Source organism: Macaca thibetana, chromosome 10 (genome assembly GCF_024542745.1).
Source record: "Macaca thibetana thibetana isolate TM-01 chromosome 10, ASM2454274v1, whole genome shotgun sequence".
Lineage (NCBI taxonomy): Eukaryota > Metazoa > Chordata > Mammalia > Primates > Cercopithecidae > Macaca > Macaca thibetana.
In genome coordinates, this window is record NC_065587.1 from 36,165,167 (window position 1) to 36,287,062 (window position 121,896).

The 121,896-nt window shown below is 59.2% G+C and overlaps 7 protein-coding genes and 3 long non-coding RNA genes across 64 annotated transcripts in view; 5 read left to right on the forward strand and 5 right to left on the reverse strand.

Annotated features, from left to right (window-relative positions):
• The window catches only part of ZGPAT (zinc finger CCCH-type and G-patch domain containing), an 81,297-nt gene extending 77,878 nt beyond the window's left edge, over positions 1 to 3,419 (reverse strand). The window contains exon 1 of the mRNA XM_050746169.1: positions 3,416 to 3,419. The gene's annotated coding sequence lies outside the window, so the exon portion shown is untranslated. The remainder of the gene's footprint in view (positions 1 to 3,415) is intronic.
• STMN3 (stathmin 3) overlaps positions 1 to 16,827 on the forward strand; it is a 239,048-nt gene extending 222,221 nt beyond the window's left edge. For 47 of the 48 annotated variants that reach the window (XM_050746398.1, XM_050746358.1, XM_050746356.1 and 44 more), the window contains exons 2-6: positions 4,219 to 4,316; positions 12,348 to 12,443; positions 12,765 to 12,940; positions 14,350 to 14,541; positions 15,124 to 16,827. In XM_050746398.1, the coding sequence (XP_050602355.1) occupies positions 4,298 to 4,316; positions 12,348 to 12,443; positions 12,765 to 12,940; positions 14,350 to 14,541; positions 15,124 to 15,183 (543 nt within the window). In that variant the 5' untranslated portion in view covers positions 4,219 to 4,297 and the 3' untranslated portion in view covers positions 15,184 to 16,827. The remainder of the gene's footprint in view (positions 1 to 4,218; positions 4,317 to 12,347; positions 12,444 to 12,764; positions 12,941 to 14,349; positions 14,542 to 15,123) is intronic. The other variant, XM_050746400.1, reaches the window with a different exon arrangement.
• An 11,145-nt stretch (positions 16,828 to 27,972) lies between these two features.
• Positions 27,973 to 29,244, reverse strand: LOC126929792 (uncharacterized). The gene is made up of 2 exons (XR_007717265.1): positions 28,990 to 29,244; positions 27,973 to 28,492 (listed from the first exon to the last, which is right to left on the reverse strand). It is a non-coding gene; the product is annotated as an uncharacterized LOC126929792 (long non-coding RNA).
• Positions 29,245 to 29,279: 35 nt separating this feature from the next.
• GMEB2 (glucocorticoid modulatory element binding protein 2) lies at positions 29,280 to 67,213 on the forward strand. 3 transcript variants are annotated; one of them, XM_050746462.1, is made up of 10 exons: positions 29,280 to 29,440; positions 38,659 to 38,846; positions 44,604 to 44,701; positions 46,983 to 47,113; positions 56,024 to 56,127; positions 58,095 to 58,252; positions 61,431 to 61,502; positions 61,856 to 61,993; positions 63,092 to 63,214; positions 64,100 to 67,213. In XM_050746462.1, exons 2-10 carry the CDS (start codon positions 38,716 to 38,718, stop codon positions 64,738 to 64,740), a joined length of 1,596 nt encoding a protein of 531 aa, XP_050602419.1. In that variant the 5' UTR covers positions 29,280 to 29,440; positions 38,659 to 38,715; the 3' UTR covers positions 64,741 to 67,213. The 3 variants fall into 3 exon arrangements, with proteins under 3 accessions (XP_050602419.1, XP_050602420.1, XP_050602421.1); XM_050746463.1 differs by having other exon boundaries at positions 46,986 to 47,113; XM_050746464.1 differs by lacking the exons at positions 29,280 to 29,440; positions 38,659 to 38,846 and having other exon boundaries at positions 44,612 to 44,701; positions 46,991 to 47,113.
• Positions 67,214 to 71,467: 4,254 nt separating this feature from the next.
• HELZ2 (helicase with zinc finger 2) lies at positions 71,468 to 90,462 on the forward strand. Of its 6 annotated transcripts, none has more exons than XM_050746448.1 (21): positions 71,468 to 71,525; positions 72,105 to 72,153; positions 72,617 to 73,730; positions 74,053 to 74,236; positions 74,305 to 74,412; positions 75,670 to 76,187; positions 76,375 to 77,016; positions 77,746 to 78,529; positions 78,771 to 78,846; positions 78,985 to 82,696; positions 82,835 to 82,929; positions 83,015 to 83,146; positions 83,236 to 83,397; positions 83,475 to 83,619; positions 83,754 to 83,870; positions 83,946 to 84,138; positions 84,292 to 84,426; positions 84,532 to 84,750; positions 84,845 to 85,001; positions 85,077 to 85,244; positions 89,194 to 90,462. In XM_050746448.1, the coding sequence occupies exons 3-21, from the start codon at positions 72,934 to 72,936 to the stop codon at positions 89,316 to 89,318; spliced, it is 8,469 nt and encodes a 2,822-aa protein (XP_050602405.1). In that variant the 5' UTR covers positions 71,468 to 71,525; positions 72,105 to 72,153; positions 72,617 to 72,933; the 3' UTR covers positions 89,319 to 90,462. The 6 variants fall into 6 exon arrangements, with proteins under 6 accessions (XP_050602405.1, XP_050602411.1, XP_050602409.1 ...); XM_050746452.1 differs by lacking the exon at positions 71,468 to 71,525 and adding an exon at positions 71,575 to 71,589; XM_050746453.1 differs by lacking the exon at positions 71,468 to 71,525 and adding an exon at positions 71,639 to 71,653.
• LOC126929826 (uncharacterized) lies at positions 85,475 to 86,095 on the reverse strand. Its single transcript, XR_007717285.1, has 3 exons — positions 86,064 to 86,095; positions 85,659 to 85,692; positions 85,475 to 85,498 (listed from the first exon to the last, which is right to left on the reverse strand). It is a non-coding gene; the product is annotated as an uncharacterized LOC126929826 (long non-coding RNA).
• On the reverse strand, positions 88,799 to 89,143 carry LOC126929827 (uncharacterized). Its single transcript, XR_007717286.1, has 3 exons — positions 89,094 to 89,143; positions 89,034 to 89,053; positions 88,799 to 88,818 (listed from the first exon to the last, which is right to left on the reverse strand). It is a non-coding gene; the product is annotated as an uncharacterized LOC126929827 (long non-coding RNA).
• A 1,150-nt stretch (positions 90,463 to 91,612) lies between the features above and the next one.
• FNDC11 (fibronectin type III domain containing 11) lies at positions 91,613 to 93,210 on the reverse strand. The gene has a single exon (XM_050746480.1). It carries the CDS (start codon positions 92,674 to 92,676, stop codon positions 91,705 to 91,707), a length of 972 nt encoding a protein of 323 aa, XP_050602437.1. The 5' UTR covers positions 92,677 to 93,210; the 3' UTR covers positions 91,613 to 91,704.
• Positions 93,211 to 100,769: 7,559 nt separating this feature from the next.
• On the forward strand, positions 100,770 to 107,246 carry SRMS (src-related kinase lacking C-terminal regulatory tyrosine and N-terminal myristylation sites). The gene is made up of 8 exons (XM_050746490.1): positions 100,770 to 101,125; positions 103,719 to 103,840; positions 104,589 to 104,755; positions 105,480 to 105,621; positions 105,740 to 105,898; positions 106,419 to 106,600; positions 106,694 to 106,850; positions 107,039 to 107,246. The coding sequence occupies exons 1-8, from the start codon at positions 100,770 to 100,772 to the stop codon at positions 107,230 to 107,232; spliced, it is 1,479 nt and encodes a 492-aa protein (XP_050602447.1). The 3' UTR covers positions 107,233 to 107,246.
• A 3,383-nt stretch (positions 107,247 to 110,629) lies between these two features.
• On the forward strand, positions 110,630 to 118,981 carry PTK6 (protein tyrosine kinase 6). The gene is made up of 8 exons (XM_050746467.1): positions 110,630 to 110,887; positions 112,537 to 112,658; positions 113,255 to 113,418; positions 113,866 to 114,019; positions 114,794 to 114,955; positions 117,632 to 117,813; positions 118,284 to 118,437; positions 118,794 to 118,981. Exons 1-8 carry the CDS (start codon positions 110,658 to 110,660, stop codon positions 118,979 to 118,981), a joined length of 1,356 nt encoding a protein of 451 aa, XP_050602424.1. The 5' UTR covers positions 110,630 to 110,657.
• The last annotated feature ends 2,915 nt before the right edge of the window (positions 118,982 to 121,896 follow it).

Genomic DNA, 121,896 nt, shown 5'->3' on the forward strand with positions numbered 1-121,896 from the left:
GTCTGCCTTGGCCTCCAAAGTGCTGGGATTACAGGTGTGAGCCATCACACCCGGCCTCAGGTAGTATCTTAACAGCAGTGTGAGATTCGACAAATGATTGACACACTTCTCCTCTGGATGACCTCTGGAATAAGTCCTCTCTTTTTTTTTTTTTTTTTTTTTTTTTTTTTTTTTTGAGACTAAGTTTTGCTCTTGTCCCTCAGGCTGGAGTGCAGTGACACAATCTTGGCTCACTACAACCTCTGCCTCCGGGGTACAAGCAGTTCTGCCTCAGCCTCTCGAGTAGCTGGGATTACAGGCGCCTGCCACCACGCCTGGCTAATTTTTGTATTTTTAGTAGAGACGGGGCTTCACCACGTTGGCGAGGCTGGTCTCGAGCTCCTGACCTCAGGTAATCCACCCACCTCAGCCTCCTACAGTGCTGGGATTACAGGTGTGAGCCAGATAAGTCCTCTCATTGTCCACACTTTCTGTGTGAAAAAATGAGGCACAGGGCGTTGAGCAGATTGCCCAGAGTCTGCCCAGGAGCCAGGAGTTTTACCTTTTGCTGCCACACACTCCATCTCCTAAGAGCAGTGACCAGGAAAGGCTGTCCTGTGGACTGAACTGAAGTCTGAGTCATCTGCTCCTTGCCAGCTGCTAGAGGAGCATTCTGGCCTTGGGCAGTCAGGAACTCCTGTGCCCTTGCCCTCCTCCTCTAATTGCTGATGTAGCCACAGCTCCAGCATACAGCAGGTGCTTGACAGATGTCTGTTGAATGACTGAGTGTTCTGTTGAGGTATAGGGCTCCTCCTAGGATCCAGGGTTAATTTCCTTTTCTTTTCTTTTCTTTTTTTTTTTGAGACAGAGTCTTGCTCTGTCACCCAGGCTGGAGGGCAGTGGTGCGATCTCGGCTCCCTGCAACCTCCGCCTCCCAGGTTCAAGCGATTCTGCTGCCTCAGCCTCCTGAGTAACTGGGATTACAGGCGCCGCCACCACACCCGGCTAAGTTTTGTGTTTTTAGTAGAGATGAAGTTTCACCATGTTGGTCAGGCTGGTCTTGAACTCCTGACTTTGTGATCCGCCTGCCTCAGCCTCCCAAAGTGTTAAGATTACAGGCGTGAGCCACCACACCCAGCCAAGCCAGGGTTAATTTCAAGAGCGCAGAGGTCTGATAAAAGTCACACTTTATGAAAAAAATATATATATACATATTTTTGAGACAGAGTGTTGCCGTTGTCGCCCAGGCTGGAGTGCAGTGGTCTGATCTCGGCTCACTGCAACCTCCCCGTCCCCGGTTCAAGTGATTCTCCTGCTTCAACCTCCCAAGTAGCTGAGATTACAGGCATCTGCCACCACACCTGGCTAATTTTTGTATTTTTAGGATAGATGGGGTTTTACTATGGTGGCCAGGCTGGTCTCAAACTCCTGACCACAGGTGATCTGCCCACCTTGGCCTCCCAAGTGTTGGAATGTGAGCCACTGCACCCAGCCAAAACATTTTTTTTTTAGACGAAGTCTCGCTCTGTCGCCCAGGCTGGAGCACAGTGGTGTGATCTCCGCTCACTGCAAGCTCCGCCTCCCGGGTTCCCGCCATTCTCCCGCCTAAGCCTCCCAAGTAGCTGGGACTACAGGCGCCCGCCACCACGCCTGGCTAATTTTTTGTATTTTTAGTAGAGAAGGGGTTTCACCTTGTTATCCAAGATGGTCTCAATCTCCTGACCTCGTGATCCGCCCATCTTGGCCTCAAAAAGTGCTGGGATTATAGGTGTGAGCCACCGCGCCCGGCCCAAAACATTACTAGCACTGGTGTGCATGTGAAAAACATCTTTGAAATGCTCATGCACTTCCTGCATTTGATCTTGGTGAGAAGTCAAAATCTGCTCCAAGACCTGGCACTATATTGGGGCAAACAGTCAGTACAGCTATTGTGTGTGTGTGTTAATGCACTAACAGTACACCTATTGTGTGCCTGCTAGCATGCTGTCAGTACTCCTATTGCGTGTGCCTGCCAGTGCACTGAGAGTCAGTACACCTATGGCATGTGCATGCTGTCAGTACAGCCACTGTGTATGCCTGCTAGCACGCTGACAGTCAGTACAGCTAACAGTCAGTACCTCTGTTGCATGTGCCTGCTAAGGTGCTGACCGTCAGTACCCCTGTTGTGTGTGCCTGCTAGGGTGCTGACCGTCAGTACCCCTGTTGTGTGTGCCTGCTAGGGTGCTGACCGTCAGTACCCCTGTTGTGTGTGCCTGCTAGTGCACACTGTGCCTATCTACTGTGTTCCTGGTGCTATGCCATGGGCTTCCACACACCTGGTCCCTGTGCTCCAGATGAGGACACAGAGGCTCAGAGAGGGCCTGGTCAGAGTCACAATGAGTGTGAGGCATTGCAGTGCTCTGAGCCTGACGGGGTAGGTCCTGCCCCACCCACATGAGAAGACTCTGGAGGTCTCAGAGAGGGCTACTCTTGATCCTTAGTACCTGAGTTCCAGCACCCAGGGCTGGAGTCTGCCTGAAGGATGCTGACCATCCCCAACTGCCACTGTGGTGGCCACCAGGGAGGACGCGGCTGCTGTGGTGGGCAGCTCTGTGTGCCTCTCCGCCCTTCCTCCTCCTTCCTAGGTGGGTTCCTAGGAATAGCCCAGGGGCCAGCACCTCTGTGTGTATATTAGTTCGATATGGTTTCATAGCAAATCACCACAAACCCAACAGCTTAAAACAACCCTCATTTATTACCTCCTAATTCTTAGTATCCCAAGGCTGAAACCAAGTGGGCAGCTGGGCTGAGTTATTGTGTGGAGGCCCTGGGGTCAAACCTGCCTCCAAGCCCATTCTCTTCTTGTTGGCAGAACTCACTTCCTTGCGGTTAAGGTCTTGTCGTCTTGCTGGCTGTTGGCCGGGAGCAGTTCTCAGATCCTTGCCACGTGTCCCCTCGTCTCAACAGCAGAGAACCTTCTTTGCTTTGATCCCCCAATTTCTTCAACCAGGCAAAGGAAACTGCTTTTAAAGGGCTCCTGTGATGAGGTCAGGGCCTGCCTGATGATCCTCCTGTCTTAAGGGTACCTCTGAGCCACACAGTGTCACCCTCCTGGGCATCACCTCCACCAGACTCACAGTCTCGGGGACGATGCTGGCTTGCACACCAGGGGTCAGGACTCTCCAGGCCACCCTAGGATGTGACGGGCCTTGGGTACTCCCAGCGCACTGCTAGAGCTGAGGCTTGCCCCCAGCTTTTGTGTTGCTGAGCCAGCCTCATGGCTCTGCGAGTCTGCTGAGGTTTTCAAGGTTTTGCTCCTGGCCCTATGACTTAGTTCTTTGTAGGGCAAAGCACTTCTCCCTGCCTCGGTGGCTCCATCCCTGCAATGGGAATGATGCTCCATTTGTCTGCCAGGCTTTCCGTGTGGGAGTTACGAGGACAGGGGCAGGATAGGTTGCCCCCCACTCACTAAGTGCACACAACCCTGGCACCCCTCCTCCATCATCTAGGGGCCTCATTGTCTCATCTTACCCTGAGAAACAAAGATCCAGTGAGGTCAGACGCTTGCCCTTGGCCTGGGCCACACAGCGAGTGAACATCAGAGCCGAGGCGGGAGCCCACCTCTGTTTCACCGCAAAGCCTTTGTTCTGGCCTCACCCCTCCACTTTCTTCTCTGCTCAGATCCTGCCCATCCCCTGGGCTCACGGGAGATGCCCCTTGGAGGCCTCCAGGCCAGCGCCCACCCCTGTGGCCATGGCATCCTCTCTGATGGCAGGCACAGACCTGGACCCTGTTGGCACCAGCCCAGCTTACAGCAGCCTCCGCGAAGGGCTCTGCAGCCCCACCCCATGGGTGGGAACTGCCCCTCCTGCCTTGCCCCTGCCCCGCCTGCCCTGGGGAATGGGAGCTCATCTCCACCCCCACCCCACCCTCAGGCCTCACAAAGCCAAGTTGGGATAGCAGCTGTCCCGCCATGAGCGGTTGGAGGGTGGGGGTCTTGTTGCAGTTCGCACCCCCCTCCGCCCTCTCCCTCTGAGGGCCGCGGCCCCTCCCGAAGCCAGGTGCTTGCTCCTTTCTCTCTTCCTCCCTCCCTCCTCCCGCCCCCGCAGTCTCTCTCTCTCCTTCCCTCAACCCTTTCTCCCTCCCTCCTTCCCCCAACTCTCTCTCTCTTCCCCCCTCCCGCTCCCTCTCCCTCTCTCTCTCCCGCCGCGCCCGCCTCCCGCCCGCCCTCGCTCCCTCCCCTCCCCTCCCCTCCCCGGCACTGCAGCACTAGCCGTCTGCAGCTCCGGCCGCCACTCGCGCCTCTCCAGCCACTGCAGGCCCAAACGCCACCAGCACCATGGCCAGCACCATTTCGGGTAGGCTCCCGGGCCGCGGGCTTTCTAGGGCGGCGGGGTCTGAGCAGAGGCCTCGTCTGGCCTCGCCTGGGGCAGGGGCCGGCTGCGGACGCCGCTTTCCCTTCTCCCACCCTGCGCATTGCAAGCCTGGGTCGGACCCGCCCGAGGCTGGGGTCTGCGGCGCCGGCGGGGCTGGTGGGGCGCTGGGCTGCGAGGCTCCGCGCCGGGGAGCGCTCGGGACCGGACGTCGAGCGGGGGCGCCTCGCCCCGGGGGACCCGCGTGCACGCAGGGCGGGACTGCCGCAGGGTGGCTCCGAGACCCGGGCGTGGGCTCGTGACCGGGTGGGCGCGCTCGCGATGTGCGGGCGGAGTCCCTGGGGCGTCCGGCGACCCGAGATCTGGGCCTGAGCCTTCGCGGGGAGGCGGGGAGAGGGTGGGACCCTCTGCCAAAGCCCCAGCCGGGGGCCCGGCGCTCCCCGCGCCAGGGGAGCGCAGGGGCTGGAGGGGGCGCTGAGCGAGCGGGGCGGGCCAGGCCCGGACGAGCCCGGAGTGAGGGGGACCGCGCCCTCCCCCCACACCGCTGAGGCCTGGGGGACCACCCTTCGCGACGCCCGGGCCACCTGCTCGGGCCAGAAAAGCCACTGCCCTTTGCGCCGCGGGGCCCGGATGGGGGAGGGGCGACTGCGATTCCCAAACCCTCCGGAGACCAGAGGGGTCCGCCCCTCCCGCCCCCGTCGCCTCCCGAGGGGCGGACCCACCGCCTTCGAAGGTAGCGCCCACCCCGGCCTCCCGGCCCATCCCGCGCGGAGCTCAGGCGAAGGGGCGGGCGCAGGCCTGGCGTGGGGGGATCCTGGACGCAGGAGAGCTGCCGGGCGACCCCGGGCGCGAGGACGCGGGGCCCGCCCTTCCCGAAACGCTCTGCTCTGCCCCGAGGCCGCAGAACCCGCTGCGTGTTTCGCCGGGCGTTCGGGAGGACGGGACGAAGGGCCCCACCTTCTTCCCATCGCCGCCTCCGCCCACGGCTGCACTCCCTCCCACCTTTTCTTCCGCCCAGGGACGGGTCCCCGTGGTCCCCTCCCGAGCTGACTTGTTCTCTCCCCAGTGCCCGCCTTGGCTCCGGGCGCAGAACTCCGCCCACCCACGCGTGCCCGACCTGACCCCGCCCCTCAGGCCCCACGGGCTTGGAGGCTCCAGGTGACTTCGGCACCTGCCAGGAGGGGACCGTGTGTGTCACCGACCACACCTCCCCACCCTCTCTGGGAGTCCTGTCCATCTGCGCCTCCTCCCTCCGCCTCCTCCCGGACACCCCCAGGGATCCTGGGAGGCTCTCAGCGGAGGGGACTCCCCTCCGGCCTCTGAGGGCAGCTCCGTCCTCTCCAGGGCCGCCTCCTGCCCTTCCTGACAGCCTTTCCCTGACGGTCCCTCCCCACGGGCTCGGTTCCTGGTGCTGAGCTGGGAAAGGGAGGCCGTTTGGGCATCTGGGTATGCCGCTCCTCACTCTTTTGTGGTCTCTGCTCACATTATCCTTCTGCAACCCAGAGTCTGACCTCCGCCAGCTGTGTGGTCTTGTGGGAGCTGCATAACCTCTCAGGACCTGGGTTTCCTTATCTGGGTGGAGATGACAGTGCTGGCACCTCCCCTGGGGCTTGTTCCGAGGCCTCAATATTTCAGGAAAGGTGCTTGGCTGCCTGCCTGATAAGAGATGAGTGCTCACCACAAGCCAGGCAGCCTGAATGTGTAGCCACATTTCTGAGTTTCCTGCCCAGGGTAAGGCAAATCGGCTGGTGGCTCCGGCCCTACTGGGCTCCTGGCACAATGAGAGGCAGCCTGGGTGACAGTGACCTCCATTTGCCCCGGGCGGGAGCCAGCAGCAGCCTCCAGGGCCCTCCAGGGGTCGGAGGCCACTGTGGTCCCCTGGCCTCTCAGTTCTGGACAGACCCCCATCTCCGTGAGCTCCCAACAGGAGCCTGCAGTCAGGCCCAGGCTCATGACCAGGCTCTCACCCGGCGCGCTGTGTGATGCTGGGTGGAACACTTGCCCGCTCTGAGCCTCCATTCCTCCTCTGAGGGTAGAAGTGAGGGTAGAAGTGAGGCTGATAGGGTGGCTCACGCCTGTAATCCCAGCACTTTGAGAGGCTGAGGCTGGCGGATAAACTGAGGTGAAGAGTTCGAGACTAGCCTGGCCAACATGGTGAAACCTCTCTCTCTGCTAAAAGTACAAAATTAGCCAGGTGTGGTGACACATTCCTGTGATCCCAGCTACTTGGGAGCCTGAGGTAGGAGAATTGCTTGAACCCAGGGAGGGGGAGGCTGCAGTGAGCTGAGATTGTGCCATTGCACCCCAGCCTGGGCAGCAAGAGGAGAAACTCCTTCTGGAAAAAAAGAAAGAAAGAAAGAAGAGGAAGACGAAGAAGAAGAAGGAGGGCTGATAAGGGCACCCAGCTGGGCAGGAGGGAGGCGTGGCTTTGAGGTGTGACCCTGGGAGTGGGCACTACTATAGCCTGCTGTGACCCTGGGAGTGGGCACTACTATAGCCTGCTGTGACCCTGGGAGTGGGCACCACTATAGCTGCTGTGACCCTGGGAGTGGGCACCAATATAGCTGCTGCTTGAGGCCAACCAGGTACCTTTTTCTGACTCCTGCTGACGAATCATCCAAAAGGCCAATCCGCATTTCCTCGGTATCTAATGTTTAGTACAAAGAGAAGCAGGGAGACAAAACCAGCCCAGCTCATGGCAAGAATCGTTTGTAACTCCCTGAAGTCAGTGAAGGGGAAAGATGGGAGGTGAGTGAGAAAGAAGGGAATCAAAAGAGACAGAGGGGCCAGGCGCGGCGGCCCGCACCTGTAATCCCAGAACTGTGAGAGGCCGAGGTGGGTGGATTACCTGAGGTCAGGAGTTTAAGAATAGCCTGGCCAACATGGTGAAACCTCATCTCTACTAAAAATACAAAAAATTATTTGGGCGTGGTGGCATGCGCCTGTAATTCCAGCTACTCGGGAGGCTGAGGCAGGAGAATCACTTGAACTGGGGAGGCATAGGTTGCAGTGAGCCGAGACTGTGCCATTGCACTCCAGCCTGGGTGACAGAGCGAGACCCCGTCTAAAGAAAGAAAAAAAAGAAAAGAAAAAAGAGAGAGAGAGAGAGATTGGGAGCAATGCCTCGAGGCTCTGGGCAGGAGCTTCCCTGGTACCCGCTGTGTCTGTGAAGAGGTGGCCTGGATGGGTCTGGGGCCTTGGCATCCTCCCTCTGCAATAAGAGGCCGTAGACATGCTCTTTAAGCCTCACCAGCTCTGAAAATACTGGTCCAATGTCCCACCTCGCTCCTGGCCAGCCCTGCCCTGGGTGCAGACTTCCTCTTGGTCGCTCTCTCCAGAGTTGGCCAATTCCTGACCTGCTCTCCTGCCCCCTCCAATCTGCCTGCCCTTCCTCCCTGTAGCCAGACCACAGGGTAGGCCTCACTCCCACGGGCTCAGGGCAGACAGGGGCTTCGAGCAGCTGTTAATCACGTTTTCTGACCTTTATGGTAAACACATTCCGGTTTTTGTTTTTTGAGACAGTCTCGCTGTGTTGCCCAGGCTGGAGCGCAGTGGCGCGATCTCCGCTCACTACAACTTCCGCCTTCCAGGCTCAAGTGATTCTCATGCCTCAGCCTCCTGAGTAGCTGGGACCACAGGCGTGTGCCACCATACCCGGCTAATTTTTGTACTTTTAGTAGAGATGCGGTTTCACCATGTTGCCTAGGCTGGTCTCAAACTCCTGTTCTCAAGCTATCCTCCTGCCTCAGCCTCTCAAAGTTCTGGGATCACAGGCGAGAGCCACTGCGCCTGGCCACATTCAGAGTTTTGGATATATGATAAGGAAGGATGATCTGAAGGATGGGGGCCTGGAGTCTGCTGACAGGCAGCTGGTTGCTGGCAGAGTCAGGCCTGGAGGGGCCATGTCCCTGCCTTCCTATCCTCTCTCAGGACCCGGGTGTGTTCTGCCCCAGCCCAAACTCCCTCTTGCTCTCTCCCTCCCCTGCCCTCCTGAGTACAGGGCTGGCCACCTCCTCAGCTCCTCTAAATGTCCCCAACGTCTCCTGACCTGCTGCTGTGGAACACGTGGCTGGCACACCCTCTAACTCCCTCATCACATCCTCCTTTTTAAAATTAATTTTTAATCGGCTAGGTACTGTGGCTCACACCTATAATCCTAGTACTTTGGGAGGCTGAGGTGGGAGGATCCCTTGAGGCCAGGAGTTCAAGACCAGCCTGGGCGGCCGGGCGCAGTGGCTCGAGCCTGTAATCCCAGCACTTTGGGAGGCCGAGACGGGCGGATCACGAGGTCAGGAGATCAAGACCATCCTGGCTAACACGGTGAAACCCCGTCTCTACTAAAAAAATACAAAAAGCTAGCTGGGCGAGGTGGCAGACGCCTGTAGTTCCAGCTACTTGGGAGGCTGAGGCAGGAGAATGGCGGGAACCCGGGAGGCGGAGCTTGCAGTGAGCTGAGATCTGGCCACTGCACTCCAGCCTGGGGGACAGAGCGAGACAACGTCTCAAAAAAAAAAAAAAAAAAAAAAAAAAAGACCAGCCTGGGCAACACAGCGCTACTATATATACATATACATTTGAGATGGAGTCTCACTCTGTCACCCAGGCTGGAGTGTGGTGGCGAAATCTCAGCTCACTGCAACTTCTGCCTCCCAGGTTCAAGCGATTCTCCTGTCTCAGCCTCCCGAGTAGCTGGGACTACAGGTGCCTGCCACCTTGCCCGGCTAATTTTTGTATTTTTAGCAGAGATGGGGTTTCACCATGTTGGTCAGGCTGGTCTTGAACTCCTGACCTCGTGATCCGCCCACGTTGGCCTCCCAAAGTGCTGGGATTACAGGCATGAGCCACTGCGCCCGGCCTCGGTACCACTACGACATTTTTTTTTAAAAGCTGGTGTGTAGGCCGGGCGGGCGCGGCGGCTTGAGACTAGCCTGACCAACATGGCGAAACCCGTCTCTACTAAAAACACAAACATTAGCCGGGCATGGTGGCACGTGCCTGTAATCCCAGTTACTCAGGAGGCTGAGGCAAGAGAATCTCTTGAACCCAGGAGGCGGAATTTGCAGTGAGCTGAGATTGAAAAAAGAAAAAAAAAAAAAGCTGGTGTGCTGGCGTGCACCTGCAGTCCCAGCTACTGAGGTGGAAGGATCAGTCAAGCCCAGAAGTTCAAGGCTGCAGTGAACTGCACAGCTGCGCCCTACATTCCAGCATGGGTAACGGAGTACAGTCCTGTCTCTAAAAAATAAAGTAGGTCAGGTGCAGTGGCTCACACCTGTAATCCCAGCACTTCGGGAGGCTGAGGCGGGCGGATCATGAGGTCAGGAGATCAAGACCATTCTGGCCAACATGGTGAAACCTCATCTCTACTAAAACTACAAAAATTAGCCAGGCATGGCAGTCGCTTGTAGTCCCAGCTACTCGGGAGGCTGAGGCAGGAGAATCGGTTCAACCTGGGAGGTGGAGGTTGCGGTGAGCCAAGATTGCACCACTGTGCTGCAGCCTGGCGACAGAGCAAGACTCTGTCTCAAAATAAAATAAATTAACTTTTAATAAAAAAATACATGAATGGATTTTGCATGTGAAAAAATAAAACTTGATGGCCGGGCGTGGTGGCTCACGCCTGTAATCCCAGCACTTTGGAAAGCCAAGGTGGGCGGATCACAAGGTCAGGAGATCGAGACCGTCCTGGCTAACACAGTGAAAGCCCATCTCTACTAAAAGTACAAAAAAATTAACCGGGCGTGGTGGCGGGCGCCTGTAGTCCCAGCTACTCGGGAGGCTGAGGCAGGAGAATGGCGTGAACCCGGGAGGTGGAGGTTGCAGTGAGCCGAGATCGCACCACTACACTCCAGCCTGGGCGACAGAGTGAGACTCTGTCTCAAAAAGGAAAAAATAAAATAAAATAAAATTTGACAAGTCAGGTCAAAGTCCCCTGTGAGGCTTCCCCACCCGGTCCCCCTCCACTTCCCTCCCTGAAGACGATAAGCAAGACAGGTAGCTTTGCCTCACTTCCCGCTTCCTGGCTCAAAGGCTCCATCCTTCCCCCAGAGGCTCTCACGCGGGCCTGTCCACCCTGGGATTCCTTTCTGTTCCTCCTTACACCCTCTTGGGCTCTGTGCTGCTCTGTCCAGAAAAGTGTAGGTCACTAGGAAATTTAGACCAGGACAGACTGTTCCCTGCACTGTCACAGGAAGACCCAGCTCACCATGAAAAGTTGATTACTTCCGCCCTGTGTTTCCCTTTGTCTCCTCTCCCGTTCCCTCCCCTCCCCTCTTTCCCTCCCTCCCTCCCTCCTCTCTTCATTTCCTTCTCTCTCTGTCTCTCTCTCTCTCCCTCTCCCTCTCTCTCCCTCTCCCTCTTTCTTTTTCTTTCTGTTTTGAGACAGAGTCTCACTGTCGCCCAGGCTGGAGTGCAATGGCACGAGCTTGGTTTACTGCAACCTCCGCCTCCCAGGTTCAAGCGATTCTCCTGCCTCAGCCTCTCAGGTAGCTAGGATTACAGGCATGCGCCACCACGCCTGGCTAATTTTTGTATTTTTAGTAGAGATCGGGTTTCACCATGTGGGTCAGGCTAGTCTCAAACTCCTGACCTCAGGTGTTCCACCTGCCTCGGCCTTCCAAAGTGCTGGGATTACAGTTGTGAGCCACTGCGCCCAGCCAAGATGATTGTTGAGCACTAGTGAGAAACCGGGCCAGAGTGTCTGTTTAGGAGCGAGGCTCGCCCTGCATAGACCAAAAGAGCTAAATTATGTTCACTGCGAGAGCAGACACCTTCCCCTTCCCCTGACAGGGCACACGGCTACAGCAGCCCGGCTTACTTCTGGTTTGGGTTGGGCAGCAGGGACACTGGCTGGTGGGCACTTGTTTGACCTGAATGGGCAAGAGGCCTGGTTGTGGGGCTGACTGGACAGCTGCCCTCCCTTGGTTCTTGGTGGCATCAGTGGCCCAAGCTCAGCCCTAAATGGGCAGAGGGCATGTGCCTGGAGAGGGCCTGGCTTCATCTCGGGGTGACCACACGATCATCAGGAAGGAGAAAGGAGGGTCTGAGGGCTTCATCCAGGTTTACAGCCCAGGAAAGTGCTGCCCGCAGAGGGTTTGCCTCTGTGCTGGTCCCGTCATGAGTTACTCTTGCCTGCTTGAGCTGGTAAGGGAGCGGGAGGGAGGAGGAGGGGAGAGGGCAGTAATGGCGCAGAGGGAGGTAAGGGTCAGAAAGACACACAGGGACAAGGAATTACAGAAAGATGCACTCAGAGAAAGAGACAGAGTCAGGGGCTACCCCCGAGACACGGAAAGATACGACGACAGTGACAGAGTCAGACAGACAGAAGGTAAACAGAGACCCAGACAGGCAGAGGCAGGGACTTTGTCAGTCTGTGCGGGTACCTGAGACTGAGTGGTTTATAGACGACAGGAACTTACTTCCCACAGCTCTGGAGGCCAGAAAGTACAGGATCAAGGTGCCGGCAGCTTTGGTGCCTGGAGAGGTCTCGCCTCCTGGTACATAGACAGGTGGCATCTTCTGGCTGTGTCCTCACATGATGGAAGGGTGAGGGAGTTCTCTGAAGCCCCCCTCTGGGACCACTCAGGACGGCTCTATCCTCATGGCCTAATTCCCTCCCAGTGCCCCACCTCCACATACCGGCACCTTGGGGTTACTATTTCAACACATGAGTTTTGGGGAATGGAAACATTCAGACCACAGCAGGCAGGGAGAAGGATGGAGAAACAAGTCAGTGTGCAAGATGGGACAGACATTAATGCCGAGACAGAGGAAAAGCGGGGAGAGGCGGAAGGCGAGAGAGACAGAGCAGGGGGCACACCACGGAGACAGCGCCAGCGTCTGGAAGCAAGAGAGCTGGAGGAGAGACGAAGGGGCCGGCGGTGTGGAGACACACGAGAGCGTGCTGGGCAGCTCCGTGTCTCACAGAGACATGCCAGAGGCAGCCATGGGGAGGGAAAAACGGGGCCCCAGGTGGGCAGGCCCCAGTGGCGCTTGCTCAGCCTAGCCTTGTGCCCACAGCTTACAAGGAGAAGATGAAGGAGCTGTCGGTGCTGTCACTCATCTGCTCCTGCTTCTACACACAGCCGCACCCCAACACCATCTACCAGTATGGGGGTGAGTGCCCGGCTGCCATCCTGGCTAACAGGGTGAAACCCCGTCTCTACTAAAAGTACAAAAAGTTAGCCCTACCCTGCAGTGCCTGCCCACCTCACCTTTTCCCTGGCCTCCCAGAGTCTCTGAACTCCCAGCCTGGCTGCCTCCGGACAGGGAGGTTCTGGGGGGAAGGGGCCCATCCTGGGGGCTGAAGCCTGGGATTCCTGTGGGAGCAGCCACCTGCTCTCACCCAGCCCTGGGGTTGGATGTGTGCCGGGAGCATCCCGCTCAGCCCACGCCATGCTCTGGCCGGGCCTCTGAAGCTCTACTCTGGTCTTGCAGACATGGAGGTGAAGCAGCTGGACAAGCGGGCCTCTGGCCAGAGCTTCGAGGTCATCCTCAAGTCCCCTTCTGACCTGTCCCCAGAGAGCCCTATGCTCTCCTCTCCACCCAAGAAGAAGGACACCTCCCTGGAGGAGCTGCAAAAGCGGCTGGAGGCAGCTGAGGAGCGGAGGAAGGCAAGGAGTCCTCCCACCCCCCCAGGAGTTTTGACGGAGGTGGCCCACGGGGACAGGGCCTGCAAGACACAGGGTGCTCCCGGGGGGTTTGGTCAGCACCTCCGCCTGGGGTGGGAGGGGCTGTGGCTCCCTGGGCCGCTTCCTGAGAGAGAGGAATGGGATGAGGAGAGGCCGGGTGCGGTGGCTCACGCCTGTAATCCCAGAACTTTGGGAGGCTGAGGTAGGCAGATTACTTGAGCTAAGGAGTTCAAGACCAGCCTGGCCAACATGGTGAAACCCCGTCTCTACTAAAAATACAAAAATTAGCCAGGTGTGGCGGCACGCACCTGTAATCCCACCTACTAGGGAGTCTGAGGCAGGGGAATTGCTTGAACCCAAGACGTGAAGGATGCATGAGCTGAGACTGCACCACTGCACTCCAGCCTGGGCAACAGGGCGAGACTCCATTTCAAAAAACAAAAAAGAATGGGAGGGAGAGGAGGAAGGGTTCCGAGGCGGCGGCCAGCTGGAAGGAGCAGGAGCCTCTGGTGGCAGTGGGAGGCACCCTTGTCATGGCCAGCAGGATGCTAGGGGATGGTCCCCAGAGGGGCCCTGGGGACGTCGGGTGGGGCATCCCTCTCCCAGACAGAGAAGCAGGAGGAGGGCCTCATATGAAGACCCTGAGGCTTGCTGGAGGGCTGAGGGGCCCCGGGAGAGGTGGGTGTGGGCTCCAGGTCCCCTCCCTGCAGCCTCCCCTCCCACCAGCCCCTCTGAGACTGGAACAGAGATAAAAATGTCCTTTTTGGGAGTGCCACCCTGGAGGCCAACGCACTGGGCAGGGGAGGCGGCTCTGTTCCCTTCCTGGTGAGACCAGGGACCAGGGTTCGCAGGGCTGACTAGTAGGGACTGGCTCGTTGGCACGGGTCCTGCTGCTCTGCTCTCCTTCCAGGGGTCGCCAGCCGGCCCCTCCCCCAGCACCCCTGGGGACCCTTCCTCCGCTCCTGGGCACCTAATTGGGAGCTCGGAACCCGGTGTGTAACAAGCAGCTCCTCTGCTCAGTGGGCGGATGTCTGAGGAAGAAAGCTGAGACCGCCCACAAGGTTAGGGTTTCCTGCGCTGCTGGTCCTTGGAGGCGGAGACGCGCAGTGCAGGGTGTGCAGTGGCGGCAGGATACGGCGGGGGCCCTGGGGGCAGCCAGAACCGCCGGACCCGCGCGCGAGGCAGGGGCGGGGGCGGCGGAGCGCGACCCCCTGGCCCTGCCCCGACCACAGGGCAGCGCCCGGGGGTCCCGGCACCCACTGAGGCCTGGGCAGGTGGAGGCGCCGAGTGAGGCGAGCGGGCGCCGGGCGGGAGGCGGAGAGCAGGGAGGAGGAGTCCGGCCTGGCAGGGCCCGGGGTCGCCGCTCACGCGCGCCCGCCCGCCCCGCACAGACGCAGGAGGCGCAGGTGCTGAAGCAGCTGGCGGAGCGGCGCGAGCACGAGCGCGAGGTGCTGCACAAGGCACTGGAGGAGAACAACAACTTCAGCCGGCAGGCGGAGGAGAAGCTCAACTACAAGATGGAGCTCAGCAAGGAGATCCGCGAGGCGCACCTGGCCGCTCTGCGCGAGCGGCTGCGCGAGAAGGTGCGGGGGCGGGGCCGGGCGGGGCTCGGGACGGGCAGAAGGCGGGGAGGGGGCGGAGCTTGGAGGAGCGGGACTGGACCGGACGGGGGTGGGGCGGGGCTAGTAGCCAACAGGGGGCGGGGCACTGGGCGGGGGCGGGGCTCGGGCGGAGCTCGGAGGGGCGCAGAGCGGGGCCGGGGACCCGGAGGCCCTGCGCTGGGGTGGGGGTCGGGGGCTCATCCTGTGTTTACTGGGCGTCCCCAGCAGCGCAAGAAGCAGGTCCAGAGTCTGCCCCTGGTGGGACAGTCACTAGCCGCAGTAATAAATGGCTAAATTCATTATATTGAAAGTGCTCTGGAGGAAGCTCGGCTCCGGTACGAGCTAGAAGCGGGGCCCAGCCAGCTCCCCGGAAACCCGTCCTTGGGCCCCGGCCCTGCTCTCGGCCTCCCCGGTGCTCCCGCCCCCTCAATTCAGGGTCCTGCCGGAGGCCAGCCCAGATGAGGCCGGGCGGGTGTCAGGGCGCCAAGGCCTGCGCGCCTGCGGGTTCCCGGAGTCACCCCAAGCCACCGCCGCCCTCAGGCCCTCCCGCCCCGTGTCCCGCAGGAGCTGCACGCGGCCGAGGTGCGCAGGAACAAGGAGCAGCGAGAGGAGATGTCGGGCTAAGGGCCCGGGACGGGCGGCGCCCATCCTGCGACAGAACACGTTCGGGTTTCGGTTTTGTTTCGTTCACCTCTGTCTAGATGCAACTTTTGTTCCTCCTCCCCCACCCACGCCCCAGCTTCATGCTTCTCTTCTGCACTCAGCCGCCCCGCCCTGTCCTCGTGGTGAGTCACTGACCACGGCTTCCCCTGCAGGAGCCGCCGGGCGTGAGACGCGGTCCCTCGGTGCAGACACCAGGCCGGGCGAGGCTGGGTCCCCCGGGGGCCTTGTGAGAGAGGTGGTGGTGACCGTGGTAACCACAGGGCGGTGGCGTGGGATCGCGGGTCCTTACACTGGGCTGTCTGGTCAGCATGTGCAGGTCAGGGCAGGTCCTCTGAGCCGGCGCCCCTGGCCAACAGGCGAGGCTACGGTACCTGCTGTCTTTCCAAGGGGAAGGGGCTCCCCATGCGGGAGGGGCAACGGGGGAGGGGGGGGTGATGGTGCCTGGGAGCCTGCGTGTTAAGCGGGAGCTTGTTGAACTGGCAGGCAGGTGGGTGGGGGCTGCAGCTCTCCTTAATGTGGTTGCACAGGGGTCCTCTGAGACCACCTGGCCTGAGGTGGACACCCTGGGCCTTCCTGGAAGCCTGCAGTTGGCGGCCTGCCCTGAGTCTGCTGGGGAGTGGGCATTCTCTGCCAGGGGCCCATGAGCAGGCTGCCGTGGTCTAGAGGTTGTGGGCAGCATGGACAGTCCCCCACTCAGCAGTGCAAGAGTTCCAAAGAGCCTCTGGCCCAGGCGCCTCGGTGAGACAGCCCCGCCGCCTTCCCCACCAGGGCTTTGCGGATGTCCTTGAAAGACCCGGCCTAGAGCCCTTTGGAGTGCTGGCCCCTCCTGTGCCCTCTGCCCTGGTGGAAGTGGCAGCCACAAGTCCTCCTCAGGGAGCCCTAAGGGGGATTTTGTGGGACTGCTGCCCACAGATCCAGGGTTGGAAGGGCAGCGGGTAAGGTTCACAAGCCACCCCCCACACCCTTCCCACTCGGCACCCAGAGGGGGCTGTGGGTCGAGGCCTGACTCCAGGCCTCTCCTGCCCACACCTTCTGGGCTGGGTTCCTTCTCTCCCTTGGATGCCCAGTGCTGGCCTTGGAGGACGGTCATCTGGAGGACGGGGGTAGGGGAGGCTGTCTTTGTACCACTGCAGCATCCCCCACTTCCCCACGGAAGCCCCATCCCAAAGCTGCTGCCTGGCCCATTGCTGTAAAATGTGAAGGGGGCAGCTGAGTTCTCTTAGGACCCAGAGCCAGGGCCCTCAGCTTCCATCCTGCGGGAGGCCTTGGGCAGGCACTGCCAGTGTCTTCCAGGGCCACACCAGGGACTATGGGAGGATCCTGACCCCTGCAGGGCTCAGGGGTCAGCAGGGACCCACTGCCCCGTCTCCCTCTCCCCACCGAGACAGCCCCAGAGGGAGCAGCCAGCTGGGATGGGAACCCAAGGCTGCCCACATGTGGCTTTTGTGGGACTCAGAAAGGGAAGCAGAACTGAGGGCTGGGATTCTCCTCACGGTGGCAGCTCTCATAGCGAAAGCCTAGTGTAATATGCACCCATCTCATCCACGTAGTAAAGTGAACTTAAAAATTAAATCAAATGAACAATAAACACCTGTGTGTTTAAGACATGGTTGAACTGTCTGTGTGTGTCCTGTGGGCACCTGTGGGCTCGGGGGCAGCTGCAGGCTCCCTGTCTGGGAGTGAGGATCTGCTCTGTGTATCTCCTGACTGAAGCTGGTTATAAATCTTATTTTATCACCATGATTATGAATTGTTCTAGTGACAGTGGTGATTTTAACATATGAGCATGTCAGGCCGGGTGTGGTGGCTCACGCCTGTAATCTCAGCACTTTGGAAGGCCGAGGCGGGCGGATCACGAGGTCAGGAGATCGAGACCATCCTGGCTAACATGGTGAGACCCCGTCTCTACCGAAAATACAAAAAATTAGCTGGGCGTGGTGGCGGGCGCCTGTAGTCCCAGCTACTTGGGAGGCTGAGGCAGGAGAATGGCGGGAACCTGGGAGGCGGAGCTTGCAGTGAGCGGAGATCGCGCCACCGCACTCCAGCCTGGGCAACTCCGTTTCAAAAAAAAAAGATATGAGCATGTAAACTACACAAAAGCCCACTTTCCTCTCTGGAATCCAAGGGGTGAGGCATCAGGGTGATGGGGGGAGGGCCCGCTGCTGTGGGTGGGGCTGGCGGGGGCCCCCTGCCCTCCCTCAGGGCAGAGCTCTCCTCAGTGGCTTCCTGTTGTTCAGGACTCTGGCCCGCTGCTCAGGAGGAAAGGGCAGGTCCTACGTCTGCCTCTGAGGCTGGAGCCTCTAGGCTGTGGGACTTCCTGACATGGGGGCGGGTGCTACGAGACCCCTGGGGCTGCACCTCACTGTTCTCTGGACTCACCCCACTCACCCCACTTGCCCCACTCGCCCCACTCACCTCTAGACAGCCGGTTGTTCACTATCACAGGTCTGGACCCAGGATGGGGGATGGAGTAATAAAAAGTAAAAAGACATTCTGGGCCGGGTGTGGTGGCTCAGGCCTGTAATCCCAGCACTTTGGGAGGCTGAGGTGGGCGGATCACCTGGGGTCAGGAATTCAAGACCAGCCTGACCAACATGGTGAAACCCCGTTTCTACTAAAAATACAAAATTGGCCAGGCACGGTGGCTCACGCCTGTAATCCCAGCACTTTCAGAGGCCGAGGCGGGTGGATCACGAGGTCAGAAGATCGAGACCATCCTGGCTAACACGGTGAAACCCCATCTCTACTAAAAATTAGCCGGGCGTGGTGGCGGGCGCCTGTAGTCCCAGCTCCTCGGGAGGCTGAGGCAGGAGAATCGCTTGAACCCAGGAGGCAGAGGCTGCAGTGAGCCGAGATCATGTCACTGCACTCCAGCCTGGGCGGCAGAACAAGACTCTGTCTCAAAAAAAAAAAAAAAAAAAAAAAAATTAGCTGGGCGTGGTGGCGGGCACCTATAATCCCAGCTATGTGGGAGGCTGAGGCAGGAAAATCGCTTGAACCTGGGAGGCGGAGGTTGCAGTGAGCCAAGGTCACGCCACTGCACTCCAGCCTGGGCGTCAGAGTGAGACTCCGTCTCAAAAAAAAAGAAAAGAAAAAATTATCCAGGCGTGGTGCGGGTGCCTGTAGTCCCAGTTACTCCAGAGACTGAGGCAGGAGACTGGCATGAACCCGGGAGGCAGAGCTTGCAGTGAGCCAAGATCGCGCCACTGCACTCCAGCCTGGGCAACTGAGCGAGACTGTCTCAAAAAAAAAAAAAAAAGTGTTTGTATACAGCATCCCTGTATCCTGGGCACACAGATGCATGCACGCCACACAATATTGAAAGCACTTGTATATGGCATCCCTGTATCCTGGGCACGCACGGGCACACAGACACACACACTACACATGAACACAAGTGGGCCTTGGCCTCCCACAAGACCAGGCTGATCACAGGCTGGGGGCCTGGCAAGGCACTGAGGGGCAGACGGTGCTTGTGACAGTCGCCAGAGGGGCAGACGGAGCGTGTGATGGTCGCCAGGTGGAGCCTCGGGCATCAACTGGGGGCAGAGACTCCTTCACAAACTGATCACACTTTTCCCATGAAGAAAAGGAAAGGCAGGCTCCTCCTGGGAGGCCAGACAGAGCTGTTTAGTGACCTATTGTGTGTGACAAGTCACCCCTTAATTAACAATGAACATTATCTGTCAGTCCCCATAAGTCAGGAGTATGAAAGCTGGGGATTTCCGACTCGGGGTCGCTCATGACGTTGCAGTCAGGACGCTGGCTGAGGTCCTGGCCATGTGAAGGCAGGGGCTGGGGCATCCTCTTCTGAGAAGGCTACCTCCCAAGGCTGCAGGCAGGAGGCCTTCATTCCTCACCACATGGACGATCCAGGGGCTGCCTGGAGTGTCCTTGAAACATGGTTCTGGATCCCCCAGAGCCAGCGACCTGCGTGGGGGTCGCTGGGTGGGGGGATATTGGGAGGAACCCAGTATCCTCTGAGTGTGGGAAGCCACGTAAGTTCTGCTGTTAGAAGCGAGTCACTGAGAAGACTCCCGCTTAGGAGGGAGTTGGGTTCCAGCTTTTGAGGTGAGGAATGTCAAAGGATGTGAACATATTTTATTTTCTTATTTTATTTATTTATTTATTCAGAGACAGAGTCTCGCTCTGTCGCGCAGGCTGGAGAACAATGGCACAATTTTGGCTCACTGCAACCTCTGCCTCCTGGGTTCAAGTGATTCTCCTGCCTCAGCCTCCTGAATAGCTGGGATTACAGGCACGCACCACCACATCTGGCTTATTTTGGTATTTTTAGTAGAGACGGGGTTTCTCCATGTTGGCCAGGCTGGTAGAGATGGGGTTCCATCATGTTGGCCAGGCTGGTCTCGAACTCCTGACCTAGTGATCCACCCGCCTTGGCCTCCCAAAGTGCTAGGATTACAGGTGTGAGCCACCGCGCCCAGCCTTATTTTACTTTTTTGAGACAGAGTTTCACTCTTGTTGCCCAGGCTGGAGTGCAGTGGTATGATCTCAGCTCACTATAACCTCCAACTCCCAGGTTATAAGTGATTCTCCTGCCTCAGTCTCCCAAGTAGCTGGGATTACAAGCATGAGCCACCATGCCCGGCCTTGTGAATGCATTTTATTTTATTTTATTTTTTGAGACAGTTTCGCTCTTGTTGCCCAGGCTGGAGTGCAATGGCATGATCTCGACTCACTGCAACCTCCACCTCCTGGGTTCAAGCGATTCTCCAGCCTCAGCCTCCCGAGTAGCTGGGATTACAGGCACGTGTCACCACACCTGGCTAATTTTGTATTTTTAGTAGAGATGGGGTTTCACCATGCTGGTGAGGCTGGTCTTGAACCCCTGACCTCAGGTGATCCATCCGCCTCAGCCTCCCAAAGTGCTGGGATTAAAGGTGTGAGCTACAGTGCCTGGCCAGTCTGTGAACATATTACAAAACCACATCAGACAGTCTGCCTGGAGTGACTGGAAACTTAAGCCGCAGTGCAGCAGTGTTCTGCTCCATTAAAAGGGCTCCCGGGAGCCGGCTCTCTCTGACCACGTGAGGACACGGTGGACAAAGCGCCATAGTGGAAGCAGAGACCAGGCCCTGACCTGATGGCCCCTTGCTCTTGGACTTCCCAGCCTCCAAAACTTTGAGAAAATGAATTTCTGTTCCGTATTAAATTACCCAGTCTGTGGCATTCTGTTATAGCAGCACAAAACGTGCCAAGACTGTGACCCTGTATGTTTTGGACACAGCTGGTGCTTGCTTGGTGTCTGGGGCAGCAGTGGGTGCCCCCAAAACAGGGGTGTCCAGCAAAGCAGGTGGGGATACGGCACAAGCAGAGGCCTGACTCAACCAGTTGCTCCCCTCAGCCTGCTGTGCACTCTTCAGGCAGTCAAAGGTGTGGCCGTGCAGAAGTGGGCATAGGAAAAGCTGCTGCCAACCACCAGCACTTCTCCTTTTGCTGAAGAAAAACAATTTTGATGTTCTGCAGTTGCTTAGTTTCCTGTGACTGCTGTAAGAAGTACCACAAATGAAGTGGCTCAAAACAACAGAAACTCAGCCGGGTGTAGTGGCTCACACTTGTGATCCCACCACTTTGGGAGGCTGAGGTACGAGCAATGCCTGAGCCCGGAGTTTGAGACCAGTCTGGGCAACATGGTGAAACCCCATCTCTACAAAAAATACAAACATTAGCCAGGTGTGGTGGTGCTCGATTGTAGTCCCAGCTACTCTGGAGGCTGAGGTGGGAGGATCGCTTAAGCCCAGGAGTTCAAGACTGTAGTGAGCCATGATTGTGCCACACAGCCTGGGAGACAGAGCAGGGCCCTGTCTCAACAAACAATAGACTTGTATTTCTAGTCACTAAAACTTTGTGTGTATAGCATAGTTTATTATTTTCAAAACACTTTCACTTTTTTTTTTTTTTTTTTTTTTTGAGACAGAGTCTCGCTCTGCCGCCCAGGCTGGAGTGCAGTGGCGTGATCTTGGCTCACTGCAAGCTCCGCCTCCCGAGTTCACGCCATTCTCCTGCCTCAGCCTCCCGAGTAGCTGGGGCTACAGGCGCCCGCCACCTCGCCCGGCTAGTTTTTTTGTATTTTTTAGTAGAGACGGGGTTTCACCGTGTCAGCCAGGATGGTCTCGATCTCCTGACCTCGTGATCCGCCCGTCTCGGCCTCCCAAAGTGCTGGGATTACAGGCTTGAGCCACCGCGCCCCGCCCACTTTCACATTTTTTTAATCTTCATAATGTCTACTCTGGGAAAAACAGGACAGGCATTGTTACATAACCTTTTTTTCTGGTTACAAATGTAAGACATGTTCATTGCATCACGGCAAAACACAAGGACAAGAGGCTGAGGTGGGCAGAGGGCAAGAGGCCAGGTGCGGTGGCTCAGCCTGTAATCCCAGCAAGGCCTCTCACCTTTAGGAGGCCGAGGTGGGCGGATCACCTGAGGTCAGGAGTTTGAGACCACTCTGGGCAACATGGTGAAACCCTGTGTCTACTAAAAATACAAAAATTATCTGGACGTGGTGGCACACACCTGTAGTCCGGCGACTCGGGAGGTTGAGGCGGGAGAATCGCTTGAACCCGGGAGGTGGAGCTTGCAGTGAGCTGAGATTGCACCATTGCACTCCATCCTGGGTGACAGAGCGGGACTCCGCCTCAAAAAAAAAAAAAAAAAGTTATTTGTTAATATCACCATCAAGCTCATCAGAAAGTACTGGGAAACCTTCGCCCTCACAATGGCAAAATTCTTTTTTTTTTTCCTGGCCCGGGCACAATGGCAAATTTCTTTTTTTTTTTTTTTTTTTTTTTGAGACGGAGTCTCGCTATGTCGCCCAGGCTGGAGCATAGTGGCCGGATCTCAGCTCACTGCAAGCTCCGCCTCCCGGGTTTACGCCATTCTCCTGCCTCAGCCTCCCGAGTAGCTGGGACTACAGGCGCCCACCACCTCGCCCGGCTAGTTTTTTTTTGTATTTTTAGTAGAGACGGGGTTTCACCATGTTAGCCAGGATGGTCTCGATCTCCTGACCTTGTGATCCGCCCGTCTCGGCCTCCCAAAGTGCTGGGATTACAGGCTTGAGCCACCGCGCCCAGCCGGCAAATTTCTTATTCTTACTTCAAAGCTCAAATTTTATCATTGGTAGCAAATGCCGTCAGTTGCTTTCCTTAAAAGTGTATGGGTTTTGGTTTTTCTTTCACTCCCCTGACATAAAATATTTGGTATTTTTCTACACCAGCAACCGATTCTCCAATTCTCCAAACACTAACTGGGTGTCCAATATAATACAGCTAAATTCGGACACTGCCTTCCTGTGTCAGATCCTACAAATTACAAGGGCTCAGTCCTAACAGACTGTCCACACTTCAGACCCCAGGAGCCAGTCCAGAGCCACTTATATTCACGACCACTGGGCTTTCTAAATCAGGGGTTCCCACAACCTACTCGCCTCAGCCTCCCAAAGCGCCCGGCTAATTTTTTGTATTTTTAGTAGAGACGGGGTTTCACCGTGGTCTCCATCTCCTGACCTTGGATTACAAAGGCTGGGATTTGAGCCACCGCGCTCTAGTTTTTTGGCCTCTGATGTTCTTGATTAAACTTTTATCTAATATTGGACAATATCCTCTAAGGCCTGAAGCAATGAAAAGAATCAGACCGATAAAAAAAAGTGTGTATCTGCTTTCAGGATCTAGGAGTGTTACAATTAAATAAAAAATAAGAGGTTTTTTTTTGTTTTTTGTTTTGTTTTTTGAGACGGAGTCTCGCTCTGTTGGCTGGGCTGGAGTGCAGTGGCTGGATCTCAGCTCACTGCAAGCTCCGCCTCCTGAGTTTACACCATTCTCCTGCCTCAGCCTCCCGAGTAGCTGGGACTACAGGTGCCCGCCACCTCGCCTGGCTAGTTTTTTTTTGTATTTTTTAGTAGAGTTGGGGTTTCACCTTGTTAACCAGGATGGTCTTGATCTCTTGACCTCGTGATCCGCCCGTCTCAGCCTCCCAAAGTGCTGGGATTACAGGCTTGAGCCACCGCGCCTGGCCAAGAGTATTTTTTTTTTTTTTTTTTTGAGACGGAGTCTCACTCTGTCACCCAGGCTGGAGTGCAGTGGCGCGATCTTGGCTCACTGCAAGCTCCGCCTCCCGGGTTCATGCCATTCTCCCGCCTCAGCCTCCGAGTAGCTGGGACTACAGGCGCCCGCCACCGCGCCCGGCTAGTTTTTTGTATTTTTAGTAGAGACAGGATTTCACCATATTAGCCAGGATGGTCTCGATCGCCTGACCTCGTGATCCACCCGCCTTGGCCTCCCAAAGTGCTGGGATTACAGGCTTGAGCCACCGCGCCCGGCCCCAAGAGTATTTTTTAACAAAGATTAATTTTAAAAAGAAAGGAAGGCCGGGCCTGGTGGCTTATGCCTGAAATCCCAACACTTTGGGAGGCCAAGGTGGGTGGGTCACTTGAGGCCAGGAGTTCAAGAGCAGCCTGACCAACTTGGGGAAACCCTGTCTCTACCAAAAACACAAAAATTAGTCAGGCCTGGTAGCGGGCACCTGTAATCCCAGCTACTCAGAAGGCTGAGACAGGAAAATCACTTGAACCCAGGAGGCGGAGGCTGCAGTGAGCCAAGATCGCGCCATTGCACTCCAGCCTGGGTGACGAAAGTGAAACTGTCTCAAAGCAAAAAAAGAGGAAAGGGTATAATGATCCCTTGCACACGCCCGTGTATTATAATACTGCGATCCTTCCCATAAGGAAACCAAATGGGAGGATCTGGCATTTGTACAAGACCCCAGAGCTGTCAACAACGCTGTGATTCCACATGGGTGCTACCAAGGCCCCACGCTGGCAGCCACCGTCCCTGGGGGAGCGAGGTTTGGACTGTGGTTGATGTAGGGAGTGCTTTCTCCAGTAGGCACAGAGTCAGCTCTTGTTTTCTTTCACGAGAGGACCAGCAGTATACCTCAACCATCATGCCCTAAGGACACACCAAGGGTCCCATCTGTTTGTTTTTGCTTTGAGATGGAGTCTCACTCTGACACCCAGGCTGGATGGAGTGTGGTGGCGTGATCTCAGCTCACTGCAACCTCCACCTCCCTGGTTCATGCGATTCTCCTGCCTTGACTTCCTGAGTAGCCAGGACTACAGGTATACGCCTAGCTAATTTTTGTATTTTTAGTAGAGACGGCATTTCACCACGTCGGCCAGGCTGTTCTTGCACTCCTGACCTCAGGTGATCCGCCCATCTCAGCCTCCAAAGTGCTGGGATCACAGGCATGAACCACTGTGCCCGGCCTGCAGTCAACATTCATTTTATCTTATTATTTATTTACTTTTTGAGACAGAGTCTCACTCTGTTGCCCAGGCTAGAGTGCCATGGCACAATTTCAGCTCACTGCAGCCTCTTCCTACCAGGTTCAAGTGGTCCTCCCACCTCGGCCTCCCAAATAGCTGGGATTTCAGGCTGCACCACCATGCCCGGCTAATTTTTGTATTTTTACTGGAGACGGGGTTTCATCATGTTGGCCAGGCTGGTCTCAAACTCCTGGCCTCAAGTGATCCTTCCACCTCAGCCTCTCAAAAGGCTGAAGTCATAGCCCCTGTTCCCAGCTCAGCATTTTCCATCTGGTGGGTATCCGAGTGTCTGAAAAATAACTCAAGAACATATGTTAAGCTGTTATCTTTTTTTTTTTCCCGAGACGGAGTCTCGCTCTGTCGCCCAGGCTGGAGTGCAGTGGCCGGATCTCAGCTCACTGCAAGCTCCGCCTCCCAGGTTTACGCCATTCTCCTGCCTCAGCCTCCCAAGTAGCTGGGACTACAGGCGCCTGCCACCTCGCCCAGCTAGTTTTTTGTATTTTTTTTTTTAGTAGAGACGGGGTTTCACCATGTTAGCCAGGATGGTCTCGATCTCCTGACCTCGTGATCCGCCCGTCTCGGCCTCCCAAAGTGCTGGGATTACAGGCTTGAGCCACCGTGCCCGGCCTAAGCTGTTATCTTTTAGTTTCCACGGGGAACCAAAACACCTTGTGACTCTGACTTACCTGGGAGACTATTGTTTTTGTTGTTGTTGTTGTTTTTTGAGACGGAGTCTCACTCTGTCGCCCAGGCTGGAGTGCAGTGGCGCAATCTTGGCTCACTGCAAGCTCCTCCTCCCAGGTTCACGCCATTCTCCTGCCTCAGCCTCCTGAGTAGCTGGGATTACAGGCGCTGCCACCACATTTTTTTGTATTTTTAGTAGAGACGGGGTTTCACCGTGTTAGCCAGGATGGTCTCCATCTCCTGACCTCGTGATCCGCCCACCTTGGCCTCCCAAAGTGCTGGGATTACAGGTGTGAGCCACCGCGCCTGGACCTTTTTTTTCCTTTGGAGACAGACTCTCGCTCTGTTGCCCAGGCTAAGTGCAGTGGCACAATAATGGCTCACTGCAGCCTTGACCTCCTGGGCTCGAGTGATCCTCCCACCTAAGCCTCCTGAGTAGCTGGGACTACAGGCGTGCACCACCATACCTGGCTAACTTTTTAGTTTTTGTGGAGATGAGGTCTTGCTATGTTGTCCAGGCTGGTCTCAAACTCCTAGACTCAAGCAATCCTCTTGCCTTGGCCTTCCAAAGTGCTGGGCTCCAAAGTACATGCTCCAAAGTGCTGGGCATGAGCCACCATGCCCAGCCAACCCAGTTTCTCTACTTTAAAATTATCATCTTTCAGCCAGGTGCAGTGGCTCATGCCTATAATCCCAGCACTTTGGGAGGTCGAGGCGGGCAGATCATGAGGTCAGGGGTTGGAGACCAGCCTGACCAACATGGTGAAACCCCATTTCTACTAAAAATACAAAAATTAGCTGGGTGTGGTAGCGTGTGCCTGTAACCCCACTAGTTGAGAGGCTGAGGCAGGAGAATCACTTGAATCCGGGAGGCGGAGGTTGCAGTGAGACAAGATGATGCCATTGCACTCCAGCCTGGGTGACAGAGTGAGACTCCATCTCAAAAAAAAAAAATTATCATCTTTCCCTTTGTAGTTAATAAATATGGCTGGATACGATGGCTCATGTCTGTAATCCCAGCACTTTGGGAGGCCAAGGTGGGTGGATTACCTGAGATCAGGAGTTTGAGACCAGTCTGACCAACATGGTAAAACCCCTTCTCTATTAAAAATACAAAAATTAGCTGGGCATGGTGGTACGTGCACCTGTAATCCCAGCTAGTTGGGAGGCTGAGGCAGGAGAATCGCTTGAGGCAGGAGAACAGCTTGAGGCAGAGGTTGCAGTGAGCTGAGATCTGCCACTGCACTCCAGCCTGGCTGACAAAGTGAGACTTCATCTCGAAAACAAAACAAAACAACAACAAAAACAAAAACAGGCTGGGTGCAGTGGCTCACGTCTGCCAGGAGGTAGAGGTTGCAGTGAGCCGAGACTGCGCCATTGCACTCCAACCTGGGCAACAGAGTGAGACTCTCTCAAAAAAAACAAAACCAAAAAAGCCCCCAAAACAAAAATAATAAATATTTTAGAACGAAGAATAGCCCCCCTCCTCACAGCCCCGCCCAAGATATTCACATCCTAACCCCTAGGATCTGTGAACGTTGGTTCCAAGCAAAGAGGAATTACAGCAGCAGATGGAATGAAGGTCGCTGGTCGGCCGACTCGGAGACAGGAGGCGCCCTGGGCCAGCTGGTGGCCCCATGCCATCACAAGGAGCCTTGACAGCAGATGAGGGAGGCCGAAGAGTCAGTGTCGGGATGAGCAGGGTGAGGACTCAACTGACTTTGGCTGGCTTTCAGGTGTGGGATAGGCCATGAGACAAGGGGCTCAAGTGCTTCCAGAAACTGGAAAGGCAGGAACAGCTTCTCCCCTGGAGCTCCAAAAACCATTGGCCCTGCAGACACCCTGATTTTGACCAAGTGAGGCTGGGCAGGACTTCCGACCTACAGAACAGTTAGAGAATACATTTGTATTTTTCTGTATTTATTTTTTTTGAGACGGAGTCTCGCTCTGTCACCCAGGTTGGAGTGCAGGGGCGCCATGTCGGCTCCCTGCAAGCTCCGCTTCCTGGGTTCATGCCATTCTCCCGCCTCAGCCTCCCAAGTAGCTGGGACTACAGGTGCCCGCCACCACGCCTGCGTAATTTTGTTTTTGTACTTTCAGTAGAGACGGGGTTTCACCGTGTTAGCCAGGATGGTCTCAATCTCCTGACCTTGTGATCTACCTGCCTTGGCCTCCCAAAGTGCTGGGATTATAGGCGTGAGTCACCACGCTCGGACACACTTGCATTTTTAAAAAATAGAGATGGGTTGTGGCCATGTTGGTCTTGAACTCCTGGCCTCAAGCAATCCTCCTGCCTTGGCCTCCCCAAAGTGCTAGGAGTACAGGCGTGACCCTCCGCACTCAGCCTAAATTTGCATTTTTAAGTGACTAAGTTTGAGATAATTTGTTATGGCAGCAGTAGAAAGCTAAGTGATCTTGGAGGTGTTTTTTTTGTTGTTGTTGTTTGTTTGTTTGTTTGTTTTAGGTGGAGTTTCTCTCTTGTTGCCCAGGTTCTCTCTTGGAGTCCCAGAGTGAAGGAGGCAGAACAGGCCCCAGGGCTCAACCCACGCAACACACAGGCATGAGGTGGCCGCCCTCCCATCCCCAGGCCCCCCTCAGCACTCCTCTTAGACTTTATTGACGTTTATTCCCAAAATGTGAGGATAGGCAAACTCAGATAAATGGCACACACGGACCACGTGAACCCTCTCATATTTACCAGATAATAAAATAGTAGCACTGACAAAGGCTCAATAATTTTTTTATTCTTCCCCAGAGACAGGCTCACTCTGTTGCCCAGGCTGGTCTTGAACTCCTGGCCACAGGTGATCCTCCCGCCTTGGCCTCCCAAAGTGTTGAGATAAAAGGCATGAGCCACTGCGCTCGGCCAATCTAATTGTTAAGAATACCTTTTCCTCACTGGCTTGAGCACGGTCCACTTTACTGGGAACAGAATGAAAGTGCAACTCTAATTACAGCCTCTCCGAAGTGCAGTGGCTTGGGAACCTCCCATTCCGGGAGGCGGCCTGCAGAGCCCTCCTCCTAAAGTGTGAGCACAGGGTCAGGGCTCCATCCCAAACAAGCATCTACTTCCTATTTTCTGACTAATTTCGGTCCCCGATAGGGAATCCAGGATCCTGCAGACAGGCAGCGGGTGACAGCAAGCACAAGGGTGCTGGATGACCCTGGAGAGGTCAGGAGAGCCAGCCCTACGGTGCAGGGGAAGAAATCCAGCACAGAGGCCAATAGAGCCAGCTCCAGCCTCTGCCAATAAAACGTATAAACGAGCCCTGGGGGCTAGACGAGCGCCACAGGATCCGCGCTGGCTGCGGGATCCGGCTGGGATCGGGGTGTCGGCTGCGGGACTGGGGCGGGACCGGGGTGTCAGCTATGGGATCGGGGTGCCGGCCGTGGGACAGCGGTGGGACAGGGTGTTAGCTATGGCATAGGGATGCCAGCTGTTGGGCTGGGGTGGGATCGGGGTGCCGGCTGTGGGACTGCGATGGGATCGGGGTGCTGGTTGTGGGACTGGGGTGGCAGCTTAAGGGGTGACCGAGCCCTCCCTCCCCGCCGCTCCCGGATGCCCCTCGCCCTCCACGCTGGGAGCGCCGTGGCTGGCCGAGCCCCCGGCATGTTCCGCGGGAGTCCGCGCACCCTACAGCGTCTTCCTCCACAGCCTCGTGTTCAGGCGTCCGCCCCGCAGGGGAGTCCCGTCCGCGCCCCTTCACCCACAGCAGCGTCCGGGCGAGGGGTGCCCGTACCTGGAGGCCTGAAGGTACCGCCCTGCCGCTCGTGCGCACTGCTCCCTGGCCCCGTCCGTCCACCGACCATCGACCCTCGGCCCCACCGCCCGCGCGGGGCAGGCGACACCCAACTGGGGCCGCGGGGACCAGGAGGAAGCGACGGCGTTAGGAGCCGACAGCGTCGGTCCGCGCACGCGCCCCGGGCCCCGTTGTGCCTTATTTCACGGCCCCGCCTTCCTCCCCGGCAAGCGCCAAATAAGTGTCCGGCCCTCCCAGCCCCGTGCGTGCGCGGCCCCGCTGCCTGCGTCACTAGGAAGCGCGCGCCCGCGCCGCCGCCGCCGCCGCCGCCGCCGCCGAATCCCCAACAAGGAGCGAAGCCCGCGGCCGCCGCCGCCGCCGCCCGCCGCCGCCGCAGCTCCCGACGCCGCCGCCCCCGCCGGGCGCCCGAGTAGGCCCGGCGCGGCCCCAGGTAAGCGGCGCCGGCGCGCCCGCGGCCCCCCCGCGGCGAGGCCTCTCGCTCCGCTCACGCGCCGCCGTCCAGTCAGGGGTCCCTGCGGAGCGTCAGGACGTTACGGCGGGGGGAGGGGAGGGCCGGGGGAGGGGCGGCCGCGCGGGCGGCGGCGTCAGGCGCGACGGCGGCGTCAGGCGGGCGGCGCGGGCGGTGGCGGGCGCGGGCGGCGGCGCTTCCTGCCTCCATCTTGGCGCCGCGGGCGGGCGCGGGCTCGGCTTCCAGCGGCCTGCTCGGTGGACCCAGCCCGGGGGGACCACGCCGCAGGCACCCGCCCCGCAGGGACGCGACCCCCCCGGGGCCATCCCGTAGGCACCCGCCCCGCAGGCGCCCGCCCCGTAGGGACCACCCCACAGGGACGCGACCCGCAGGGACCACCCCACAGGGACCGCCCCCCAGGCACCCGACCCGCAGGGACCACCCCACAGGGACCGCCCCCCAGGCACCCGACCCGCAGGGACGCGACCCCCAGGGGCCATCCCGTAGGCACCCGCCCCGCAGGCACCGACCCAGAGGGTCCATGCCGTAGGCACCCGACCCGCAGGGGCCACCCCACAGGCACCCGACCCGCAGGGACGCGACCCCCAGGGGCCAACCCGTAGGCACCCGCCCCGCAGGCACCGACCCAGAGGGTCCATGCCGTAGGCACCCGACCCGCAGGGACGCGACCCACCCTGAGGGACCACCCCACAGGGACGCGACTCCCAGGAGCCACCCCGCAGACACCCGACCCGCAGGGACGCGATCCACAGGGACCACCCCACTGGGACCCACTCTCAGGGACCCAACCCGCAGGGACCACCCCACAGGGGCCCGCATCGCTGTAGACCCACGGGTGGGATCTGGGTCTGTGTAGACCCATGGTGGTGTGGACCCTGTTGTCAGTCTTGACGTGTTATGTATTTGGTTACTGTATAATTCATGCGTGACTGAGAAGTCGTGACTGACTTTTCTGTTGAACCAGAATTCTCTTTTCTTTGCTAACACTTCAAATACAACAGTTTCAATTACATCAGTGTCAAGATTACTAGTTTAAAAATATTTTCTTGGGCCAGGCCTGATGGCTTACGCCCGTAATCCCACCACTTTGGGAGGCCGAGGTGGGCGGATCACGAGGTCAGGAGTTTGAGACCAGCCTGGCCAGCAGGGTGAAACCGTGTCTCTACTAAAAATACAAAAGTTAGCCGGGCGTGGTGGCGTGCACCTGTAATCCCAGCTACTTGGGAGGCTGAGGCAGGAGAATTGCTTGAACCCAGGAGGCAGAGGTTGCAGTGAGTGGAGATCACCCCACTGCGCTCCAGCCTGGGTGACAGAGCAAGACTGCGTCTCAAAAAATAGTAAATAAATAAAATTTTTTCTCATATCTGATTTACCTCATAATTAATTTGGAAACTCGCTTCACACTAGTGAGGAACCCAAGCCTTGGGATCAAAACTGGGTGGGTCTTGGCTTCAACACAGAAGGGGCTGTGGAGAGGCCAGGTGCAGTGGCTCACAGCTGTAATCCCAGCACGATGGGAGGTCAAGGTGGAGGATCACTGGAAGTCAGGAGTTCTAGAGCAGCTGGCCAAAATGGTGAAACCCCGTCTCTACCAAAAATACAAAAATTAGCCAGGCATAGTGGGCGCCTGTAGTCCCAGCTACTCGGGAGGCTGAGGCAGGAGAATCAGTTCAACCCAGGAGGCAGAAGTTGCAGTGAGCCAAGATTTCGCCTTTGCACTCCATCCTGGGTGACAGAGTGAGACTCCATCTCAAAAAACCAAGGAGCTCTGGAGAAAGGAGGAGGTGCTCGCCCTTGGGAAGGCAGTGGGGCGAGATGCTCTGTAGCGCTTCTGTGTCTAAATAGCATCGTATCAGGGACTTGCACTATTTTCTGTGAGGTAACTTTTGTGCATATTGCTTTGAACCTTTGATATAGTTATCATTGGAGAGACTGGAATTCAGTGTTGTGCATGTATGTACATTGCGTAATCCTCTGCAAAGCCCTGAAGCTGTGACGAGGACCCCTGCCTGTAGTGTGGCTGTTGCCTTTTTGCAGCTTTCTGCTTAAGTGACTTCAGTTGCCCCTGCTGAGCTCACCCTTATGAAAGTAACATCTCCTCAGTGAGAGTTAAACCCCAAGAAGTCAGCACGGGAGATCAGTAGTATTTTTTTTTTTTTTTTTTTTTTTTTTTGAGACGGAGTCTCGCTCTGTCGCCCAGGCTGGAGTGCACTGGCCGGATCTCAGCTCACTGCAAGCTCCGCCTCCCGGGTTTACGCCATTCTCCTGCCTCAGCCTCCCGAGTAGCTGGGACTACAGGCGCCCGCCACCTCGCCCGGCTAAGTTTTTGTATTTTTTTTAGTAGAGACGGGGTTTCACCATGTCAGCCAGGATGGTCTCGATCTCCTGACCTCGTGATCCGCCCGTCTCGGCCTCCCAAAGTGCTGGGATTACAGGCTTGAGCCACCGCGCCCGGCCGTATTTTTTTTTTTTTTGAGACGGAGTCTCGCTCTGTGCCCCAGGCTGGAGTGCAGTGGCTTGATCTCAGCTCACTGCAAGCTCCGCCTCCTGGGTTCATGCCATTCTCCTGCCTCAGCCTCCCAAGTAGCTGGGACTACAGGCGCCCGCCACCTCGCCCAGCTAGTTTTTTGTATTTTTTAGTAGAGACGGGGTTTCACTGCATTAGCCAGGATGGTCTTGATCTCCTGGCCTCGTGATCCGCCCGTCTCGGCCTCCCAAAGTGCTGGGATTACAGGCTTGAGCCACCGCGCCTGGCCTGAGATCAGTAGTATTTTAAGTGAAATTTTTATTTTTTAATTTTAATTTTTATTTATTTATTTATTTTTTTGAGACAGAGTCTCGCTCTGTTGTCCAGGCTGGAGTGCAGTGCTGCAATCTTGGCTTGCTGCAATCTCTGCCTCAGCCTCCCAAGTAGGTGGGACTACAGGCACCTGCCACCATGCCCAGCCAATTTTTTATTTTTTTTTTTGTATTTTTAGCAGAGACGGGGTTTCATCATGTTGGCCAGGTTGGTCTCGAACACCTGACCTCAGGTGGTCCCCCCGCCTTGGCCTTCCAGAATGATGGGATTACAGGCGTGAGCCACCATGCCTGGCCAAATTTTTTAATTAAAAAAAAAAAATTTTTTTTTTTTTTTTTTTTGAGACAGAGTCTTGCTGTGCCCCAGGCTGGAGTGCAGTGGCGCGATCTCAGCTCACTGCAAGCTCCGCCCCGCCGGTTTCACGCCATTCTCCTGCCTCAGCCTCCCAAGTAGCTGGGACTGCAGGCGCCCGCCACCTCACCCGGCTAATTTTCTTGTATTTTTAGTAGAGACGGGGTTTCACCGGGTTAGCCAGCATGGTCTCGATCTCCTGACCTCGTGATCCGCCCATCTCGGCCTCCCAAAGTGCTGGGATTACAGGCTTGAGCCACCGCGCCCGGCCAAAAAAATTTTTTTTTTTGACACAAGGTCTCGCTCTGTCGCCCAGGCTGGAGTGTAGTCGTGCGATCTTGGCTCACTGCAGCCTCTGCCTCCCAGGTTCAAGCAGTTCTCCCACTTCAGCCTCCTGAGTAACTGGGATTACGTGGGCATAGCACCATGCCCAGCTAAGTTTTGCATTTTTAGTAGAGATGAGATTTCACCATCTTGGCCAGGCTGGTCTAACTCCTGACCTCAGGTGATCTGCTTGCCTCGGCCTCCCAAAGTGCTAGGATTACAGGCATGAGCCACTGTGCCTGGCCTAAGTAAAATTTTAAAGTGGCTTTTTTTTTTTTTTTTGTAAGGCAGAGTCTCACTCTGTCACCCAGGCTTGAATGCAGTGGCATGATCTCGGCTCACTGTAACCTCTGCCCAGATTCAAGCGAGTCTCCTGCCTCAGCCTCCCGAGTAGCTGAGATTACAGGCATCTGCCACCATGCCCAGCTAATTTTTGTATTTTTAGTAGAGACAGGGTTTCACCATATTGGTCAGGCTGGTCTTGAACTCCTGACCTCTTGATCCACCTGCCTCGGGCTCCCAAAATGCTAGGATTACAGGCGTGAGCCACTGCGCCCAGCCTAAAGTGGCTTTTTATTCATGTTTGTTTAAAGTTCTTTATTTTGAAGCCTAACTCTACAACACCAAAGTTATCGTAATGAAAAAAGCATTATATTTTAGAAATATGAAGTAAGTCTGTCAATGTAAACGAACTCATCATTGTAACTTTTCTGGCTAAAAAGCTTCTGAAGACAGTCTTCAGAGACCCTGATGCCCTAACGGGAAATGTGCCCACCAGCAGCTGGAGGGGTTCGCCTGTGAGCCCCCTTTCCCCTTAGGCGCTCTGTCCCCTAGATGGCCGCCATTGAAATCGAGTGACAGGAAACGGCTCATCATGTTCCAGGACGTTCTTAATTTGTGAAATGTTTTCCCTCATTTAAACAATACATTTTCCTTTCATCACTCATTTTTGATACCCTCCTGAAACAGGAAACGGGGAATATTTTCTTGTCCCTTGCACTTAGTCCTTTGTGCTTGTGTTTAGACGTGTTCGCGTTCATGTGGAACCCTAACTGGTGTTCTTTGGGCTCTGGGTGCTGCCTCTTCTTACCCCAGACTTACCGCAGCCCTGCCCACCACTCATCGCCTGCCACACTCACTGCTCTCCCAGGCCGGGCTGGCGTCAGTGACGCCTGCAGGGTCTTTGCTGCTGGTGGGACCCAGCTCCCCGCGGTTTCTTTTTGCTTCCTTTTCTTTGAGAATGGGTCTTGCCTTCATGGTGTTTAACCACCATCCCCTCTGTTCAGATCACCTACATTTCTTGCTTCCTTGGATCTCTGGTCAAGGGTTACTTCAGAGACTGGCTGCCATTTGCGATTGGTGGCCCAGGAAGTTGTAGCTCTTTCTTTTTTTCTTTTCTTTTCTTTTTTTTTTTTTTATTGAGACAGAGTCTCGCTCTGTTGCTCAGGCTGGAGTGCAGGCGCAATCTTGGCTCACTGCAACCTCCGCCTCCCGGATTCAAGCAATTTTCTTGCCTCAGCCTCCTGAGTAGCTGGGATTACAGGTGTGCGCCACCACACCCGGCTAATTTTTGTATTTTTAGTAGAGACGGGGTTTCACCGTGTTGGTCAGGCTGGTCTCTAACTCCTGACCTTGTGATCCACCTGCCTTGGCCTCCCAAAGTGCTGGGATTACAGGCGTGAGCCACCGCGCCCGGCCGGAAGTTGTAGCTCTTTCTTTTCTCCCCTTTATCTTGCCTGTGGCCCTTTACCTTGGAGTTGTGTGGAGACCCTTGCCCGGTTAGGAAGAAGTAGAGCCCCCCGCACCGGTCCAGTGCATACTCAGACAAAAGGCAGCCTGTGGAATGGAGGAAAAGAAGCTAGGTGGACTGAGGACCTTTTGTTCTCCTGCAGACTTCCTCTCCCTAAGACGTTCAGAAAAACGTTCACATGCTAGAAAATGTAGGTTGAGTGTGATTTAGCAAGAACCTTGAGTCCTGAAGGCACATTTTGTGATTGATTGTTCAGTTTGGGTGAGTTAGTTCTGGCATTGAAGGCATAATTGCAGAGGCCTGGCTGGGCTGTGAATGCCTCCCCTTAGTGAGTGCAGGGCCAGATTCTCTGCAGGGGACCACTGTGTGCCAGGGTGGGGTGGACCCACTCCTGTCCTTAGACACACTTGTTTGTTACAGTCCTGGGGGCAGGTGATGTTATTTTTATATTAATGATAATTTTAAAAGTTCTGGAAATTTTTATCTTTTCTTTTCTTTCTTTTTTTGTGACAGCGTCTTGATCTGTTGCCCAGGCTGGAGTGCAGTGGCACAACGATGGCTCACTGCAGCCTTGACCTCCTAGACTTAAGCGATCCTCCTGCCTCAGCCTCCAGAGTAGCTGCGACTACAGGCGTGCACACCACCATGCCTAGCTATTTTTTTATTATTTATTTAGTAGAGATGGGGTGTTGCTGTGTTGCCCAGGCTGGTCTCAAAACTCCCGAGCTCAAGCAGTCCTCCTACCTTGGTCTCCCAAAGTGCTGGGATTGCGAGTGTGAGACACCATGCCTGGCCGTGAACATTTTTCTTTCTTTAAAAAGTTTTTATGTTCTGTACTTTCTTTTTTTTTTTTTTTTTTTCTTGAGACGGAGTCTCGCTCTGTCACCCAGGCTGGAGTGCAGTGGCTGGATCTCAGCTCACTGCAAGCTCCGCCTCCCGGGTTTACACCGTTCTCCTGCCTCAGCCTCCCGAGTAGCTGGGACTACAGGCGCCCGCCACCTCGCCCGGCTAGTTTTTTGTATTTTTTAGTAGAGACGGGGTTTCACCGTGTTAGCCAGGATGGTCTCGATCTCCTGACTTCGTGATCCGCCCTTCTCGGCCTCCCAAAGTGCTGGGATTACAGGCTTGAGCCACCGTGCCCGGCTATTCTGTACTTTCTAGTCTATATCTAATCCTAATAAGTCATTCTGTTACAGTAGCATTACAATTTTTTTATTACGGTAAAATATACATAACATAATATTTACCATTTTAACTTTTTTTTTTTTTTTGAGATAGAATTTTGCTCTTGTTGCCCAGGCTGGAGTGCAGTGGCGTGATCTCGGCTCATTGCAACCTCTGCCTCCTGGGTTCAAGCAATTCTCCTGCCTCAGGTTCCCGAGGAGCTAGGACTACAGGTGCCTGCCACCATGCCTGGCTATTGTTTAGTATTTTTAGTAGAGATGGCATTTCACTGTGTTGGCCAGCATGGTCTTGAACTCCTGACCTCAGGTGATCCACCCGCCTCAACCTCCCAGAGTGCTGGGATTACAGGCATGAGCCACCTAGCCCAGCCCCATTTTAACCTTTTTTTTTTTTTTTTTGAGATGGAGTCTTGCTCTGTTGCCCAGGCTGGAGTATGGTGGCATGATCTCAGCTCACTACAAGCTCCACCTCCCGGGTTCTCACCATTCTCCTGCCTCAGCCTCCCGAGTAGCTGGGACTACAGGCGCCCCGCACCATGCCTGGCTAATTTTTTTTGTATTTTTAGTAGAGACGAGGTTTTACCATGTTAGCCAGGATAGTCTCGGTCTCCTGACCTCGTGATCCACCCGCCTCGGCCTCCCAAAATGCTGGGATTACAGGCGTGAGCCATTGTGCCTGGCCCATTTTAACCATTTTAAAATGTGTGATTCAGCACCATTCAGAACCCCCACAGTGATTGTGCAGCCGTCACCACTGTGCATTTCCAGAACTTTTCATCATCCCAAACAGAAATTCTGTACTTATTAAAGAGCAACTCCCTATACTCCCTCCCCCAGCCCCAGGTCACTTCTATTCTACTTACTTTCTTTTTCGTTTTTTGAGAGAGTTCTCACTCTGTCGCCCAGGCTGGAGTGCAGTGGTGCGATCTCAGCTCACTGCAAGCTCCGCCTCCCGGGTTCACGCCATTCTCCTATCTCAGCCTCCCGAGTAGCTGGGACTACAGGTGCCCGCCACCACGCCCAGCTAATTTTTTTTTTTTTTTGTATTTTAGTAGAGATGGGGTTTCACTGTGTTAGCCAGGATGGTCTCGATTACCTGACCTCGTGATCCGCCCGCCTCATCCTCCCAAAGTGCTGGGATTACAGGTGGGAGCCACCGCGCCTGGCCGGTTGTTGTAGTTTTTAATTTTCACATTTGCATTTGGTTATAACTCCTGTTTCTGTACCAAGATTTTCTTTCCACTTGGCTGAGAATGTTTGCTTTACTCTTGGAGCTGGTCCGATAGCACCTGAGAGTCTCTGTGAGTCCTGCGTTCACCTCAGAGCCAGCTTCTCTTGTGGGTTTATTCCTTTGAGAATCAATCAGACTACCCTTTGCCAGGTAGTTTGATCGTGTTTTGGATGCTTTGACTACTATGCTATGGACTCTGGGTCTTGTTTAAGTTTCACAGAGAATGTAGATTTTTTTTATAGCGAGAAATCGACCTGGTTAGGTTCAGGCTGCAAATTTTGCACCCCGTTCCTGTGTCTGTGTTCTTAGGCCAGTTTAGTTTAGAGACTTTCCAGTGCACTGTGGATCTGCCCCATGTGCGCCATTGGGGCCCATCTGAGACCTGGGCAGTGGTCTATCCTGTAGGTCAGTTTTCTTCCCTTTGCCCTTTAGGGTGAGGACCATGTAGAGACTGTCTTGGGATGACCCGGGTGCTCACACACAGCTGTGTGCCATCCTCTCTGTTCCCCTTTCCTCTCATCGCCTCCCCCACACTCTGACTCCTGGCTCCTTGGCCTCTGGCTAGAAACCAGGGCTTTCGTGTTCCCTGTGCTGGGTGGAGGATGGAGACTGAGAGGACAACAGGGAGGCCCCACGCTCTTGGGCCACCACTCCTTTAGTCAGGAGGAAGATTCCCTTCTCTCCAAGCTTTTTGGGCCTGCCAAGACTGCCGCTGTCACAGGGTTTTACCAGGGGTTGGACTTGCTGAAGGCAAAACCAGCAAAGACAAAATAATAATAATTTTAGAACCCAGGGCAGGCCGGGCACGGTGGCTCACACCTGCCATCCCAGCACTTTGGGAGGTCGAGGTGAGTGGATCACGTGAGGTCAAGAGTTTGAGACCAGCCTGGGCAACATGGTGAAACCTGTAATCCCAGCTATTCGAGAGGCTGAGGTGGGAGAATTGCTTGAACCTAGGAGGCAGAGCTTGCAGTGAGCCGAAATCGCGCCACTGTACTCCAGTCTGGGTGACAGAGCGAGACTCCATCTCAAAAAAAAACCCCAAAAAACAAACAAATCCCAGGGCATTTCCCTCCTCTCTGTCTCGAATGGGTTTCCCTTCCCATTCCACAGGCCAGAGAGGACTTCTTGGAGTGCTTTCTGCACCTGAAACTCAGCTCAGGGCTTGGGGCTGGCTTTGAGTTCAGGCCAGGAGAGACGGAAGAACTGGCAAGCCGGGGACCTGCGTCCAGGGAAGTTGCTTGGAATTCCAGGCCCCTCCTGTCCTCCTGCTCTGAGCCCCACATGGAGGGAGTGGCTCTGTGCCTTCTGCCCGAGGGTTTCGGCTCATCCCGTGGGAAAGATGGGTGGAGTGCACTTACACCGCCCTTGGAACCAGAGACCGGAGTAGCCCTTCTGTTGCCTCTCGTTTTTGTCAGGAAGTAGCCGTCTGGGACTCAAGGATGGGTCTTTGAAGCTGATGAGAGATGCCTTTGTGAGTGCTGTGTTGTGCGGATGTGGAGATGACTCCAGCCCTGTGCCCTGCCTTGCTTCCTCCAGGACTCGGGACCCTGGAGGACTGACGCTGCTGGCCTGGGCGTCCCTCTCTGCTGAGCCATGGCGACTCCCGACGTGAGTGTGCACATGGAGGAGGTGGTGGTGGTGACAACTCCGGACACTGCGGTGGATGGCAGCAGCGTGGAGGGGGTGAAGACCGTGTTGGTGACGACCAATTTGGCCCCTCACGGGTAAGCTCAGGCCTCAGTGCCATTGGGGCTGATGGGGGCTTGGGTTAGGCTGTCCTTGGCTCAGCTGGCATTAACGTAGTAAGGGGCAAGTGTCAGGATTTTCCTAGTTCCAGTTCTTCTGAGACTGGACTTAAATTGTGTGTGTAAGTAGAGAGTGAAGAAAAGCAGAAATGGCCCGGGAACCAGAAGACCCAGCTGCAGCTCTGGGGAGGCCTCCCTTACCCGCACGGCCACGTGGCTCCACGTCCTGAAAGGCCGTGACTTCTCGTGTGAGAGGGAGCCGTAGGGATGACAGAGAGCTGGCCTTTCAGAAATGAAGAGCCAGTGATTTTCTTGACAGTCTTCATGAAACTGTGAGTGTTTTCTTCCTCATCTCTGTACCAGATGTCCGAATCAAATGTTAGTTGGCAAAAGTGCTAACATTTGCCCAAACTGCCGGCTTTGTTTTGCTGCCTGTAGGTGGAACTACTAAGAGGTAGCAGAGCTGCTTCTGCTGTGAGCCGGTGTCTGCTGGGGGTGAGATAAAGGCCCAGTCAGCCCTTGTGTCACTCCTGCCTCTGCTGGGGGTGAGATAAAGGCAGAGTCAGCCCTGGGCAATCCAGGGCGGCGATCCTCATTCTTCCTCCCCAGAGGACTCTGGGACTCTGGGGCTCTGGGCTGGGGCTCCTGCTGGTCTCATCCTTGCTGTGTCTCATGTGTGGCATCTTCATGTTGACCTAGCATGTCACTGAGCATGAGCTTTTGACTTTCTCACCATTTGACAGAGGATGACTCTAGACTGCCAACCCCTGTGCGGTGCGGGTCAGGCCTCCCTTCATGGACGGTGTGCAGGCAGCTCCTGCCTGGGAGGACCTGGCCCTGAGTTCCTTCCTGCCTTTCTTCCCTTGCTGTGGAGCCTGTTGTTGCACCTGAGACTTTAACCTCCTGCATGTCCAGGTGGTGGAGGCTGTTGTGCGAGCACAGAACAAGACATTGACCTGTGTAGGTTCCTGGTGCGAGGTGCCCTGTCCTTTCCTGCCTCATCCACACAGCTGGCGGCCATGTCTGGAAATGCAGGAGTGTCTGAGTGGGACCTCCCGGCTGGATGTTCACACCTCCATCTCCTTTTTCCTTTGTCAGCACCTTGGTGCACAGCTTCCATGTTTTCCGGGCATGTGTCCATGATGTTTCCTGACGTCTCCCACCCCACACCTCCCCACTCTTGCCCAGAGAGGCAGTGCCCAAGTCCCCTCCCGTGGGGCACCATGGCCACGGCTGTTGGAGTGGTGTCCTCGTCTCCTCATCCGAGCCCTGACATGGCCTGCAGTGAGTACAGTGTGACAGCAGTGACCCATGGCCAGAGAAGTCCACGTAGCTTTCTCATGGTGCCCTCGGGCTGCTGCGAGGAGCCCAGGGTCATTTCTGACCTAGGGAGAGGCTGTTCTGGTCCCACCTGAGCCCAGCTTTTGTGTCACCCACCCAGGCGTCCAGGTGGAAGGGGCCTCGGAGTAGGCCCAGTCCCATATCTAGCTCTCTTGTACCGAGCCCTGACACCGTGGCTGTGGCTGCTGGGGTGGTGTCCAGGTCACCTCACCTGAGCCGTGACACCGTGGCCGCGGCTGCCGGGGTGGGTAGTCCAGCACTGGGTTGGTACCTTCAGTGTCCTCAGCTCGAGGCCTTTCTTCCTGACCTGGTCTGACCCCCAGACGTCACGTCTTAGCCTGCTCGGGCAGCCATAACAGAATGCCACAGGCCGGGCGGCCTGAACAGCAGAGAGTTATTTTCTTACAGTTCTGAAGACTGAAGTCCAAGATCAGGGTCTGCCAGATTCCACTTTTGGGAGGACTCCCTTTCTGACTTGCAGATGGCCGACTTCTTGCTGTGTCCTCATGATGGAGAGGGAGGGAGAAAGATCTTTCTCTTTCACTTCTTAGAAGGTCACAGTCGGCCAGGCGCGGTGGCTCATGCCTGTAATTCCAGCACTGTGGGAGACTGAGGCAGACAGATAACTTGAGCCCAGTTCAGGACCAGCCTGGGCAACATGGCAAAACCTCATCTCTACAAAAAGCACAGCACACCACCAGCTGGGCATGGTAGTGAGCACCTGTAGTCCCAGCAACTCAGGAAGCTAAAGCAGGAGGATCACCTGAGCCCAGGAGTTGGAGACAGCAGTGAGCCGTGACCATGCCGCTGCACTCCAACCTGAATGATAAGAGTGAGACCCTGTCTCCAAAAAAAAGAAAAAACCACCAGAAGGTCAAAGTGTTACTGGATGAGGGCCAACCGTATGACCTCATCTTAATTATCTCCCAAAGACCCCATCTTTAAATACAGTCATACTTGGGGTGGGGCCTCAACATAGGCATTTTACGGGGGACACAGTTCAGGACAATGCCTTCCCCTAGCTCTCAGGGTACTGTAGGCAGGGGCCTGCCTCCACCTCTCAGGGTCTTCTGACAGGTGGGGCTGAGGATGGTAAGTAGCTGGATGGGTGGGGGTGGGGACATCTTTTGGTTGCCCTCCTTTCCCTCATCCTGCTGGCAGAGGTAGTTGATGTCCCAGGCCTCTAGATTTAGGGATTTGGGGTATAAACTGAGCATCGGTCATCTCCCCACGGCCAGCCTCCGCCGCTCAGTCTGTGCCTTGCTGCTCGCTGTGTCTCTGCGCCCTCCTGCTCCTCGCTTCTGGCTTTGTACTTCGGAAGCTCTTCCCTCTGCATTGTTGTGAGGACTTCCATGAGGAGCCCGTTCACGTGTGTGTTATTTTTATTTTTATTTTTATTTTTTGAGACGGAGTCTTGTTCTTGTTGCCCAGGCTAGAGTGCAGTGGCGTGATCTCGGCTCACTACAACCTCTGCCTCCCAAGTTGAAGGAATTTTCCTGCCTCAGCTTCCCAAGTAGCTGGGACTACAGGCGTGTGCCACCACTTCCAGCTCATTTTTGTATTTTTAGTAGAAACGGGGTTTCACCATGTTGGCCAGGCTGGTCTTGAACTTCTGACCTCGGGTGATCTGCTCGACTCGGCCTCCCAAAGTGCTGGGATTATAGGCATGAGCCACTGCACCTGGCCCACATGTGTGTTTAATTTGCCATTTTATCAGGAAGTTTGTACAGCTTTTAAAAAATTATAACCATTTTTATTACAAAATATATATGGTAGAAAATTATTTCATAGCTGAAATGATTTAGAAAGAAAAAGAAAATTAGAAAATACTGATAAGCAAAAATAAAATAAAGGCCCTATTACTACTACCTACAGTTTCCTACTCTGAGTACCTTAGAATAGATCTTTCCAGATGTTCTGTTTGTATAGAACATACGAATTTTTCTTTCCTTAAGCCTTTTCATGATTAAACTCATGTACGTGCTGAAAAGCACCCCAGGTGCTCATGTTCAGCTGAATGAGCCCCACAAAGGGAGCGTGGGGCGTCGCCACACCCTGGAGCCCTGCACATGCCCCTCGCGTTCCCAGCAGGAGACCCCACTGTGCACGCGGCTTTCGTTCTGGTTTGGCTTTAGTTAATGATCTTTGTCTTTCCATGTTGATGAATTTTAATCTCTTCTAATATTCAATTCAAATGTAAGTTTCTTCCTATGTTGGCCAGGCCTGGTGGCTCCTGCCTATAACCCGAGCACTTTGGGAGGCTGAGCTGGGAGGGTTGCCTGAGACCAGCCCGAGCAACAAAGTGAAACCTCGTCTCTACAAAAAATCCAAAAATTATTTGGGTGTGGTGGCGTCCCAGCTGCATGGGAGGTTGAGGCTGCAGTGAGCCAAGGTCATGCCACTGCACTCCAGCCTGGGTGACAGGGTGAGATCCTGTCTCAAAAAAAAAAAGAAAAAAAGAAAAGTTTCTTTTCCCCTAAAGTGGCTTTTGCTGTCGGTTTGTCCGAGCCGGAGACCATCCCATTTAGTCCTCATATAGCCCATGGGCGTGTCACTCAGAAAAGTCTCTTTTTCATGAACTGGCTTAACGAGGAGACTGGGCCAGATGTCCTGCAGCTGCCTTGCTGGGTTCAGAGGATCACAGTTCACGACAGCAGCCGAGTCGTGCCCAGCTCCAGTCTCCAAAGCCAGGGTCCGTCTGGGGGACTGGGTGCTGCCCAGTCCGACAAATGCAGGGCGGCTTTCGCGTCCTCGGGGGTCCCCTTACCCTGCACTGCTCTGAACTCTTCCCTCCCCCTCCTGTCCAGACCACCCACATTCTAGACTCTCACACCCAAGAGAAGTCTCATGAGCACTGTCACAGGAGCCTCAAGGACACTGGAGTTACCCATTTGAAATGTAGAGATTTCAACTTTAAGTAAATTTTTGTTGAAAAACAAAAATGGGGGCCGGGCGCGGTGGCTCACACCTGTAATCCCAGCACTTTGGGAGGCCGAGGCGGGTGGATCTCTTGTTGTCAGGAATTTGAGACCAGTCTGGCCAACATGGTAAAACCCCGTCTCTACTAAAAGTACAAAAATTAGCCAGCTGTGGTGGCGGGCGCCCGTAATCCAGCTACTTGGGAGGCTGCAGCAGGAGAATTGCTTGAACTGGGAAGATGGAGGTTACAGTGAGCCGAGATTGTGCCACTGCATCCAGCCTGGGTGACAGAGGACTCGGTCTCAAAAAAAAAAAAGAAAACAGGCCGGGTGCGGTGGCTCAAGCCTGTAATCCCAGCACTTTGGGAGGCCGAGACGGGCGGATCACAAGGTCAGGAGATGGAGACCATCCTGGCTAACACGGTGAAACCCCGTCTCTACTAAAAACACAAAAAATTAGCCGGGCGAGGTGGCGGCGCCTGTGGTCCCAGCTACTCGGGAGGCTGAGGCAGGAGAATGGCGGGAACCCGGGAGGCGGAGCTTGCAGTGAGCTGAGATCTGGCCACTGCACTCCAGCCTGGGCGACAGAGCGAGACTCCGTCTCAAAAAAAAAAAAAAGAAAACAAAAACATTGTAGTAATAAAATCCTGCACGGTTGTCTTTGTACACAGTTGTGGCTTAGAGCTGTCCTCTGTGGGTGTCTTGCCGGCTGGTGGCAGTGACGAACCAGGGCAGTTGCAGACACAGGAGCACGGCTGGCACAGGGCCCTGGAGGCTGGTGTCCCGTTTGCTCCTTGGTTTCCTGTGGTTACTGTGGAAGGTGGCTCCTTTCGGTTAGCTTTGCTTTACGAACACTGAATATGAGCTTTTTTTCTGGGATGTTAAAAGAATTTGCTCACATCTTATGCTTAAGTTAACTCTTTTAAGAACAGTGAGAAGTAGAGAGGAAATAATCGCCAAGTTCTCTTGCTTGCTCTGTTTACAGTTGTGTCAGTTTTCTTTTGCTGTTTAAGAAAACACTCAGTGGCGGACACCTGTAGTCCCAGCTACTCGAGAGGCTGAGGCAGGAGAATGGTGTGAACCCGGGAACTCGCTCTGTCACCCAGGCTGGAGTGCAGTGGTGTGATCTTGGCTCACTGCAACCTCCGCCTCCCAGGTTCAAGCGATTCTCCTACCCCAGCTTCTACAGGCATGTACCACCATGTCCAGCTAATTTTTGTATTTTTTTTAGTAGAGATGGAGTTTCACTGTGTTGACTGGGCTGGTCTTGAACTCCTGACCTCAGGTGACCCTCCCACCACAGCCTCCCAAAGTGCTGGGATTACAGGCGTGAGCCACTGCACCCGGCCTCTCTGCCATTTCTGATTTAAATTAGAAAAGTGTAACAAGTCAGTAAAGCGCTGTCAGGAAAATAGTGCCCTGCAGGTTGTGCCCTCCGAGATCCTGATTCTGTTCTCTCCTCACTTCACCTCACCAGGGGCGACCTGACAGAAGATAACATGGAGACAGAAAATGCAGCGGCGGCAGCTGCCGCAGCCTTCACAGCCTCCTCCCAGCTCAAGGAAGCCGTGTTAGGTAGGAAGCCGTCCTAGGTGGGAAGTCTGCCTTCTTGCCATAGCAGGGACAGGACAGTCCTGCACTCAAAATGAGGAACAGCCAGAGATATACAAGGTCTTTATTCGGGCCGATTCCCAAGCCGTGTACCCTTAGGAGTGAGAGGCCAGGCCCCAGGGCCCCCAGGTGGGGCCTGCCATGTGTCTGTAATGACAGCACTTTCTCTGCCCATGGCTAATAGGAGAGCAAAGTCACTTGGCCCCAAGTTTGCAGCTCTCTCCTCTTTCGGATTTTGTTTTCTTCTCATTGTTTCTTGTTTGCCTGTGTCTGTTTATTATAAAGGTCAGTGAATAGTAGTAAAAAAAGTTGTTTTGTTTTTTTGGTTTTTTTGAGACAGGGTCTTGTTCTGTTGCCCAGGCTAGAGTGCAGTGGCACAATCGCCACTCACCATAGCCTTGACCTTGACCACAGCCTTCACAGGCTCAGATGATCCTCCTGCCTCAGCCTCCTGAGTAGCCGGGACTACAGGCATGTGCCACCACACCCAGCTAATTAAGAATCTTTTTTTTTTTTTTTTTTTTTTTTTTTTTTTTTTTTTTTGAGACGGAGTCTTACTCTGTCACCCAGGCTGGAGTGCAGTGGCCGGATCTCAGCTCACTGCAAGCTCCTCCTCCTGGGTTCACGCCATTCTTCTGCCTCAGCCTCCCGAGTAGCTGGGACTACAGGCACCCGCCACTTCGCCCGGCTAGTTTTTTTGTATTTTTTAGTAGAGACGGGGTTTCACCGTATTAGCCAGGATGGTCTCGATCTCCTGACCTCATGATCCGCCCGTCTCGGCCTCCCAAAGTGCTGGGATTACAGGCTTGAGCCACCGCGCCCGGCCTTTTTTTTTTTTTTTTTTTTTTTTTTTTTTTAAGAAATAGGGTCCCACTATTGCCCAGGCTGATCTTTTTTTTTTTTTGAGACGGAGTCTCGCTCTGTCGCCCAGGCTGGAGTGCAGTGGCCGGATCTCAGCTCACTGCAAGCTCCGCCTCCCGGGTTTACGCCATTCTCCTGCCTCAGCCTCCCGAGTAGCTGGGACTACAGGCGCCCGCCACCTCGCCCGGCTAGTTTTTTTGTATTTTTTGTAGTAGAGACGGGGTTTCACCGTATTAGCCAGGATGGTCTCGATCTCCTGACCTCGTGATCCGCCCATCTCGGCCTCCCAAAGTGCTGGGATTACAGGCTTGAGCCACCGCGCCCGGCCGCCCAGGCTGATCTTGAAGTCCTGGCATCACGTGATCCTCCAGCCTCAGCTTCCCAAAGTGTTGGGATTACAGGTGTGAGCCACTGAGCCTGGCCAGTAAAAAATGTGTTTTTTTTGAGACGGAGTCTCACTCTGTTGCCCAGGCTAGAGTGTGATGACATGATCTCGGCTCACTGCAACCTCTGTCCTGCAGGTTCAAGCTCTTCTCCTGCCTCAGCCTCCCAAGTAGTTGAGATTACAAGCACATACCACCATGCCCAGTTAATTTTTGTGTTTTTAGTAGAGATGGGGTTTTGCCATGTTGGCCAGGCTGGTGTAAAACTCCTGACCTCAGGTGATTCACCCACCTGGGCCTCCCAAAGTGCTGGGATTACAGGTGTGAGCCACCTTGCCTGGCCCAGTAAAAATTCTTTTTTTTTTTTTTGAGATGGAGTCTTGCTCTGTCACCCAGGCTGGAGTGCAGTGGTGTGATCTCAGCTCACTGCAAGCTCCACTTCCCGGGTTCCCGCCATTCTCCTGCCTCAGCCTCCCGAGTAGCTGGGACTACAGGTACCCACCACCACGCCTGGCTAATTTTTGTATTTTTAGTAGAGATGGGGTTTCACCATGTTGGCCAGGATGGTCGCGATCTCTTGACCTCGTAATCTGCCCGCCTCAGCCTCCCAAAGTGCTGGGATTACAAAAATTCTTTGTAACACTCTTAATATTTTTCTTTTGCCTGAGATTAAAGGCCCTAGAACCTTTAAAACCTTAGGTTTCCCTAGAATTGTTTCAATTAAAGTTTGATTTTGTTTTCCTAAGTGACTCTTCAGTTGAACCATAGTTTAATGGGTTCTGTGAATGTAACGATATTTAAATCTGCTCAGTGAGTTTAACCCTGAAACTCGAACGGCACTGATGGGCATGCCCTGCCCACCTTGGCTGTATCTCAGGCCTTCCCAGATTTTAATTTTGGGTTTCCAGGTTGGCAGCTATTTTCTGCATTTTCAGGAAATGCTTTGACGAGGTTGTAACTGATTTTCTGCTTTTACCCTTCCCTGTCAATGTGCCTGTGAGAAGTGAAGATGGCTGAAGAGGGGGAGAACCTGGAGGCTGAGATTGTGTACCCCATCACCTGTGGGGACAGCAGAGCCAACCTCATCTGGAGGAAGTTTGTGTGTCCTGGCATCAATGTGAAATGTGTTCAGGTGAGCACAGGCTGCATTCAGGGCCCAGGAGAGAGGCCTCATGGCGTCTGTGACTGCTCTGGGGGTGCAGCTGTGCCAAGTGTATCCTGAGGCAGGGTCTCCAGGGCTGGGGAGAGTGGAGGAGGCGCGGGAAGAACCTTCAGGGAGAGGAATGTGCTGTGGCCACAGTGCGCTGTGGCAGGGAGGCTGGGAGGCCCTCCTGCCGTGTGGAGGAGGCTGCCGCTCCTGGACAAGGAGCTTTACCCAGCAGATCCAGTGAGAGCTGCTCCAAAAAGGCTGCCTCCTTGGTAAGGAGCAGGATGAGTGGGAAAAGTCTTCTCTTTCTGACAACATTGATAGGTCAGGTACCCAGGCTCACCTGTGCCGGAACAGCGGAAAATGCCGGTGAAGACATTTCCATAAAGCATCTTACAGATGCTGCCTCACACTGGCTAAGAAAGAGGAAGTGCTGAGGCCTGGGGACCTAATGGTGACAGAATTGAGAGGCCGGTGGGGTGCCGTGCCCAGCTTTTGCCCTGAGAGCCTTGGCCTGAGCTTGGTTTTCCCAGCCTCGCACGGCTGGAGATCAGAAGACAAAGCCCAGGCCTCCTCTAGGTGTATGTGCTGGGTGGGGGGTGGGGACTGTCCCTCCAAAGCTGGCACCTCCAGGGGTGAGTCCACCGCGTACTCCCATACCTCCTGTCCCTGGCACAGGGAAGGGGACACCCCCTTGAGGATTCCTAGGTGGTCTGGATGGTCTGAAGGCCTCAAGCTGAGAGTTTAGTTATCAATGGCTCCCAGCTGGCAGTTCCCCCAGGAATCTGACAGAAGCAAACAAAAAATACTTTTTGGAAGAATTCACCTTTGTCTCAGGTTTCAAGTAATTTCCGCAGAACCCTGGACACACAAGAAGCAGTGCTCCTGGAGCACGCACAGAAGCCGCAGGCAGCGGTCGGCCCTGCAGCAGCCTTGGCTGTTGGGATTTTAAGCCTTAGAAGATAAAATCGTTATATTTAGTAATTTATTTTAAGAAATAAAAGAGGCCAGGCACCATGGCTTAACACCTGCAATCCTAACACTTTGGGAGGCCAAGGGAGGAGGATTGCTTGAGCCCAGGAGTTCAAGAGCAGCGCAGCCTGGGTAACATACTGAGACCCCAGTTTCTTCTTCTTCAAAAAAAGAAAGAGAGCGTGAGCAGAAACACGACTACAGCTAGGATTGAAATTCAACACTTAGTGGATAGGTCTTTAGCAGATTAGCCATAGCTGAAGAGAGAATTATTCAGGAAGCACGAGAGTCGAACACATCTATTTGAGTTCTGGAAGGAGAAGAGAGAGACTGAGAACCTTCAGGACTGAGGAAAGAGTGGTCCGCAGTGCGAGGCCCTGACAGGCCCCAGCCTGGATGAAGACCCTGCTGCCTGCGTCTGGGGCGGCTTTTAGCTCAAAATAAACAGTGATAGTCATGGGCCATCACTCAAGTAAATAAAACCTGTGAGTCTATACCTGTCAGCATGTATTTCATGTTATTCATTTATGTTAAATAAATGCATAGAGAGAAGTAAAGCATGGGAGGAATGATGGGGTCAGAGTCATGAGCAGGTGCTCAGACTGGCTTCAGAGCATCCCTGCAAACCACGCGGCCATTACAGACGTTAAGTCATAGCTGTGGTGGGAAAGCTGGCAGGTGCCTCCTTAACCCCGCGATCCATCTTCACATCGTCAGGCTCGGGACAGACCTCCCGCTTGAGCCTCCTGATGTAGTGAGCACGAGTTCTGTGGTGTTCTTCCAACAGTTCATGGCCTGACTCTACTCATGAGAAAACAGCAGATACACACGGAGAGACAGCCTACGGAATGCCTGACCCACAAGCTCCAAAAATGTCAAGGCCAAGAAAAATACAGACAGGCTGAGAAGCTGCTGCATCTTTTTTGTTGTTTGAGACGGAGTCGTCCTCTGTCACCCAGACTGGAATGCAGTGGCGCGATCTCGGCTCACCGCAACCTCCACTTCCTGGGTTCAAGTGATTGTCGTGCCTCAGCCTCCTGAGTAGCTGGGACTACAGGCACCCACCACCACACCCAGCTAATTTTTGTATTTTTAGTAGAGATGGGGTTTCGTCATGTTGGCCAGGCTGACCCCAAACTCCTGACCTCAGGTGACCGGCCCACCTCGGCCTCCCAAAGTGCTGGGATTACAGGCGTGAGCTGCTGTGCCCGGCCTGCTGCTGTCATAATGGGGACAAAAGCTGAAGAGCAAGGCAGCTGCATGCACCACAGTCTTGGGCTGGATCCTGCATCAGAAAAAAATGCAGGCTGGGCATGGTGACTCACGCCTGTAATCCCAGCACTCTGGGAGGCTGAGGCGGGTGAATCACCTGAGGTCAGGAGTTCGAGACCAGCCCAGCCAATGTGGTGAAACCCCATCTCTACAAAAAATACAAAAAAATTGGCCAGGCATGGTGGCATGTGCCTGTACTCCCAGCTACTCGGGAGGCCAAGGCAAGATAATCGCTTGAACCCGGGAGGCGGGGGTTGCAGAGAGCCCAAGATTGCACCACTGCACTCCAGCCTGGGCGACAGAGTGAGACTGTCTCAAAAAATATATATATATATATATATTTTGCAATAATGGCTATCACTGGGACAGTTCATAAATTTGAATATGGACAATGGATTAGAGAACAATATGTGAATGACAATTTCCTGATGTGAGTCGTTCTGTGGCTGCACAAGAGATCCTTGTTCTTAGGAAATATACGCAGGTATTGAGGGCCCAGGGCCCCGAAGTCTCTGCCTCCCCCTCAGTAGCCGCACACGCACAGGTCCAGGTGGGGGCAGACGGGAGCAGGCGGCGAGTCTGGGAATGCGCATGTGAGAGCTCCTTGGACTATGCTGGCAGTTACCCTGTGAGTTTGAAATTGTATCAGAATTAGAAGTTGGGAACACGGAAGAAGTGTACCGTAGGTGACATCATAATGAAATTCCAGAATGACAGGGACAGAGAAGATCCTCAGTCTAGCCAAGAGGAGAGACGGATCGCTCAGGAGCGAGAATCCTGCCGGCCATGAGCTGAAATCTGCGCAGGAGCAGAGGTGATGGCACCAGCGCCTAACTGCAGAGAGCGACGACACCATGAGGTCGTCTTTAGAATTATGCTGGAAGAAAGACATTTTCAGAAAAAGACATGAGTTTGCCACCAGCATTCTGAATATGCATTTCAGGCAGAGACAAGAGGCCTCCAGATGGAAGTGTTGTGGTGTGGGAAGGTGTGAAGAGTCAGGGGAAAACGTGGGTAATCCGACCAGTCCTCTCTGTTCAGCATGGATAGAGACGCCCTAGGAGGACCCGAGAGATGAGAGCAGGGCCACATGGCTGTGGTCGGGAGGGTCAGGAGCGGGCCGTGGTAGCTCGGGAGGGTCAGTTGCGGGCCGTGGTAGCTCGGGAGGGTCAGGAGCGGGCCGTGTTAGCTCGGGAGGGTCAGTTGCAGGCCGTGGTAGCTCGGGAGGGTCAGGAGCGGGCCGTGGTAGCTCGGGAGGGTCAGTTGCAGGCCGTGGTAGCTCGGGAGGGTCAGGAGCGGGCCGTGGTAGCTCGGGAGGGTCAGTTGCGGGCCGTGGTAGCTCGGGAGGGTCAGGAGCGGGCCGTGGTAGCTCGGGAGGGTCAGTTGCGGGCCGTGGTAGCTCGGGAGGGTCAGGAGCGGGCCGTGGTAGCTCGGGAGGGTCAGTTGCAGGCCGTGGTAGCTCGGGAGGGTCAGGAGTGGGCTGTGGTAGCTCGGGAGGGTCAGTTGCGGGCCGTGGTAGCTCGGGAGGGTCAGGAGCGGGCCGTGTTAGCTCGGGAGGGTCAGTTGCGGGCCGTGGTAGCTCGGGAGGGTCAGGAGCGGGCCGTGGTAGCTCGGGAGGGTCAGTTGCGGGCCGTGGTAGCTCGGGAGGGTCAGGAGCGGGCCGTGGTAGCTCGGGAGGGTCAGTTGCAGGCCGTGGTAGCTCGGGAGGGTCAGGAGTGGGCCGTGGTAGCTCGGGAGGGTCGGGAGGGTCGGGAGGAGCGGGCCGTGGTAGCTCGGGAGGGTCAGTTTGCAGGCCGTGGTAGCTCGGTAGGGTCTCGGGAGGGTCAGGAGCGGGCCGTGGTAGCTCGGGAGGGTCAGTTGCGGGCCGTGGTAGCTCGGGAGGGTCAGGAGCGGGCCGTGTTAGCTCGGGAGGGTCAGTTGCAGGCCGTGGTAGCTCGGGAGGGTCTCGGGCCGTGGTAGCTCGGGAGGGTCAGGAGCGGGCCGTGGTAGCTCGGGAGGGTCAGTTGCAGGCCGTGGTAGCTCGGGAGGGTCAGGAGCGGGCCGTGGTAGCTCGGGAGGGTCAGTTGCGGGCCGTGGTAGCTCGGGAGGGTCAGGAGCGGGCCGTGGTAGCTCGGGAGGGTCAGGAGCGGGCCGTGTTGCGAGCGGGCCGTGTTAGCTCGGGAGGGTCAGTTGCGGGCCGTGTTAGCTCGGGAGGGTCAGGAGCGGGCCGTGGTAGCGGGAGGGTCAGTTGCAGGAGGTAGCTCGGGAGGGTCAGGAGCGGGCCGTGGTAGCTCGGGAGGGTCAGTTGCAGGCCGTGGTAGCTCGGGAGGGTCAGGAGCGGGCCGTGGTAGCTCGGGAGGGTCAGTTGCGGGCCGTGGTAGCTCGGGAGGGTCAGTTGCGGGCCGTGTTAGCTCGGGAGGGTCAGTTGCGGGCCGTGGTAGCTCGGGAGGGTCAGTTGCGGGCCGTGTTAACTCGGGAGGGTCAGGAGCGGGCCGTGTTAACTCGGGAGGGTCGGGTTGCGGGCCGTGTTAACTCGGGAGGGTCGGGCTCGGGCCGTGTTAACTCGGGAGGGTCGGGCTCGGGCCGTGTTAACTCGGGAGGGTCGGGCGGGCCGTGTTAACTCGGAGGGTAGCGGGCCGTGGTAGCTCGGGAGGGTCGGGCTCGGGCCGTGGTAACTCGGGAGGGTCGGGTCGGGCCGGTTTAACTCGGGAGGGTCGGGATCGGGCCGTGTTAGCTCGGGAGGGTCGGGCTCGGGTCGTGGTAGCTCTGGAGGGTCGGGCTCGGGCCGTGTTAACTCGGGAGGGTCGGGCTCGGGCCGTGTTAGCTCGGGAGGGTCGGGCTCGGGCCGTGTTAACTCGGGAGGGTCGGGCGGGCCGTGGCCTCGGGAGGGTCGGGCTCGGGGCCGGTTAACTCAGGAGGGTCGGGATCGGGCCGTGGTAGCTCTAGAGGGTCGGGATCGGGCCGTGGTAGCTCGGGAGGGAGGGTCGTGGTAGCTCGGGCCGTGGTAGCTCGGGAGGGTCAGGTTGCGGGCCTAGCTCGGGAGGGTCAGGATCGGGCCGTGGTAGCTCGGGAGGGTCAGGGGGCCGCGGGTCGGGAGGGTCGGGGAGGAGTCGGGCCGTGTTAACTCGGGGGGGTCGGGATCGGGCCGTGGTAGCTCGGGAGGGTCGGGATCGGGCCGTGGTAGCTCGGGAGGGTCGGGATCGGGCCGTGGTAGCTCGGGAGGGTCGGGATCGGGCCGTGGTAGCTCGGGAGGGGTCGGGATCGGGCCGTGGTAGCTCGGGAGGGTCAGGAGCGGGCCGTGGTAGCTCGGGAGGGTCAGGGCGGGCGTGGGCTCGGGAGGGTAGTTAGCTCGGGAGGGTCAGTTGAGCGGGCCGTGGTAGCTCGGGGGGTCAGTTGCAGGCCGTGGTAGCTCGGGAGGGTCAGGGCGGGCCGTGGTAGCTCGGGAGGGTCAGTTGCGGGCCGTGGTAGCTCGGGAGGGTCAGGAGCGGGCCGTGGTAGCTCGGGAGGGTCAGTTGCGGGCCGTGGTAGCTCGGGAGGGTCAGGAGCGGGCCGTGGTAGCTCGGGAGGGTCAGGAGTTGCGGGCCGTGGTAGCTCGGGAGGGTCAGTTGCGGGCCGTGGTAGCTCGGGGAGGGTCAGTTGCGGGCCGTGGTAGCTCGGGAGGGTCAGGAGCGGGCCGTGGTAGCTCGGGAGGGTCAGTTGCGGGCCGTGGTAGCTCGGGAGGGTCAGGAGCGGGCCGTGTTAGCTCGGGGGGTCAGTTGGGCCGTGGTAGCTCGGGCCGTGTTAGCTCGGGAGGGTCAGGAGCGGGCCGGAGGAGCTCGGGAGGGTCAGTTGGGCCGTGGTAGCTCGGGAGGGTCAGGAGCGGGCCGTGGTAGCTCGGGAGGGTCACTCGGGCCGGTAGCTCGGGAGGGTCAGGAGCGGGCCGTGGTAGCTCGGGAGGGTCAGGGGAGCGGGCCGTGTTAAGCTCGGGAGGGTCAGGAGCGGGCCGTGTTAGCTCGGGAGGGTCAGTTGCAGGCCGTGGTAGCTCGGGCCGTGGTAGCTCGGGAGGGGTGCAGGCCGGTAGCTCGGGAGGGTCCGAGCGGGCCGTGGTAACTCGGGAGGGTCAGTTGCAGGCCGTGGTAGCTCGGGAGGGTCAGGGCGGGCCGTTTAGCTCGGGAGGGTCAGTTGCGGGCCGTGGTAGCTCGGGAGGGTCAGTTGCGGGCCGTGGTAGCTCGGGAGGGTAGCAGTTGCGGGCCGTGGTAGCTCGGGAGGGTCAGTTGCGGGCCATGTTAACTCGGGAGGGTCAGGAGCGGGCCGTGTTAACTCGGGAGGGTCGGGCTCGGGCCGTGTTAACTCGGGAGGGTCGGGCTCGGGCCGTGTTAACTCGGGAGGGTCGGGCTCGGGCCGTGTTAACTCGGGAGGGTCGGGCTCGGGCCGTGTTAACTCGGGAGGGTCGGGAGGGTAGCTCGGGAGGGTCGGGCTCGGGCCGTGGTAACTCGGGAGGGTCGGGCTCGGGCCGGTTTAACTCGGGAGGGTCGGGCTCGGGCCGTGTTAGCTCGGGAGGGTCGGGCTCGGGCCGTGGTAGCTCTGGAGGGTCGGGCTCGGGCCGTGTTAACTCGGGAGGGTCGGGCTCGGGCCGTGTTAACTCGGGAGGGTCGGGCTCGGGCCGTGTTAACGCGGGAGGGTCGGGCTCGGGCCGTGTTAACTCGGGAGGGTCGGGCTCGGGCCGTGTTAACTCGGGAGGGTCGGGATCGGGCCGTGGTAGCTCTGGAGGGTCGGGATCGGGCCGTGGTAGCTCGGGAGGGTCAGGAGCCGGCCGTGGTAGCTCGGGAGGGTCAGTTGCGGGCCGTGTTAACTCGGGAGGGTCAGGATCGGGCCGTGGTAGCTCTGGAGGGTCGGGAGCGGGTCGTGGTAGCTCGGGAGGGTCGGGATCGGGCCGTGTTAACTCGGGAGGGTCGGGATCGGGCCGTGGTAGCTCGGGAGGGTCGGGATCGGGCCGTGGTAGCTCGGGAGGGTCGGGATCGGGCCGTGGTAGCTCGGGAGGGTCGGGCTCGGGCCGTGGTAGCTCGGGAGGGTCGGGCTCGGGCCGTGTTAACTCGGGAGGGTCGGGCTCGGGCCGTGTTAACTCGGGAGGGTCGGGCTCGGGCCGTGTTAACTCGGGAGGGTCGGGAGCGGGCCGTGTTAACTCGGGAGGGTCGGGAGCGGGCCGTGGTAGCTCGGGAGGGTCGGGCTCGGGCCGTGGTAACTCGGGAGGGTCGGGCTCGGGCCGGTTTAACTCGGGAGGGTCGGGAGCGGGCCGTGTTAGCTCGGGAGGGTCGGGAGCGGGCCGTGGTAGCTCTGGAGGGTCGGGATCGGGCCGTGTTAACTCGGGAGGGTCGGGCTCGGGCCGTGTTAACTCGGGAGGGTCGGGATCGGGCCATGTTAACTCGGGAGGGTCAGGATCGGGCTGTGGTAGCTCGGGAGGGTCAGGAGCGGGCCGTGGTAGCTCTGGGCCCTGGCAGCTCTGGTAAGCGTGACATGGTCAAGAGCTCAGGAGAGTATAGCATGTAGCTTCCTAGCTGGGAGAGGAAAACCTGGGGTGAGAAGACTTAACAAAGGTGAAAGCAAGAAAGCAAAGAGGCAGGCCTAGGAGGGTGGGGCGCAAGGCTGGCTGAGCCCAGAACTCTAGCTAGGATCAGGCCCGTTGGGGACAGTTGAGTGTCCTAGGCGTGAGCCACGTTGGGTGGAGGTGAGGACCGAAAGCAGCCTCAGTCACAGCCAGTGCAGGCTCCTGCCAGGCTCCGACGGTGGCCAGAGAGTCTTCCGGATTCCACGTGCTGGCTTCTGTCGGGTCTCCTGGATCAACTGCATGAGGGAGAGCCAGAGACTGGCTGGGCTCAGCGTTCCCATCTGTGGCACGGAGGTCATGAGGGTGGGCTCAGGGATCGGGAGCGTTGCTTCCTTCAGCAAGCTGGACCTGGGCACAGCCCGGGGGTGGAGGCGGCCTCCTGGGTCCGGCTGCTGAGACCTCGTGACTCCTCCATCCCCAGCCTGCTTGTTTTCTAAGTAAATGCAGTTTTATTTCCACTTTTTGGTTTCAATAATTGCTTGTGTAACAAGATTGAACAGGATATTTTACCTTCTCAGGTTTTCTGAGCTCCCACATGGGTGAAATTAGCAAGCAGGAGGGTTCCCCTGGCCTGGAAACGGACGTGTGTGTGTGCGCGCGCGTGCGTGTCAGAGTGAGAGCAGGTGCCGGCACTTGCTGCACGGGGCAAGGTGGTGTCAGGAGGGGCCTGAGGAAGGCAGCGTTCACAGCTTCACCCATGTGCTGGCATCTGTTGCCATCTGCAATGTAACATATGCAATAATGTGTATTTATAAGATGCATTGCACAGAAGCAGTTTGCTTAGTCTGCCTGGAGGAAGAGAAGGCCGCACACCTACCTGGTATAGTCAACTCAGCCGTGTCTAGCCCCGGCACACAGCAGCTCGGTCCCCTCAGGGCTGGAGGAGACGGCCGCTCCCCACTGCAGCCACCATGCCTGTGGGTCATGTCCTTATTTTACCTGAATGCTCTGTAGGAGACGTGCACTGCTCAGCACCATGCCATGGTGTTCTTCCTGACTTGTGCCGCTGACTCAGGGTCGGGTAGGAGGTGGGACAGCCTATGTGGTGTCCCGGCCAAGCTTGACCCACGTGGCTGTGTCCCCCACAGTACGACGAGCATGTGATCAGCCCGAAGGAATTTGTACACCTGGCCGGGAAGTCTACGCTGAAGGACTGGAAGAGAGCCATCCGCATGAACGGCATCATGCTCAGGTGGGCGCTGGCACCAGGGTCAGCCTCCCTCGTGGAAGGGGCCCTGGCAACTCTTGCTTTCTTATGGGGTTTTGAGATTTTGAAGATGAGGCGTGTTTTAGATGTGGTAAGTGCTGACAACCTCCCGGGTGACTGCACCTGCTCACACCCGAAACACTAACCCATCTCCCACACCCCTGCCAACAGGGACACTATCAGACTTTTAGAATTGTTTTGTCAGTTATTTTAATATCCACCAATTCTTTACCTGAAGGCACTTGTGGCTATTTCACTGTTGTAAAATAGAGGGTTGGCCGGGCATGGTGGCTCACACCTGTAATCCCAACACTTTAGGAGGCTGAGGCAGGAGGATCACTTGATGCCAGGAGTTTGAGACCAGCCTGGGCAAAATAATGAGACCTCATCTCTACTAAAAATAAAAAAAATTATCTCGATTTGGTGGCATATGCCTGTGGTCCCAGCTACTCGAGAGGCTAAGGTAGAAGGATCACTTCAGCCTGGAAATCTGGGCTGCAGTGAGCTGTGATTGTGCCATTGCAATCCAGCTTGGGTTACAGAGTGAGACTGTCTCAAAAAGAAAAAACAAGAATAAAAGGGAAAAGAAAAGGGTCTGTTTCAGTTATGCATTCTGAAAATAAAAACAAGGTATAATCTGGTATTTGTGCATCAGATTTTGGCTTTTTATGTTATTCTTTATTTCTGTCCTTTCTATCACTTTTTTTTTTGAGACGGAGTCTTGCTCTGTTGCCCAGGCTGGAGTGCAGTGGCATGATCTTGGCTCACTGCAAACTCTGCTTCCTGGGTTCAGGCGATTCTCTTCCTCAGCCTCCCCAGTAGCTGGGTTTACAGGTGCCTGCCACCACGCCCAGCTAATTTTTGTATTTTTAGTAGAGACGGGATTTCGCCATATTTGCCAGGCTGGTCTCGAACACCTGACCTCAGGAGATCCACCTGCCTCAGCCTCCCACAGTGCTGGGATTGCAGGCATGAGCCGCCACGCCCAGCCTCCACTTTATCTGTGAATCATAAGCCGCAGTCTCGGTCTTTGTGGGCCTGGCCTCTGCCTTGCTTCCCAAGGAGGGCTCCTGCTTTGTGCTGGAGTCAGAGTTTGAGGCCTCACGAGTGACTGGCCCTGGGTCCTTCCCCATGGCTCAGGTCCTGTCCAGCTGAGCTGGCCTCTGATTTTTCTGGAACGTGGCTGGTGGCACAGCTGTGGGGACCACCGGCCAGGTAGGCAGGTCCTGAGCTGACCACAGAAGCATCAGCCTGTGTGTGCCTGAGGTCAGCGCTGCCCAAAGATTGAATGTGGCCGGAGCCTCTGACCCTTGTTTCATGGGTCGAGGCAGGCTCACTGGGACACACAGGACTGAGACCCGGGACCTCCGGAGAGGTGGAAGAGAGGGCCCTGGGAGGGCGGGTCTTGGCAGTTTGGGCCATGGGAAGCCTTCCTGGTAAAGATGAGGTGAGCGGCAGCCATGGCTGTTGGTGCTCTCCTGCGCCCTCATCACTCTCCCTTGCTGTCTTTGTGCCTTTAGAAGGAGGAAGGCTTCTCCTGGAAGTGGTTTCCCACCTTCCTCTGCTTCCGAATGAGTCATGCATGATGCAGGGGGGCCAGGCCAACCTTTGTTAGCTATGGGTCACTCCCTTAGGACTTGGGTAGTGGAACGTCCCAGAAAGGCCCAGCCCCACAGATTCTGATGGGCACCTCCAGGATACCCGCTGGCCAGCGCGCGCCTCCTTCCTGGGGACAGTGCCGTGGTGTGGGGCTGGGCTGGCTGCTTCCTCAGCAGCAGGGTCCTGCACGCTGAGCTTGCGCTGAGGGAAGCGGAGCCCACCCTCCTCTGTGGAGCTGCCAGCGCCTCGGCCAGGACTGGCCCACACAGGTGGATGGCCCAGGTCAGGGAGGGCGGGCAGGTGCCTTCGGCTCTGGGGCTGACCTGGACGCTCCGTGCCACCCCCTGCCATAGGAAGATCATGGACTCCGGGGAGCTGGACTTCTACCAGCACGACAAGGTCTGCTCCAACACCTGCCGCAGCACGAAGATCGACCTCTCAGGAGCCCGCGTGTCCCTGAGCAGTCCCACGTCGGCCGAGTACATTCCCCTCACGCCCGCCGCAGCCGACGGTAGGTGCACAGGCTGCTCCTCCTGACCCCACCCTGGCCATGGCCACAGAGGGTGACGTGCCCCTGGGTGGCCTCCCTGGCCCCAGGCGTTGGCTCAGGCCAGGGCTGCTGGTCTCCTGCCTGCAGCCCTGAGTGTCTGGGATCAGCCTCCTCCTTCCTCACAGAGGAGAGCTGGCAGAATTGCTGCTTTCATTGACAAGGAAGATGGAAGCACTTTTCTTTCTAAGCCATTTTCATTGTAATATAATAACTCACATGCAAGGAAGGGTATAGCGAGTAACAGAGAGTGCCTGGGCGCCCACCGGCCCCCTCCCTCCCACCCCCATGGCCCAGCCCCAAATCTGGATCTGCTTTCCTCCTGACCTGGCGGTTTATGGAGCTGCACGCCTGCTCCCCGGCCTTCCGTGCTGGGTGCTTTGCTGCAGGTATTCCCGCCACTTGGGTTTTTGGATGACGGTTTAGGTAATCTTCCATGTTGTCTGTAGCTGTAAATTGTGGAAAGGTTATTCCCTTTCTTTCCAGCTTTACGAATAGAGAAATTTTTCTTAAAACTAAAGTTAGGCCAGGCGCGGTGGCTCACGCCTGTAATCCCAGCACTTTGGGAGGCTGAGGCAGGCGGATTGCTTGAGGCCAGGAGTTCGAGATCAGCCTGGCCAACGGGGTGAAACACAGTCTCTATTAAAAGTACAAAAGTTAGCTGGGTGCGGTGACACGTGCCTGTAGTCTCAGCTACTTGGGAGGCTGAGGCAGGAGAATCGTTTGAAGCCAGGAGGCGGAGGTTGCAGTGAGCCGAGATCGCACCACTGCCCTCCAGCCTGGGCAGTAGCGAGGCCTCACCCTTCTCCTGGGCCCCCTTCCACGTCCTGCCGGGGCAGCCTGGCAGGTTCAGTGCTGAGTCCTGAGAAGCCCAGGACACTTGGGCTGCTGTGGTCGGAGGGGCCGGGTAGAGCCCAGCCTCCTGTCTGTCCTCCCCGGGGCCTCCACCATGTTAGTGTTGGCCCTGCCTGACCGCCTGCTAGGAAAGGGACTGGGCCTTCCACGCCCTGTAGTCAGTGCCGCACAGCTAGGCTGAGGCTCAGCTCTTCTGAAGATGATTTGGGTTCTTTAACCTGAAGTCTCTGAGAACCATTGACTTGGCCACTGTGCAGTTAGTAAAAGGTGGTGTATCAGCCCAAACTAGGAGAGACACTCACTCACACCCCAAATAATTCCAGAGTTAGTAAAAGGTGGTGTATCAGCCCAAACTAGGAGAGACACTCATTCATGCCCCAAATAATTCCGGATGTATAATATGAGTAATATTCACCACTGCCATGTCTTTGATGAATGTGAAAAGGCCAGCATTACCAAAATGCTAAACTGCTTCCAGGTTTGTTTTTGTTTTTGTTTTTTGAGACGGAGTCTCACTCTGTTGCCCCAGCTGGAGTGCAGTGGCGCAATCTCGGCTCACTGCAACCTCCACCTTTCGGGTTCTAGCGATTCTCCTGCCTCAGCCTCCCAAGTGACTGGGATTACAGGCGCCGCCGCCACGCGCAGCTAACTTTTTGTATTTTAGTAGAGACAGGGTTTCGCTGTGTTGCCCAGGCTGTTCTCGATCTCCTGACCTCGTGATCCACCTGCCTCAGCCTCCCAAAGTGCTGGAATTTTTTTTTTTTTTTTTTTTTTTTTTTTTTTTTTGAGACGGAGTCTCGCTCTGTCACCCGGGCTGGAGTGCAGTGGCCGGATCTCAGCTCACTGCAAGCTCTGCCTCCCAGGTTTGTGCCATTCTCCTACCTCAGCCTCCCGAGTAGCTGGGACTACAGGTGCCCGCCACCTCGCCCAGCTAGTTTTTTTTGTATTTTTTAGTAGAGACGGGGTTTCACCGTGTTAGCCAGGATGGTCTCGATCTCTTGACCTTGTGATCCGCCTGTCTTGGCCTCCCAAAGTGCTGGGATTACAGGCTTGAGCCACCGCGCCCGGCCCCGGGTTTGTTTTTTAAGCCAGATCTGCGTATAAAGTCTCCATCAGCAACACCCAAAATGGCCAAATATGAACGACACGGCCAGTCGTGTTCTGTAGTCACTAGAGAGGGACCCACGGGAAGAACCAGGACAGTTTCTGTCTCTCAAAGCCATACTTGTTCTGGTGTAGAAAAATGGAAACATGATAGATACTGAGATTTATGATGACTTCAGTGAAGCATCACTTGAAGAGGTGAGGTGAGGGCGAGCCCCACGGGCGACAGATGGAGCCGCAGAGCAGGATTCCAGACTCTCGTCAGTGGGAAAACAAGTCAAGCAGAAGGATCACCTGGTCTCCTGACGGTCAAGTCAAAAGTGCTTCTTGAGTAAAATCGTAAATGGACAAGCAGAGAAAATGTTGAGGATTTGCTGAAACTGGGTGACAGGTTTAAGGGATTTGTTTTTGTGTTCTTTCTCCTTTGTATGTTTGACAATGTCTGTGATTAAAAATAGCCGTAAGATACAAGGCAGGAAAACATTTTGGCTGTACTAGTGTGTATCCTGTGTTTGTCAGTTTTGTGAAAACAGATGGAGTGGTTCAGAAGGTGGTGTGAGGAGGGCGGACAGTGTGTGGGGTGTGTGGGTGTGGGTGTGTGGGTGTGTGGGTGTGGTGTGTAGGGGTGTGGGGTGTGTGAGGTGTGTGGGGCATGTGGCGTGTGTGGGGTTGGGACTGGTGTGGGGAGGGCGGACAGTGTGTGGGCTGGGACTGTGGTGTGAGGAGGGCAGACTGTGGGGTGTGTGGGGGTGTGGGTGTGTGGGTGTGTGAGGTGTGTGGGGGTGTGTGTGTGGGTGTGTGAGGTGTGTGGGGGTGTGGGGTGTGTGAGGTGTGTGGGAGTGTGGGGGGTGTGGGTGTGTGGGTGAGGTGTGTGGGGGTGTGGGGTGTGTGGGTGTGTGAGGTGTGTGGGGGTGTGGGGTGTGTGGGTGTGGGTGTGTGGGGCGTGTGGGGTTGGGACTGGTGTGAGGAGGGCGGACAGTGTGTGGGCTGGGACTGTGGTGTGAGGAGGGCAGACTGTGGGGTGTGTGGGGGTGTGGGTGTGTGAGGTGTGTGGGGGTGTGGGGTGTGTGGGTGTGGGTGTGTGGGGTGTGTGGGGTTGGGACTGGTGTGAGGAGGGCGGACAGTGTGTGGGCTGGGACTATGGTGCTCTCAGCTCTCACCCGAGGTTTCCTTTTGGCTACAGTGAATGGATCTCCTGCGACCATCACCATAGAGACCTGTGAGGACCCTGGGGACTGGACCGCGGCCATCGGAGGTACGAGGTTCCTCCTTCTGGGCTGCTCACAAGCTCTGGCGGGGTGGTGGGGTCTCTGCCCGCCTCAGGCCACACAGGGGCTCCAGGAATCCAGGTGGGACCAGTGGGGTCTTTGTGGAGAAAGGTCTGGCTCCAGCAGCGTTATCTTGGGTGCTCTGAGGCTGAGCTCTGTGGCTGACCTGCTAGATTTCAGCACTGTGGATGTGTCTGGGCAGTGCAAGCCCAGCTCAGTGCCAGGCGCTGCCGGCTCTGGCATGGTGTCCTCGTGGCTGTGGTGGTGTCCTCGTGGCTGTGGTGGCTGCCCCGTGTAGCAGCGCTTTCCCTGCCCACTGAACCCACTCTTTCCCTCACAGATGACACATTTACCTTCTGGCGGGGGCTGAAGGACGCCGGCCTGCTGGACGAGGTCATCCAGGAGTTCCACCAGGAGCTGATGGAGACCATGAGAGGCCTGCAGCAGCGGGTCCAGGACCCTCCCCTGCAGCTTCGAGGTGAGGAGCTGCATCTTCCCTCTTGCCGGCTTCTCAGCCCAGGAGTGTCTGCAGGAGGTGAGGCCACTGGCCCTCCTGCCCCAGGCCCTTCTTTGCTGCTGGGTTGGAGGCTGAATCTAGGCTTGGGACCCTCGCTGTGCTGAGGCTGAACCTGGTGGGAGGATCGCCTTGGTGCATCTCAGTCTTCTCCCTCTGAACCGGACTCCTGGCTGGCCGGGTTCCTGAGGAGCAGCCCCAGAGTGGTGTCCGGCTGTCTAGGAAGGGCTCGGGTTCCCACCGAGTGTCCGCGTTACCGTTGGTTGTCCGGCTCTCTGGGAAGGGTCTGGGTTCCCACCGAGTGTCCATGTTACTGTTGTTGTTCCGGCTGTCTAGGAAGGGCCCGGGTTCCCACCGAGTGTCCGTGTTACCGTTGTTGTTCCGGCTGTCTAGGAAGGGCCCGGGTTCCCACCGAGTGTCCGTGTTACCGTTGTTGTTCCGGCTGTCTAGGAAGGGCCCGGGTTCCCACCGAGTGTCCGCGTTGCCTGTGGTGTTCTGGCTGTCTAGGAAGGGCCCGGGTTCCCACCGAGTGTCCGCGTTGCCGTTGTTGTTCCGGCTGTCTAGGAAGGGCCCGGGTTCCCACCGAGTGTCCGCGTTGCCGTTGTTGTTCCGGCTGTCTAGGAAGGGCCCGGGTTCCCACCGAGTGTCCGCGTTGCCGTTGTTGTTCCGGCTGTCTAGGAAGGGCCCGGGTTCCCACCGAGTGTCCGCGTTGCCGTTGTTGTTCCGGCTGTCTAGGAACGGTCCGGGTTCCCACCGAGTGTCCGCGTTGCCGTTGTTGTTCCGGCTGTCTAGGAAGGGCCCGGGTTCCCACCGAGTGTCCGCGTTGCCGTTGTTGTTCCGGCTGTCTAGGAAGGGCCCGGGTTCCCACCGAGTGTCCGCGTTGCCTGTGTTGTTCCGGCTGTCTAGGAAGGGCCCGGGTTCCCACAGAGTGTCCGCGTTGCCTGTGTTGTTCCGGCTGTCTAGGAAGGGCCCGGGTTCCCACCGAGTGTCCGCGTTGCCGTTGTTGTTCCGGCTGTCTAGGAAGGGCCCGGGTTCCCACCGAGTTCCGCGTTGCCCTTTCAGATGCTGTGCTCCTCAACAACATTGTGCAGAACTTCGGCATGCTAGACCTGGTGAAGAAGGTGCTGGCCAGCCACAAGTGCCAGATGGACCGCTCGCGGGAGCAGTATGCCCGGGACCTGGCAGGTACGCCGAGACCGCCCCGGCCCCCGGGCGGCAGGCTGAGGACCTGGGAGCCCACGGGTTCACCCCCTGGCTGTGCGTCCACATGCATTCCCTGGAGTCATAGCCACCACGGGGAGCTTCTGAGGAGGGTCTGAGACAGGCCCTGGGTCAGTGTGGGAGGGTCTGAGACAGGCCCTGCTCAGTGTGGGAGGGTTTGAGACAGGCCCTGCTCAGTGCGGGAGGGTTTGAGACAGGCCCTGGGTCAGTGTGGGAGGGTTTGAGACAGGCCCTGGGTCAGTGTGGGAGGGTTTGAGACAGGCCCTGGGTCAGTGTGGGAGGGTTTGAGCCAGGCCCTGGGTCAGTGTGGGAGGGTCTGAGACAGGCCCTGGGTCAGTGTGGGAGGGTCTGAGACAGGCCCTGCTCAGTGCGGGAGGGTTTGAGACAGGCCCTGGGTCAGTGTGGGAGGGTCTGAGACAGGCCCTGGGTCAGTGTGGGAGGGTTTGAGACAGGCCCTGGGTCAGTGTGGGAGGGTTTGAGACAGGCCCTGGGTCAGTGTGGGAGGGTTTGAGACAGTATTGCCACACTTGCACACAGGCCCTGGGTCAGTGCAGGGGGTTCTGAGACAGTCCCTGGGTCAGCGCGGGAGGGTCTGAGACGGCATTGCCACATTTGCACACGGGCCCCGGGTCAGTGCAGACCCTGGGTCAGCACAGGCTTGTATCTACCCCAAGGGCCATCTTGGGCCCCGTCTCCCACAGACCTCACCTTTGGTGAGTGGCCACGTGGTCATCTGGGTTTGTGGCATCAAGTGAGCAGACCTGGGTTGCCACTGACCCAGGAGCCACCCAGATGGTGTGGCGTGTCTGCCCCCGTCCCCCGTGTGATGCCGTCTGCCCCGCCCCGCAGCCCTGGAGCAGCAGTGTGATGAGCATCGCCGCCGAGCCAAGGAGCTGAAGCACAAGTCCCAGCACCTCAGCAACGTGCTCATGACGCTGACTCCGGTCTCCCTGCCACCGCCTGTGAAGCGGCCCCGGCTTGCACGTGCCACATCAGGACCGGCCGCCATGGCCTCGCAGGTGCTCACCCAGTCTGCCCAGCTGGCGCTCGGCCCGGGCGTGCCCGTCCCCCAGCTGACCAGCGTGCCCCTTGGTAAAGTGGTGTCCACCCTGCCCTCCACCATCCTGGGCAAGGGTTCCCTTCAGGCACCCCCTGCCAGCTCCCCAGCCTCCCCACTGCTTGGGGGCTACACAGTCTTGGCCTCCTCCGGCTCCACCTACCCCAGCACAGTGGAGATCCACCCGGATGCGTCCAGCCTCACGGTCCTGAGCACGGCCGCCGTGCAGGACGGTAGCACGGTGTTCAAGGTGGTCAGCCCGCTGCAGCTGCTCACCTTGCCTGGCCTGGGCCCCACCCTGCAGAACGTGGCCCAGGCCTCGCCTGGCGCCAGCACAATTGTGACAGTGCCCACAGGGGCTGCCCCCGGGCCCGAGGAGCACACGGCCACCATTGAGGTGGCTGCCGTGGCAGAGGACCACGAGCGGAAGTAGCCGACGGGAGGGCGAGGCCCCTGGGACGGACGGGGCTGGCTGCCTCTCAGCTGCGGCAGCAGGGAACGGGCAGAGGCCGCAGGGCTGGCTCGGGCAGGTGCGTCACGTGGGCTGCAGAACCAAAGAGAGGAATCGCCAAAACAAATCACGAGAAGAGAGAAGGGGACAGAACAGCGAGAGCAACCTGGAAATCGGTCTTCAGGTCCCACGTTTCCCCCCCTTTTTTCTTGGGAAATATATTTTTCCATCTGTTGCTTATTAATACTGTTTACACATTGGGCCTTGATCAGGAGCCAGGTGGGCGGGGGCGGGGGGAGCCTGGGTGCAGCCGAGGCAGAGGAAGCAGAGCCAGGGTGCCGAGCACGACCCTGCAGGTGCCGGACGCGGTGCAGCGGGTGGCGAGGTCCCGATGTCTGCACCCAGCCAGGTCCCTGGGGATGCTACTAACACATGACTTGGGAGCTGAGCCCAAGTGTGAACCCTATGGATCCTATGGATTTGGTTTCTTCCCACAGTTTTCTGTAGGTTTAGTGTGGCTGGCACCCCGTTCTCCTCCTGTGTGGGAACGTGCACCCTGAGCTTGGGGTGCAGATCCCGGTGGGTGCCCTCCTCCCCCACCCCCAGCCGGTGCTCAGGTGGCCCAGGGGCCGCACAGATGAGGCGTGGTCCAGGCATTGTTGCACATGTACTGAGGGTGTTTTTAAGTGAATTGCTTAGTAGGCTTCTAGGAAGAGTCGGATTTATAGCATTTTCAACCAAAATAATGCTGAGTGCCTAGGCTTCCCGAGTTAGCTCTGGGGGTGGCCCCTGAGCCCCTGTGAGTGCACCTGACCGGGTGCGGAGGTCCTGGGCAGCCTCTGCCTGAGCTGGCCCCTCCCGGGGATCTGAGATCCATGAGGTGTGTCCCGAGGGCTTCAGTCCTGGGGCAGGGGCATAAACAGAACCAGTTGCTATGGAGGTGGAGGATTCACGTGGGGGCCCTTCGGCTTGGTCTGCTTGGCCACAGAACAGCCCCCGGCCCCCATGCAGCCCCTGGGCTGGCCCTCGGTGGTCTCTGTCCAAGGGAGAGCCTCTGGGTGTTTAGGAGGCTGCCCGGGTGGGCTGGTCAGGGCAGCTGCCAAAGGTGGAGCCCAGAGCCTGTCTGGAAGGGCTGTCCATGACTGTCCCCAGACCTGGCCTTGGACTCAAGGAAGACCAGGCTGAGGCCCCTCCAGGCCAGGGCCCTGGGGCAGACATCTCAGGGAGCAGCCAGCCCAGGGCTCCTGCCGTCTCCAGCAGGGTATGTCCCAGGAGGACCCTGAGGGCCAGAGGCCCCTGGATGCTCCTCCTGATTCTGTCGGCAGCTGAAGGCCCGTCTGAGGCCCCGCAATGCGAGGGTCCCGTGTCCCACTTCACTGCTCCGAAGGAAACTGGCTGGCTGTCCGTCCAGCGAGCGGCCCAGACCCCACCTCTGTGCCGCTGTCACCAGGGCCCTGGCCTGGCTGCCCCCACCCATGTCAAGCTACTGAGGCTGTGTCTTGTTTGTTTTCTCTGTTACGTTTTTGTTTGCTGTTTGCTGTTGTCACAGTCAGCTGGTTTCGGCGTGATGTTGACCTTTTGATGTACATACTCCGTTTTAAACTCATTTCCACTCCAGTTGAGTTCTGCAGCGTGCAGCGGTATGACCTTACGGGGTTCAGGAGGGCCCCGTAGCCCCCACCCCACCAGCTCAGAACCTGTCGCTAATACAGCTGCCTGTGACCCTGGGACCCGCAACCTTCCAGCTGCTTCCCTTTGTCAAAGTCATGAGTGGGTCTGCCTTGGCAGCCCTCGCTGAACAGAACTTCCATTGGTTTGTGGGTTCATTTCGTTTCTTTTTAAGAACAAGGTTGGGACCTTTTCTGCTCCTGCCCTTCAGCTATTGAGGCATTGGGAGAGGAAGTTAATTTCAGAGCCATACAAAAATAAGCCACAACCAGCTTCAGAATTAATTCCCAATCCCCCATTCCAGCAGGGCTGGGAGCCCATTCCCAGTGCTTCCCAAGGCCCTCGGGGACGTCTGCCGCCAACCCAGCTGCTTCTGGCAGGGGTTCCAAGCCCCAGCATGGGGAAGGGCCCTGGAGAAGCCCCCATCCGCATGGGAACCACACTGCAGTGGGCCGGGCAGGTCGTCAGCACTGCCCCCGGCTCCTCCAGGTCCTGCTGGCTCCTCCGGGGCAGGGTTCCCTGGACCTCCCAGTTCTGCACTTGGGGCCAGCCAGTCCTCAGAGAGGAAGACCTTCTCAACCACATACAGAACACAGGTTTTCATGGCTGCCTTTGGTTTGGTTTTCTGAGAAGATAGGATTGGACTGGATTTTGCAGAGGGCGAGAACTTCTCTGTGCCTGCTCAGAGGCGCCCTGGGGAAGGGCCGTGTTTGAGTTTTGCTTTGTATGTTGTTTTGCAAGTATCTGCCTGGTACTTTGATTTAAAATAAAAACAATTTTCATAGTTTGAGTGTCTATCTCTTGGAATGAAGTGTGGAGAGAAATCAAGTCTATAAACATGCCCAATGCAAACAGCGCCGGCTGCCACCACCGCCCCGGGCCACTCACACCCACATGCTTAGTCCTTCCAAGTAGCCTGGGGGCTTCAGGACCCTTCCAGGGTGTCCCGAGGTCAAAGCTGATTTCATCACAGCAGGTGCTCTGTGCCCTTCTCCGTCTCTCCCCAGCACCCGTCGGAGTTGTCAACAGGCCTGTTGGGAGGATCATGGCTGTTTTAGTCATTAGCGCTACTGCAACCAAATACCACAGGCTTGGGGGGCTTGCAAGCAACAGAGATTCATTTCTGCAGTTCTGCACGCTGGCAAGTCCGAGATCAAGAGCATCAGCCAATTCGGTGCCTGGTGAGGGTTTTGAGGGTGTCCTGCAAGTCGCTGGAGGACGATAGTAAGAACAGCCTTGGCGTCGGAGGCACCACACCCACGGGCAAGGAGAGGTCACAGCGGCACAGGGGCCTGCACCCACCAGTCAGGAGCTCAACAGACTCACCCCCAGGGGAGCACTTGCTCCCCTCTCCCAGGGCTCAGTCCCAGAGCCGCCTTGTCACCGATGCTGTTCCCCTCCCTGCTGCCATTGTCCACCCAGGGCCATAGGAACCTGCACAACAGCCACAGGCCGGCCTCCCAGACTCACGGCCAAGCAAGAGGCAGACACAGAAGTCCACACTGTGTGGTTCCACTTAGGAAAGTTGGACGCTTCCCTCAAGGCAGAATGGCGTCGAAAGCCGGGTCACTGGGTGCCATCTGGGGTGGTGGCTGGAGGGGCACAGGGCGCTGGTTGCAAGAGTCCACTCTGAAACCTTCCCCTCTGCCATGGCTGCTCTCCCACGCCTGTGCCCTGCTGCAGCCCAGAGCTGACAAATGCACAGGCATGTCCTTCCAGCAGACATTGGCACGGGACCACCCTCCCCACAGGCCATCTGCCAGCTCCTCAGATTCCATGCGTACGAGACAGAGCTCCTGCTCCATATTCCCTCCCATGCTCAGTCCCCATCACACCCCATGGGGGAGGGGAGCACCAACACCTGCCCACTGGCTCAGCCCACCTTCCTGCAACCTCACATCCACGATGCATTCCCTTCTTGTGAGGCCAGGCCCCCTCCATCTCTCTCGGGTCGATAGAACTACCTGACTCCCACCTCTGGCCCTTCCTACCCTCCTGCTACCCATTCTCTACGCTGTGACCCTTCCCGTTTGCTCACACGGCCCAATCACCCCCATCATCCCCTCTGGCCCTGAAGGGAGCTATACCCCTCAGTATCCCACCATGATACCTCCTGCTCCTGATACTTCATGGGGTTTCAGAGGCCACAAGATGCAGACCTACAAGGGGTCATGTCTTGTACCCACTGAGTGTCCCTGGTGGCCGACTGCAGCACTGGCCACTCCTCAGTTGAGGACACAGGAGTGGGGAATGGGCTGTGGCCTGTCCAGCCCTGTCCAGCCCAGGGCACTCCAGAGGGCAGAGTCCCCACAGAGGGTGGAGTGCTTTGTGACATGCCACTATGGATGGGCCACAGTGCACCGTTCAGCTATTGAGGAACATCTTGGTTGATTCCCAAGTTCTGGCAATTTTGAGTAAAGCTGCTGTTAAAAACCCTCATGCAAGTTTTTGTGTGGACATAAGCGTTTAACTGGTTTGGGTAAATACCAAGGGGCGAAACTTCTAGATTGTGTGCTAAGAATGTATTTAGTTTTGTAAGAACTGCTAGGTTGTGTGGTAAGAACGCATTTAGTTTTGTAAGAACTGCTGGTTGTGTGGTAAGAATGTATTTAGTTTTGTAAGAACTGCTAGGTTGTGTGGTAAGAACGCATTTAGTTTTGTAAGAACTGCTGGTTGTGTGGTAAGAATGTATTTAGTTTTGTAAGAACTGCTGGTTGTGTGGTAAGAATGTATTTAGTTTTGTAAGAAACTACTAAAGTGTCTTCTGCCAGTGGAGGCACCACCTCACACTCCCGCCAGCAATGAATGAGAGTTCCTGTTGCTCCACGTCCTCACCAGGATTTGGCATCGTCAGTGTTTTGGGTTTGGGACATTCTTTATTTTTATTTTTATTTTTTCAAGATGGAGTCTCACTCTGTCACCTAGGCTGGAATGCAGTGGCAGCATTTCGGCTCACTGCAACCTCCGACGCCCGGGTTTAAGTGATTCTCCTGCCTCATCCTCCCGAGTAGCTGAGATTACAGGTGTGCGCCACCATGCCTGACTAATTTTTGTATTTTTAGTAGAGATGGGGTTTCGCCATGTTGGCCAGACTGGTCTCGAACTTCTGACCTCAGGTGATCCCCCTGCCTCGGCCTCCCAAAGTGCTGGGATTACAGGTGTAAGCCACTGTGCCTGGCCGAGAGCCAATCTTCCATCCCACCCCAGACTCCTGAGTGTGACTCTATTTCTGGACTCTCTGTTCTGCCCTGGACCTGCGCATCCACACCGGGTTCAGTGACTTTGCAGTGTGGTGTGTGTTTAGTAAGTCGTGCCAGCACCTGCTGTGACTCCTTTTTAGTCATCATCCTGGTTTGGGCATCAGGACACGCTTGTAATCCTGGCACTCAAGGAGGCCAAGGTGGGTGGTTTGCTTGAGCCCAGGAGTTCAACAGCAGCCTGGGCAGCATTGAGAAACCCCATCTCTGAAAAACATAGAAAAAACTCCAAAATAGCTAACTGTGGTGGTGTGCACCTGTAGTCCCAACTGCTTAGGAGGCTGAGGTGGGAAGACTGCTTGAGTCAGACAGAGGTCGAGGCTGCAGTGAACTGTGATGGCATCACTGCACTCACGCCCAGGCGATGGACTGAGACCCGGTCTCAAAAAAAAAAAAAAAAAACACCAAAGTCCTGCCCAGCGTTGCTTGGTGATGTAATAATGCTTTTCCAAATGAACGTGAAAGTCAGCGTGTCCACCGTGAGACTGCAGGTTAATTTAGGAAGAACTCACATCTTTGTGTGATGTGAAGCCTCCCCATGCAGGAACACGGCGTTCCGCACAAGTTCTCGCAGCGTTGTGTGCACGCGGAGCCCGCTCGGCCCCTGGGGCTGCTGTCGTCGGCGGTCCCGCCCTCTCCGAGGAGCTCGAACGTGATTGGTCCGCGGAGAGGCTCCCTGGTGGTTGGCGGTCCCGCCCTCTCCGAGGAGCTCGAACGTGATTGGTCTGCGGAGAGGCTCCCTGGTGGTTGACGGCGCACCCAGCCGACCTCCCGAGGTAGCTGTGAGCCCCCAGCCCGGCCCTCCCCACGAGGTGCTGGCCTTGCATGGCAGCCTTGCTTCCTTGTTTCAGGGGCAGCATAACTGTCCGTTACCTACTGCTGCAGAACAGATCGCCCCAAAGCTCAGTGGCTTAAAACAACGTAGATGTTTATTTTATGTATTTATTTGTTTTGAGACGGAGTCTTGCTCCGTCACCCAGGCTGGAGTGCGGTGGCACAATCTCGGCTCACTGCAACCTCCACCTCCTTGGTTCAAGCAATTCTCCTGCCTCGGCCTCCTGAGTAGCTGGGACTACAGCTGCCCGCCCCCACCCCTGGCTAATTGGATGTTTATTTTAAACAACATAGACATCTAACAGCTGGGCGTGGTCTAGGTGGGAGGGTTAGGCCTCAGGGTCTCCCTGAGATGGCAGGAAGGCTGGGGCTGGGACTCGAGCTGCAGGTGGGCTGGAGGCCTCAGCTCTTCCATGGGGCCTCCCCACAGGGCTGACCCAGAGCCAGTCCAGAGAGCAAAGCGCCAGGCGTGCTGACTCTGGGACCCGGCGGCCACTTGGCCATTCCTGCCATATCCTGGTTAGTGACAGAAGGGACTCGGGGTCGGAGCAACACCAGGGCCACAGGCAGGTCCTGCCGGTCAGAGGACCCAGGCTTCCAGGTCAGCTGAGCCTGGATTTCTCCAGGGCTGATGGAGTCACCAGGCCCTCCTGCCGTCCAGGGCCGGGAAGGGTCTCACCCCCTCCGCCTGGCACACCATTGGGGCGTCTCTGGTGTGTAAAGGGGCTGGACGGGGCGTGGGGCCCTGGAGGGGTGTGGGAAAGGAGTCTCCACCCCCAGCCATCCCCGCCTCCGACGGCACTGGTCCTTTAGGGAGGGGCGCCCTTCGCTCGCTGGCGCTTCCCCGAGGTTCCCTCGCAGTGGGGGCCGAGCTGTCGCTGGAGGCGGGGCAGGGCGGGGCGGGGCGGGGGGCGGTGAGGTAATTTCCGCGATCGGCGTCAGTGCCCGGGGCAGAATCGAAACTGAGAGCTCCTGGGCAGGCTCGGCAGGGCAGGCAGCTCCAGGAGGGTGAGCGCAGGCATCCTAGGGCAGAGGGGCGCGGGCACGGGGGCCCAGGGGCAGCTCCAGGAGGGTGAGCGCAGGGGTCCCAGGACGGAGGGGCGGGGACACGGGCGTCTAGGGGCAGCTCCAGGAGGGTGAGCACAGGGGTCCCAGGGCGGAGGGGCGGGGGCACAGGGGCCCGGGGCGGCTCCAGGAGGGTGAGCGCAGGGGTCCCAGGGCGGGGGCGCGGGGTACGGGGGTCCAGGGGCAGCTCCAGGAGGGTGAGCACGGGGTCCCAGGGTGGCGGGGCCGGGGGCGCAGGGGTCCGGGAGGGCGAGTGCAGCCGGGGGTGCGGGGTCCCAGGAGCCGCAGACCCAGCCCGGGACAGTGCAGCCCGCCCGGGACCGGCGTGCTCCACAGCAAGCCCCAGCCCTGTGGTCTGTGCACCCACTGGGAGCGCAGGATTTTGGGGTCTCAGCTCCTGTCCTTTTTGGACGGCAGACTCGGATGTTTTCTCAGAGGGGTCCCCGGGGAGTGCTGGGTTCTCATACTCAAGTCTGCCTCCAGTCTGTTGCTTTTAAACTTCCTCCTCTTGTTGCATCTCAGCTGCAGTGGGGACCCAGGGACCCATCTCTTCCTGACACCCTGAGCTCTGGTGAGCACTGCACCCTCCTCTCCCTGAGGCCCCTCCCCAGGTGCAGATGTCGGGACCTCTTTTCCTGGGGCCAGTGGTCACTTAACAGAAAAGGAGGTTCTGTGTCCTTAGAAGAGTCAGGAGCCTGAGGCCCTGGGGTGCACAGGACCCCCGGCTGGGGGAGAGGGGTGCGACCTCCTGGGGGCGGCACTGTGCCAAGGGCTCTGCCCCCTCCAGGGCTCCACAAGCAGCCACCTTGGCTCCTTCTAGGCGGGGCCTGAGACCCTTCAGGAGGGAGGGTCTGGCTGTGTCCGGGTCAGTGAGCCCTGACTCCCTGACAGGACACAGCTGCTGCCAAGGCCTCAGCCTCAGGGTGGGCAGAGCCCCAGCTCCTTGCTTGGTGGAGGGGCCATGCTTCTCAGCTGGGCGTGGAGCAGATGTCCCCCAGCCTCAGTCTCAGTCTCACCTGCTCCTTCTGTCGCAGGCTTCGAACCGTGGCCAACAGTCCTAGTGGACCACGTGGACCCGTGAGCTCAGGAGCCTCGGACGCTGTCCCGGAGAGCCAAGCTGGTGTTCGAGGTGGCGCCTCCAGGGTCCAGCCTGCTGCCCAACAGCCCCGCGGCCACCAGGGGGCCGTCCCTGGCCCGGCTGTGTGCCCTGGTGGACCTGTGTCTGGGCTGCTCCCGCTGCACCCAGCGGCTCAATGAAAGCACCTACGTCCTCCGCAGGGTGGAGCATGACTGCTCCCACGAGATCCTGCTGGCCCGCTTCAAGCAGGCCACCAAAAGCAAGGTCTGGCGCATGGTGGGCTGCCGGCCCACCTTCCCAAGGCCCTTGTGCTACCAAGTCTGTCGCTACTATAGCCCTGGGCTCGGCTGCCGGCGCCACCGAAACCGGTGCACCTTTGCCCGCAGTCGCGAGGAAGCCCTGGTCTGGACCTTTGAGCGTCAGCACAACCTCCAGCGCCTGTGGCTGAAGGCAGAGGTGCAGGGCGGTGGGGCCCAGGGAGGGGCAGGCCGGGCGGCTGATGCCATCCTCACAGAGTTTGGCGGCCGCTTCGAGCTGCTCTGCTCCCTCTGCTTCAGGCGCTGCCCCCCACGTGTCTGTCGCGTGGACCCCCAGGGGCAGTGCCCTGAGCACGGAGCCTGCCCCTCCCTCCTGGCCCATGTGAGCGCTGAGGGCCGCCGCAAGCAACAGTTTGTGACGGTGAGGCCACAGCCCCGGGCTGGCCAGCCTCCTGCCTACTGCAGGTTTGTGGGGCGCGGGCAGCCATGCTGGCGTGGGGAGTCCCGCTGCCAGTTCGCACACAGCGCCGTGGAGATGGCTGTGTGGGAGGCCGAGCAGCTGGGTGGTCTCCAGCGGGGGGACCTGCTCACACCCCCTGCCCCTGATGGCGACGGGCGCACGGTCCCCCTCGGCCAGCCCCCTGGGGCCCAGCTGTACTGCCCGGCCTGCTTGGTCACCTGCCACTCTCAGGAGGCCTTCGAGAACCACTGCGCATCCTCGGAACACGCACAGATGGTGGCCTTTGACCAGGCCGTGCCCTGGGAGCACCGTTCCCCACCCCCGGGACTCTCCAAGTTCGAGCTCTGCCCAAAGTAAGGATGCCCGGGGCAGGAGCTTGGGGTGGGGCATGAGCCCACTGTAGGCAGAGCCAGAGGCTCCCAGGTTCAGTGGACGGTGGCCTCCCTGCCACCTGCTGGGGGCTGAAACCACGGTGGCCTCTGAGGACCTGGATAAGGGAGGCTCATGTTTGGGAACTGCTTGAGCCAGGCCTTGTCCCGGAGCACAGGAGTGGGTGGGACGAATAAAGCCCCTGCTCCCTGCAGAGGCCAGCATTGGGCTGAGGGGGTCCCGGCCTTTGAACTCAGCACGGTGGCTGTGCCTCCGTGTAGCCCTGCCGACCTCCCTGTCCCCCAGGCCTGACCTCTGTGAGTATGGCGACGCCTGCACCAAGGCGCACTCAGCACAGGAGCTGCAGGAGTGGATCCAGCGCAGGCGGGCTGTGGAGCTGCGGGGGCAGGCGGCCTGGCAGGATGGGCTGGTGCCCTACCAGGAGCGGCTGCTGGCCGAGTACCAGCGCAGCAGCAGTGAGGTCCTTGTGGTAAGTGGGCCCTGGCAGTGGGTGGGGTGAGGTCCAGGCCTCCTGCTGAAGGCTAGACTTCCACACAGCTGACAGAGACCCTTGATGGAGTGCGTGTCACCTGCAACCAGCCCCTGATGTATCAGGCCCAGGAGAGGAAGACCCAGTACAGCTGGACGTTTGCCGTCCACTCTGAGGTGAGCAGAGAGCAGCTTCGACTGGGCGGAGGGAGCCCTGGGGAAGTGGTGACCTCAGCCTGGGCAGACGTCGAGAGTCTAGGTCATGGAGCTAATACCAAGGCACCACCACTTAGCGCCTGCGTGACCTGCGGCAGGTCCCTTAGCCTCTCTGCCTCAGTCTCCTCACCTACAGACAGGGGGCCCGGGAGAGTCCTGCCCTGGTAGGGTTACTCTGTAGAGTAGACGGGTTAAAACAAGGATTTGGCCAGGTGCCGAGGCTCATGCCTGTAATCCCAGTACTTTAAGAGGCCAAGGCAGGTGGATCACTTGAGGTCGGGAGTTTGAGACCAGCCTGGCCAATATGGCAAAACTCCGTCTCTACTAAAAATCCAAAAAAAAAAAAAAAAAAAAGAAAAAAAAAATTATCCTGGTATTTGGATTATCTACTAAAAATCCAAAAAATAAAAATAAAATAAAGTAGGCCGGGCGCGGTGGCTCAAGCCTGTAATCCCAGCACTTTGGGAGGCCGAGACGGGCGGATCGCGAGGTCAGGAGATCGAGACCATCCTGGCTAACACGGTGAAACCCCGTCTCTACTAAAAAATACAAAAAACTAGCCGGGCGAGGTGGCGGGCGCCTGTAGTCCCAGCTACTCGGGAGGCTGAGGCAGGAGAATGGCGTAAACCTGGGAGGCGGAGCTTGCAGTGAGCTGAGATTCGGCCACTGCACTCCAGCCCAGGCGACAGAGCAAGACTCCGTCTCAAAAAAATAAATAAATAAATAAATAAATAAATAAATAAATAAATAAATAAAAATAAAATAAAGTAAACCCATCATGGTGGTGGGTTCCTGTAATCCCATCTACTCAGGAGACTGAGGCAGAAGAATCACTTGAACCCGGGAGGCGGAGGTTGTAGTGAGTTGAGATCATGCCTTTGCACTCCAGCCTGGCGACAAGAGCGAAACTCCGTCTCAAAAACAAAAACAAAAACAAGGATTCACCAGGGTCTGGCACCTGGGGAGTGGGTGGTGAGGCCTCAAGCTGCCCACATTGCCCCACGGAACATCCACAAGGGCCCCAGGAAGGTTCAGTGACCCCCATTTAGCACAGGAGGAAACTGAGGTTGACAGAGGCCGGGTGACCTGCTTGCGTTCCATCCAGGAAGTGACAGGGCCGGGACCTGAACCCTGCATTTGGGCTACACTGGCCAGGCTGCATCTCGGGAGGGTCGGGGGGAGTCCTGGGCCCTCCTCACTGTCCGGCCTCCTCTCCAGGAACCCCTGCTACATGTGGCCCTGCTGAAGCAGGAGCCTGGAGCCAACTTCTCCCTGGTGGCTCCCGGCCTCCCGTCGGGCCGGCTCTACGCACGGGGTGAGCGCTTCCGTTTGCCCAGCTCCGCTGCCGACTTCCAGGTCGGAGTGAGTGTGCAGGCCGCCTCCTTTGGCACCTTTGAGCAATGGGTGGTCTTCGACTTTGGCCGCCGGCCGGTGCTGCTGCGGAAGCTGGGGCTGCAGCTGGGCCAGGGGCGTCACCCAGAACCCTACAGCAGTCTGGCGCTCGGCCACCCTGAGGAGATGGAGCGCTGGCACACTGGCAACCGCCACGTGGTGCCTGCCGTGGAGCGGACGGCCGAGCAGACAGCCCTGATGGCCAAGTACAAGGACCCTGCCCTGGCCCTAGAGTTCAACCGCAGCGGCCTGGCCTCGGGCCCCATCTTACCAACAAACTATCGGCAGAGGATGCACCAGTTTCTCTATGAGGAGGAGACAGCTCAGCAGCAGCTGGTGGCCAAGTGAGCTGGGGGGCAACGGGAGCGGCTGAGGGTAGCAGGAGCAGCTGGGGCAACGGGAGCGGCTGAGGGTAGCGGGAGCAGCTGGGGGAACGGGAGCGGCTGGGGCAACAGGAGTGGATGGGGGCGTGGACTTGGCAGTGGGGCTGGCAGCTGTGGCCCCATGACCTGACCCAGGCCATCCTGCCAGGCTGACCCTGCGGGGCCCGGTGTTCCTGAAGACGGCATTGCAGACGCCAGCGCTGAACATGCTCTTCGCGCCTCCGGGAGCACTGTACGCAGAGGTCCCCGTCCCCCCGTCCCTGATGCCAGACACAGACCAGGGCTTCCTGCTGGGCCGGGCGGTCAGCACAGCCCTGGTGGCCCCCGTCCCCGCACCCAACAATGCAGTGTTCGAGGTGCGGCTGGAGAAGCGGGCCAGCTCGGAGCAGGTGCTGTGGCTGCTGCTTCCCGCCCGCTGCTGCTTGGCCCTGGGGCTGCAGCCTGAGGCCCGCCTGGTCCTGGAGGTGCAGTTCCAGATTGACCCGATGACCTTCCGCCTCTGGCACCAGGCAGTGGACACGCTGCCTGAGGAGCAGCTGGTGGTGCCTGACTTGCCCACCTGCGCCCTGCCCAGACCTTGGTCTGTCCCACCCTTGCGGCGTGGCAACCGCAAGCAGGAGCTGGCCGTGGCGCTCATCGCGGGCTGGGGCCCTGGGGATGGGAAGCGTGTCCCCCCACTGCTCATCTATGGCCCCTTTGGCACCGGCAAGACCTACACGCTGGCCATGGCCTCCCTCGAGGTCATCCGGAGGCCTCAAGCCAAGGTGCTCATCTGCACACACACCAACAGGTAAGCCCGAGCCTGGCCTGCCCCCCCTCACCTGACGCCCAGCCCAAGCCGACACTGGGCAGGCAGTCAGCCCCTAAGCATGCTGCAGTCCTCTGGTTCTGCAGGGACCTTCCCTGTAGCCGACCAGCCTTGGACTTTGGCTTTATCAGACCCAGCTCAGGGCACGCAGGGTGGCCAAGTCTGCTGTCAGGTGAGGAGCTGGGTGCCTCTGCCGGGGCCCTGGCCCAAAGAGAGAGTCACGGGGAAGGCTGCAGCATGGTCCACCCAGCAGTTCCTGGAGATGAATCTTGTTTTTGGTTTTTATAGAAACAGATTTTTGTCCTAACCACAAAGTTCCCCTTTGGTTTATGTGGTTTCCTCGGGTCCCTGCCACCACCAGCTGCCCAGACCGGGGCCTCCCCATCCCTGCACAGTGGGGAGTGGGAGGAAGAGCCTGGGACAGTGGCCATACGTCCCGGGCTGATTTCTGGATTAGGGGTTCTGGGGGCCTGGGAGGCAGGTGTCTGCAGTGTCAGAGGGGCTGCTGGGCTCGCCCAGGTGTTACCCAAAGCCCTCCGTGGCCTCTTGCCCCTCGGACTCCTGAGAGTCCACACCAGCATTTGCTGCTCACCTCTGACAGCCAGACAAGGGCTGTGCTCAGGGGCAGCTCGGCTGGGCACACAGTAGGTGCTTTAGCGGACAGCACTGAGGCCCCAGCAAGAAGCCCATGAACTCCTCCCCCTCACACAGTGCTGCCGACATCTACATCCGGGAGTATTTCCACAGCCACGTCAGCGGCGGCCACCCCGAGGCCACTCCTCTCCGTGTGATGTACACGGACCGGCCACCGAGCCACACGGACCCGGTCACACTGCAATACTGTTGCCTGACCGACGACCACCAGGCTTTCCGCCCGCCCACGTGGGCAGAGCTGGCACGGCACCGGGTGGTGGTCACCACCACCTCCCAGGCCCGCGAGCTCAGGGTGCCGGTCGGCTTCTTCTCCCACATTCTCATCGACGAGGCGGCCCAGATGCTGGAGTGTGAGGCCCTCACCCCGCTGGCCTACGCCTCGCGCGACACCCGCCTCGTGCTGGCAGGCGACCACATGCAGGTCACGCCCCGGCTCTTCAGTGTTGCCAGGGCCCGGGCGGCCGAGCACACGCTGCTGCACCGCCTCTTCCTGTACTACCAGCAGGAGACGCACGAGGTGGCACGGCAGAGCCGCCTGGTCTTCCATGAGAACTACCGCTGCACGGAGGCCATCGTCAGCTTCGTCTCCCGGCACTTCTACGTGGCCAAGGGCAACCCCATTCACGCCAGGGGCAAGGTTCCGCCCCACCCCCGGCACTACCCACTCATGTTCTGCCACGTGGCGGGCAGCCCAGACCGGGACATATCTACGACGTCCTGGCTGAATCTGGCTGAGATTGCCCAGGCCGTCGAGAAGGTGCAGGAGGCCTACAACACCTGGCCCAGCTGCTGGGGTGTCCGTGAGCAGAGGCACATCTGCGTCGTGTCCCACGGTGCTCAGGTGAGCCCGGCCAGCCCCCGACGGCACCCCTGCTGCGGGAGGGGAGGCTGCCGGCTGACGGACGAGCCCGCTGCCTCAGTGACGCCATCCGTAAGAGGGGCCGCAGTATTTGCCTCCCAGGGCTGATGTGGGGCTCGGCCCCGGAGGTGTCTGGAGCTTGGTGGGGGTGCCGTTTCCTGGTCGGGGGTGGCGGAGTCCTCACTGCGTCTGGCGCTCATCCCCGGCCCTGCTTCGTCTTCAGGTCAGTGCGCTGAGGCAGGAGCTGAGGAGGCGGGACCTAGGCCAGGTGTCTGTGGGCAGTTTTGAGATCCTGCCAGGTGGGTGACCAGCGGGGCCGAGTGCTGCCAGCTGCCCCAGGATGCCCCGGGTGGCTCGGCCCACTCAGCCTGGCATTGGCGGGCGTGGGGTCGGTCCCACCGTCCGGCGTGCCCAGCCTGACCGCGTGCCCTCTGCAGGGCGGCAGTTCCGGGTGGTGGTGCTCAGCACGGTGCACACCCGCCAGAGCCTGCTCAGCCCCGGGGCACCGGCCCCCGAGTTCTTCACCGACGCCCGCGTGCTCAACACCGTCCTGACCCGCGCCCAGTCCCAGCTGGTGGTGGTGGGGGACGCCGTGGCCCTCTGCTCCTTCGGGGCCTGTGGCAAGCTCTGGGAGAGCTTCATCCGCGAGTGCGTGGAACGGCACAGCGTCTGCCCCGAGGGCCTGTCCATGGAGCAGGTGGAGCAGGGCGTGGCGCAGAGACGGCGCTGGCTCCCCCGAGGCACGCGAGCTGGGGCCGCGGGGAACTGGGAGGCTGCCCCGGAGCCAGCAGGGGACCCGGCCGAGGAACCAGCGACTGTGGTGACGGCCACAGTGAACGCAGAGCCGGGAGATGAGGCTCTGAGCCCAGCCTCCGGTGACATCACGGCAACCACAGCGCAGACGGAGGCTGCGGCAGCGCCAGCAGGAGACGCAGTGAAGGAGGACGCGGCGCCCGGGGCCTGGGCGGTGGGAGCGGCCGCTGCGGCAGGCCTGGAGTCCACGGAGCCCGAGGACGCGGAGGCTGACTTCTGGCCGTGGGACGGGGAGCTCAACGCTGACGACGCCATCCTGCGCGAGCTGCTGGATGAGAGCCAGAAGGTGATGGTGACCGTCGGGGAGGACGGGCTGCTGGACACCGTCGCCAGGCCAGAGTCCCCGCGGCAGGCCCGGCTGTACGAGAACCTGCCCCCGCCTGCGCTGCGGAAGCTGCTGCGTGCGGAGCCAGGGCGGTACCGTCACTGCACCTTCGTGCAGGAGACCTTTGAGCGGGCGTCCGCCATCCCGCTGGACGACGCCTCCTCGGGCCCCATCCAGGTCAGGGGCCGCCTGGACTGTGGGATGGCCTTCACCGGGGATGAGGTGCTGGTGCAGCTCCTTTCGGGAGACAGGGCCCCCGAGGGGCGGCTTCGGGGCCGCGTGCTGGGCGTGCTGAAGAGGCGGCGGCAGGAGCTGGCGTTTGTGTGTCGCATGGACAGGTGGGACCCGCGCATCATGGTCCCCATCAACGGCTCCGTGACCAAGATCTTTGTGGCCGAGCTGAAGGACCCATCGCGGGTCCCCGTCTACGGCCTCCGGAAGGGCCGGCTGCAGCGTGTGGGGTTTGAGAGGCTCACGGCGGAGGCGCGGCACAGCCGGCTCTTCTGGGTCCACATTGTCCTGTGGCGGCCAGGCTTCTACTACCCGCTGGGCATCGTCCGGGAGGTGCTGCCTGAGGCCAGCACCTGGGAGCAGGGCCTCCGCATCCTTGGCCTGGAGTACAGCTTGAGGGTGCCCCCGTCGGACTTGGCTGCCATCACCAAGGCACTGCAGAAATACCAAACGGAGCTTGGCCGGGTTGCCGGCCGCCGAGAGGACTGCCGCGCCTTCCTGACCTTCACTGTGGACCCCCAGGGCGCCTGCAACCTCGATGATGCCCTCAGTGTCCGAGACCTGGGTCCCCGGTGCGAGGTGGCTGTGCACATCACTGATGTTGCCAGCTTCGTGCCCAGGGACGGGGTGCTGGACGTGGAGGCCCGAAGGCAGGGTGCTGCGTTCTATGCCCCTGGCCGGGAACCAGTGCCCATGCTGCCTGCCAGCCTCTGCCAGGACATCCTCAGCCTCCTGCCGGGCCGGGACCGCCTGGCCATCTCCCTGTTCCTCACCATGGAGAAAGCCAGTGGCCAGCTGAAGAGCCTGCACTTTGCACCCTCCGTGGTCCGCTCTGACCGCCAGCTGTCCTACGAGGAGGCAGAGCAGGTGATCAGGCAGCACCCGGGTGCCGGCCGTGAGCTGCCAGCCCACCTGGACTCTGTGGACGCCTGCGTCGTGGCCGCGTGCTACTTCTCTCGGCTGCTGCGCCGGCACCGCCTGCAGTCCGACTGCTTCTACGAGCAGCCGGACGAGGACAGCACCCTGGGCTTCCGGGCGGCCCACATCATGGTGAAGGAGTACATGATTCAGTTTAACAGGCTCGTGGCAGAGTTCCTTGTGGGCAGCGAACGCACACGGACGGTCACGCCTCTGCGGTGGCAGCCAGCACCCCACAGCCAGCAGCTCAAGGCCCTGTGTGAGAAGCATGGGGAGCGGGTGCCCCTGTCACTGCACCTCAGCCACCACCTGCGTGGCGGTGGGGGCAGCGCCCCCAACACACAGCTGCACCTCCTGGCCTCCCTCTGGAAGCAGGTCCAGTTTGCCGCCCGCACTCAGGACTATGAGCAGATGGTGGATTTAGTCACCACGGACGACATGCACCCGTTCCTGGCTCCTGCAGGCCGCGACCTCCGCAAGGCCTTGGAGCGCTCGGCGTTCGGCCGCTGCACCTGGGGCCACCGGCAGCAGGGTGGTCACTACTCGCTGCAGGTGGAATGGTACACATGGGCCACCTCGCCCATCCGCAGGTACCTGGACGTGGTGTTGCAGCGGCAGATCCTGCTGGCACTGGGCCATGGGGGCTCCACCTACTCTGCCAGGGACATTGATGGGCTCTGCCAGGGCTTCAGCCTCCAGCATGCACTTGCCCAGAGCTATCAGCGGCGGGCGCAGAGCCTGCACCTGGCCGTGCAGCTCAAGGCCCAGCCTCTGGACAAGCTGGGCTTCGTGGTGGATGTGGAGGCAGGCTCCCGCTGCTTCCGGCTGCAATTCCCCAGCAACCGGGAGACGCTGCCCGACCCCTGCCCCGTCCCCTACAGCTCCCTGCAGCTGGCCGAGCACCCCCGCGCCCTGGCAGGCCGGCCGGGCATGCAGCTCCTGTGGCGGCGCCGTGTCTACTCAGTGCAGGGATCCGGCCCGCCCTTGCCACTGCCTGGCACTGTGCTGGACCCACACACCTGGGCCGTGGAGACGGCTCTGTGGAAGCAGCTGCTGGTGCTGGTGGAGCTGCAGCGCTGGCCGGAGGCGGCTGCTCTCATCCAGGAGAAGGGTGAGGCGTCCCCACGGCGGGGGCTGGTGCAGATGCAGCGGAGCCGCTGTGGCCATTTCCTGGAGGTGGCCCGGGAGCTGGGCAGTGGGGACACCCTGCAGGTGCAGCTCGGCGCCAGCCTGCAGCACGGCTTCCTGGTACCGAGCCCTCAGCTCTGGACTGTGGCACCCGGCTTCAGCCTCTGCCTAGAGCACGTGGAGCGGCCTGGAGACTGCTTCCTGGGCCACGTGTACCAGGCCCCGCGGGACCGCTATCGCGACGTGGATGAGTACGCCTGTGTGTGGGAGCCATTCTGCGCTCTGGAGTCGGCCACTGGTGCAGTTGCCGAGAATGACGCTGTCACACTTCAGCACCTGAGTGTTTCCTGGGATGTGTCACGGATGCCGCAGGGGCAGCTGCAGGGCACCTTCCGCCTGGAGGCCGCCTTCCTCGAGGAGAACTGTGTCGACATCAACCTCAGTTGCTGCTACCTCTGCATCCGGCTCGAGGGGCTGCCGGCTCCCACGGCCAGCCCACGCCCCGGGCCCGGCAGCCTCGGCCCTGGCCTGAGTGTCGACCCCGGCACATACACCTGGGTGGCGCATGGGCAGACGGAGGACTGGGACCAGGAGCGCCGGGCAGACCGGCAGGAGGCTCCCAGACAGGTGCACCTCTTCATCCACCACATGGGCATGGAGAAGGTTCCAGAAGAGGTGCTGAGGCCGGGCACCCTGTTCACCGTTGAGCTGCTGCCCAAGCAGCTTCCTGATCTGTGAGTGGCTTCCACCAACGGAGGCTGGGCTGGGGGACCACCCCTGGCTCCTCCCTTCTGGGAGGGGGGTGCCTCGTGGGGCAGCAGTCCCTTTCCTGGGAGTCCTGTTGGTTTTCCAGTGTCTGCCTTCACCCCCAGCCGCAAGGAGGAAGCCGTGCGTGGGCTAGAGGAGGCGTCCCCGCTGGTCACCAGCATCGCACTGGGCCGGCCTGTCCCGCAGCCCCTCTGCAGAGGTAGGTCTGCTCCACCCCTCCAGCTTCCCCTCTGACCCCCAACCCCACCCTGCGTGAGTGCTCAGGGAGGCCGCCCGGCTCTCAGTGATCCCCAGCAGGTTCCTGGAGCGGCAGACCTATGACATCCCCGGAGGCCGCCACAAGCTGAACCCCAGCCAGAACAGGGCGGTCAGGGAGGCTCTGGAGAAGCCTCTCACAGTCATCCAGGGCCCGCCAGGTAGGGCCCACGCAGGGGGAGTGCCTTGGGCTGCCTTGGGCCACAGGGACCCCGGGGCTGGGCCACAATCTCCTGTTCTCCGGCTGCAGGTACAGGGAAGACAATCGTGGGCCTCCACATCATATTCTGGTTTCATAAATCAAACCAGGAGCAGGTGCAGCCCGGAGGCTCCCCCCATGGGGAGACGCAGCTGGGGGGTCCCTGCATCTTGTACTGCGGCCCCTCCAACAAGTCGGTGGATGTCCTGGCAGGTGTGCCGGGGTCGGCGGTGGGGGTCTCTGGGGTGCTGGCACGTGGGGCTAGACTCACGTCCCCCCACTGCCCTCAGAACTGCTCCTGAGAAGGATGGAGCTGAGGCCCCTCCGGGTGTACAGCGAGCAGGCCGAGGCCAGCGAGTTCCCAGTGCCGCGCCCGGGCAGCAGGAAGCTGCTCAGGAGGAACCCCCGGGAGGGGAGGCCGAACCAGAGCCTCAGGTGTGCCCGCTGTCTTTGGGGCTTGGGCCGGGTGGGGCCGAGCTGTCCCGCCAGCCCTGTGTAGGTGGGTCTCACTGAACTCTGCCCCCGGGATGGGCCTGCGTGGACAGGGCTCACTGTGTTCTGCCCGCCAGGAGCATCACCCTGCACCATCGGATCCGGCAGGCCCCCAACCCGTACTCGTCGGAAATCAAGGCCTTTGACACCCGGCTGCAGAGTGGGGAGCTTTTCTCCAGGGAGGACCTGGTCTTGTAAGTGGCAGGGGCCCGGGGGTGGAGCTGCCTGCAGCGTGGGGGCCCTGGGGTGACAGGCAGTGTCCCTGTCAGGTACAAGAAGGTCTTGTGGGAGGCTCGGAAGTTCGAGCTGGACCGGCACGAGGTCATCCTCTGCACCTGCTCCTGTGCAGCCTCCGCCAGCCTCAAAACCCTGGATGTGAGGCAGATCCTTGTTGATGAGGCAGGCATGGCCACAGAACCTGAAACCCTCATCCCCCTGGTGCGGTTCCCACAGGCCGAGAAGGTTGGTGGGGCGGGGTGTGTGGGTAGCACGGGCAGGCGTCCCTGGCACAGCCTCGCACCTGAGGCACCCTGTGTGTGCAGACGTGGGCGTTGTGTGGGGCTGGGGTCCTTCTGGGTCTAGCAGTGTCAGGGCCAGGCCTGCCTGTTCCTCTAGGTGGTTCTTCTTGGAGACCACAAGCAGCTGCGGCCTGTGGTCAAGAACGAGTGGCTGCAAAACCTGGGTCTGGACCGGTCTCTGTTTGAGCGGTACCACGAGGACGCACACATGCTGGACACTCAGTACCGCATGGTGAGCCCGCCCCGCTCAGCCCCCAGCCCACCTGCAGCCCCTGGGCGGCCACAGCCCCAGGTGGCAGCTCCGGCACCTCTGACCAGTGCACATCCTTGCCTGCAGCACGAGGGCATCTGTGCCTTCCCCTCAGTGGCATTCTACAAGAGCAGGCTGAAGACGTGGCAGGGCCTGAAGAGGCTGCCCAGTGTCCTGGGCCACGCTGGCAAGGAGAGCTGCCCTGTCATCTTTGGCTACGTGCAGGGCCACGAACAGAGCCTGCTGGTGTCCACGGATGAAGGGAATGAGAACTCCAAGGCCAACCTGGAGGAGGTGGCTGAGGTGGTGAGTGTCTGGTGCCTGGAGGTCAGGGAGGGCCTCCTGGAGGAGGGCAGGAGAGGCACCAGGGTCCGCTCCACCTGCCCCCTCGGCCCCTCAGGTCCGTATCACCAAGCAGCTGACCCTGGGGAGGACCATAGAGCCCCAGGACGTCGCCGTCCTCACTCCCTACAACGCGCAGGCCTCTGAGATCAGCAAGGCCCTTCGGCGAGAGGGCATCACTGGGGTGGCCGTGTCCTCCATCACCAAGAGCCAGGGTGAGGCTGGGGGCTCATGGGTGGGGCCGGGAGGGTGGGCGAAGTGGCCGCAGGGCCTCACCTTCCATCTTGCAGGGAGCGAGTGGCGCTATGTGCTGGTGAGCACCGTCCGCACCTGTGCCAAGAGTGACCTGGACCAGCGGCCCACCAAGAGCTGGCTCAAGAAGTTTCTGGGCTTCGTTGTGGACCCCAACCAAGTGAACGTGGCTGTCACGCGGGCCCAGGAGGGGCTCTGCCTGATCGGTGAGGGCAGGGCTGGGCTCTTCCTGGTGGGAACACAGGTGGGGCCAGGGCTGGGCTGGAGAGCCGCCCGACTCCGCCTGACTCCTGCCTGACCCTGACCCCTCCCGCCTGACCCTGACCCCTCCCACCTGACCCTGACCCCTCCCACCTGACCCTGCCTCCTCCCGCCTGACCCTGCCTCCTCCCGCCTGACCCTGACCCCTCCTGCCTGACTCTGACTCCTCCCGCCTGACTCTGACTCCTCCCACCTGACCCTGACTGACTCCGACCTGACCCTGATCCCTCCCACCTGACCCTGACCCTCCCCCTGACCTGACTCCTCCCACCTGACCCTGACCCCTCCCGCCTGACCCTGATCCCTCCTGACCCGACCCCTCCCCGCCTGACCCTGACCCCTCCCACCTGACCCCTGACCCGATCCCTCCCACCTGACCCTGACATCTCTCACCTGACCCTGACTCTCCACCTGACCCTGACCCTCCCACCTGACCCTGCTCCCACCTGACCCCCTCCCTGACCCTGATCCCTCCCACCTGACCCTGACTCCTCCTGACCTCCCCCTGACCCCTGACCCTCCCACCTGACCCTGACTCCTCCCACCTGACCCTGACATCTCTCACCTGACCCTGACTCCTCCCACCTGACCCTGACCCCTCCCGCCTGACCCTGATCCCTCCCACCTGACCCTGACATCTCTCACCTGACCCTGACTCCTCCCACCTGACCCTGACTCCTCCCACCTGACCCTGACCCCTCCCGCCTGACCCTGATCCCTCCCACTGACCCTGACCCCTCCCACCTGACCCTGACCCCTCCCACCTGACCCTGACTCCTCCCACCTGACCCTGATCCCTCCCACCTGACCCTGACATCTCTCACCTGACCCTGATCCCTCCCACCTGACCCTGACCCCTCCCGCCTGACCCTGACCCCTCCCACCTGACCCTGATCCCTCCCACCTGACCCTGATCCCTCCCACCTGACCCTGACCCCTCCCGCCTGACCCTGACCCCTCCCACCTGACCCTGATCCCTCCCACCTGACCCTGATCCTCCCACCTGACCCTGACATCCTCCCACCTGACCCTGATCCTCCCACCTCCCTGACCTGACCCTGACCCTGACCCTGACCTCACCTGACCCTGACTCCTCCCACCTGACCCTGACTCCCTCCCATAACTGACCCTGATCCCTCCCACCTGACCCTGATCCCTCCCCTGACCCTGACCCTGACCCCCTCCCCACCTGACCCTGACTCCTCCCACCTGACCCTGACCCCTCCCACCTGACCCTGACTCCTCCCACCTGACCCTGATCCCTCCCGCCTGACCCTGACTCCTCTCCCACCTGACCCTGACTCCTCCCACCTGACCCTGACTCCTCCCCTGACCCTGACCCCTCCCACCTGACCCTGATCCCTCCCACCTGACCCTGATCCCTCCCACCTGACCCTGATCCCTCCCACCTGACCCTGACCCTGATCCCTCCCACCTGACCGTGACATCTCTCACCTGACCCTGACTCCTCCCACCTGACCCTGACTCCTCCCCCACCTGACCCTGACCCCTGCCTGACCCTGATCCCTCCCGCCTGACCCTGACCCCTCCCACCTGACCCTGACCCCTCCCACCTGACCCTGACTCCTCCCACCTGACCCTGATCCCCTCCCACCTGACCCTGACTCCCACCTGACCCCTGACCTGACCCTGACTCCCCTGACCTGACCCCTCCCACCTGACCCTGACTCCTCCTCCCACCTGACCCTGACCCCTCCCACCTGACCCTGATCCCTCTCACCTGACCCTGATCCCTCCCTCCCTGACCCTGACTCCTCTGGCCTGACCCTGACTCCTCCCACCTGACCCTGACCCCTCCCACCTGACCCCTCTCACCTGACCCTCCCTCCCCCTGACCCTCCCACCTGACCCTGATCCCTCCCACCTGACCCTGACCCTCCCTGACCCTGACCTCCCACCTGACCCTGACCCTCCCACCTGACCCTGACCCTCACCTGACCCTGACCCCTGACCCTGACTCCCACCTGACCCTGATCCCCTCCCCCTGACCTGATCCCTCCCACCTGACCCTGACATCTCCCACCTGACCCTGACCCCCCCCTGACCCTGACCCCTCCCACCTGACCCCCTCCCCCCCTGACCCTGATCCCCCCACCTGACCCTGACCCTGACCTGACCCTCCCACCTGACCCTGACCCCTCCCACCTGACCCTGATCCCTCCCCCTGACCCTGATCCCTCCCACCTGATCCCCTCCCCTGACCCTGACCCTCCCCCTGACCCTGATCCCTCCCCCTGACCCTGATCCTCCCACCTGACCCTGACCTCCCACCTGACCCTGATCCCTCCCCCTGACCCTGATCCCTCCCACCTGACCCTGACCCCCCCCTGACCCTGATCCTCCCACCTGACCCTGACTCCCTCCCACCTGACCCTGATCCCTCCCACCTGACCCTGACTCCTCCCACCTGACCCTGATCCTCCCACCTGACCCTGACTCCTCCACCTGACCCTGACCCTCCCACCTGACCCTGACCCTCCCACCTGACCCTGATCCCTCCCCCCCTGATCCCTCCCCCCCCTGACCCCCTCCCACCTGACCCTGACTCCTCCCACCTGACCCTGATCCCTCCCCTGACCCTGATCCCTCCCCCTGACCCTTGCCCCACCTGACCCTGATCCCTCCCACCTGACCCTGATCCCTCCCACCTGACCCTGACCCTCCCGACCTGACCCTGACTCCTCCCACCTGACCCTGATCCCTCCCCCTGACCCTGACCCTGACCCCCCCCCGCCTGACCCTGATCCCTCCCCTGACCCTGACTCCTCCCACCTGACCCCCTGACCCTGACTCCTCCCACCTGACCCTGACCTGACCCCTCCCACCTGACCCTGACTCCTCCCACCTGACCCTGACCCCTCCCACCTGACCCTGATCCCTCCCACCTGACCCCCTCCCACCTGACCCTGACCCTCCCACCTGACCCTGATCCCACCTGACCCCCTGACCCTGATCCCTCCCACCTGACCCTGACCCCTCCCACCTGACCCTGATCCCTCCCACCTGACCCTGATCCCTCCCACCTGACCCTGACCCCTCCCACCTGACCCTGATCCCTTCCCACCTGACCCTGATCCCTTCCCTCCCACCTGACCCTGACCCCCTCCCCCTGACCCTCCCACCTGACCCTGACCCACCTGACCCTGACCTGACCCTGACCCCTCCCACCTGACCCTGACCCCTCTGACCCTGACCTCCCACCTGACCCTGATCCCTCCCACCTGACCCTGACCCTGATCCCTCCCACCTGACCCTGACCCCTCCCACCTGACCCTGACCCTCACCACCTGACCCTGATCCCCTGACTCCTCACCTGACCCCTGACCCCTCCCACCTGACCCTGACCCCTCTCCACCTGACCCTGATCCCTCCCGCCTGATCCCTCCCCCTGATCCCTCCCACCTGACCCTGACATCTCTCACCTGACCCTGACCCCTCCCGCCTGACCCTGACCCCTCCCCCACCTGATCCCTCCCACCTGACCCTGACATCTCTCACCTGACCCTGACCCTCCCACCTGACCCTGACCCCCTCCCTGACCTGACCCTCCCGCCTGACCCTGATCCCTCCCACCTGACCTGACCCTGACCCTCCTGACCCTGACTCCTCCCACCTGACCCTGACCCCTCCCACCGGACTCTGACTCCTCCCACCTGACCCTGACCCCTCCCGCCTGACCCTGATCCCTCCCGCCTGACCCTGATCCCTCCCACCTGACCCTGACATCTTTCACCTGACCCTGACTCCTCCCACCTGACCCTGATCCCTCCCACCTGACCCTGATCCCTCCCACCTGACCCTGATCCCTCCCACCTGACCCTGACATCTCTCACCTGACCCTGACTGACTCCCGCCTGACTCCCACCCTCATAGGAGACCACCTTCTCCTGCGCTGCTGCCCCCTCTGGCGTAGCCTCCTGGACTTCTGTGAGGCTCAGCAGAGCCTCGTGCCTGCCGGCCAGGTGCGCGTCTGCAGGAGGCCAACTATGCCTTCCTGAAGAGCCCTCCCCACCCGCAAGCTGCCAGGACTGGGAGGGCAAGTCCAGGGCCCCCCAACCTCCACCACCGCCCTCCACCATCAGCCTGCCTGGGCCAGCCTGCCTCCTGGCCTCGGGCTCTCCCTGGGGCGGGAAGTGGGCAGACTTGGAGGAGGAGGAACGGCGAGGGCCGGTCCCCACACCCCTGCTTCTCCTGGGCATCTGGGGACAAGGACACCTCTCAGGGTGGCCAAAAGGGGCTTCTTTGGGACCAGCGCACGGTAGTTCTGCTGTCCCTGGGAAGTCTCAGAACCAGGAAGGAAACCCTATGAGGCTGCCCTTTGACCTTTCGATGCCACCTGTGATTACTCTGGATGGCGTCTGTGGAGTTCAGGTTTATTCTGTATTTAAATGAACTCAAAGCCAGCATCCTGCCGGGCGTGGAAGCTCATGCCCGTAATCCAGCACTTTGGGAAGCCAAGGCGGGGGGATAACCTGAGGTCAGGAGTTCGAGACCAGCCTGGCCAACATGGTGAAACCCTGTCTCCACTAAAAATACAAAATTAGCTGGGCGTGGTGGCGTGCACCTGTAATCCCAGCTACTTGGGAGGCTGAGGCATGAGAATCGCTTGAATCCAGGAGGCAGAGGTTGCAGCGATCGCACCACTGCCCTCCAGCCTGGGTGACAGAGCAAGACCCTGTCTCAAAAAAAAAAACAAAAAACCAGCATCTGTTACTGGAACAGAGACCTCAGCCTAAGCTCAGGACAAGGAGGCCCCCTAGCAGAGGGGCCTTTTTCCCACCACCACCACCTGTGTCCTTCAGGGGCTGCTGACGGCAGCCCAAAGCCAGGGCCACCCCGCCCCACCCTGCCCTCTGAAATGTGAAAAGCCTGCAGTCTTCCCGAGGGCTGCGCGGTGGGCTCGGGGGGGCCGGGGGGGCCGGGGCAATGCTTCCACCCTGGACTCCGCGTTCCGTTCCGGGACAGCCTGCTCAGCTGCATCTGTTTCTCGAGCGCTGCCGCCTCAGGGCAGCTCTGCCCCTCCTGCTGCCTCCAGTCCTGAGGGAGGGGCTTGCCCCACCTTCTACATTCCAATTTTTATATCATTGAATTATGTGATTAGATATTAATTTAATGATAAAACCACTCTGAAAGCTCTTCTCACTCCTGGGTGTTTTGAGGTCGGCTGGGGGGCAAAAGTGGATGGCTACTGTGCTGGGGACGCGGCCGTGGAGGCCGTCGAGGGCCCACTGCAGAGTGCTGGGTGCAGGGGCGTGGGGAGGGCGGCAACCCCCCCTGCAGGGCTGGTGGCTTGGGCTGCCTGTGTCAGGAGGGGAGAGCCGGTGCCTGGTGTGGTGAGGACAGGCCACAGCTCCGGAGCTGCTCTGGTGTCACCAGACTGGCCAAGTCCAAAGTCCCTGAGGCCACCAGCCCTGACTGTCCTGTTGGTCCCACTTTTGAAGCTGCTCCCCAGGACCCCCTGGCCGCTGTGAGCTGGGGTCCCTCCGCTCCTGGCCCATTCGTGGCTGCATCCACAGGTGCTCCCGTGGTCTCCCAGAGCCAGCTCGGGGGTCAGATGGTCGTGGGGGCTATGGTCACTGTGGGAAAAGAGGTTCTGGGCGTCCGTGGAGGGAGGGGCACAGCATGGAGTCTCCAGGACAGTGGCCTCCTTGGTGTGCTGGATGGGCCCTGCCTTGAAGACCACATCTATTCTTGGGCCGTCATGAAATAGACAGTAGTTTGCAATAGCTTGAGAAGTGCCTGCAGAGAGGATGAGAAGGCACCTCTAGCAAAGGGGACTTGGGGACCTCACCAGCCTGCAGCCAGGGAAGGCTTCTCGGAGGAAGGGGCAGCTGTGGTCCTAAAGGTGAGCGGTGGGGGGAAGCAGAGGCTGGACGCCTAGCAAAAGCAGCTGATCTTGGAGGAGAGAGGGAGCTCGGGGCTGGGACAGCCCTTGAGGAACAAACGGTGGGCGGGGCATGGAGGGGCACAGCTGAGCTGCTCACAGCCAGAGATCACTGCCTCCTCGGGGGTGCTAATGAGCACTCAAGGCTGGGCTGGGGTGGTGGGACGCACTGCGGCCTAGAAGTGTCATCCCCTTAGGGAGGCCCCCAAGCCAGGAAGGTGGGTAAGGAAGGCCGGAGCTCGGTCATGGTGATGGGTGTGGCGAGGAGAGGTGGGGGCTGGGACCGCCCTGTGGAGCAGCTCTCGTCATGGGAGGAGGCCCCCAGGTTCAGGGGCTGGCACTTCTTGCTCCAGGTTCAGCTGTCGTGGGAGGTCTGGCCTGGGGCTTGGCATGTTTTGAGCCAGGAAAAACACTAGTGGCTGCTGCCTTTAAAACATAAATAGGTTTGTGTCTTTAATTCCGTATGTGCATTTACACTCCTCTTTATTAGTGGATAAATATTAGAAAATCATCTCTCGGACAGAGTGGCTGAGGGTGGGCCCCTCCAGGGGCCCCGGCTTGGTCTGCAGGGTGAGGCTGTCCCTCCAGGGCTCGTACACCAGCGTGGAGGTCTCGGCCCTCTTGATGGTGAACTTGTAGGAACGGTTGGGCAGCAGGTTTCGGACGTCGAAGGTGCAGGCAGCCACGGGGATGACGCCACACTGGGCGCACTCCTGCTGCGTCCGCGGGTCCAGCAGCCTGAAGCGCAGCTCGTACTGCTCCGAGGCGGCCGGCTGGATGGTGACGAACCAGCGAAGCCGGGCCCAGTCCTGGTGGGCCGCCGACTCTTTTCTGTCAAACATGACGGGCATCTTGGTGCTCAGCATGAGCCAGATGTGCGGGATCTTGGCGGCACTGACATCAGACACCAGGCGGTGTTTGACGTGCAGCCGTCCGGGCACCATCATGGTCAGGAAGCTGTCCATGACGGCCGACACGTCCGCCAGCCGCCGCTCCACCAGCGCCCAGTCGGCCAGGAAGGGCCGTGGGTCCGGCGACTGGAGCAGGGCGTCCAGCTCAGCACGGCCATGGTCCAGCTGCTCCAGCAGGTCCCCGAGCAGCAGGAGCTGGATCTTGGTCTGAGCTGTGCCCACCTTCTTCATGCGCTGGAACTTCCAGGGGTCGATGAGCTGGAACACGGCGCTGGGCAGCACCAACGGGTTCTGGTCGCCCAGGGCGAGGTGCTTGGGCAGGACCTCGATGTAGTAGGAGCACTTACGCAGCAGCTGCATGCGGGCGTGGTGGCGCTTGAGCAGGTGCGGGCTCAGGTCCGAAGTCAGGAACTCACGCAGGGCATTGCGGCGCTCGGTGTAGGTCCTCCATGCCTCTGGCTCCAGCAGCTGCTGGTCATCTGCCTCCTCCTGGTCCAGGAAGGACTGGGGATTGCCCAGCTTCATCTTGTCTAGGCCCAGGCCTGCCATGTGGGAGCTCATTATCCGGGAGCTGGGGGGAGGGCTGGGTGTCAACTGCCAGGCGGGCTGGCCTCCCCTGGGCTGTGGCACGCTCGGGGGATGGATTCAGCCCACTGCCCCCATGCTGGGCCTCTGTCCTTCCTCGGGGGCACAACTCGCTGGGAAGAGGCTGCCTGGAGGGCTGGATGGGCAGGCTACAGATCTGGACACAGTTTATGCTGAGGAGCATAAACCTCTACTGACAACCAGTGGCCTGCGGGACAGGACAGGGAAGAGCTAGGACTGCGGACTTCTGGCCAGAACAGCCAGGGCAGAAACCCCAGCCCTGACCTGTGGCCTGGCAAGGGCCCCAGTTCCTAGCCCTGGTACTGAAAGGGGGTGCTGGCACCCTCAGGGCCGTGGAGAGGGGACAGCGTGGTCCTAAGCAGCCCAGAACCCCCCTTAGGGACACTCGTGGGCCATCTTCCCGCTCCGGTTCTCCGTGGGGACTCTCTACGCCTCACCGCAGTCGTAGAGCAGAGACGGGCCTCACCAAAGGCTAGGCCAGCTGGCCAGTCAGCGTGGGAGGAGGGCGGCCAGGCCTGGACCCGGAGGAGCAGCCCTCCTCCTACGCTGTGGGCCCTCCCTGTGGACCCGGGACCCTGTCCCTGGTGAGCTCACGGACCCCACAAGCAACACTCCATTTCCCAGACGGAGCCTGAGGCTAAGACGCTTGGTTCTTGCCCTCATCCAGGGTTTCAGCCCAGTGCTGAGCCGAGTCTGACCCTCTGTCTGTGGGTGCACCGGCTGAGTGCAGCTGTGGCCCCAGCCTCTGCCGCAGCTCCCTTGAGAGCAAGCCGCACCCTGGCTGCTGCCCCGGCTCCCAGCAACCCTGGAGATCTCAGGTTGTCACAGCCACCAGGGCCTGGGATGAACCGCAAATGAGAGCTAAGCAGTTGTGTGAGTTCCCTAAGGCCACACAGGTAGGTGCAGCCATGTTTGCCTCATGCCCAAACGGACGACCCTTGACCTTCCTGGGGCAGCAGGGTGAGAACAGGACCCTCGGACAGCAGGGAGTGTGTCTAGGGTGAGGTGCCAGCTGAGAGCAGGACCCCGGGACGCCAGGCCTAAGCCCTGCTCTGGCTGGAGGCTGGGGCGGGTTTCACCACTGGAGGGAAATCGTGCCTCTGTTCCAGAGATGTCTTCCAGTGTCCAGCAGCTGCCCAGGTGGAAAACCCAGAGGGGCTGGTCGTGAACCCTGGAAAGCGGTTCCGAACCCCTCGCTGCTTCCTTCACACCCCTGGTCCCAGGCCCGCTTCCCTGAGACCACCAGGTGCCCGCACCCTACCTCCTCCACCACACTCCCCTAGGCTCCCCTGGCCCGGGCCCACCTCCCCGGCCGCTCTGCCTGCCCCTTACCTTCCTGAGACCCCCAGCCCTCCTTTCCCAGCCCCCGCCGCCGCCCCAGACCCGCGCCCACTTGCCCTGCCTCCAAAGCGGAGCCGCGCGCGGACTTCCCAGAGCCCAGCCTCCCTCCGCGCTCCGCGGGTTGCCCTGGGGACCAGGGGCTTTTGTGACGCTGCTGCCCAGGGCCGGGGGGGCGTGGGGACCCAGGACCCTGAGCCGAGGAATCTTCCATCCGCTTCGCTTCCTGGGGAGCCCCAGACTTCTGGGGGCCCGCGTCCCCGGCTTGGGGGCCACCTCGGGTGGCTGGTCCAAGAGCCAGGCTCCAAGTGGGGTTCCCGTCCCCACGCACCCCCGGCTTTCGGCGGGGCGCAAGAGCCTCAGGTGACTGGGAGGGGGTTCCTGCTCAACCCCCCAGTCCTAGTGCACTCCTCGGAATCCCTCGGAGGAATCTGGGAGCGAGGCAGGGCCCCGTGACCCGGCACACGGACCACCCAGTGCAGAGGAGGGGGTGGCTCCGCCCAGCAAGGCCCCGCCCATCACAGGCTCCTCCCACCACGGGCTCCCCCCACCTCAGACTCCTCCCACCTCAGGCTGCCCCCAATCCCGCAACCGCCCCTCCCACCACAGGCTCCTCCCAGCGCAGGCTCCTCCCACCACGGGCTCACCCCACACGGCCCCTCCCACCACAGGCTCCTCCCACCACGGGCTCCTTCCGTACGGGGCGAGGGGTCTCCCACCTGGGGCCGCCCAAGCTCAGGCCCCGACCTGACTCTGGATAAATGGGGTCTTCATAGCTCCAGGGAGCCCCACAGAGGAGCTCTGAGGCCATCTGGTCCCGTCTGTATCCGTTCCATTGGGCTCAGGGCCTCTGGGATCCTCCCCTTCCCCCACAGCACACCCCAGCTACCTGGGGTTCTGCGGGGGTGACAATCTCAGACACCCCAAGGTGCCCCTCCTTCACCTTCAGGAAGATGCTGGAGGAAGACACTCTTTCCATCCTCCTCATCTCCATCCCCACGGAGGTCAGTGCTGGGGCCTCTTCCAGGATGGGCGTCTTTGAGCCCCTCCCAGGCTCTTCTGTAACTTGAGCTTCCCCCTCCTCCCGGCGACCCCACCTCGGAAGAGCTTTCCTTTGGCGCTTGGAGGCCGCAGGGGTTAGGCCTGGCAGGAAGTGGGTGGGTGTGGGTGGTTTTTTTTTGAGATAGCGTCTTGCTCGGTCACCATGCTGCAGTCTCCACCCCCGGGCTCCAGTGATCCTCCCACCTGGGTCTTTCTGATGCTTTAGGATTACAGGTGTGAGCCCCGGGCCCAGTCCTGTTGGGTGCTGTTTCTGCCTTGCCCTCCCTGCCTGGGCTGGAACTCAATAAATGTCAGCTATTGTTGTTGTTGTTGTTGTTATTTAGGGCTCCAGGGGACAAAGCCAGGCTGTTTGGAGAAGGGGGTGCTGTCTGACACAGAGGCTTGGGAAGCAGTAGGAGTTAGACCCCTTACCCCCCACCCTGCAGCCCACTCACAGAGAAGCAGGGTGGGGGCAGAGCAGCCTCCCCTTCTCTTCTGGGGCCAGGCAGGTCCTGGATGTCTGCTCTCTCCTGGGTTCCACCCTATCCCCTTTCATTCAATTTCTGATTTCTAATCTAATTTTTTTTTTTGAGACGGAGTCTCGCTCTGTCACCCAGGCTGGAGTGAGTGGCACGATCTTGGCTCACTGCAAGCTCCGCCTCCCAGGTTCACGCCATTCTCCTGCCTCAGCCTCCCAAGTAGCTGGGACCACAGGCGCCCACCACCACGCCCAGCTAATTTTTTTTTGTATTTTTAGTAGATACGGGGTTTCACTGTGTTAGGCAGAATGGTCTCGATCTCCTGACCTCATGATCCGCCCGCCTTGGCCTCCCAAAGTGCTGGGATTACAGGCATGAGCCACTGCGCCCAGCCTCTAATCTAATTTTTTTTTTTTTTTTGAGACGGAGTCTCGCTCTGTGGCCCAGGCTGGAGTGCAGTGGCCGGATCTCAGCTCACTGCAATCCCGGGTTTACGCCATTTCCTGCCTTCCCGAGTAGCTGGGACTACAGGCGCCCGCCACCTCGCCCGGCTAGGTTTTTGTATTTTTTAGTAAAGACGGGGTTTCACCGTGTTAGCCAGGATGGTCTCGATCTCCTGACCTCGTGATCCGCCCATCTCGGCCTCCAAAGTGCTGGGATTACAGTCTAATCTAATTTTTTTAAGTTAAACTTTTAGCCAGGCTGGGTGGCTCAGGTCCATAATCCCAGAACTTTGAGAGGCCGAAGTGAGAGGATCCCTTGAGGCCAGAAGTTTGAGACCAGCCTGGGCAATATAGGGAGACCCCTGTCTCTACAAATAACTTGAAAAATTAGCTGGGTGTGGTGGTGTGCACCTGTGGTCTCAGCTACTTGGAAGGCTGAGGCTGGAGGATCACCTGAGCCTGGGAAGACTAGGCTGCAGTGAGCCAAGATGGTGCCACTGCACTCCAGCCTGGTAACAGAGGGAGACCCTGTCTCTAAAAAGAATAATAATGGCTGGGCGCAATGACTCGCGCCTATAATCCCAGCACTTTGGGAGGCTGAGGCAAGCAGATCACCTGAGGTCAGGAGTTCGAGACCAGCCTGGCCAACATAGTGAGTGAGACCCAGTCTCTACTAACAATACAAAAATTAGCTGGGCATGGTGGCGCATGCCTGTAGTCCCAGCTACTCGGGAGGCTGAGGCAGGAGAATCGCTTGAACCCAGGAGGTGGAGATTGCAGTGAGCCGAGATTGTGCCACTGCACTCCAGTCTGGGTGCAGTAAGACAGAGACCTGTCTCAAAAATCATAATAATAATAAAGTTAAATTTTAGTTTTAAGATAATTGTAGATTTACCTGCAGTTGTAGGAAGAAACACAGAGGTCCTGTTACCCTCTACCCAGCGTCCCCAGTGGTAGCATCTTGCAAGACTGCAGTGCACAGTCACGCCAGGACCTTGAACCGATACAGACGCAGGACAGTGCCACCCCCATGAGACCCCGACATGTTCTTTATGGCCACGCTGCTCCCTCCCACCCCTCCCTAGCCCTGCAACCACTCATCTCTCTGGCTCTGTCTGGTCGTTTCAAGAAGGTCCTGTCAGTGCAGGCTTTCAGTATGCAGCCTTGGGACTGGCTTCTTGGGCTCCGCATAGTCCTCTCCATGCAGAGCCAATGGTCACTCCTGTTCACTGCTGGGCACCAGGGGCCAGTTCGTGCTTAGTCTTGCTCAACCCTGTTTGTGGCCACCAGGGCATGGGCAGTGAACACTTTGGGTCTGTTGTCCCTGGTGGACACAGCTTCCCTGGGCCCTGAGGATGGTGAAGGCTGGGGATAGTGGGGCCAGTCATCAGGGAGAGAGTGCACCCTGACTGCTGAGACCCTCAGAGCTGTACCCTTCAGATGCATAAACCTGGGTGGGGGTGGCCTGAAGTGGCAGAGCTCCTGCCACCAGCCTCCATCTAAACGCTAGGAAGGGCGTGCACCCCATCTTCCTGTCTGTATCCTCACTGCTGTTGTAAGCTCAGTGCTCTTACAGATGGGGAAACTGAGGCACAGGGAGGTTCAGCACTGTGTGCCCAAGGTCATGTGGCCAGTGAGTCTGACAGCAGGATTCCAGCCCTGGTCTTTTTTTTGGGGGGGGACGGAGCCTTGCTCAGCTGCCGAGGCAGGAGTGTAGTGGCACCACAATCTCAGCTGACTGCAACCACCATCTCCCAGATTCAAGTGATTCTTCCGTCTCAGCCTCCCAAGTAGCTGGGATTACAGGTGCCCACCATCATGCCTAATTTTTGTGTTTTAGTGGAGACGGGGTTTCACCATAGTTGCCTAGGCTGGTCTTGAACTCCTGACCTCAGGTGATGCACCCTTCTTGGCCTCCTAAAGTACTGGGATTACAGGTGTGCCCGTGCCCAGCCTCTTCTTTTTTTAAAAAATAGAGATGGGAGTCTCACTATGTTGCCCAGGCTGGTCTTGAACCCTTGGGCTCAAGCGATCCTCCTGCTTGGCCTCCGCAAATGCTGGTATTACAGGAGTGAGCCGCCTCACCTGGCCAAGCCCCAGTCTCCTGACCCCGTCCAGAGTGATCCTGTGCCCAGGCCCCTTTCCTCACTCCCCTCTGTGCCACCCATCCAGTTAGGGCTGAGGGAGGAGGTGAGTCATGGGTGAGGGCACAGCAGGGAGGGAAGGAGCTGCTGACACGGACACCTGGCAGGGGCCCTACACTGGGCTGTGTTGCACCTGGTGGGTGAGGTGAGGAAGGGGTGGATGGGCGGGCACAGCTTGGAGGGCAGTGGGACAGGGTAGCTGGGCCTGCGGGGCCGGGGATTCTGAGGACCACCGGGGAGGAGCTGGATGGGGCTGGCCTTGGCTGCTTGCCGACCGCGCTCACCATGGCATGTGTGCAGTGCAAGGGCAGCAGGTGCAAGGAGGGGGAGATGGGGCGGACGTGGGGAGCTGATCTGTGGGCCGGTGGGGTAGTGGGGGTGAGACATGCCTGGGCAGAGGCCCAGTGGGGCCCTAACCCTGACAGCCAGGCCTGCCTCTGGCTCCGGCTGGGCATGGAATGTGCTGAGTCCTATGCCACAATCCCGTGGCTCTAAGGGACAGGGAGTGTCTGGAAGGAATCTGCATTCAGTGCCCTGAACACCTGACCCCAGTGTGGTGAGCACAGGAGCCTTCCACAGCCTGAGGAGGCCTCCCTGGGGCTCTGCGGCCTTGGTGTTCTAGGAGGGAGGAGTCACGTCCTGGGGGGGATTTAGGAGAGCTGGTGGCCACGCCTGTAGTCCCAGCACTGTGGGAGACAGGAGGATCGCTTGAGGCCAAGAGTTCAAAACCAGCATGGGCAACATAGTGAGATCCCATCTCTACAAATAATAAAAAATTTATCTGGGCATGGTGGCTCACACCTGTAGTCCGGCAGGAGGATAGCTTGAGCCCAGGAGATCGAGGCTGCAGTGAGGCGTGATGGTGCCACTGCACTGCAGCCTGGGCGACAGAGTGAGACCCTGTTTCAAAAAAAAAAAAAACGTAAAAGAAAAGAAACTGGGCCGGGCATGGTGGCTCAAGCCTGTAATCCCAGCACTTTGGGAGGCCAAGACGGGCGGATCACAAGGTCAGGAGATCGAGACCATCCTGGCTAACACGGTGAAACCCCGTCTCTACTAAAAAATACAAAAAACTAGCCGGGCGTGGTGGCGGGCACCTGTAGTTCCAGCTACTCTGGAGGCTGAGGCAGGAGAATGGTGTGAACCCGGGAGGCGGAGCTTGCAGTAAGCCGAGATCGCGCCACTGCACTCCAGCCTGGGCAACAGAGAGAGACTCCATCTCAAAAAAAAGAGAAAAGAAACTGGTGGGCAAAAACCCCACCTGCATGTGTGATGGGAGGAGAAGGCGCCCGGGGAGGGGAGGAGACGGCGCTGGGGAAGGGAGGAGAAGATGCTGGGGCCCCTCAAAGGCCACCCCCAATTTAGTATTTACAATTATCCACATTTTTGAACACCCTCCCCCGCTCCCAGCAGGACACCTCTCTGGGGCAGAGCCTGCCTTTAGCCTGGCAATGTCCAGCCTCCCAGGGCTCCTGCTGGCTCCAGGCCGTCAGCTCGGACACAGCTTGGCCGCTGGGGTGCCCTGAGAGCCAGGCCACGGGTGTCACTGCCACCCCACAGTGCACACACCAGTCCCCAGACGTGAGACTGCCGAGAAGCCCATCTGTGGCTCCAGGACAGGCAGGTGCGAGAGGGTCTTGTCATTGGCTGGACACTGGTCATGCCTGTTGGAGGGATGTGTTCAACCCACGCATGAAGTGTGGGCATTGATGTGTGTGAGATGTGGGGAAGGGGTGTGAGGCTCCATGAAGGCCACCCAGGTGCTGCAGGGGCTGCTGCGGGGAGGCCTGCGAGAGGAGCAAGAGACTGCAGATGGGCCCCCACCCCACCCCCACTCAGGACCCCACCCCAGCCTGGCCTGCGGCCGAGCTCCCCGCAATCAGCATCTCGTTTTACTGCATGAAAGCTGGGGTGCTGACAGCCCCCTCACTCGCCTGTCGTTGGCCTTCATTGTAGAGGCCGGAGGCTCAGCGCCTGGTGCAGGGTTAATGATGTTAAAATATCTGGCCAACATTTAAGTAAGCACTTTTCACCTAAGGGCAGCTCAAGCTTGGCAACCACTGCAGGTACTGAACAGCAACACCCTTCCGTGGACCCCCCACTTCTCCGCGGGCATGGTGGCTGATGGACTGTGGTGCCCTTGGGCGTGGGCCGGGCTTCGGTGGGCAGAGCCACTCCGCCTGCCTGGGCCTTGCAGAGGGCAGGAAAGAGGCTGGCCCCGCCCACCCCACCCTCCTAGGCCCCTCCTGGAGCCAGCCCCCGCCCCCACCCCCGCCCCAGCCGAAGCTGCCCTCTGCCCTCCGTTCGGGGAGGGGACTGTGCACTCCAGAAGCCAAGGAGATCGAATAGGAGGGGCTGTCGGTGTGTCTGAGGCAGGGGGTCCGCCCTGCGCCCCACCCAGCCCGAACGCCAGCCCGGACGCCGGTGGGAACGGTGTGCCTCCTGGATCCAGGGGACCTCTGAGTGACCACAGGGCCGGGGTCCCCTGTCGCCCCACGGCCGGTGCAGGGAGCGCTGGACACCGGGTCCCACCGGCCCCGCCAGTTCCTCCTCCGCGCTCGTGGGCTCCCATGGCCCCCGGCCCAGCGCCGTGACCCGGGGGGATGGAGCCCTTCCTCAGGAGGCGGCTGGCCTTCCTGTCCTTCTTCTGGGACAAGATCTGGCCTGCGGGCGGCGAGCCGGACCACGGCACCCCCGGGTCCACGGACCCCGGCGCCGACCCAGTGCCCGCGCTCCCCGCGGAGCCCTGCAGCCCCTTCCCGCAGCTCTTCCTTGCGCTCTACGACTTCGCGGCGCGGCGCGGGGAGGAGCTGAGTGTCCGCCGCGGGGACAGGCTCTGCGCCCTCGAGGAGGGGGGCGGCTACATCTTCGCCCGCAGGCTCTCGGGCCAGCCCAGGGCCGGGCTCGTGCCCATCACTCATGTGGCCAAGGCTTCTCCCGAGACGCTCTCAGACCAACCGTGAGTACCTCGACCTGGAGTCAGAGCCTGCCTCGCCCTAGTCTGGGGAGTCTGGAAAACGGCAGGAGTTTGAGTTTGAAATGGCATGTCAGTGGCTATCTGTTCATTCATTCGTTCATCCCTGCATTCATTCAGGGGCAGTTGATGAGCCCCGGGCCGGCAGGTAGGGTAGGAGAACAGCAGAGTCTGCTGTGTGCTGCCAAGAGGGAGAGGAGGCTCCACAGGCCTAGTCAGGTCCAGGGGACACCAGCTGCACCAGCCCAGCACCCAGCGGGCGGTTCCTCCAGGACCCTGCCTGGCTGGCCAGGCCCTCCCGCCCTCACACAGGGAGTCCAGTGTTCATGGAGTGTTCATGGAGTGGCCACTCCTTGGAGGGCAGGGGCTGGGGGCTGGGAGGCACCAGATGACATAGGGGCTCATGCTCCAGGAGCTCTGGGTGAGGGCAGGTGAGCAGGGGCTGCAGAGGCACCTAGTCCAGATGCCCAGTGCAGCTGCTCTGAGCAGCTTCCTTGGTCCTGTGTCCAGCTGGGCCAGGCCTGAGCCCTGGAGACCTCCGGGTCAGCCTTGCTCAGGGCCACTTCCAGCCTCCTGGGGGACCCTTGGCACTCACACATCGTCCTGAGGGTTGCATGGGGTGGGTGAAGCCAGAGTCATGGGAAGGTGTCTTCTGAGAGGCCCCAGGCCTCACCGCACACCTGCCTCGCTTGCCCTGAGCAGTGGTTGGGGGGCAAGCGGCCATTGTGATGGGAACGGGTTCACAGTCACCGCAGGCGTGGACGGCAGATCCCTTCAGCTGTTCCTGGAGGGCAGGGCTTGGGGCAGAGCAGTGCTGTCCATAGGCAAAGCTAATGACTATTTGCCTAGGCTGGAGAGTAAAAGGCTAACCACGCTCAGGTGTCATTAGCTAATGACTATTTGCCTAGGCTGGAGAGTAAAAGGCTAACCACACTCAGGTGTCATTAGCTCCAGACACCTGGCCCCACGCCCCAGGGGAGACCTCAGGCACACCCCCTGCATCTCAGCAACCACACAGGGGCCCACCTCCGACCTCCAAGCCCTGATATGGGTGTCAGAGGGGCTGGCGATGTGTCGGGGAAACGCCTGTGTCTCATGCCCACGCTCCGCAGTGCCAGGAGGGGCCTGAGTCCCTTCACACGTGAGAGGGTTGCGTCTCCCTGCCAGCAGACCCCAGAAGGCAGGGCCCCTGGCTGACAGAGCATCCATGGAGCCAGCGTCTCAGGCCGCCGCCTCCCAGTCCCTGGTCCCACAGCTCTTCTTCTCCATCTTCATTCCTTTCAACCTCAGCCCAGCCCCATGGCCCTGGCCATGCCGGTTTCTGTTCCTGCTGCCCCCATTGCCCCCCAGGTCCCCGGGGCAGGGGTGCCAGACTGTCCTCCATCTTGCCCAGTTCCAGCAGCCACGTCTGCCCAGGATGGCACGGCTGTACCCCAGCCCCGAATCTTGTGTTGACTCTGAGGCCCGCCTTGGGTCCTCTCCTAGTCCCGCTCCTCGGGTGGTTTCAGCCCCACCCTGACACCCGGCTCACTCTGCTTCCTCCTTCTGGTGCTTACAGGGTGTGCCCTGGGGCGGGGGAGTGGCAGGTATCCCTCCCTGGGTCCCAGGAAGCTCCAGGGTGGGAAGCTGAGTCAGGTGTGGAGTCCCTGCCTTGGCCTTCGGAAGCAGAGATATGTAGTCGAGGTGGGGCTGGGAGCATTTCTATCTTCCTTCCAAGCATGCCTCTGGAGTGAGTAGATGTGACCTGGTGGGTGACCCACCTGGACAGGGGAGCCCCAGCAGGCCCCTCTCCTGACACCCGGTGTGGGCTCCTCGTGTTTGGACATCTGAGGAGTGGGTGCCTGGGAGCTCCCAGCCACCGTGCCACCATGTTCAGAGTGGTCTCACCTCCACCTGGCTTTTCGGAGGGGGGGGTCTGTGTGGACAGAGGCCAGTGGGCTTGGGGCCATCCTGTACTGGGCACAACTCTTCAAAATAGGGTGCAGGATGCTTTGAATGTTCACCCAGCAACCCCCCTGCAGCCGCCCATTGGCTGCCCCTCCTGATCTCCTGCCCAGCCTGGCTTAGGCCGCCTCCTCAGGACAGAGCTCTGCATGGGCCATCCCCACTAACCAACTGCCTGAGGCAGGTGGGCTGTGCCTAGCCAGGTGGCACCTGTGGCCCTGTACGACCACACCAACAGCCCAACAGTGCTTCCGGGCAGCTCATCAGGCCGTCGGCTCCGTGTCCGCGCAGGGGCTCAGCGAAGCCGAGTTTGGAGGCCTGTGGCCTATGGCCAGGGCTGACTGTTAACCTGTGGCTGGAGCTGGTGGTCACTATGAACAGGAAACTGGAGGTCATGCCCAGCAGGGCTAACAGAGAGCCCACGGCCAAGGTGAGGACGCTCAGGGCTGAGCAGGAGGATGGGGGCTGAGGCAGTGCAGACCTTGAGCTGGGACTCCAGCCCTGCCACAGGGTGGACCTTCTCCCTGAGAGGCAGTGGGACCACTGGGCTCAGCCCTGCCACCAGCATGGAGGAGAGCATGTGGGGCCACTGGCTGAGGGGCCTGCAAGGTGACGCTGCACCTGCCGTTTTCAGCTGGTACTTCAGTGGAGTCAGCCGGACCCAGGCACAGCAGCTGCTCCTCTCCCCACCCAACGCACCGGGAGCCTTCCTCATCTGGCCCAGCGAGAGCAGCCTCGGGGGCTACTCACTGTCAGGTACCTGGGGCGGCCCCTCCTGCCTCTGTCCCCCACCAGGCCAGTGCTCTTGACCTTGGGGCAGTTGGTCTCTAGGCAGTGCCGGGTCCTGAATCACACCCCGCGCCACTGAGGGCCCAACAGCAGATATGCCGGTCACCTCCTGCATTTGCTCACTTACCCATTCATTCATTCATTCATTCATCCGTCATTCATCCACTCACTCATTTATAACATCACTCATTCACTTGTTCATTCATTCCTCACTCACTAATTCACTCACTCATTCACTCATTCATTCATCGTTCATTCACTCCTCACTCACTCATTAATTCACTCATTCATCCACTCATTTGCTTGTTCATTCACTCCTCACTCACTAATTCACTCATTCATTCATTCACTCATTCACTCATTTATTCACTGATTTGTTCACTGGCTTATTCTTTCATTCATTTGCTTATTCATTCACTCATTCACTTTTTCCTTCTTTCCTTCCTTATTCCTTCATTCATTCACTGAATCATGGACTCATTCATTCTACAAGTATTTATTAAGTGCCTACTCTGCACACACTGTCAGCAGAAAAGCTCCAACCTGGACCCCTCTCGCTGCCCCGCCCCAGCCTATGGCTGCCCACACTGCCTCCTCCACACAGCTAGGTCTGAGCCAGACCCCTTAGGTGGGTTGTGGCCAGCATCCTCTGGGGTGAGAGGGTCGGGGCAGCTGGCAGCCGAGGCAGGAGTCTCCATCTCTGAACCCTTCCTAGTCCGGGCCCAGGCCAAGGTCTGCCACTACCGGGTCTCCATGGCAGCCGATGGCAGCCTCTACCTGCAGAAGGGACGGCTCTTTCCTGGCCTGGAGGAGCTGCTCACCTACTACAAGGCCAACTGGAAGCTGATCCAGAACCCCCTGCTGCAGCCCTGCGTGCGTCAGGTGGGCCTATGCCTGCCAAGCTGCCCCACACTGGCCTGAGGCCTGGCCCTGTTCTAGGTGCTCCTCCCTACCCCGTCTCAAAGCCCCTGCTCAGGCCTGGGAACATGGGGCATCCCAGCGGCCCCTGCACATGCTGCTCTTTGCTGGTGTCTCCGAGGGCTGTTGGGATTCCTGGGGGTCTGGGAGTCAGGAGAGGAGAGCTGTAGCAGTGCCCGGCTCTGCAGGGAGCAGCCAGGAGGGTGGGGCCAGTTTGGGGAAGGCACTCAAGGCTGCCCCAGGCCCCAAGGGTGGAAGCTGTGGGAGGAGACGCAGATCACAAGATGCTGCACCTGGGCTGGAGCTGCTGGATCCCGGGGACTGTCCCCGATGTGAGCCACCCTGCTGAGGGCCAGGGCAGCAATCTGGTTTCTCTGGTCTCATAATGACAGCCCGGCCAGCAGCAGTAATGAGCATGTGTAGACGGATATCCGGCTGGAGCAAAGGTGCCACTTAGGCCCCCAGAGCAATGAGATCCCGCAGGGCTGGGCCAGGCCTCCAAGTCCAGCACCCACTCCCCTTTGTCCCGGCCAGGGTGGGGTGAGTGTGTGCTGGGGACGGGGGTGCCCGCTGGAGGCCTGGTGTGGGGGCTCTGCCTGGGACAGAGCACAGGGGCCCATGCTGACCAGCCTCCCTGCCCACACTTCCTGGGGGGAGCGGGCAGGGCACTGAGCTCCCTGCTTTTCAGAAGGCCCCGCGGCAGGATGCGTGGGAGCGACCACACTCCGAATTTGCCCTTGGGAGGAAGCTGGGTGAAGGCTACTTTGGGGAGGTGTGGGAAGGCCTGTGGCTGGGCTCCCTGCCCGTGGCGATCAAGGTCATCAAGTCAGGTGAGGCCCCGAGATCCTGCGCCACGGCCGGGCCCCACACCCGCTGTCCAACCCTCAAGCCCTGGGGCAGTGATGTCCGTGGCGTGGGCCAATCCTGGAGCCATACCCTGTCTCGCAGCCGACATGAAGCTCGCTGACCTCGCCAAGGAGATCCAGACGCTGAAGGGCCTGCGGCACGAGCGGCTCATCCGGCTGCACGCGGTGTGCTCAGGCGGGGAGCCTGTGTATATCGTCACGGAGCTCATGCGCAAGGGAAACCTGCAGGTCTTCCTGGGCAGTGAGTCCCTCCCTGCTGCCACATGGCCGCGCCTGCGGCCGCCCCTTCCCTCCCAGGCAGAGCTGAACCTGCCGGGGTCCCGAGGTGAACTGGGCCTCTCTACCGGGAGCAGGTGGCCCCGGCTCCAGATCCCATCCCTGTCTGGTCTCCAGCCAACAGAGGGCTGGGGCCAGGTCTGGGCCAAGCCAGAGCCTTGTGGTTCCGGGGCTGGGGCTGGGGGAGTGCGGTCCCATCTGGGTCATCAGCCTTGGTCTGATGGGATGTGGACCCAGCCCAGCCTCTGGCTCTTCTCTGCCCCGGTCTTTATTAGGGGCCTGGGCTGGCTGCCAGGTCACCGTGGTGAGTACAGCACCCTCCCCCTGTCTCACTCGGGGCTTCCTGCAGCCTTAGCCGGCCACGCCATCCTCATCACGTCTTAGAGATGAGGAGGCTGAGGCATGGGGAAAGGTGACGTGGGTGGACGCTGGCCTCTCTGGCTGTTGGCCCTGCGCCGTGAAAGGCCCTGCGCTGTCTCCTGCAGGCCCCGAGGGCCGGGCCCTGCGTCTGCCGCCGCTCCTGGGCTTTGCCTGCCAGGTGGCTGAGGGCATGAACTACCTGGAGGGGCAGCGCATTGTGCATCGGGACTTGGCTGCCAGGAACGTGCTTGTGGACGATGGCCTGGCTTGCAAGGTGGCTGACTTTGGCCTGGCCCGGCTGCTCAAGGTCAGCGGAGGCTCTGGGCCCCTGACTGCTCGAGGGGGTGGGTGAGGGGGGCCCCAGTCCACCTGTCCTACCAGGGGCCTTCCCTGCCCCCAGGACGACATCTACTCCCCGAGCAGCGGCTCCAAGATCCCGGTGAAGTGGACAGCACCTGAGGCGGCCAGTTATCGTGTCTTCTCCCAGAAGTCGGACGTCTGGTCCTTCGGTGTCCTGCTGTATGAGGTTTTCACCTATGGCCAGTGTCCCTACGAAGGTGCATCCCCAGGCAGCCGTGGGGAGGAGGCAGGCTCTGCCCAGGAGTTACTGGCCCCGGGCCTGGACGCTGTTAGCAGGGGATTGGAGGGTCTGGCCAAGGGCAGGCAGGTGACACGGGGGGCTGTGGGAGGCCTCCATTGGGATCCCCAGGCAGAATCAAGGCAGCTCTTGCCCCACGCCTCCCAGGCATGACCAACCACGAGACGCTGCAGCAGATCATGCGAGGGTACCGGCTGCCGCGCCCGGCTGCCTGCCCGGCGGAGGTCTACGTGCTCATGCTGGAGTGCTGGAGAAGCAGCCCCGAGGAACGGCCCTCCTTCGCCACGCTGTGGGAGAAGCTGCACGCCATCCACAGATGCCTTCCCCGAGTCCTCACGTGACTCAGGGCTCCGGGCTCCACCAGGCCAGCCCCTCCTCCCTGCAGAGCGTCCACTCGAAGGGATGCTGGTCGGCCGGACCGAGGAGCCTCTGGCTGTGGGCCTCAGGCACCAGCGTGCACATGCATTTGTGCACCAGGCAGACACGTGGCCGTGGGCCTCAGGTCCTGGCGTGCACACGTGTTTGTGCACCAGGCAAACATGTGCAGACGGTGGAGGGCTCACGTTCTCTGTGCAGTGTGACACGTGTCCCTGGCGTCTCAAGAGAGAAAACAGCACAGGAAGGTGGGGAGAAGCCTTGGAGGCTCTAGGCGGGGAACCCGAGCCCAGCGTGTCTCTTGTCCGGGTCCCCTGGACTCCCTCCCAGGGTCAAGAGCCAAAGGCCCAGTTCTCTCCCCAGTCCCAGCTTGGGTTTGTGGAAGTGACCAGTGCTGGCTCCCGGGCAGACCACGGTGTTGACCCCACTGGGTGCGTGGTGTGTAGGCACGGGGAGGCACCATCACCTGCCCCTCACAGACACGCTGGCGGCCTGTGCACAGACCCACTCATGCACCTGGCACTCAGTAAGCTGCGACTGACCCATGCAGACACGTGCACAGGCTCACATCACACACAGGCTCAGCCCCCAAACGCAGACCCAGGAGCTGGAGCACGGGAGTCCACGTGGCTAGAAAATGCAGGTTGGAGCGGCCCCTGTGCGGCCCAGACCCCCAGCCCAGGACATCACGCTGCCCAGACAGTGTGAACCCCAAGGGCATTGGCGGGAGCTGCCTGAGCTGCCAATTCCATCTCCCTGGGCGGGTTCCAGGGGGCACAGGATCGGCGGGCCGGGAGGCTTGGTGGCCTGGGAGCTGCCCTTGGAGGCTATTTCCAGGGGCCTCAGGTTGGGCCCTGGGGGACTTGGAGTCTTCTGGCTGTTCAGGATCAGGCAGGGTTGGTCGGGGGGTCAGAGGTAGATGCCGTGGTGTGCTGGGCAGCAGCTGGCTCAGGAAGCCTCTGGGTGTGAGTGCTCGGGGGCCACCGAGGCAGGAGGGGGCAGGGATGTGCAGGGTCGGCCCTCGCTCACCCCATGTCTGGCTCAGGGAAGCCTCTGCTCAGGTCTTTGTGAAATCAGAAGCAAGGGGGCCGGCGGGGTCTGTTTGGGGTCCCCGGAGACCCTGCCCCCCACCCTCCTGGGAGCCCAGGTTGGCAGCTGTGCCCCAGAAGGCTTTCGGGGACAGAAAGTTTGGAGACAAGTTCAGGCCCGACTGAGTTCCTTGTTCCCTAGAGTTAGGGTCAGCTTTGCACCTGCCGAGCCAATGCGCTGATGGCCACTGTCCACAGGCCAAAGCCTGACTCGGGAGGGAGCTAAGAGATGAGACTCCCATGCGCAAAGGTCAGTGGCCCCGGGGAGGGAAGAGGCCACTCGGAGGCTCAGAGAACGGAGGCAGTCCAGGGACTTCCTGGGGCCCGTGAGCAGGAAGAACAAGGCCAAGCAGAGGGAAGCAGCAGGAACCAGAACCCCTGCAGATGGTGGGGGCCAGAGGCTTTCTCTGAGCCGTTTGGGACCCTGGCCAGCTGCCCAGTTCCATCTGCGTGGGAGAACCTAGGGGAAGGGCTGGCTCTGGTACCTGGGCCCACTGAGGCCTTGAGCTGAGCTTCTGATTTTGGCATGTCCCCAGCGCCGCAGCCTGGGGGCTCCTCTGGCACAGAAGGCCTTGCTCTCTGTGCTTTCTGTGGCCGCCACTGGGATTAAGGGGACCAGGTGTGTCTGTGGCATCCGTGCCCTCCCAGGCATCTCACCAGCCACCAGCTGAACAAGTTTGGTGCTCCTGGATATCGGGGAGGGGCCAGGGACGTTCCTGCCTCCTGGTGTGGCTTAGACTGAACGTCCTGCACATCCGAACTCAGGGACACTCGAGGCTTCCTGGACACAGACTCACGGCCCAGAGGCCCAAGGCTCGAGGACACCGGGGTGGTGGCAGAGCTGGTGGGCTCTGAGGGACGCTGCCTGGGCAGATGCCCCAGCGCCCTCCTCTGGCATGCCCCACCTCCACCCCTCCCCCTGCATCTCTCCTGACCGACCCCCGGCAGAGCTGGCAGGGCCTGAGGGACACTGCCCAGCCCAGCACCCCGCTGCCCCTCCCTACGTTGGTCAGCCCTGAGCTGGGCTGCTCTGAAATCTATGAACCTGTTAAATAATTATTGTTCTTAATCTCCAAACAATGAGCGGAAGGTTCCATTATTTCTCTTTGCAATAAAAATAAAAGTTCAAATACGCAGAGTTTAGGACTTTCCCTGCCATTCCTTGCAGACTTTGAATTTCCCTCCTCACCCCTTCCTGCCCCCTGAGGCTGCCGATCCAGGCCCCTGCGTTGGAGCCCCTGGTGGACACAGGAGGGTCAGCGGGAGGGTGGGGCGGGCAGGGGCTCCTGGGGAGGGGGTGTCTTGAGTCTCAGGGGCTGGGGGGAGGCGGCCTTTGGGTGCAGGTGGGGGTCACGCCAGGGCTCACTCAGGCATGGGTGGGGAGAGGGGAGGTGAGCTGGAAGGGAGCAAGGGTCATGGGGCTGGGCAGGAGGCGGCAGAGGCTGGAGGCTGGAGGAGCTGCCTGGGAGGGAGCTGCGCCCCGGGCCCCAGCGCTGTGGGCGCCTCCAGGCCACACTCACGGTCCTTCCCTGCCCCCTGGCGTCCGTGTGGAGGAAGGCAATGCCCGTTTCTTCAGCTGCGGGTGCCCCTGGCCCTGCCCCCCCAGGGATCCCCAAAACCCTCGGGCCCTCCTCTTCTGGGAAGTCCTCCTGGCCGACCCACACAGCTGTCACCGTCCTGACTCCAATCCCTCTTCCCCGCTTGGCCCTTACCCGAGGGCGGGCCTGCCCACGAGGCGGCTCTCAGGATGCCCGCCCACAGCAGCTCCTGGCATTGGGCCCCGTGCTCAGGGGTGGAGTCTGGGGCTGGGTGAGGGGAGGCACCAACGGGTGGAGGAGAAGCTTCCAGAAGTGGGGAGAGAAGCCCCCACCTGTGCCCCCATAGCTCTGAGGGTTGGGAGGCAGCACCTGCAGCCCTCACCGTCCTGCCCTCAGGCTGCAAGGCTCATTCCCAAGGGGGCTCTTGGGTTCCCTGAGTGCCTGAGTGTCCACAGGTTGGACCCCCGAGAAGCCCCAGCTGGGGAGTACTCCTCCCTCCCTCTCCTGTTCTCAGGCTGGCCCTGTGGCTGCTTGCCCAGCAGGTTCCCGTGGTGGGGGCACTAAGTGCCCAGATGGGCCCCAGGGGGCGTGAGGACTCGTGGGGCCGGCTGGGCCCTCAGGAGGAGCTGGGGTGCTCTCGAGCGCCTGTGGGTGCTGGGGTGGCTGCTTCCCTGCCTGTCACGAGGAAGTGGGACCGCCTGCCTGCCACGCCCAGCCCTAGGTGCTCCAGCTGGGCCACAGCCTGGTCCTGCCACTGCGCCAGCCATGGTGTCCCGGGACCAGGCTCACCTGGGCCCCAAGTATGTGGGCCTCTGGGACTTCAAGGCCCGGACGGATGAGGAGCTGAGCTTCCGAGCAGGGGACGTCTTCCACGTGGCCAGGAAGGAGGAGCAGTGGTGGTGGGCCACGCTGCTGGACGAGGCGGGTGGGGCCGTGGCCCAGGGCTATGTGCCCCACAGCTACCTGGCCGAGAGGGAGACCGTGGAGTCGGAACCGTGCGTGTCCTGAGCTCCTGGGAGCTTTGGCGCAGGCCACCCTCTAGGCACAAGGGAGGGACAGGGCTCTGGGCTGGCCCCAGGGAGGCCCAGGAAGGTGGGACCCCGGCTCCATCTTCCTGTACCCCGAAGTCCAGGCTGGGCATCCCGCTTGGTCCTCGCTCCAGGTCCCATGTGCTGGCACCTGGGAGTGCCCACAGGACTGTCGCTACAGGAGTTGGAGCAGGGGGCTCAGAGGGCATGGCCCCTCCCTTGGGCTCATCCTTGTCACAGCTCGGTGGTGGACACTGCTCTGCCAGGACCCAGGGAGGACAGAGGTCCAGGGTGGACTTCTAGGGGTCCGGTGGCCAGTGACAAGGTCTGTTGGGGCGTTCCAGGGCCTTTGGGGGAACGAAGCTTGCTCAGTTTCCAAACTGCCAGAACCAGACACACGAGCTAGGTAGGGGAGAGGGCGGGCTGCCAGGCAAGCTTCCTGCCTGTTGTGCCCTGCGAGGAACCAGACGGCAGCTGGTGTGGTCCGGCCTCGGCTTCCATGGCTGCTCGGAGCTCAGGCTGGGGAGGGTCTGGGGGAGGGGTTTCTACGACTCACACTCCTGAGATCCCGCTTTTCTCATCATTGATTGGGTACCTACTGTGTGCGTGCATGAATCACGGGCTGTGTAGGGTTAATTCCTGGGGGACCCAAGCAACAAGCAGGGGAGGCTGTAAAGAGGCCATTGGGCAGGGGCCCATGGTGGAGACCCCTGTGTCACATTCAGACCCACCACCTCGTTAGGGAGCAGGGGTGCAGGGATAGGGTCTGGCCAGAGGCTGGTCAGCTCCCAGATGCAAAGACCCTGAGGCCCGGAGAACTCGCCCAGGTGAGGAGTGGGAAGGAGGCCAGGTGATTGGAGGGGTGAGTGGGGCAGTGCTCCCAGCTGTGCAGAAGCGGAGGGGGTAGACCCCAGGGGTTCCATGCTGGGCGGTGGTCTTCATGTGGGGTCCGTGTTCCAGTGGCCCGAGGGAGTCAGAGACACAAAGGGCTGGGCACAGGTCACCTGGAGCTTCTGTGAGCTCCACCTGGAAGTCCACAGTCCAGGGCTGGCCCACACCCTGCAGCCGGGAGTTCGTGTGTGTGAGTGACTGTGTGTGTGTGTGACTGTGGGCAAGTGAGCCCGCATGCGTGTGTGTGTGTTCGGTGTGCAGGTGAACTGTGTGCCTGTGTGGGGGTAGCCCGCATGCATGTGTGTGTGTGTGTTCAGGTGTGCGGGTGAACCATGCGCATGTGTGGGGGTATGCAACTGTGTGAGTGCATGTGTGTACGTGTCACACGTGGGTGTGTGTGCAGGCAGCTCTGGGCAGCCCTACTGCTCAGGTGCCCTCCCCAACTCCACCCTAGGCTCTGACCCTTAGACACGGGCCTCTCAGGGCAGGGTGTGGTCAAGCCTGCCCCTCCCCCCGCTGGGTCCTCAGGGGCCTGTCCTGGCCATTTGGGACATTCAGGGCGTCTGGGTCAGCGACAGCTCCCAATAGCAGCTGTGGTCAGGGCTGGGAGCTTGAGGTGGCAGGCAAGGGTGGCTGTGGTTCCAGGTGGGCAGACTGGGGCCCGCGGGGGGTCCACGTGGGGTGGGCCCAGGTCCGCGCGGGCTCAGACTACTCCTCCCCTGCAGGTGGTTCTTTGGCTGCATCTCCCGCTCAGAAGCTGTGCGTCGGCTGCAGGCCGAGGGTAACGCCGCCGGCACCTTCCTGATCAGGGTCAGCGAGAAGCCAGGCGCCAACTACGTCCTGTCGGGTGCGGCCAGCCTCCGAGCCTGCGGGGGCTCCTTGCTCTAAGCCCTCCCATCCACGTGGTGAACCGGCTCCCTCGGGCTGTGACTGGGGACATGGGCTCCTCTCCAGGGAGCCCCCATCCCCTCCGCCCACCTGGCCCGCTCCTCCCTGGGGCCTGGGGCGGTCGTGGGGCAGGGCCCCTCCCTGGGAGGGCAGGGGCTTCTCCGGCCAGCCCTGCCTGAGGCACTCATGGGAGGTCCTGGCACCTGTGGGAACCTGGTCCAGCATGAGACCCTGAGTCCGGGGTGCACGAGGCGCGAAGAAACCCCATTCCTGCCCCTGAGGATCTCAGTGTGGCTGGGATTTCAGGCAGCTGCTATCCAGGCAGAGGCCATGGGCTGCCTGGCACGGGGGCAGGAGGGGCCAGAGAGCTTGGCCAGAGCAGGCAGGGCAGGAGGGAGCTGTTTCAAGAGAGGGGACGCAGGGGTGGGTACTGAGGAAGCACCAACAGCAACTATGGGGACCCAGAAGCTCTGAGCAGGTGTGGCCAGCAGGGCTGGGGACGCGCAGGGAGGCGTTGGAGCGGGGTGGTGACACCGCTCACGCTCTCCCTCCCAGTGCGGGACGCGCAGGCTGTGCGGCACTACAAGATCTGGTGGCGAGCCGGGGGCCAGCTGCACCTGAACGAGGCGGTGTCCTTCCCCAGCCTGTCCGAGCTTGTGAACTACCACAGGGCCCAGAGCCTGTCCCACGGCCTGCGGCTGGCCGCGCCCTGCCGGAAGGTAGCCGCTCCGCCCTGACTTGGTCGTACAGGGTCAGGCTGGGGGGTCACAGGCTGGCATTTCCTACTGGGAGAGGTTGGCCAGGCAGCATGGGAGGGGTTCTGACTCACTGAGCTGTGGCCGGCTGGAGACAAGCCCGTGGTTCTACAGAACACAGGTGTTTGCCTGAGTTGGGGGTGGGGCCAGGAGACCACCCCTGGGCCTGGCCACTCTCGGAGAGGCCAGCTGCACTCTGCAGGGTCCTGGCTTCAGTTTCTCCGGGTGTTTTGTGCTGGGCTTGGGGCAGCCACCGGGAGAGTCCAGCCTCGTGTCAGACACTCAGAAACCCCCAACCCAAGCTGAACGTGGCCCTAAATCTGAGGCTAAATCCAGGCTCCCTGCGCTGGCTTCAGACTGGCAGTTCCTGAAGGATGAGCCCCTGCCCTGTGTCCCCGACTCTCCCTCCAGCATGAGCCTGAGCCCCTGCCCCACTGGGATGACTGGGAGAGGCCGAGGGAGGAGTTCACGCTCTGCAGGAAGCTGGGGTCTGGCTACTTTGGGGAGGTCTTCGAGGGGCTCTGGAAAGACCGGGTCCAGGTGGCCATTAAGGTGATTTCTCGAGGTGAGTGAGCCCCGGTCAGGGCTCTGTGTGGCCCCGTGCCCGCCCTGGGCCACCCTCCCGCCCCGCCAACAGGGACCTCCGGCCTCGAGCCCCACGCAGCACCCACAGCACCCATGCAGGAGTGGTTCCCTTTCAACTGCACCTGTTTTTACCTAAATACATTTATTGTAAAAGAAAATTTCAGGCCTGGCACAGTGGCTCACACCTGTAATCCCAGCACTTTGGGAGGCCGAGGTGGGCAAATCATGAGGTCAGGAGTTTGAGACCAGCCTGGCCAACATGGGGAAACCCTGTCTCTATTAAAAATACAAAAAAACTAGCCGGGCGAGGTGGCGGGCGCCTGTAATCCCAGCTACTCGGGAGGCTGAGGCAGGAGAATGGCGTGAACCCGGGAGGCGGAGCTTGCAGTGAGCCGAGATCCGGCCACTGCACTCCAGCCTGGGCGACAGAGCGAGACACCCTCTCAAAAAGAAAAGCTTCCCTGGAAATTGCCTGGGCCCCAGCAGAGGTCTGGCCTCCACGTCAGAGGTCTGGGCCGGGCGCAGGAAGACATTGGGGGGCCACCACGGCCCCATGGGTACGCCAGGCTGGCGGCTTGTGGGGCCGGCTGTGTCCGCCATTTTGTGGCCTCAGGAGCCAGGTGCCCTGTCGGGGGCAGGAGGTCCGGTGTTCTGCACAGCTGCTGAGTGTGTGGGCAGAGCCTTGCCTTGGCCTCTTCCTTGGGGCCAGGGGAGGGTCAGGGGCTGCACCTGCCAAGGCCACCCATCCCCGCAGACAACCTCCTGCACCAGCAGACGCTGCAGTCGGAGATCCAGGCCATGAAGAAGCTGCGGCACAAACACATCCTGGCACTGTACGCCGTGGTGTCCGTGGGGGACCCTGTGTACATCATCACGGAGCTCATGGTCAAGGGCAGCCTGCTGGAGCTGCTTCGTGGTGAGTGGCACGGGCCGGGGCTCTCGCTGGAGGTAAAGGGGGTGCACGAGGAAATAAAGTGCACACACACCCCCACGTCTGCACGCACACACACACACACAGACACACACAGACACACACACGCAGACACATAGACAAACGCACACACACACAGAGACACATGCACACACACACACAGACACACACAGACACACACACGCAGACACATAGACAAACGCACACACACACAGAGACACATGCACACACACAGACACACATGCACACAGACACAGACACACGCACACACACAGACACACATGCACACAGACACAGACACACGCACACACACAGACACACATGCACACAGACACAGACACACGCACACACACAGACACACATGCACACAGACACAGACACACGCACACAGACACACATGCACACAGACACAGACACACGCACACACACACATGCACACAGACACAGACACACGCACACACACACACATGCACACAGACACAGACACACGCACACACAGACACACATGCACACAGACACAGACACACGCACACACACACACACACACATGCACACAGACACAGACACACGCACACAGACACACATGCACACAGACACAGACACACGCACACACACACACACACATGCACACAGACACAGACACACGCACACACACACACACACATGCACACAGACACAGACACACGCACACACAGACACACATGCACACAGACACAGACACACGCACACACACACACACACATGCACACAGACACAGACACACGCACACACACACACACACACACATGCACACAGACACAGACACACACACACACACACACACACAGCACACACAGACACACGTGCACACAGACACAGACACATGCACACACACAGACACACGTGCACACAGACACAGACACACGCACACACACAGACACACATGCACACAGACACGCACACACACAGACACACATGCAGACACAGACACACATGCACACACATGCACACACAGACACACAAACAAGACACACAGATCACACGGACACACACACAGACACACAGACACAGATCACATGGACACACCAGGCACACACAGACACACACAGACACACACACACACACAGACACACAGACACACACACACAGACACACACACACACAGACACACCAGGCACACACACACACACACGGACACACACACACACACACGGACACACACACACACAGACACACACACACACAGACACACCAGGCACACACACACACACACGGACACACACACACACACACACGGACACACGCACACACACACACACACGGACACACACACAGACACACGCAGACACACACACACACACACAGATCACATTGGCTCAAAGACTTCACCGTCTGTAAGTTCCATTATTTCCTTTATCACCAAAATCAAAGACAATCGCTGCAGGGAATTGAGATGCCCGTGCGTGAAGACGCAGTTTGGATTCCGATGTTAGAATGGGAGGGAACGTTGCCGGGCGCGGTGGCTCAAGCCTGTAATCCCAGCACTTTGGGAGGCCGAGACGGGCGGATCACGAGGTCAGGAGTTCGAGACCATCCTGGCTAACACGGTGAAACCCCGTCTCTACTAAAAAATACAAAAAACTAGCCGGGCGAGGTGGCGGGCGCCTGTAGTCCCGGCTACTCGGGAGGCTGAGGCAGGAGAATGGCGTAAAAACCCGGGAGGCAGAGCTTGCAGTGAGCTGAGATCCGGCCACTGCACTCCAGCCTGGGCAACACAGCGAGACTCCGCCTCAAAAAAAAAAAAAAAAAAAAAAAAAAAAAAAAAAAAAAAAAAAGAATGGGAGGGAACGTTGTGGTGGAGGAAAAATGCCGTGTGTGTCTGAGGAGAGCTACATTGAGGCGCCACTCACGTTTGAGCTCTGAGTGAAAGGCTCCGTGATCATCTCAGACAGTCCCCACGCCCTTCAGGGTCCTCCGGGATGGAACGGGGGGTTAACAGGCACCACCAGGCCGCATGCTGCTGTCACTCAGCCATTATCCTGCTCAAGTTCCCGCCGCCTACATCACGCAGTCATGAGCTTCTTCGCTGGTCCTTCCGCGTCGAGCTTCTCCCGCGTCATAGCAAACTTCCAGAAAGGAAATCGCTGGGCTAGGCCACTAGGAACCACTCCTTGGTTCTTTTTTTTTTTTTTTTTTTTTCTGAGACTCACTCTATCATCCAGGCTGGAGTGCAGTGGCGCGGTCTCGGCTCACTGCAAGCTCCGCCTCCCAGGTTCACACCATTCTCCCGCCTCAGCCTCCCGAGTAGATGGGACTACAGGCGCCACCACCACGCCCGGCTCATTTTTTGTATTTTTAGTACAGATGGAGTTTCACCGTGTTCACCAGGATGGTCTCAACCTCCTGACCTCGTGATCCACCCGCCTCAGCCTCCCAAAGTGCTGGGATTACAGGCGTGAGCCTCCACACCTGGCTTGCTCCTTGGTTCTTGACACACAGTTGCCTTCCACAAGGGCGGTGGCTGACCTGCAGTTCTAATTTTCAACCAGGCCAGCTGCCCTTTGCCCCGGCCCCTCCTCTGAGGCCGCAGAGCCTGGAGGCAGATGAGACACAGCCCAGCCTCCCCACCCCGTCCCTACCGCAGCTGGCTCAGCTGACCCCAGGCTCCCCTCCCCTCTGCAGATTCTGACAAGAAAGTCCTGCCCGTTTCGGAGCTGCTGGACATCGCCTGGCAGGTGGCTGAGGGCATGTGTTACCTGGAGTCTCAGAATTACATCCACCGGGACCTGGCCGCCAGGAACATCCTTGTCGGGGAAAACACTCTCTGCAAAGTTGGGGACTTTGGGCTAGCCAGGCTCATCAAGGTAGGGCCCTCGGAGGGCGTGGCCGGAAGGCTCGGGGGCTTCCTGTGTGTGGAGCTGGGGACTCGGCTGGGAGCAGGATGTGGCCTCTGCCCTCGGGAGCCCAGGCTGAGCAGGGAGGTGGGAAGCCACCGTGAGTCCGGTGGGGACCCCATTACGAATGGCGCGGACCCCATTCCGAATGGCGCACACAGCAGGGCCCACCACGCAACCGCTGCCTCGTTCACTGGCCCAGCCCTGGGCCCCTCTGATGGCCTGGGAGCCTCCCAGTTCCCTGACCCCAGGCCTTCTCATCCCCATGCACCTGGAATCCCAGGGGAAGCTGGGCTCCTGAAGGTGGTCAGGCCCTGGCGTGGTCTTAGCTGCAGCGGCCGTGCGTGCGTGCTGGGGCAGTGTGGCCACTGTGCCCGTCATGCTTCGGGGGCAGGGCACAGGCAGTCCCCCGCGGCCCACTCAGCGCAGCCTGATTGCAGGAGGACGTCTACCTCTCCCATGACCGCAACATCCCCTACAAGTGGACGGCCCCCGAAGCACTCTCCCGAGGCCATTACTCCACCAAATCCGACGTGTGGTCCTTTGGGGTTCTCCTGCACGAGATTTTCAGCAGGGGTCAGGTGCCCTACCCAGGTACTGCCCCCAGTGTCCCTGACTGGGCGTGGGAGACAGAGTGGGGAAGGTCCTGGGTGGCCGGCAGGGATGGTGGCGGGTGCTTCCCCCACGGGCTGCAGGGCCCTCCGCCGCCAGCCATCGCCTGAACTCCACACCTGCACCATTCTCTGAGCACCCAGACCAGTGCCTGGAGCTGCCCGTTGGAGCCCCATCCAGAGGGAGGTGTTAGCAGCGGACAATGTGCTGGGTGGCGCCAAGGCACGGCCGCTGAGGCTGCGGGGAAGGCCCCAGGGAGGTGCAGTGGGTGGCTGGTATGGCTTCCTGGGGAAGGTGGACAGGTGGGCCCCAGCTCTTCTCATCCCTGTCGGCCGCAGGCATGTCCAACCACGAGGCCTTCCTGAGGGTGGATGCCGGCTACCGCATGCCCTGCCCTCTGGAGTGCCCGCCTAGCGTGCACAAGCTGATGCTGACATGCTGGTGCAGGGACCCTGAGCAGAGACCCTGCTTCAAGGCCCTTCGGGAGAGGCTTTCCAGCTTCACCAGCTACGAGAACCCGACCTGAGCGGCTGTGGAGCGGGCACAGCCGGGCCCTGCTGAGGAGGGCCCTGGGCAGAGAGCCTGCACCTGGGGTCAAGGCCCACGCGCCACCCTAGGGTTTACTGAGGTGATGGGTGCAGGAAAGGTTCACAAATGTGGAGTGCCCGCGTCCCACACACGCGTGTGCTCTCGTTCCTCCGTCGTGTGAAACGTGGAGTGCCCGCGTCCCACACACGCGTGTGCTCTCGTTCCTCCGTCGTGTGAAACGTGGAGTGCCCGCGTCCCACACACGCGTGTGCTCTCGTTCCTCCGTCGTGTGAAACGTGGAGTGCCCGCGTCCCACACACGCGTGTGCTCTCGTTCCTCCGTCGTGTGTGCCTTGGGTCTCAGGTGCTGACAGGCAGCCTGCTCCGGAGCCTACAGGTGAGATCCCGGGAGACTGACACGAAGCCAGCCGAGATCAGAGGGGATTCCGACCACAGCCTGCTCTCTGGATTTCTGTCTGCAGTACCGGCTGAGGGTGGGAGGCAAACACGTCTTGCCCCTGCTTTTCCCAGCTCAGCTTGGCAGGAGAAAGTCATTCGTACGGCTCGCGACTCTTGTGTAAATTTGGTTTTGGTGCCCACAGGTGCTTTCCTCCTGGGGACAGGTGTTTCTTTCCTGTTTGTCTTGTACCTCGAGAGCCTGGCTTTGTGACTAGTGAGAACTCTCTCCCTAGTTTCCGCCAGCCCGAGCATCACTGCCCAAGGCGCCAGCTCTTAGGGGGTTTGTAACAAGAGGTTCCCCATCCACGAGGGGCTTTTCCCGCCTCCACCTTTGTTGCTGGGTCAGTGCTGGAAAGCACTTCTGACTCCTGCCCTGAGAAGGACCCTTCTCTGCTGTCTGTGGGGCGGTTCCGGGCTGGGGGGCTGCCTCCTTTGCACCTGCTTTTGAAGGTGTCTCTTTCATCCATGATTAAGTCATAAAAAGCTGATTGGTTTTGGTTTTGACTCACCTGAAAGTCTTTTTTGTTTAAAAGAAGAACAGGCTGGGCACGGTGGCTCACGCCTCTAACCCCAGCACTTTGGGACGCCGAGGCGGGTGAATCACGAGGTCAGGAGATCGAGACCATCCTGGCTAACACAGTGAAACCCCGTCTCTACTAAAAATACAAAATTTAGCCGAGTGTGGTGGCGGCGCCTGTGGTCCCAGCTACTCGGGAGGCTGAGGCAGGAGAATGGCGTGAACCCGGGAGGCGGAGCTTGCAGTGAGCTGAGATCTGACCACTGCACTCCAGCCTTGGCGATGGAGCGAGACTCCGTCTCAAAAAAAAAAAAAAAAAAAAAGGTAGAACAAAAAAGAGTCCAGCACTGCCACAAATAACACTTACTGCTTCTTCCAGCAGAAATAGGATAATAGGATATCTGAAAGGATTTAAAAAAAAAAGTTTTCTGGTCAAAAGTTGACTTAATGAGAAACTGATAGGTCATATATATAATCTTTGTTTGTTTGTTGTTTGTTTTGAGACAGTCTTGCTGTCACCCAAACTGGAGTGCAGAGGCGCGATCTCAGGTCACTGCAATCTCTGCCTCCTGGGTTCAAGCCATTCTCCTGCCTCAGCTTCCCGAGTAGCTGGATTACAAGCACCCGCCACCTCGCCTGCCTAATTTTTGTATTTTTAGTAGAGATGGGGTTTCACCATGTTGGCCACGCTGGTTTCAAACTCCTGACCTCAGGTGATCCACCCACCTCGGCCTCCCAAAGGGTTGGGATTACAGGCGGGAGCCCCTGTGCCCGGCCCCAAGGCCTCTCTCTCCTCTCACTGGCTCCTGCTTCTCCAGCTTCTCGGTCACAGGAAACTCTTCTAGAAGCCCTGGGGGCGTCGGCTCCGCCAGCTCCACCCACTCCCTGCTGGACCTTCCTGGCATCCATGGGAGCTTCCGACGGCCACTCCTCTGAGCCTGCTTTCACTCCTCCTTCCTCCTTTTGCCAGCTCTGTTCTCCTCTCTGCCCCCTCCAGTCCTCGCCATGTCCTCTTCCTGCGTGGCTCTGACAACCGTGTCTCCCCCAACCAGAACTCCCTTCCCACACGGGCCCTGGCACGGGGACTTCAGGGCTTCCTGCTCCCAAGAAGCAACTGCCTGAGGCTGGCAAGGCTGAGCTAGGCTGCGGCTCCTGGAGCTCTCCCGGTGGTTCCCGGAAACCGAGTCCATGGCCTCCTCAAGGATGGCCTCTGACCTTAAACATGTCCCTGACTTCTTCTGAGAACACAGGTTTTTCTCCGTCCCTTCGAGATGTAAATTTTCTACCTCGTCTCTTCTAAAACCTGAATCATCTTTTTGAAAATACAAACTTCAGGGAGATGACTGTCCTCGGGGGGAAGAAAACTTATTGAAAACTGGGCAAATAAAAAATCTAGAAGTCTTTTCCACAAATATTAGTAAACAGCTTTAGCCATCTGAGTGAGGAATCTTAACTTGCCTCATTTTGGCCAGAAACACACCTTGGAGAGAAATATGAGGAAAAACCAGCTTGGGCAGCAGAGACAGACCCCATCTCTAGCCCCCGCAAAAAAAAAAAAAAAAATTAGCCAGGCGTGGTGGCGTTCACCTGTAGTCCCAACTACTCATGAGGCTGAGGCAGGAGGATCCCTTGAGCCCAGGAGGTCGAGGCTGCAGTGAGCTGTGATTGCACCACTGAACTCCAGCTTGGAGACCCTGTCTCAAAAAATAAAAAAAAATTGAAGAGACACCTATGTTTTACTGACTTGAGAATAAAAATTCTAAAACAATAGCTGTAAGATCTGTTTTATATCTGTTTGTGTATTCTTTATGTATATATGTGTTTATATTATGTATTCGTGATTTTCTCAGATGGTATTACCAAATTAATTTATAAAATATCTTTAAAAAGTTATATTCAGTTTGGCTTACAGATAAACAAGTACTTATGTAAACAAAA

Coding starts and splice junctions, on each gene's coding strand:
- GMEB2 (XM_050746462.1), top strand. CDS start 38,716: ATGGCGACTCCCGACGTGAGTGTGCACATGGAGGAGGTGGTGGTGGTG. Junction 44,702..46,982: donor GCTCAAGGAAGCCGTGTTAG/GTAGGAAGCCGT, acceptor TGTGCCTGTGAG/AAGTGAAGATGGCTGAAGAG. Junction 47,114..56,023: donor TCAATGTGAAATGTGTTCAG/GTGAGCACAGGC, acceptor TGTCCCCCACAG/TACGACGAGCATGTGATCAG.
- HELZ2 (XM_050746448.1), top strand. CDS start 72,934: ATGGTGGGCTGCCGGCCCACCTTCCCAAGGCCCTTGTGCTACCAAGTC. Junction 78,530..78,770: donor TCGTGTCCCACGGTGCTCAG/GTGAGCCCGGCC, acceptor CTTCGTCTTCAG/GTCAGTGCGCTGAGGCAGGA. Junction 82,930..83,014: donor CCCGCAGCCCCTCTGCAGAG/GTAGGTCTGCTC, acceptor CCCGGCTCTCAG/TGATCCCCAGCAGGTTCCTG.
- FNDC11 (XM_050746480.1), bottom strand. CDS start 92,676: ATGAGCTCCCACATGGCAGGCCTGGGCCTAGACAAGATGAAGCTGGGC.
- SRMS (XM_050746490.1), top strand. CDS start 100,770: ATGGAGCCCTTCCTCAGGAGGCGGCTGGCCTTCCTGTCCTTCTTCTGG. Junction 101,126..103,718: donor GAGACGCTCTCAGACCAACC/GTGAGTACCTCG, acceptor TGCCGTTTTCAG/CTGGTACTTCAGTGGAGTCA. Junction 103,841..104,588: donor CGGGGGCTACTCACTGTCAG/GTACCTGGGGCG, acceptor AACCCTTCCTAG/TCCGGGCCCAGGCCAAGGTC.
- PTK6 (XM_050746467.1), top strand. CDS start 110,658: ATGGTGTCCCGGGACCAGGCTCACCTGGGCCCCAAGTATGTGGGCCTC. Junction 112,659..113,254: donor CGCCAACTACGTCCTGTCGG/GTGCGGCCAGCC, acceptor TCTCCCTCCCAG/TGCGGGACGCGCAGGCTGTG. Junction 118,438..118,793: donor GGGTCAGGTGCCCTACCCAG/GTACTGCCCCCA, acceptor TGTCGGCCGCAG/GCATGTCCAACCACGAGGCC.